The sequence below is a fragment of the Denticeps clupeoides genome, chromosome 3, assembly GCF_900700375.1.
Source record: "Denticeps clupeoides chromosome 3, fDenClu1.1, whole genome shotgun sequence".
Lineage (NCBI taxonomy): Eukaryota > Metazoa > Chordata > Actinopteri > Clupeiformes > Denticipitidae > Denticeps > Denticeps clupeoides.
The window spans coordinates 21,870,593-22,012,813 of NC_041709.1; the positions used below are offsets into that span (position 1 = coordinate 21,870,593).

Consider the following 142,221-nt stretch of genomic DNA (forward strand, 5'->3'; position numbering starts at 1 on the left):
CAATGTCATTTATAATCCTGATGTAACTGGTTGTACTGATTGTAACACTGTTGTAACTCTATGGGCCATCCTAACAAACAGCATTGCATGCTAAGTGTGTTTGTGAGAAAGAATGAGTGAAATAGCATGTATATTTCAGGCTCTCAAGTCATTTTATAGGTCACTTGTATAACATTATAACCATATAATCATTACTTGACCAACAAAAAAGGGGGGAGCTTCCTAACTCTCTGACCTTATTGTGTCATGTGGCCTCTCCCAGGATTCCTCACACCCAATGAAAATGCCAGATAGGAAGATATAATGTTATGTATTCTCTCTAATCAAAAGCAAAACTGCATAAAAATCAGACGTCATACAAAAAAAATTTAATAATGGTCAGATCAACATGGTTATGTAAACAATGTTTATTGTTTTGTACATAGATACTTTCCATATAATTGCTATAATTATCATAATATCTGTATATAAGTCAAAAATAATAATTCTATAGATAAAAAACTAATCCATTAAACTGCTATTTATTTTGAATTTATGTTAATATAGAAAACAACATAGAATCTTTGTATACTTAACTATCTTAAGTATAAAGATGTTTCAAGAGGGATTAATATAAAACTGAGAACAACACACACACACACACACACTGAGTTGGTTGCAAAATGCAAACGAGACATTTTGCAAGGGCCTCAGTGCACTACAACGTAACAACCTTTCACTTTTCATATTTTTCAAGAAAAAAACATGATGAACTTTCTGTTTTTAACGGTAATATTATTGATTGAAGAATAAACAATACAAGACTGACAACACTCATACTGACAGGGACTTGGGAAAGATGGGCTGTGGTGAAGTGATGTCCAATACCTTTGGTAAACACATCTGTTCACACTGACACACACTCGCGCACACACCAGGAGACAAAAACCTGAAAGCAGTGTACTATACTAAGGATGCTGGGAAGGGGGAATGAAGACGAGAAACATAGATGGGTAGACAAAGGCATAGAGCCCAGTGTTTGATGACCACTCTGCATTCATATAGATCAGGCTCATCAGTAAAAATCAAGCTCTCTAACTATTTGTGTGTGTGTGTTTGTGTGTCTGTATGAGTGTCTGTGCACGCTTGAATAAATGAAGGTGTTATGAATAAGTGTATGTTTGTGTGGGTTTATATGTGCATACAAGATTGTGTGTGTTTGTGTGTGTACCCCTCACGGCTCTATTTTAGAAAGCAGCCATGATATCCATTCTTTGTTCCAGTCTGCGGGATTAAACTGGACTCGCTCACTCCACCGGGCTCAATGTCACACTTTATGCAAAAATCTAATTTCAATGAGGTCAGAAGGTTTGGCTTGATATGGGTGGATGGCTGTCGGATGGTGCCATCTTCGAAACTCTGATGAGTTTGTACGTCTAATCTCCAGGTTTAAAATGTTCTGATGGTTCTTCAAGCAAAAACAGGGTCAAGAGGAGGCATCAAAACTGCAAGAGAAAAAAGGTCCACCATCAGCTGAGCCTGTGGCGTTAATGACTGAGACCAAAATGTCAATAATGCTGCAATCACAGTATCCTTCATTGATCCATATTGATTGATTGATTGGTTTCATTAACAATGTGCAGCAGTGCCATTTAGTGCATAGGATTTCCTATAAAATGTATAAATAAATAACTACCTAACTGTCTTCACAATATAATAAGAAGGGTTATTCTGAATAAAGTGTCCATTTAAGACACATGACGAAATCAAAGCATGTAGCGGAAAAGAGCAAGAAAAGTAAAGAATTCTGCACACAAATAAACAAGGAAGAAAAAAGCAAAAAAAAACATCTGGAGAGAAAATCAAAATGGGGTGTCCGGCATTCCCCAGGGAAACATTCTCTACCTCAGAGTCATTAAATATTAATATAGCCATTTTCTCTTCCTGCTGTGGCTGCCTGACAGACAGGGTCACCTCTACATCTTCATTAAACCACTGCCACCCACACGGACACACTCACACGCTGCTCCGTACATCATGTTCACAGGTATATCACAGGCGTAATTCAAAATGTACACACAGCCGGAGTGGGAGCGCTCTATTGCACATTTCTTCACTCACGGATAATAAGACGGCGTAAAATACACACACACACACACACACACACACACACACACACACACACACACACTCACCTGTCCCAGAGCTTCACACTTCTACAGTTGGTGCTGCAGCAGCTGGCAGAGATCAGAGCTGCAGGAGAGAAGAAGGCGAGCGTCAGAGGGACTTTCAGATCAGGAGCGGCTTCCGTTTCCGTGGCCTCCGCCAGCCACGGCTACAGCTCATCTACAAAGCAGGACCTCTGCTGTCTCTACATCAGCACAGTCTCCCGTGCGCTGCCAGCGGCCTACATCTCCACAGAAAAATAGGAATAATCTATACTATCTGCTATACTACTGGCTGCATGAACCTGCTTGGAGAAAGTCCAGCTTGCCAGAACATCCATGGCCTTGTTTGAGAGATTTTCTAGAGATTTGTAGAAAGGAAGTTGTAGAAAGGAAGGACTTCCATTGTCCAATTCATTTTGCGCCCACCTCAGCCCCATACATTTACATTTACAGCATTTATCAGACGCCCTTATCCAGAGCAACTTACAATCAGTAGTTACAGGGACAGTTCCCCCCTGGAGCAATTTAGGGTTAAGTGTCTTGGTCAGGGACACAATGGTAGTAAGTGGGATTTGAACCTGGGTCTTCTGGTTCATAGGCAAGCGTGTTACCACTGGACTACTACCACCCCATACAATTTAATCTTACAAGAATTCAATACCTAATCAAAGGAAACACGTACAGGGAGTGCAGAATTATTAGGCAAGTTGTATTTTTGAGGAATAATTTTATTATTGAACAACAACCATGTTCTCAATGAACCCAAAAAACTCATTAATATCAAAGCTGAAGGTTTTTGGCAGTAGTTTTTAGTTTGTTTTTATTTTGAGCTATTTTAGGGGGATATCTGTGTGTGCAGGTGACTATTACTGTGCATAATTATTAGGCAACTTAACAAAAAACAAATATATACCCATTTCAATTATTTATTTTTACCAGTGAAACCAATATAACATCTCCACATTCACAAATATACATTTCTGACATTCAAAAACATAACAAAAACAAATCAGCAACCAAAATAGCCACTTTTCTTTGCAAGGACACTCAAAAGCCTGCCATCCATGGATTCTGTCAGTGTTTTGATCTGTTCACCATCAACATTGCGTGCAGCAGCAACCACAGCCTCCCAGACACTGTTCAGAGAGGTGTACTGTTTTCCCTCCTTGTAAATCTCACATTTGATGATGGACCACAGGTTCTCAATGGGGTTCAGATCAGGTGAACAAGGAGGCCATGTCATTAGTTTTTCTTCTTTTACACCCTTTCTTGCCAGCCACGCTGTGGAGTACTTGGACGCGTGTGATGGAGCATTGTCCTGCATGAAAATCATGTTTTTCTTGAAGGATGCAGACTTCTTCCTGTACCACTGTCTTCCAGGAATTGGCAGTAGGACTGGGAGTTGAGCTTGACTCCATCCTCAACCCGAAAAGGTCCCACAAGCTCATCTTTGATGATACCAGCCCAAACCAGTACTCCACTTCCACCTTGCTGGCGTCTGAGTTGGACTGGAGCTCTCTGCCCTTTACCAATCCAGCCACGGGTCCATCCATCTGGCCCATCAAGACTCACTCTCATTTCATGAGTCCATAAAACCTTAGAGAAATCAGTCTTGAGATATTTCTTGGCCCAGTCTTGACGTTTCAGCTTGTGTGTCTTGTTCAGTGGTGGTCGTCTTTCAGCCTTTCTTACCTTGGCCATGTCTCTGAGTATTGCACACCTTGTGCTTTTGGGCACTCCAGTGATGTTGCAGCTCTGAAATATGGCCAAACTGGTGGCAAGTGGCATCTTGGCAGCTGCACGCTTGACTTTTCTCAGTTCATGGGCAGTTATTTTGCGCCTTGGTTTTTCCACACACTTCTTGCAACCCTGTTGACTATTTTGAATGAAACGCTTGATTGTTCGATGATCACGCTTCAGAAACTTTGCAATTTTAAGAGTACTGCATCCCTCTGCAAGATATCTCACTATTTTTGACTTTTCTGAGCCTGTCAAGTCCTTCTTTTGACCCATTTTGCCAAAGGAAAGGAAGTTGCCTAATAATTATGCACGCCTGATATAGGGTGTTGATGTCATTAGACCACACCCCTTCTCATTACAGAGATGCACATCACCTAATATGCTTAATTGGTAGTAGGCTTTCGAACCTATACAGCTTGGAGTAAGACAACATGCATGAAGAGGATGATGTGACAAAATACTCATTTGCCTAATAATTCTGCACTCCCTGTAGAGGGACAATTTCATTCTGATGGAAATTTCTGATTGCTAGTTTCTCAACAAATTAGCTAGACATTTTGGGAATACTTAAGCTAAAGAATAGTAAAGAATAATAGCAGGCTACAGCTTTTTTATCCATTTCAACTCAATGGCAATGTTAGTTGTTTCAGTGTATTTAATAGTATGGTGTGTTTTTCAGCAATAAACATGATATAAGTGATAAGAAGCAATAAAATTGATCAACGTGATTTTAACTTTCATGCTGGAAAATCAAATCTATTGACTTCCAAAGTATGATGCTAATAACATGTTTCTGTTTCTGTGGTAGAGAAAAACGTGCGCTTTCAAGGATGCCTATACAATTGTACTTTTCAAAAATCTGTCCGTTTCATGGCATCTTTTTTTATTTCAGCAGTGAAACGCACAGATTCTGAAGATCCAGCGAGGCGCATATTTGTGCTGCTTATACAGGTCAAAATATATTTAAAGGTGATCTTATTTACAGTCTTTTCAAATGTGCAGACCACATACAGTACAGGCCAAAAGTATGGACACACCTTCTCATTCAATGTGTTTTCTTGATTTTCATGACCATTTACATTGGTAGATTCTCACTGAAGGCATCAAAACTATGAATGAACACATGGAGTTATGTACTCAACAAAAAGTGGAGACCTGGCCTCCACAGTAACCGGGCCTGAACCCAATCGAGATGGTTTGGGGTGAGCTGGACCGCAGAGTGAAGGCAAAGGGGCCAACAAGTGCTAAACACCTCTGGGAACTCCTTCTAGACTGTTGGAAAACCATTTCAGGTGACGACCTCTTGAAGATTCAAGAGAATCCCAAGAGTGTTCACTGTATACTTACAATATTTGCAATACTGTGGTCTATAGCAGTCGCTAAAGCATTTCACTGCATATCATACGGTGCATGTCATATTTGTCACATACATGTATGTGACAAATAAAATTTGAATTTGAATTCAAGCAGTTATACGGCCCAAACAATTGTATTGTGAATAGAGTAGGAACAAAGTTTCAAACAAAATGTGAAAACTACATTTTAACTGTTATTGTAACTGTTCTCTGTATCAGTTCTCTTTAACTCACACTCAATACTAGCATTCGGTCCTACAATTTTCATAGGTTCAGCATCCACTGTACTTTAATTTTTGATACTTAAGTACATTTGAATCCAAATACTTTTGTACTTTTACTCAATTTGAAATTTAAATGGAGTACTTTTACTGAAGTATAATTTTACCTTGGGTATTTCAAGTACATGGTTTGTGTACGTTGTCCAACACTGATAATTGTAATGACAGGACATATTTTACCCAAATCAAAAAATATCATTAGTCAGGTTTAGTTGCACCAGTGAGTATATCATTAAGTCTCAACATATGCAGATGTGCATTCTATGTAATTGCATGTTATGGACAGAGAGCCGTTAAAAGTTATTCTGATGTAAAGCAGAGCCGACATACAGAGAAGGCAGGTACTGCATGTGACTGCTGAGGACCTGTCCTGACGATGCCTGCAGGCACTGTTTGTATCCCCTCGTCCGTCCCAATCTCCATGGCGCTGGAGTGGAGGCTGACAGCCAGCAGGAGCCGCCGCCGAGGGCCCGCTCGCTGACGGAGTCGGTCTGCTGGCTCCATCTGTTACCTGTCACACAGCTTCACACCCACTTCCACAGCAGATACCTCAACCTCTCCGGTCACGCACTCCCTTCCCCAGCTTCCCATTCCACCCTCCCGCCCGGAGCTGGGCTAACCCCGTACCCACAGCCAGACCATTCTCATTTTCATTCCCACCTCATCTACATCCGAGCCAGTTAAACATGAATTGCCTAATAATTTATGTAGCAGGCAATTCAGTAAGGATTCAAGGTGTGCTCTGACAGAAGGAATGGGAAACACAGCAAGAGATTCAGAAATAATATAATCCCAAATCCAGTTATAAATGGCATGATGGTCTGTTTTTAATACCTCTGTGTGCGCTGTAAATAGGTCTTAATGCCCATCTTCATGGTTTTATGGAACAACCTTGTTAGTTAATTGAAGCTCGGAGGGAAGGAAAGCAAAGCACAACTACAAGGTGTAGTAGATGTGATACGTGTCCCCTGCACTTATCACCATATGTAATCACGCTTACTACTATGTTGGATCAGTGGGTTAAGGAATCAATCAAGTTATTTTTAATAAGATACACAGTACAGGTTTGGACACACCTGCTAATTCAATGTGTTTTCTTTATTTTCATGACCATTTACATTAATAGATTCTCACTGAAGACATCAAAACTATGAATGAACACATGTGGAGTTATGTACTTAACAAAAAGTGGAGACCTGGACTCCACAGTCACCGGACCTGAACCCAATCCAGATGGTTTGGGGTGAGCTGGACCGCAGAGGGAAGGCAAAGGGGACAACAAGTGCTAAACACCTCTGGGAACTCCTTCATGCCTACAGTGAGAATCTACCAACGTAAATGGTCATGAAAATAAAGAAAACACATTGAATGAGAAGGTGTGTCCAAACTTTTGGCCTCTACTGTACTTAGTTGCATTACTTGTTTAACTCAAAGGACATAGTTAACAAAGAACAACACTGCTAATTGTTGCTTCTACAACAATTAAAGCGTTTTGCAATGGTTAGTCTGTCCTTTTGTTTCGAAATGCTTTCCAACACAAATTGGTTATGAAACAACCTGCCAAGGTTTGCTTGTAAAGCGGAGTGACTCCAAATTCTTAACAGCTCAAAACCTTCACAGACCTTCCACTGACTAACAGCACGACAGTTGTCACATGAGTCTCCGGCCCATGTGGAATTGTGACAGCTGGATTTAGGACTACATCTGGATTGTCTTGGTCTCACTGACATAAAAAAATGTACGCTTCTGCACCACTAGATGCAGTAGCCAGACTCCTTCCACCCTGCCCTCCTGCAGCATCAGATCTACACTCATAAATTATGCCATAGAAGCATATACTGAATCCATCAGTAGACTTTATGTTCATTACATACATCTCCAACACATTTGCAAGGACATAACATGCTCATATTGCAGATCTTTTTTTTTTTACTTCACTTCTGTATCTCTCACCTCACATTGTAGTTTTGGCCGGTTAGAAACACTCACACAGAGCAACACACAAGCAAACACACGTTCTTTCTTCACATGTACACACAAATGCATTAAATATTCATTGGCGGTTAACGATTGCAGACTTCGGTTGGTTCCATTTGTCTTTCTGAGAGTGCTGCAGCAGAGTTGGAAGGTCATAAAGACAAAATAGCACTGTAAGACACCATGGATCAGAAATCGTTTTGCAGATAACGCTTGATTTAAAAGAAGCTTACCAAAGCCTATGATGTGAAGGGGTTTGAGAAATAAAGGTAAAAACTCTCGCCCATATACCAGAAGACCAAGTTTCAAACCCCACCTACTACCATCGTGTCACTGAGCAGGACACTTATCCCTGAGTGTGTCCAGGGGGACTGTCCCTGGCACTACTAATTGTAAGACTCTCTGGATAAGGACGTCTAGTAAATGGTGTAAATGTAAATGAACAAAAGCACTGTGTGATGGCAGTGATGGTGATTCTGCTACATGTGGATCTTTCTTTTTTTTTCTTATATAGTTTTTATTATAAATGTTAACTTAAAGCTGAACAATTAAAGGTTTATATTCTTTTTTTATTTCATTCTATAATAAGTATTATAATATTAATTACATTCACCTTTCACAGTAGTGCACATGCTTTTAAAAGATCCCCTGTCATGAAAAATGTACTTTGTGAGATTATTTAACATTAATACAAGTTCCTCTAGTCTGTCTATGGTCCTGCAGTGGCTAGAAATGACGATACGTGTAAAGAGTGCTTTGGTCGTTCTGCTCCGCCGTTCAAACAGCAGCAGCTCAGACAGTCGGATCTGGAATTCATCCCATTATGTCGTCATAAGGGGAAAAGTTACCTCCACTTTCTCATGCTTTATCCGCCCAGAGAATTTCCCACCCCTCCCCTAAAACTCCACCAACCGTCATGGCTTGAAAATGTGTGAAGCATTGCAATTTTCTTTTGGAAAAGCAGCAACAAGACTTTCTGTTTGCGCCAAACATTGTGGTTGGTGAATAGCATTGATTACATAATTTCTGTGAATGCCTGCTAAACTTCTATAGGCCGCTCTCCTGCTCATTTGCATTTAAAGCTACACACACCGAAACAACTCGTCCTGGGGAAATCTCATGGTGTGACTGGCTAAAAGTGTCTGTGAATTTCAGAAAGAGACTTCAGATACAGTATAAAGGGAACAATAAGACTGAAATAAAAGCAAAAGAAATAATTTCATGTCAGGGGACCTTTTAGGGGCAGTGGTGGCCTAGTGGTTAAGGAAGTGGCCCCGTAATCAGAAGGTTGCTGGTTCGAATCCCGATCTGCCAAGGTACCACTGAGGTGCCACTGAGCAAAGCACCGTCCCCACACACTGCTCCCCAGGCACCTGTCATGGCTGCCCACTGCTCACTCAGGGTGATGGGTTAAATGCAGAGGACAAATTTCACTGTGTGCACTGTGTGCTGTGCTGCTGTGTATCACGTGTGACAATCACAATCACTTCACTTAATATATTTAGTGAAGTCTGTTCTTTGTAACAACATATTAAATGTGCAGAGCAAATGTAACCTACAATGTCTTCAAGTCAGAACATTTTAGGCCGTTATGATGATGTTATTTGACTAAATGGACCACATCATTTATTCAAGTCCACAATTACATTCTCATTGGCAGCAGCCTCAGTTGTGCACCTTCTGATCAGGTTTCTTGGAGTTTTTTCTGCTTTTATTCATTTTCAAAGTCAAAACATATTTTCACACTGTGCCAAAGTCACACTTTCTTACTTTCTGAGTACATTTTTAGTAAATTAAATAAAGCTTCAAGTACTAATGTGATTTGGAGATTTGAAATCCTGAACTATTTCAGGTTTGGTAAGCTCTGATTACGTAAAAGCGTCTATGGAAGATGGTAGAAGGCGACTCAGCAGAGTTGAGTGCTTTGGGCTCAGTCATCTGCACATACACCTCTGAGCTTGATCAGAGATAAATCAATGGGAAGCAATTTCACATCTAGACACACAGATCTAGTGAAACCTGTAACATTAATAATTCAGTGTGTGTGTGTGTGTGTGTGTGTGTGTGTGTAAGAGAGAGAGGGAAGAGTGAGAAAGGGAAGTCTCATGTCTTTTTTAGTCCTCCAGTGCATGCATGAACATGCACATACACAAACATCGGAAAACTCACAATATGAGTAATCTGGCCTTAAGAGAAATGGCCATTGCCTAGAGAGAGTGATGCGTGCATGAGTAAAGCTCTTCCAGGAAAACATAAAAAAACAAATCCAGGTTCAAACCTTGACAGATGTCAATTCAGTCCGTCCATTCGCACAAACACCAACTATGAATGAATCTTGTTTTAGGAGGAATCTATCAGGCCCAATATTTATTTGAGTGTGTGTGTTCAAGATGTCAATTCTCATTCATCATTATACCAGTGCAGACCGTTTAAGTTCTAGAAGATGATCCTCATCTGTAATGTGTGTTTACTTGGATTTTCACTTGTGTGGGCACAACTCTATATGGTTCTCAATACTGTCTAAGAACTCCAGAATTATTTGAGTGATCACTTGTTTTTTTAAGGTATATGAAAGGTATAATATTGAATGAAGCCATTCACAATACAGAATAACGTTTCCAAAGAGAATGTAATTGAGTCAAAGCCGAGACAATGACTGCAGAGTGATTGCATACCTCAAGCAAAGCACAGAACATAAGCATAAAACACACATCTGTATACACACACACACACACACACACACACACACACACACACAAACAGAAGATGGACTTTTCCTCTTCACATCTCTACTACACACACACACACACACACACACACACACATATTAAGCAGCATTGCCACCACCACAACGCAAGGATTACAGCAGAATGACCTATTTTTTCAGAGATCATACAAATGTTTATATCACCGGAGTTGGAGGAGGGGAGAAAATGCCCCACCCCTTCCCACTGGCAAAGAGAGCATCTATACACTATAACCTCTGATTTATGGTGGCAAGTAAATAAACAATGAAACATTCAAAAATAGCGTCTGGTGTCAGAACATAATGTCAGCCTCCTCCCTAGAAGAAACGTTCATCATTCACATTAAATTGAGGTTGTAAAAATAATGTAATAATTAATTATTGGTATTTGAGTGTTTAAGCGTTTTCATGCTTGTTACATCCATTAATGGAAAATGAGTGCACAATAGAATTCATGGTGTTGTAATTATTGTAATTACATTATTTCATCAACATTCTTTGTCTTAATTTTTGTTCTGCTGTCGGATTCTTAATCTCTAATAGCATTAAAAAGCGATGTTGAAATAATTCAGGGCTGAATGAACTCCCTATAGAACTGGGTTTCTTGTTCTTTGTCTTCCCATCTCTCTGTCGACACCCCCCCCCACCACCACCACCACCACCACTACACACATCCCACAGAATTCCTCTTTTTTTCAACCCCCCACTGAGGGAATTGTGCGATTTCAGAACAGCAAGTGAGACAGGGTGAGGCTGTGGGGAGGATTTTACTGAGGCAGATATTGTTTGTGAGAAACTCCTGGGCTCTGCAGTCCACATTAATGCAGGCTTCAGACGGAAAACCTTATTGCCTCCGATTTCTGCACTGATCCATTAAGGATTCTTTACACAACTGACGTGGCCTGATGAAGAGACTAAATCTGGAATACCACCCAGATATATCTATATAAAAATAGATATTATTGTGTGTATTACGTTTTGCAATAAACATCTGGATTACATTTACATTTACAGCATTTATCAGACGCCCTTATCCAGAGCGACTTACAATCAGTAGTTACAGTAGTGGAGCAATTTAGGGTTAAGTGTCCTGCTCAGGGACACAATGGTAGTAAGTGGGATTTGAACCTGGGTCTTCTGGTTCATAGGCGAGTGCGTTACCCACTAGGCTACTACCACGGATTGCCCTCAATACCTACCTTATATTACAGACCAAAGTCTATGTTATAAGAGCAGTCTGATATTTTTTCTTAAAATACACAGCGTTATATACTGTATGTGAGCTTAGTATTATGTAGCATGTGAGATCTAAGAATGACACAGAATGCCATTCTTTCATAAATTCTTTCTCCCTTATAATAAAACCCTCAGGGCAGATATAAAGGTGACATTGAGACATTGCCGTCCTGGGATTTTTTAACGTCTTCCCTCATATAACTAAAACTCCACTGCAAGACCCCTACAATTAGAGTGACAACAGACCACCATGGCAGATGCTCGGTTCATTTCCATACACCGAGATGACAGTGAAATCCTTTAATGCTTTCAAATCAGAACGATGCTCGCCCAAAGGATTCTTTTAGCCTTGTTTCTTTTCTTTTTTCTTTTTTGCACACTCTCTATCAGAGATGGAACGGTCATAGTTAGAGCCCATTCCCACCCCGTCTTGTAATCATCGGCCACGGAACTCTGATTTCCCTCAGCTCTCTCACCCGTTTCTCATGGCAGCAAGGTGTAGCACTGAACAACTTGGGGTCCCCCTCCTCTCCTGTACCACCCTGGATCAGCTTGGTTCTGACCCACTATGGGTGTTCACAGCATTAAAATGGATTAACAGCATCACAAAATGAATTAACGTATGTGCATGTTGAAATAGAATGAACGCCCGACTTAAGCTCATCATAACATGGCGCTGGATCAGTGAGAAATGGACACACCAGACAATAATCTATAAAAGCAAGTCACTAATCTGGCACTCTTCTCCTGACAGACTTACAAATAATGGTTTCAATGAACTGCTGATGGTTTTGTGTCTTATAGTTTGTAGACAACTGCAGCTGGTGGGGGTCAGAACCCTGCTGCTGCGCGTCACTGGAAATGCTGCTAATCTAACATGAGAAGAGTTGTTTTCAGAATTGCTCCAAATCTAAGGCAAGGCCAAATGCTCACAGCTCAATTAAGTTATTGCTGTACTATAATTTTCTCCCCATTAAATCTGCCTTGATTCAGTGAAATGCTCGGGCCTGTAATTAAACCACTTAAACCCTCACGAGCAGCCGCCCGAGTCGACAAAACAGGGAGGTAAAAGGTTCTCATCCAGCATGTGGACATCCCTTGTTTTCAAAAAAGGCAAAATCTGGACGTGTGTCCTCTCACGGTGAAGGCTGCTGTGCGGAGGGAAGGGGGCGTGCACAGAACGAAGGCGTCGGTTCCCCCCGCTATATTTATCCTCCGCGTCAAAGGGGAGCGTCTCCCAAGGTTACACCCGACAGCCCCTCTCCTCGGTAACTGGCCTTGCCGCTCATCCGGGGTCTCGGTAAACGGCTGGAAATTTATCTCCTTCCTACCCCTCAAGGCCCCGCCCCTGTCAGGTAGCGGCGGCGAGGCGCTCCATTTTCACAGAAGCGAGGGAGCCGATGGCGACGCGGTGATGCTTCTTATTGTGCGACTTAAGCCAATATGCAGAACACACGATTAGCCTTGCAGAAAACGTGATTATTCAAGGCCCATAACCCTCTCTGCAATGGAGGGCTCAGTTTGGCTTGGGTTCTCCATTCTAGACAAATTGCAGAGTCAGCATGAAGAAACACAAAGGCGATAGAAAAAAATTAAACTGCATGACGCTCCATGCGGTGTTACACTGTGTACATGTGGGTGAGTTTGACATCATTTGGAAAAGAGCGACGCCTTTTTCAGCACAGGGACCAAGTCCAGGCATCAATCCTGATGTGGCAAAGCGTCACATTGAAAAAATATGCATCCAAAAACCATCTGGACCATCTGAACTGAATAATATGAGCAACAGATGCTTGCACGGGACCCAGCAGGGTCAGATCTCTTCTGCCTTCTCCTTGATGCATATTTTGACACTTTAAGGGACTCCGACACGGCCCTGTTATATGCACACATTAATTTGTGTGAATCGCGCTCGGTTTAACCCCCTGTGCACTTTAGTGCTGCATACATTGGCTCGCTTAGTGGGACCTTGACTGCAAAAAAATTTTTTTTTAATAATTCCCTCAAAACCTCTTAACAGATAATCCAGGCCCACAGAGCATGGCTGGGGCAGCGTGCATTGAAACAAATTTAATCGGCTACGGGAGGATGTGGGCGGCCCAATAATACAGTGCACGAACACGACAGCAGGCCTGTCTGCGATTCTGCATTTCTATGTACAGTCCTGCACTCCTATTTTCTGGGTCTAAAATGAGCGATGACTCAGCGACAATTGTATATTTTTCTTTCTTTTTTGTCAAACCAGGTGAATCCCATTGAGATTACAAGATCTCTTTTGCAAGGGACCACTGGCCAAGTCACCGCAGAAGAATGTATTTCTGTTGGTGCAAAAAGTATTCAGACCCCCTTAAATTTTGCACTTTCATCTTTCCCAGCCGTCCTGTCCCTGCAGCGGCAAAACCCCCGCAGCATGATGCTGCCACCACCATGCTTCATTGTTGTGACTGTATTGGACAGTTAATGAGCAGTGCCTGGTTTTCTCCTCACATACTGCTTAGGATTAAGGCCAAAAAGTTCTGTCTTGGTTTCATCAGTCCAGAGGATCTTATATCTCACCATCTCACCAGTCCTTCAGGTGTTTTTTAGCAAACTTAATTTGCACTAAGGAGAGGCTTCCATTGGGCCACTCTGCCATAAAGCTCCGACTGGTGGATGATCGTTGACTTTCTACAACTTTCTCCCATCTCCCAACTGCATCTCTGGAGCTCAGCCACGGTGATCTTTGAGTTCTTCTTTACCTCTCTCACTAAGGCTTTTCTCCCCCAATAGCTCCGTTTGACCAGACGACCAGATCGTCCCAAACGTCCTCCATTTAAGGATTATGGAGGCCATGTACCTTTGATCTGTACATTTGACCTCATGATTCTCACTTGCTCACATGCATTGTAAGCTCTAATGTTTTATTTAGACAGGGGTGTGGCTTTCCTAGTCCAATCAGTATCATCTCAAGGATGATCAGAAGAAGTGGACAGAACCCGAGTCAAATATACGAGTCTCAAAGCAAAGGGTCTGAATACTTAGGACCATGTGATATTTCAGTTTTTCTTTGTTAATAAATCTGTTCATAAATAAAATGTCATCAATTCTATGCTTTTCTGTCAATATGGGGTTCTGTGTGTTAATGAGGAAAAAATGAACTAGCAAATGGCTGCAGTATACTGAAGAGTGACAAATTTAAGTGGGTCTGAATATCAGAACCTACTAGTTTGAAAACACCAGTAATCAGCACCACAGGTAACTTTTCTTTTTTTGAAGAGTTTCGTTAGAGCATGGAATGAATACAGTGGTGTGAAAAAGTGTTTGTTCCCTCCATGAGTTCTTGTTAGTCCAATTTAAATGTTTCAGATAAAAAAAATGTGTAATAAACAAAAAATAGCAAACAGTTGGAGATTTGCGTCTCTTCAAATCAGGGAGCTTTTGCTGTGAATGCAGCATTTTACACTCTTGGCTTCTCTCCACCACCTTACGTTAGTCAACGGGGGCGGTTTCCAACAGTCCTGAAGGTTTATTATGCTGAACACTTTCTTATCATTCACTCATGTTAATGAGCATCTTATGAAGCGGCTTTTGATGATGACAATAGTGAATAAATCAGCCATGAAGGTAAAAAAGAGGCGACGCTGAAAAAACAGATTCATCAAACATGCTTCACTTTATCTTTATACAACAAATACTAAATATGTTTCTTGCATTGGATTATTCAAAATAGCTCCATTATTTGTCTCCAAAACCACCACAGAGTAGGTGCATCCAAACTTTTGATTGGTAGATATTGTGTGTGTACATGTTTTTAATACAGCGGTGTGAAAAGTGTGTAGTGGTGGCCTAGCAGTTAAGGAAGCGGTCCCGTAATCAGAAGGTTGCTGGTTCGAATCCCGATCCGCCAAGGTGCCACTGAGGTGTCACTGAGCAAAGCACCGTCCCCACACACTGCTCCCCGGACGCCTGTCATGGCTGCCCACTGCTCACTCAGGGTGATGGGTTAAATGCAGAGGACAGATTTCACTGTGTGCACCATGTGCTGTGCTGCTGTGTATCACAAGTGACAATCACATCACTTTATTTATTTATTTTATTTAAAAGATTTTTTATCAAAGGCCACAATCAGAAATGAGCAGATCTCAGGCAAATGATACGAACGGTAAAGAGCGAAGATAAAAGGCCTCTGTGGTGCCAGCTTTGCAGCACATGGATGAAGAGAAAGATGGAACACAGGTCAACGGACGGACCGAAGCTCAGAGGGACTGACCCTGGGACAGTATCTGACAGTGACTAATGGCCTTGGCATCGTTAAACAGACTGGAAGGCAACTAGGGAGAAGCAGCAGCCACAGCCAGCTGTAACCGACCCCTTGTTAGCTAACCTTGCCTCTGAGACGAATGAAGAGCAAACAGTGCATTACACAACGCCTCCAGTGAAGCATCCGCCATCAAACCATGACATACTTCCAGTACCGAGAATTTCTGGCACACTAATCTTCTCCTTTGATGCAATTTGCATCCAGTTTTGTGGATGGCACGACTGTTTAAATTGCATTGTGGTTTTGAACAGTCTTGAAAATGGATATAACTGAGATGATGCTTGTGATGCGTCTTAAGTTTGTATTGCTCAGCATAGCACATATTTCACCTTGAGGACTTTGTCCTGTGGCCTGTGTCAGCCCAGCCACTCAGCACTTTCTCACCTAGAAATCATTATCGGCCACTCTAGGGTGTTTCAAACACCAGCCAAGGCTCCCGCTGTGATACTCACTCTCTCTCTCTCTCTCTCTCTTTATTTTCATATTGCCATCTCTCCCTCTTCCTTCACTACTCCCCCACATACAGTACATACAGGAACGGGCATTTACGAAGCGGGACTTCAGTGTTCAATCGTCTCAACCACACTTGCAAATGTGGAGTCTACAATTGTAATATTGCCGAACAACAGTGGAGGCAGTATAAACAGGGGCGTGGCCACAGTGGTGAAATCTGATTGGCCACCCTCACCAGAGCTGTTTCTTCAATTAGAGTAATGTTTCAAAACATGCCGCCTCTCGTGGTGATGTTACGTTGATAAGTCGGTTGTGCAGAGTTAGCGTAGCACCAGTTAAGGAGACCAGACATGCTCTTTTCCCCAAACATGTTTGGCCGGGTTTCTAGACGTATCTGGGTTTTTGATGTGCTTAAGCATTCATCACATCATTCCTAAATGCATATTCATGCTAGTAATAAAATGGCGTTAAAAAAAACCTAGACACGCCCCTCGGTGGAACTGAATCAAGTCAGGCGCCTCACAGAACGCAATATAGACGTATTTCAATATAACACACATCACATTGCAACCAATTGTGCAAGGATTTCAATGCTATCTCACTATCCTGTTCAGTCCCGTTACTCAGGGAGTCTATCCTGGGACACTGCCCAAAGGGCGGGCTAATAAACACACACCATTTACACACACACACTCAAACCCACGGCCGGTCTAGATTCGCCAGTTCACGTAGTGTGCATGCCTTTGGACGGTGGGAGGAAACCGGAGAACCCGAAGGAAACTGGCGGCAGCAGAGGGGAAGAGCAAACTACACACACACGCACAAGGTCAAACCCAGGACTCCAACACAATGTTGTGTGGCTTTCTTTAATCAACATAAAAAATATGATAATAATAATGATAATTTATTACATAGTAAATGTTTATATGGTTATATACATCGGCCAAATGATAAGAAGCACAAACCACATTCATGAGTTTAATAACCAAACAAATTCATTACCTTTACATTGACCGCAGTATCTGGTTAAGGCTGCTCGTTTCCTGGGAACGTCCACCCTTTTGTCCTCTTAAGCCATGGATTCTAATCACATAGCAACGGACAGTTTAAGCCTGAAAATGGTTTCACTTCAGCAGCTATTATTAAATGCTCTCTGCTGAAACGCCAGGGGACGAGACATTTGACCGAAGGATCTGAGGACGTCGAGTGGGGGGCGTGACCAGAGGTACCTTGAATTCTCTCTACAGTCCTGGGCCGAGCCTGCCTGACTGCATGCATTTTATACTACATTGTCATGCCAGTGTCACAGTTATTGGCTTTTTGAGTGGGACACATAGCCCTTTGATGTCTGGATACGCGTTCATTTCCGCTAAATGAATATACGAATAGAAACGAATGACTATTTGCCATTGTGATCAATCACTGTCCTGAAAATTGGCAGCGCCCTCAGGTATTTAACAGAATTCACACCGGATCGACGGCTGCCGCACTTTTTGTTTTACGGCTCTGCTGGATGAGGACTCACCGTCCATACCGTTGTATATGCTCCGGTGATGTGGCGACAGCTCGTCTCCGGCAGGCCTCCTCTGCATCTGCCCGACCTCTCTGCCCGGGCTTCCAAACCTGACGTGGTCTGGGCTCACGCCGTACTGATGCCGCAGGGTCTCGGGGCTGCCTCCTCCCAGCATGCATTTCTCCTGGTGCTCGGGCGCCACCAGCAGCGAGTGTTGCCTGGGCTCGGGACTGCTGCACACGCTCCCGCCCCCGACGCTGCCCCGGTGCCTCTGGAAGAGCTCCAGGCCGCCCAGGTGATGCTTGGGGTGCTGCTCGGGGCTCCTCCTGCCCACGCCTCCGACCCGGCTGTACTTCTCGGGGCTGAGGCCCCTCATCAGTCTGTGGTCCGGCACGGAGATGGAGCCGCAGCGGGGGCGGCGGGCCGGGGGCAGGACGAAGGGGTACTCCAGGCTGGTGCTCCTGTGTCTGCCCGGGGGGTGTTCCGGGCTGGAGACCTCAACCCCTCCCACCAGTCCGCTGGCCCCTGCGGACCCCCTGGCCCTGTGGAGGAGTTCTGGGCTGCCGCCTCCCGCGGCTGCCCCCGCGGACCCTCCTCCGGCCAACACAGTCTGTTTGGAATGGAGGTGGTCGGCGCTGTCGCCGCTGCCGGCGCTGGAGGTGCTGCTCCCGTCGCCCACGTCTCGCATCAGGAGCCCGACTCCGGGCACCATCAGCAGGCTGCTCTGGCTGTCGATGGAGCTCCGACAGCCGGCCCCCGTCCCCCCAGCGCCACCTCGCCGCTGCCCCGCCTTCTCATCGTCCAACAGCAGGCACAGCTCCTTGAGCTCCAGGTTCTCCCGGATCACCTCCTCCTGCCGCTGCTCCAGTTCCTTAAGCTTCTGCAGGTAGAGCGACACTTCCTTGCGCATGATGCTCGCACTATATCGGCCAAGGCGCTGCCACTCGCGGGATACACGCTTACCCTTCTGGCGGTCGTCGTCCAGGAAACAGCAGAGGTCACGCAGCTCGCGGTTGTCGTCCTGCAGCTTCTGGTTCACTTCCTTGTTGCCAAAGAAAAAAAAATTGTATATAAATAATAATAATAATAAAAATCACCTCACTAACCTGTCAACCGTCATATAAATACAAATTCATAAACTGAATTCTGCCTTTTTTCACATCCTACACAATATAAGGAGCTGTAATGCTGTCCAGAATCGGACCCTGTCCAGCTTTTCCAAATGGTCGCCTGTCAATCTGAGCCTAAATGACGGTGCGCCAGTAAACTGACATGGCGGTTGTCCTCCAAAACGAGGCCGAACCCTTGGCCCTCAGATCTTGCGGTTGGAGGGAGGCGCCGAGAGACTGACGCGCGGGTCCTAGACGACTTGTTCACTAGTCACCGTCACTGGCCGTCTTATGGACTTCAGGGATCTGTGAAGGATCCTGGAACGTGCCTAGTCTCCATCTCGTATGCTTGGCAAATTCGAATGAAGCTCATTTCACAAAAGTCAGATCTTTCCATTTTTTATATATATATATATACTTTTTTTTTTTTTTTTTTATGCTCACTTCCTTAGTACCTCCATTGCCGCAGTAAAACTTGACAGGCCACGGCTGTGTCTACATGTTCTTTGCTACAACAGCTGCATCCATGTCTTCTGCTGATCTCAAGGATCTTTAGAGGGTACAGACAACAGGTGTAACCTTACAGGACAACTGTCAGTCCGGACGAGGACAGACATATGCTGCCTCATTAATGCCCTGGTAACGGGACGGTGTGGTGCGCCATTTCCTTCATCCCTACCACTATATATACAGCACCGGTGTAAATTCAAGGTTACCGCACGCATGTCGTCCAGACCCCCGGTACGATCTCGTCCCTCCTCACCTTCAGCCCCCGAATCTCGCTGAGATGCAGCTGCAGGCTGCGGTTCACCTCCCGGATCAGGTTGCCGTGGTCCAGGATCACGCTCATCTTGTCGGCGTCCGACCTCCGCAGCCGCCGCACCAGCTCCTCCTTGCTCCACTTCAGCAGCTCCTCGTCCGGCAGGTCGCAGACGTCCTCCGCCGGACTTTCCGTGGGGGTGGGCAGCTGGGGCTTCTCCATCGGCACGGCCGGGCTGCGAGACCTGACTACTTCTCGAAACGCGCTCCCATCCGCTCCCAAAAATCCCGGAGCAACAGCTTGGTGAAGGCGGACCGCGGCCGGCCAAGTTGATCACAGCAAAACGCCCCGGGCGGCCGCCAGCCCGTCCATGCACTTGCGCGGACCGTGCATAGTTCGGCCAAGTTCGGGTTTTAAGGCAGCATCCAGGACAGGCTGCTCGGTCTCAGCTCCGCGGGGATCCGTCACGACCGGCGGGGCACGGGAGAGGATGCACGGCGGCGGCAGCAGCATCTCCGGTAGGAGCACGAAAAAGACTCAGCGACTCTCTCTCTCTCTCTCTCTCTCTCTCTCTCTCTTTCTGTCTCTGTCTCTATGTCTATCTCTCTCGACCCGTGATGCTGACGATGCCTCTAAAGGGACGTTGTGCGACGATGCAGCGCCATCTAGTGAAGGCGCGAATGGACTCGGTCACCGCAGGGCGGGTGTCCAGTGTGTAGGCGGGTTAGCAGTCCAAACTCACCCCTGAATAAATTCACTACAAATGTCACCGAGTGTCGATGTCAAGCAGTATATTAACTACACACACACACACACACACAAATGTAAATGCAAATATATATATGCCATTCAGGCGAAAAGTTAGGACACACCTTGTCGTTCAATGTGTTTTCTTTATTTTCATGACCATTTACGTTGGTAGATTCTCACTGAAGGCATCAAAACTATGAATGAACACATGTGGAGTTATGTACTTAACAAAAAGTGGAGACCTGACCTCCACAGTCACCGGACCTGAACCCAGTCGAGATGGTTTGGGGTGAGCTGGACCGCAGAGTGAAGGCAAAGGGGCCAACAAGTGCTAAACACCTCTGGGAACTCCTTCAAGACTGTTGGAAAAGCATTTCAGGTGACGACCTCTTGAAGCTCATCGAGAGAATGCCAAGAGTGTGCAAAGCAGTAATCAGAGCAAAGAAACTAGAATATAAAACATGTTTTCAGTTATTTCACCTTTTTTGTTAAGTACATAACTCCACATGTGTTCATTCATAGTTTGATGCCTTCAGTGAGAAACCAACGTAAATGGTCATGAAAATAAGGAAAACACATTGGATGTGAAGGTGTGTCCAAACTTTGTGTGTGTGTGTGTGTGTGTGTGTTTGTGTGTGTATGGCATACATAATGTATAATGACAGTATAATTAACAGTATAATGTATGTACAATATATAAGAGGGTAGAGTAGTAGGGGGGAATTGTACAAAATAAAACACAGGTATAATGTATGTATAAAATACGTGTTAATGTATTTTGGTAACGGCGTGTTTGTCGTATAATGTAAAATAATGTAAAATAATGTAAATGTCGTGGAGACAGGCGTCTTCTCCCCAGGTGGCTGGCATGGCCGTGTGGGCGTGGCCTGTCGATGACGCAGGGGACTCCAGGAGCCAATCGCGTAGCGCCGAATGTGGAGTAACACGTCATTGTACGAGGTTCCGGAAGCGCACGGGAGGAGTATTAAAGTTGCCGGTGGCCGCGACGTCCTGCGCGTTGGTCAGTTTCTCCGCTGGGGCCGCGGTGCTGATGTGAATCGGCGAAGTGTCGCATTAGCTGCTTATTTGTTTGTTGGTGTGTTTGTTCTGGACTGGCTTCGCGACACCAGCGACCCTGAGGTAGGTCTCCGGTGGAACCAGGCCATTCGCGTTGGGCCCTGGCCATTTCGATGGATTACGTGCGCATGGAGGTTTCGCTTTAAATGGCCTCGAATATAAATTCGCCTTTTGGTTATTTCGCGCTGGAGAAACGTGTGTATGTTCACTGGTGTCTATATTCGTGAAGTGATGCGCCGGAAAAGAACAGCGCCGCTTCCTGTTTCCGTGCCGCTTCATGTGCACGACACACTTCTGCAAAATCCTGCTCTTTTTTAATGGACATTTACATTTACAGCATTTATCAGACGCCCTTATCCAGAGCGACTTACAATCAGTAGTTACAGGGACAGTCTCCCTGGAGCAACTTAGGGTTAAGTGTCTTGCTCAGGGACACAATGGTAGTAAGTGGGGTTTGAACCTGGGTCTTCTGGTTCACAGGCGAGTGTGTTACCCACTAGGCTACTACCACCCGTCCGGTCCATGGACCATAATAATCATCGCTCATAATAGATCTACTTTTATATTATACTATACTTGCCACCTCGATATTTTTCCATCTATAACCCACAGTAATGGGAATAGTTATGATTGTGTACTGTATACTGCTGGTCGTAGGCAGGGTCAAACCAGAAGACCACGAAGTCGCATGTTCAAACCCCACTTGATGCCATTGTGTCCCCAAGCAGGACACTTAACTCCGGGTGTCAAATTGTGGGGGTGTCAGCTACAGGACCCACTGTACTGTATGGGATTTTTTTAAAAACAGAAACGTCCCTGTCGTCGACATGGACCGCTGATTTGTGAGTTGCGTCTGATAAGTGGCGTAAATATAAATTTTACTGAAACCAACCTATTAAGACCTTGCAAAAGAATGTTTTATTTTCAACGCTGGCTTCTGCTTGGCACGATGTCTTCTTGAAACTTCTCTCTTGTTTTGCCAGTCTTAAAAGAAGCACGATAGATGAGTTGAATAAAAGCGTAATACGCGACGATTCCTGATATTTGCAGTGGGCAAATTTTTACAGTAGGCGTGCCCCATGTACGTTCTGCTTTATAAATAGCAGAGGCTCTTACGCACACGCTCCGGGACGTGTCAGACCAGTTTTTGTGACGTACAAGCGGCACAGTGTCGAAGATACTGGGTTAAAGCGGGCCACCGGGCCAACTGAGAATTTTTATAATTTCCCTTTTTATCTCTCTGGAAGCTGCCATGGCAACCTACCAGGACTTCATCCAGCAGAACGAGGAGCGTGACGGCGTGCGCTTCAGCTGGAACCTCTGGCCCTCCAGCAGGCTGGAGGCCACCAGGCTGGTGGTGCCCGTGTCCTGCCTCTTCACCCCGCTGAAGGAGCGGTCGGAGCTGCCTCCGGTCCAGTATGAGCCGGTGCTGTGCAGTCGGGCCAACTGCAGGGCTGTGCTCAACCCGATGTGGTAGGTGCCGTTCTCCCCGGCCCTGTTGCTGCTGAACTGTGTTTTTTCAAAGTAAACGGTGTTGTGTGTGAATTAACTCTCTTTTAATTTGGTTTGATGCAAAAAAGAAAGTGTCTGTGCTTTGATCAGCCTGTCATTGGTCAGGCTAATGTCGTCACGGTTGTAAGGATGTGACTTCATTGCCTGTTAGACGTTTAACGCTTTTGTTTAGGTATGGCAATTGTCATTGTAATGGTGGAAACGTGTGTCCTTGTCAGTGCCAATTGATGAATCGGTTTGGTTGAATGTGTGGTGTTTGTTCTCGCCGTTTCTTTGTAGTCAAGTGGACTTCAAGGCCAAAATTTGGGCCTGCAACTTCTGCTTCCAGAGGAATCCAGTAAGTTTTCAGTCAAATTATCATTCAAATTGCTTGGAGTAGAATCATTGAATGCACCGTAATAACAATTGTGCTCTTACCATCCCTTTTCAACACAGTTCCCACCCACATACCACGGCATCTCCGAAGTGAATCAACCGGCTGAACTCATGCCACAGTTCTCCACAATAGAGTACATAGTACAGGTAAACATTGTACGCGTTGCTGTACCTTGTGCTTTTACACTTTGTCAATCTATACTGCCCACACGATGTCTGGATTTGAACCTTGGTCCCAGCCCCCGTGCCGTATTGACAACGGCAACTTGGCAGAAAAAGACTAAGTATAGACTGTAAACAGTTTGGTCCCTTAATCCAGAGAAGTTAGCAGCCGACCCACCTGACACTCACAAACAGGACTCTTGATGCTCAGTAGACATGGTCACTTTGTGCTATTTTCTGCTCTGAAAAAAAAGTACACAATTAATTGGTATTAAGGAACTGAATATTATGTTGACTATGTGATTATTATTATTTATTTTTTTTGCGATCTTGCATGAATTAAACATTTTAGCTTAATTGGGAAAAAGAGAAACATTTTTGTCGATTGGCCATATTCTGATCATGTGGGACCAATGAACACATTCAAATCAAGTACATTCAAATGATTTTTTTTTTTCAGTGAGTGTACTGCTAATGTCTGTAGTTTCAGAATGTTGAAAATGCTGATGTGGCTTCATGCTGGCTCTAGATGGCATTTTGAATCATATTAGTAATAATAAAGCAGTAATATAGCAGAATTTGTGTTCTTCCATGTTCTTTTAAGACAACACTCTGTATGTTCTGCAGGATGTGATGGGGAGACACAAGTTCATACCATTCTTTCTCTGCTTATAGCGTGGCCCACCATCCCCATTGGTCTTCCTGTATGTGGTGGACACCTGCCTGGAGGAGGAGGACCTCCAGGCCTTGAGGGAGTCCCTGCAGATGTCCCTCATACTTCTGCCCCCCAACGCTCTGGTGGGGCTGATCACCTTCGGCCGCATGGTCCAGGTGCATGAGCTCAGCTGCGAGGGCATCGCCAAGAGCTACGTGTTCCGTGGAACTAAAGAGCTGAACCCCAAGCAGATCCAGGTTAGGGAGAAGACCCTTATGGCAACATGTCCAGTTGTACGTTATGCAGACAGATATAATTCCCTGTACCTTCTGCCTTTAGGAGATGCTTGGTTTGACCAAACCGGCCACACCTGGACAGCAGGGCAGACCTCCTGCACCTCAAGAGGAGACGTCTTTTTGCAGGTATGAATTCACCTCCCCCTCTGCACTGAAGAACAAACACTATGTTAATACATGAGATCCTGAACCAGACGGAATAATGGAGATGATGTCTCCTGATGACCTTGAGAACTGAGATTGCTCTACAGAACATGAAGTCATGCTCCTTCTGCATGACATTTATACAGCACTTCCCTCAACTCTCAGATTTCTTCAACCCGTGCATAAAGTGGACACGAACTTGACTGACCTTCTCGGGGAGCTGCAGAGGGACCCCTGGCCTGTGGCTCAGGGGAAGAGACCTCTACGTTCCACGGGCATCGCCCTCTCCATCGCCGTGGGTCTGCTGGAGGTGGGTTCCTGTCCCAGCCGGTGTTTGCTCCCGTTTTCTCCAAGCCGTTCTTGGAAAGTAGTTTTGTCCGTTTCTGCTTGTTCTCACAGTAATCACTCTTCAATACAGCGTACAGCCTGGACCGATAACAAGAATTAATCTTTTTTTTTTTTTTTTTTTTTTAACTCTGAATGTAGGAGTGCTTGTGCAGTCCAGAGAATGAGTTTCGATTAGTTTTGAGAGTGTGTGGCAAAATCAGAAGGGGTGACATATCAGCAGATCACAGCCTTCAGGGTCGAATTGTGGAAAATGTCACAGTTTATGCAAATTAACTGGCACTCCGCATTGCTGTTCTGACATGTTCCACGTTTCTCATGCATGTTCTTCAGAAACAATTTGAAAATGGTGGTCAATATTGTAGGTTTGTGGAAGACAATCAACAACTGTCCCCAATGGTGGTTTAAGATTTGTTCTCTGTGTTTTATGCTATTTCTTTTCAGGGAACATTCCCTAACACAGGAGCTCGGATAATGCTGTTCACTGGAGGACCCCCTTCCCAAGGCCCTGGCATGGTGGTAGGGGACGAGCTGAAAACCCCCATCCGTTCCTGGCACGACATTCAGAAGGACAACGCCCGCCATCTGAAGAAAGCCACCAAGGTTCGTTACAGTTCACCTTTGAGTGTTTCAGTATGGAAAGCCATTTGTGTGAAAAAATGTAAACGTTCCTTGTCAACTCCAACATTCTGATGCATTGCTCATTATTGTCCTCACTTTAGTACTATGAAGGCTTGGCAACCCGTGCAGCTGAAAATGGACACAGCATTGACATCTATGCCTGCGCTTTAGACCAAACCGGCTTGCTGGAGATGAAGTGCTGCTCTAACCTCACTGGGTGAGCACTAATTTAGATGTTCTCCATGAAATAGAACATGAATTCAGGCCTGGAGTGCCACTGTTTAGTGTACAGACTCCAGGGGTATTCCTTGATTAGAAATTGTCACTGTTAACATTTCTTTAGGTCATTTCAGAAGCTTCACGTTCCTTTTGGGGATTTTGAAAGACTTGTCTGAGACAACTCTATGTTCTTACAAAGTGTTGATGAGTGAAACCTTATCGTTTTAACAGAGGACATATCGTCATGGGAGATTCCTTCAACACCTCCCTGTTCAAACAGACCTTCCAAAGAGTGTTCAGCAAAGAAAACGGAGAGTTCCGCATGGCCTTCGGCGGCACATTGGAAGTGAAGGTAAAACGAACAATAGAACTGTTCTTCTTAAAGATGTTATTTTAGTAGCAAACTACATCATTTCTTTTGGAGGAATGAGTGTGGCAATCTTAAAAATGAAAGCAGTCCTGTTCTCTTCACGTCCACAGACGTCAAGGGAGCTCAAAGTGTCCGGCACTATTGGCCCGTGTGTGTCTCTTCACACCAAAGGGCCCTGTGTCTCCGAGATTGTGAGTTTACTTGCCAGTTTACTTATGCAGTTGTATTTTGTCTGTGACTTTTTTTTAAATGTCTAAACTCCTCTATTCTCTTCTGTGTAGGAGATGGGCATTGGAGGTACGACCCAGTGGAAAGTCTGCAGTCTCACCCCATCCACAACGCTGGCGCTATATTTTGAAATTATGAATCAGGTGCGTTTGTAATATAAAATCGAATATTTTTTTTACTCTTGACCATGGGCTGTTCGTGGAAGATCTGGCCTTCATGTCTGTTGGCACGCTCATTTTTCCCTCCCTCAGCACAATGCCCCAATACCTCAGGGCGGCAGAGGTGCCATCCAATTTGTTACCCAGTACCAGCATGCCAGCATGCAGAGGAGAATCCGTGTCACCACAGTCGCAAGGAGGTATGTTGCTTCTTTTAGTTCTTTTTCTTTTCTTTTTTTTTGACACATGGGTTTATAACTAAATGACATTTTTTCCTTTTTAGTTGTAGCCTCGGGCTGTTATTGCCTAATATATGTCAAAGATCTTCGAAGGTCACGTTCTGCGTGATTCAGGCGGTGCTACGTAGATCTTGTGGCACCAGATTCCTAAGAGAATACCTACGTCCTTCACCAAGCTGTAAATGCTTTTGTCTAGGAATACCTTGCCTTCAGACAAAAAAGGAGATGATGCCAGTGGAGTTACCCCCTTCTGTGGGTGTTTTTTGCGTCATTTAGTTATTAATTCATCTTTCTTTTTCCTGCCACACCCAGCTGGGCGGACGCGCAGTCTCAGATCCAGCACATTGAGTCCTCCTTTGACCAGGAGGCTTCGGCCGTGCTCATGGCCCGACTGGGCGTGTTTAAAGCGGAGTCGGAGGAGGGACCAGACGTGCTGCGCTGGCTGGACAGGCAGCTTATTCGCTTGGTGAGTTTGTTTTTCATTTTAGTTTTTCTTTTCTTTTGATTGCTGCCCAGCTGAAATTGTAATAGAAATGTTCCCATATGAAACAAGCCTGTCGTGTTTCTTGAAGCGAACATTACAAAACAAGCCACATCGTCTTGAAGCGAACATTACAAAATGTCTCGTTACTGCCTTATAGCTGTTTTATGTAAATTAAGTCTTTTTATCACAAGCTTTGCCGCCCTCATCTGCTTGCCCTCTCTGGTCATTCTGTTTTTTTTGGGAGCCCGACAGTGTTGACGCATTAAAACTTATTTTCGAGGTTGGAGCCACAGTTATCATTTGTTCTAAAACAAGGTTAATCACATGACGTCATGTTCGGTTAAATCGTTTTAGGGTGCAGCCTTTTGTTAATCTCTTGCTTAAAACACAGACTCGCAAATTCACCCAGCCTGACCTTGATAAGTCCTTGGATGGGCTGATATATCTGATGCTGGGGTTTTGTCCAGAAGTAACATGTTAGATGCTAAAATTGGTTTTGTGGTCACCTTACACAACCAGCGTGTCCCGTGTATGATGTGCGATGTTGTTTTTGACTGCAGTGTCAGAAGTTTGGGCAGTTCAACAAAGACGACCCCAACTCCTTCCGACTGTCAGAGTCTCTGTCCTTGTACCCCCAGGTGAGGCTTCTGTCAACTGAGAACTTTATTGTTTCTCTTATGAATTTTGTGCGAAATTGTCACTTTCCCGGTTATTCTGTAGTTCATGTTCCACTTGAGGAGGTCGCCGTTCCTGCAGGTGTTCAACAACAGCCCAGACGAGTCGTCCTACTACAGACATCATTTCGTGAGGCAGGACTTGACTCAGTCCCTCATCATGATCCAGCCAATCCTTTACTCCTATTCCTTCTATGGACCCCCTGAGGTCAGTGTTGTGTGACTGTAAATGATAATATTGATGCTGTGAGACCATTTTCGACTGATGTAATTATAATGGCTTATTAATGTAGGTACACCCTTTCAACGATCAATAAACTTTAATTTGTAAAGTACATTTAACACTGGGACAACCAAAAACTAAAAATGAATTGGACTCTTTCTTAAAAAAGACAACCCCAAAAAATTAATAAAATGAATTAAAATTTTAAACATTAGGCTCAGACAGGGAAACTGGCAAAACTGCCAGGTCGGACAAAAAGCGCAACTAACAACAAAACACTCCATATAAATAAAAGTCGATGCAGCCGATAAATTGTGAAAATGCAAAATAATACAGCCACACTTCAGGGCTTTTGACTGTATGTGACATTTCAAAATAAACCCCCTAAACTATAACCTTGAGTCTAACCCTATTATGTAGTTTGGCCCCAAGCTAAGAAGCACTATTAATTAGGGGTGTGTATCGGCAAGGATCTCACGATACGACTCAATGGTCACGATATATTGTACATATTGCAATATTCTACAGTTTACTGAAAATGCAGAAACAGAGCTGATATACGAGATGCTGTGTACGATCTGGGTGGGTCACATCACGTTAATAATTCAGCCAAAACATCCTAACTGTCTTTGCATTTTTTACACTGAAATAGTGGGCACCAAAAACATTTCTATAAAATGTTTTGAAAAGAAGATATTTAAGTGCCAAGCCAGTTATCCAAAGCTGGTGTGGTGCTTGTAGAGGACTGAGCCAGCAAGATATTTTTGTATAGAAAAATATCGATATTTTATGTCCATGTATCGATACAATATTGTGATATATTGCTGTATTCCTATTTTCTGACACCCCTAATATTAATGTATATAAAATCATTCCGTGTCTTTCCATTTGGAAGCTTTATTTTGAAATGTCACATACAGCAAAAAGCGTAGCGATCGCCTTAAATCGGAGGAGCAGCTTTTTCACAATTTTGCACAATTTAGCAGCTACAGCAATTTTGTGTGTGTTTAGGATTGTGTGCTTGTATCTTGCCAATATTGATCTGCCAAGCACAAACCTTGAAGTTATTCATGGTCTCTTCTTTTCTCTCTTTCACATTCTATATATAAAATCCATCCCCCAGCCCGTGCTTCTCGACAGCAGCAGCATCCTGCCAGATCGCATCCTGCTGATGGACACCTTCTTCCAGCTGGTCATCTACCATGGCGAGGTGATTATAATGATTCACTATACTCCTTTCTGTATTGTTCCAGGCACGTTTTTACTGCCTTAGTCACAAGGCATCATGTTTGTGACACTCTGGAATACGTGTGTTCCCAGACCATTGCTCAGTGGAGGAAAGCGGGGTATCAGGATATGCCCGAGTACGAAAACTTCAAGCAACTGCTGCAGGCCCCTCTTGATGATGCCCTGGAGATCCTGAGGTTGCGATTCCCCATGCCCCGCTACATCGACACTGAGCATGGAGGGTCACAAGCCCGATTCCTGCTCTCCAAGGTCAACCCGTCTCAGACCCACAACAACCTCTATGCCTGGGGCCAGGTATGCATTTCTCCAAATCTCCCCAATCGTGTGCAGACTTGATTCAGTGCATTGTGAAATGACTTATTTATTGTTGCCTCTTCCAGGAGTCTGGTGCCCCTATATTAACAGATGATGTGAGTCTTCAAGTATTTATGGACCACTTAAAGAAACTGGCGGTCTCCAGCTCTGCTTGAAGTTGTATCCTGAAGGGAGAGTAAGCATCAAGGAACCCATCCTCTTTGGGAACATTCTCCATTTCAGCAATTTCCTCTGGGATTGGCAAAACGTTGCACCCTGGTTTTGTCTTTGAAGCATCTTATGAGAGCCATGCTTTTTTTAACAAAGTATTTATCATTCCTTTAAATGATGATTTTGATGTCTGTGTTCTATGTATTTACTTTGTCTAAAAAAGAGAGAAACCCTTGTATCGTCAGTGTTCTAGGGACACATATATTGACAATAATAATTGAGATGGATTTGTGTATTGTTGTATTTTCAAATACATTAAGACTTGTGCTTCACTGAAGGCCAGAACTGTAAATCTTCCAAGTAGTTACCTTGCCAGTCATTATGATTTTACTCATTTTAATTTAAATGTATGCACCTTCCTTTCTATTTCAAATGTAATAAGCCTTTAAGATTAAAATCATCATTCCTGTGCTTCTAATAGGTGAGAAGGGATATGATTGGGTCCAGTAAAAAATAATCCCCTCCTATAGGCATCTAAGCTGTACTAACGGTGCTAATACACTTGTGACTGTTCAGATCTTTTCCTGTACATGGCCATGCATAAAACGCATGTCCGCCTTTAAACTGTTGTATTTTAATTATGGATGTGACTGACACTGAGTTTGTAAATATTTATAAAAAGGGAACTAGTTTATCTGTTTGTCCTTAATTCCTCTTTGTAGTCAGTAAATGTTTAAATTAACATAAAACCTGATGACTAACAGACAGCATTTGGTATCCGGTTTTATATATTTTTTCTGTCGTAATGACGTGCGTGACGTCACTGCTCCGCCATGCCGGACGACTGGCTGGAGCCGCTACCGGAAATGACGCAGAGCCTCCGGCAAATGGCCGCGCCCTTGGCCGTGGCGAGTTTACGCACAGGACAGGGCGCGACTCCGGCAGCATGGCCCCGAGCGACGTCGTGAAGTGGAATAAGCGCGTATCTTTGCTTTACGCCATCGGCGCCTGGACAATGTTCGGCTCCTGCGGATATTATTGGTACGCGCGGAGGAGCGAGCCTCGAGGTAAGGGGCTGCGGCGCAGGAGGCTGGACCGGCGTCAGGAGGCGCGTTTCAATGCCGCGCAGTGCGCGTATTATAAAACACGCCGGTTGCACTGTAGACCCCGAGGCTCTTCGTCGTGGACAATTGAGAGCGGAAGTGTCATTTTGCATTATGATGCACCGGAGTGCGCACGACAGTAAGTTCTCCCCTGCGTTCAACCCGTCACCTAGCGGGCAGCGGTGGATATCGGGGCGCAGCGTATACGCCGACATTATGTACGATTTCACGGGCAACTGGACTTGGACAACGTGTCTCCCTTCCATTCCAGAGGGCTTTCTCACGTTTTGAGAGAACCATGACCTGGACGACTGAGAACGTTCGCGATTTCAATTTCTTACCTTTATTCTGCGTTTGGGGTATTATCGATACCGCATCATATAGCGATATTTTTCGTGGTGATTATTGTATCAATTCAGGGAAATCAAATATCATTATGTTTGTATAGAAATGTAGTCCACTGGGTGGTGCTGTTGAGCGTTTTTACTGCCTTCTTGCTGACAGAACAACGAGGTCTCGCGATAACACTGGATGCGCCTGGAAGCCTCCAGTTTGCCAAGCCAAAGAAGCTTACCTACAATAAAATTCAATCTTATTAATCGCAAATATCATCTGCCCTTTAGTATCGCAATATGTACTGTATCATGGCTCACCATGTATCGTAATACGTATCGTATCAGGAGACCCTTGCAAATTGGCGGTGTGAAAGTGAAGTAATTGTCATTGTGAGACACTGCAGCACAGCACACGGTGACACAAAGAAATGTGTCCTCTGCTTTTAACATTCACCCTTGGTGAGCAGTGGGTAGCAATGCGTGGGGGGCGGTACTTTGCTCAGTGGTACCTTGGCGGATGGGGATTCAAACCGGCAACCTTGTGATTACGGGGCTGCTTGCTTAACCGCTAGGCCACCACTGCCCCTAGATGGAATCATAGATGCCATCATGATCGTGCCGTGCAGGGTACGCCATTCTGAGGAGTATGATGTTCTGTTAAATCAGCGGCTTTAGGCTGCACTCATGTGTGGCACTTGAGAAGCAGAGCATCGGCCAATAGTTCGTTCTCGCTCATGACACCACATGGCCGTAAATTGGTTGCCATTTGTCACTGACTGGCCAGAAGGTTTCCATGGAAAAAAAATTTTTTTTTTTTGGCTGCAGCTTGGGTGGGTGGTAGTAGCCGAGTGGGTAACACGGGTTCAAATCCCACTTACTCCCGTTGTGTCCCTGAGCAACACAATTAACCCTGAGTGTCTCCAGTGGGACTGTCCCTGTAACTACTGACTCTAAGTCATCAATGTGAAGTGACAGACACATAATTCAGTTTGGCAGCATGTGACGTCAAAGTGGGGCCTGAAAATGGGGCAGTGGTGGCCAAGTGGTTAAGGAAGCGCCCCCATAATCAGAAGGTTGCCGGTTCGAATCCCGATCCGCCAAGGTCCCACTGAGCAAAGCACCGTCCCCACACACTGCTCCCCAAGCCCCTGTCATGGCTGCCCACTCACTCAGGATGATGGGTTAAATTCAGAGGACACATTTCACTGTGTGCACCGTGTGCTGTGATGCTGTGTATCACATGTGACAATAACTTCACTTCACTCATCAAATGGGGAATAATGGAAAAGGTTTGAGGAAATAATTCATTACGCAATCTCAGACAGAAAAAGTTAAGTGTGCATCACCAGAACCCAAAGCACATTTTTTTGGCCATGATCCAACGTCCGGACACAAGTTTCCGTTTGTTGTGGTCTCTTTGATTCGTGTGTTATGACCAGAAGCGGGTATAGAAGAAAAAAAAATGACACCAACGATGACACTCATTAGACCTTTTTAAACACAAAGCCATTTTTTACCTACCGAGGGACTAAATGCCTTTTCGCTCCTGTACGTCTGTATAGGTGAAACTACAGACAAAAGACACGTTTAAGCCTCGTTTCATTTTGTTTTGCAGCACCGGTACGTCCAGAGGTGGAGGACAGAGAACAGGACCCAAATGTAAAGATATATGAAACCAAGTATAGCAAAACGACTATCGTGTACAGGCCAGACTTTGTGCCGTACTCTGATCGGATTTTAAATTTCTTCAAATCATTCAGTGTTCCCATCTCTGAGGAACAAAGAAATAAAGGAGAGAAGTGACTGTGGCGAACAGTAGATTTTTACCTACCCTGCACTTTCTGTAACTTTCTGCTGTTCTCCAAATGTCTTGTTCCAAGATGCCTGAATTGTTCACCTTGAAACAATTTGAAATAAAAGCTCATTGTAACCTGTGGTTATTCTGTTTATTCCTTTTTCTCTCTTTGTGTGATTCTTATTTTTTCTGGTACACGTAGTATTCCTTGTATACGGCTTAGTAATAAACCTGTTTTCTCAAAGGTTCAAATAAACCTCGGCCCACAGATAATTCTGTATGGATGCAGAAAGTGTATATGTGTGCATGTAGAGTCTGTTTTTTTTTTTTTTTCATTATTATTACTGTGCATACTGTCGCTCAATATTCTTTACCTTTTCATAAATATCACATTATTACATTTACATTCATGGCTTTTACCAGACACTCTTATCCAGAGCGACTTACAATCAGTAGTGACAGGGACAGTCCGCCTGGAGACACTCAGGGTTAAGTGTCTTGCTCAGGGACACAATGGTAGTAAGTGGTATTTGAACCTGGGTCTTGTGGTTCATAGGCGAGTGTGTTACCCACTAGGCTACTACCACCCTTTTAACCAGGAAACTGGACCGTGAAAAAACTGACAACCTACAAACTGGCTGGGCTGAAAAAAATGACAAAGCGTAACACAAGACACTCATAGCACACGCATTTTTGACAATTCTAAGTGTGGATCAATCGCTTAGTGCCCTTACACATGCTGGCATACAAGTGTGACCTATCCAGGAGGAGGGTGATACTCATGTAGGTCATTAAAAATAAAACTACTCGATTTTTTTTTTATCATGAATGAAAAGTTAGAAATCATTTGCCTATATGTATATGCATATGAATGAATATATATACCTAAATGTATGAATTAGCCATTGTGAAATTAAAGGTAACGTATAGCGAATCTTAAAAGACGGCGTGTCGTGTTTAAACGGTACGTTTCCGCAACAAAAACTCGCACTTCTATAGTCTGACTGGCTTTCGTCGGTGCTGGTCCAGTCGCGGCTTGAAACGTTCCGCGGGAAAATATGGCAGTTTTTTTACGCGGATTATTTTTGCCCCCACCCTTCAACTCCAGGTCACGATTTGATTGGACAATGGCTCCCACCAGCTGTCACCAGCCAGGCTTCTGATTAGATGACGATTCTGTCTGTCACTCCTAACACCGCCTTCTCATCATTCTTCTCACGGTTGTGATTGGCTGACAAAATAATAACAGTGTCTGCTATTGGTCAGACTATTTGCCGCTTCTGGGAGACTTGGTTTAGAAATAAAAACAGGATCGGGACCGTTAGCGTGCTTACTTTGTGTATGTTTTCGTCGCCAATAGCGACTGCAGCTAAATCGATATCCTGTCTGCAAATATACACGAGTTTGCCACCGATTGAGTCGGAATCCCATTTTCGGAGACACTGCGCTTAGCGGGTAGATTGAAATGGACTTCAGCCCGGACAGCCGTCACGTCCAGCCTGGCCGAAGACGCGGAATCCCTCAGCTCTCGCTGTCGGATTTGGTGTCCACGGGCTCCCCGTGGGTCAAAACTCTGTCCTTCTCACCCGCTGGACCCACGGACGTGCTGTCGCCCGAGACTAATTTGTCCATGAACAGGAACACCCTGGCAGTTCTCGGAAGGTACAGTTTCTAAACGCTTTAATTAGCCGGTCTCCTCGTGTTGTCTGCCATCTTATCCTATTGGCTTTTCATATTGTAGCTAATGCTTCTTTTTCTCTTTTTAGTCAATGTGAAACCCCCAAGCGGGAAAACGTCTCCGAAAAGATTCCTTCATCTGCTCCAGATGCCTCATCTGATGCAGGTATGTGTCTGTCGTTTAATTTTTGATTAGATTAGTTAGTTTTTTTATGCTGATTTTGCTCTTTATCCAGTTTCCTGTCTAGGGGTTGGTCACAACTCCCCTGGTCCTGTGAATCCAGATGATGTGGAGTTGGGGTAAGTTTAAGGAATCTGACACCCCCTTCAGGAGACCACTGAGGCTCCTGCTGTTTCTCCCCCTCCCTTCATTCTACCAATAACATGCCCATCAGAAGGATACTGGTAGGTTGTCATCCAAACCATAATTATATTATACAGCTCTATAGCTTTTATCTAGTTTTCTGTTAGGATAATGGCATTTTTGGTCGTGCGTGTGCTCTGAGTACTGCAGACAAAGAGAACATACACTCAAAAAAAAAAGTTGTTGAATGAACGTAACTAAATTATGGAAAACTTTTCCATCCAATTGAATTGCGTTTTTCTAACAAAATCTAACCAGTTTGAAATTATTTGTTGTAATCTTGTTATATGAACATACATTTATTTAATCAAAACAAAAAAATACAATTTGGTCATTCCTACTTGATAAAGTTTTGCCATGCCTAATAGAGAAATTCTGGTCAGATTAACTAAATTTAATTTCGCCATGTTTAATGAATAAAATATAGCCATATTAACTGCATTCAATTTTGTCAGAATGTCAACTACACAAATTTTTGTCCTGCTTACAAGATATAATTATACCTACATAACATAACAAATGAGACACTTTAAATGAAGTTTCAGTAAATTAAAAACTCTTTCATAATAACAATAGTGTACATTTATAGTCTGCTGTAAATAAAATATGAACAAGTCAATATTTTGGAAAAATCTGTATTTAACTCAAACAAAAAATATATAATAAGCAGTAACCTCTGCTCAAACTAATGCGCAAAAAAGGAAAACAATTTCACTTCAAACTGCAAAATATCATAGGTCCAGTACAAAAGCACAACAATCCACAAAATAATCAAATAAAAAAATATATATAATAGGCAGTAACCTCTGCTCAAAGTAATGAGCAAAAAAGAAATCAACAATTTCACTTCAAAGTGCAAACTATCAAGTGCAAAATATCCAGTGCAAAATATGTAGTGCCAGTACAAAAGCACAACATCCACTAAATAAATCAAATCAAACAAAAAATATAATAAGCAGTAACCTCTGCTCAAATTAAAGAGCAAACAAAAAATAACAATAAACAATTTCACTTCAAAGTGCAAAATATCTAGTGGCAGTACAAAAGCACAACAATCCACAAAATAAATTCCATTATCCAGAATTTAAACGCATAACTATTATTAAATGAGTATTTAGTAACTTCAAATGGGTCGTCAGAAAGGATTTTTTTTCCCACAAGAATAGTTTTTCATAACTGAAAATGTTTTCAATAAAACAAAAATGAAAAAATACAATAAAAATTAAAAATAAAACATCCTCTTCTTGAAAAAGAATGTGCAAAGTGAAATTCAAGAGTGAGAAATCCCATACAACACGAACACAAAGGGATCCTTAATTTCTTTCCTTAGGTGAAGAGTTTGGTCTTCAAGGATTGAGCTTTGTTAGAGAGTTTTTTAGAGTCAAGCTCCAGAATGATTTTCTGCAGCACCTCAAATGAGTAACGGAGCTCTTGTGGATATGTAAGATTCAAAGAGTATATAAGGCCAACTAGCATGGCCGTAGCCAATGCTACATTACCCAATCCAGAAAGTACCTCCACACCTTCCAGCACAATGCCTACATCTTCTGGGTCTTCTGTCGCATCTGCAGATTCATGCTTTATGACATATATGCCCAATGTGGTCTTCTTAATGTCTGCCTCGGTGCTCTCCTCTGAGTCCTTTGGGGAAGAATCTAAATGTTTTTTTCCACCTTTTTCATTTTATTAAGAAGAGAGAGAGAACACTACTCACCAAATACTCCTTCACCAGATGTTGTGGATCTTCATTCAGATAGATGCACAGCCCCATGAGAATGCATTCTCGCTTAGTCTCAATGTTGTCATTCTGAGAATACAGACACATTCGCTTTATTAATGTTGTTGATATTCATATAACTGACATAACACCCTCCAATACACATCTCTAATGCCTTAAGCACTATTGCCACTAAAAGTGTTAGTTACATTAAAACACAATTTTAAAAATTAAAACAAATCAATAAAATTAAAACATACAACCTGAGAGATTGGCACCATTGCATCCTGAATCCTTTTTCTGATTATTCCATCCTTTTTGCTAAATACTTTCAGCAGATCATCAGAGAACCGATCCAGTTGGGACATGAACTTGGACTTTAAATGTAGGGTTGTGATGCAACGAAATTCAGCATTTATCTAAAGGCATAAGATAAAGAGGACTTCTTCATATGCAATTCAGCAAAGACATATACTGGACAGCTCTCATATCATTAAAAAAAGGAAACATCCACTGACTTACCTCACGCACTTGGAAAAGAGCAGGCCATCTGCTTTTGAAGTCTGCAACAAAAGGGGAATCATGGACAACTTCATGCCTTCTGTACGCAAAAGTCATGTCCATCAATTTCCTCACAATTTCATTGTTGTTGTTTTTTTTGCAATTCAGCAAGGAGTTCCACCCTCATCTTTTCCTGGCTTTCTGTTGTTTCACCTTGAGGAAATACTGGGCAGTAGTTCACTTCTGCCTTTTTAAGTTTTTTTATCCCATAGGCAGGGCTATGCTTTCCTTCTGGTTTGCGCTTAAGGGCGTTAACAGTCACTTCAGGGTACCCCAGTCCTCTCAATGTTCTCCTGTAGTTGGCAAGCTTAAATTTTAAACTCATCTTCCATCCACTGTAGCCGCTCTCAGAACCTTGCTCTTTGAGGCATGGGTGTTTGTCTACCAGTGCTTCAGCTACATCACTAAATTCTGAGTCAGACGGATCTAAAAGCATCTAAAATACCTGACTTAAGTTTGATGTCTGGAGTCAAAAGTTTGCCACTGGACTGGAATACTGAGTTGCCCTGATCCAGTTTTAATTGCACATCGTAAGAGAAGCGAGGCAAAACGAATGGTGATGGCCATAAGGATGACCTTGCTGATGTGGAATCAGAAGATGACAAAATGTCAGTGTCCGAAATTGTAGTACATGAGCTCTCATTGTCAACATCAAAGGAGTCAGAAGAATGACAAGGGGCAACAGGACTGACCACAGGAACATCGCTCACGGAACTGGCATTTGAGGTCAAAAAAACAATCCTGAGAGTGTCTTTGTCACTGAGGCTAGAGACAGATTTCAGATTCATGAACTTATTGAAGTCTTTGTCCATGTACTGAAGACTAAATTGCTGCCCTTGGAGATCACATTCATCTTCTATCTTTTTTGACAGTTCATTTACAGATGCTGGCAAGCCATCATTGAACGTGAGCTTCTGTGAATTTTCATTTTCCCATATGACCTGAAGTTTGAATGCCATCCTGAATTAATCTTTCCTAATCTGCAAAGACAAGAACATTTTAGTGTCAACCAGATATCAAGCCAATTGAGATACAAACTTAAAACTGAAAACATAGATTTTGAAATTGTTTATGCAAGAATATCATTACAAACCTAATACCACATTACAAACCTAATACCACAAAAAGATAATAAATTTGAACCTAACAAAATGGGAAATTGTCCATTAATATTGCTTGGACAGAATATACATATAGTGAAAAGCAAGAATGATAAATCACAAACCTGTCAGTCAGAAATCGTTTCAAAGTAACCATCCTCACACGTTCAATAGAGTAGGCTGCCAGAGGGTAAGAATCTAGCAAATCATCAACTTCAACCAAGGAGATGTCACTTGTTGGATTTACTTCAAAGGCACGGTTGTGCTCTCTGTACCATGATGAGAGCCTCTTCACAATTAAGCACAATCTTTCCTGGACCATGCAGATTTGAAGGATCTCACTAAAGTTTCTAAATTCAACACCCTTACTGTTAACACATTTGGTAAGGTGTACTTCAGTTGTATTAGGATACTTCAATTTAATTTTCTCAGCAGCTGCTAGATTCAAAACATCAACTGAAACAGTTGATACATCATGGGCTTCATAGTCAAGCTTCTGTAGGGAACAAGGCCTTGTGTAGTAGGAAATCATTAGCTGGTGTTTCACTGCTAATGACAGTGGCACATTCTTGAAGCATTTTGTATGCTTTGAGACCTGCTTGAAGAAGCTGTGCTTAGCTTCAAAACGCATTGTCCACTGCCCTACAAGTGGACCACATAACTTTATGAGCTCAGGGTAGTGTTCAACAAAATGATGTTTCGGTCGAAGAACAATTCCTGGAAAAAGCTCTGTGTACTTCTGTCTATGCTCAGTAATTTTGCATTGAAGATATGCAATTGTATCATCTGTATGAAACCTTGCAACAGAAAGTTCTACAATGTCCTTCAAATCCAAAAGAACATGCCATGCCAATTCGTCCTCTGGAATCAAATGCCCAAGCATCAATGGAAGCAACCTTAACAGTGTCCAATTTTCATGTCCATTGCCCCCAATGGTGTTTCTTTTGGAAAAGTTGTGTGGTATCACATGTGGCTTGTTTGTCTTATCTGTACCTGTATAAGGGAATTTAACTATGATTTTGTTGAGATGTTCAACAGTGACATTTTTTTTAGATACAAGAACTGCAAGACACTGTGCAAGCTCAACTGGCACGATTCCCTCCAAAAGATCATGCAGAATATCTGGTGGATAACCAGAGATAACACAGAAGTGTTTAAGATGCTTTGTGAACACACACTCTTTTTTTAACACCAAAGGATGGAGCATTTGTCTGCTTAGCCAGCTTCACATGAGATTCCTGACCTTCTTTTGACCTTCGTACAAAACAACCAGAGCGGATCTCATTTGTCTGAATATCTGAGCGTTTTGCTAAGCAAAATCTACAGAAATATTCTCCAGAAAAATTTTCAATAAAGCCTGCTATCCCATGCGCTCCAAGGTTATCTGCCACTACAAATTGAAGAGCCCCTTTGAGAAATTTACCCAACTGAGAGACAAAGACTCCATGTTCCTCAAGAGTACACAAATCTTGAATGAGAGGTTCCAGAACTCTATGGTACCCAAATGTCTTTACATCATCAGTTTTGCAAAGCACTGCTAAGTAAATCTTAGACAAAGCTGAATGTGATCCAGGAGTTAGATTGTTTGTTTAAAATCCAATAAATTGCACAGAGTTTGTGTATTTTTCTAGATGTGCCAAGGGGATTGCAAACTTCAAAATCATCCACATATAAACTTAAAGACAGTCGTAAATCATCCACTGAGAAAAAAACTGTTCTCTCTGTAAATGTTGCCGTCCTTAAATGTTCTGTATTCTTTAATACCACCACTATGCTGCTACTTTGCAAAATCTGCTGTAAAGATTGCAATATGGGAATATACTGATATGTTCGGTTTTCTTTAAAATCAAGAATGTATTCAATTAGCTCAACAACATGAAAATTATCTTTGTAATATTTCTTGCGCAGATAATCAGAGCTAAGGAGACTACCCTTGATAATAGCTTTGAACAAAGGGGTAGAGGAAGAGGCTGCAGCAGCTATTTCCTGTATAACTGCTTTATCTACAATAATGTTATGGCTACGCAATACGTCGTGAATACTATTAATCGATAGGGCCACAGATGCAGATGTATGCAAAAAATGCAATTCCTCTAAAAATTCATTCACTACAGTAGCTGGCACATGACTAACATGCTATAATTTTAACAATGCTGCAGCAAAATAATACTCTTAATTATTTTTGACAAGTCTAATTCCACAGAATCACTGCTGAGATGAACACTAACTGTTTCAGCTACAGTGTTGTCATCCTCCAAAACATGCTCTTGCAAGTCATCAAAATCCCTTGCAGTTTTAATTATGCCAGGCTTGAAATCTTTGACTGAATGTGAATTATGCTTTCTGTTCTTGTGAGACTGAAAAGTTGCATATATATTTGTCTCAAAGCTACAACCAATAAATACACACTGGACTGTCTCATTACTCCGTAAATGTTGTATTATGATGCAGGAAAAATTCCCTTTCAGATGGAAGATCACTACATGTACATGCAGGGCAACTAAACGTTGACAAAGGGATTTGTTCTTGTGACGCATGCATTTTGTGGACTCTACTTAAATGTATACAAAGGCTATTCCATGTTTTGAAGGTGCACTGACAAGTCAAATATGGACATGGATAACGCCTGCTACAAGCATAATGTCTGTGCCTTAGTCTGTAATGTTTAAGCAAACCAGGCCTACTGGATTCCACAGCAGTACACTGTTTACACTTCCACATGCACTGTAAGACAAAAATAAAAAAAAAATTCTGGACCATTACTACATAATGATTTTGCACCTACCTCTAGTCAGTTAAAAGCAATTCCAATACTTGATAAAATAACAGTGTACTAAAACCTAAAAAAAATAGAAGTTATAACCAAGCCTAAATATAAAAAATAATTTAAAAATATATTTTTAAAAAATTACATATAAAAAATACATTTCCTGTATAACTGCTTTTTGAACAATAATGTTACGTCTGTGCAACATGTCCTGAATGTTATTAATCGAGAGGGGCACCGATGCAAATGTACGCAAAAAAATAAATTCTGCTAAAATGTATAGACTATAGTGGCTGGCACATGACTAACATGCTCTAATATTAAATAAAGAATTTGAACTTACCTGTAGTCACTTAAAAACAGTTCCAATACTTTGATGAGTGTCTACTACAATCTAAAACAGAATCACAACAGGAAAGAAGTTAACCAAATCAAAAACCTTGCACACATGCAAAAGTTTGTACAAATAACAGTCTGGTTGTGGGAAAAAATATCCTAAAACATTTAAATGTTTTAAATATAAATATTAAATGTGTTTTAAGAGTGTAATATTAAAAGAGTGTATTTCTGACACCATGCTATAACTTAAGAGTGAGGAACATCAGCTTCCTGCTAATATAACAACATGATTATTAAATTTTGCTTATAATTATTAAAAGTAGAGGTGGGCATAGATTAATTTTCTTAATCTAGATTAATCACACTGTAATCTTGGAATAAGCAAGAGTAAGCAAAATCTAGATTAAAATGCCTCATTTGAATTCTGCCGAAGGCATTCAGAATATGTGTGCTACCCAAATAATGACTTTGAGTCTTTGAGAACGGGTTTCTCAAGATCAAGGTTAAATAGCTGCATCCATGTTTCCACGTCACGTTTGATGTGGTAATTTCACAGTTCGAAGACTCGTTCTCGCCTCCTACAGTGCAATTCGGCTAGGTATACATCCGCGCTAAAATATCAAGGTGAAAGTCATCATAGTGTAGCGGTTCTTCTGCGTTGTGTAACTTTTTGATTTCGTTTCTTGAACCACAAATGATGAGCTGACACCCAAGAGATATTCTGTGCAAAGTGTATTCTGTACAAAAAGCAAGATCGCGTCAGAACATCGCGTCACACATCGCGTCTTTCTGCACCTCTCTACAATATACAGTATTAAAAGAACATAAAACAAATTCAAAAAATATTCGTAATATGTACATAAATTAAAATGAAAGAAATAACTTTTTGCACACAAACCCCACGCACCTCTCACAGCTCACGCCATGTGTCCAAGAGACCTGAACCGGGTCTCAAAAACAAAATAAAAGTCTTTAGGAAATAAGAAATTAGTTAGCACAGTGTACAGGCCATCCATTTCATCAGAATCATTACGGTCGATTATTCCTTTTGACAACCTAGTAACATTTATGTCGGTCGACAGAACATGGAAACGCATAAAGAAACGTCACGTTTTTACCTTGCAGAGACCGGTAGACACCACAGCTCATTCCCATGTTTTGCATCAGTATACCGGAGAGTTTTAAAAAGACTTTTAAACCCGTTTCTGCGCAAAATGACTAAAATAATTAGTAGTGCGATCTAAATGATATTATTTCTTAACACTGGCCCAACAATGAAATCGCATTTTGATACTGTCCTTGCAACTCGGGTCTCCGAGGTTATTTGCCCCGCGCAGCTTGAAAAAAGCCCGAGAGTGGAAAGGTTACCAATGAACGCGCTACAGGTGGCTAATCTACTGCCCGTTTTATTTTTTTATTTTTTTGACATCGATGATAAGATATATACGGTTGAGGGAGACCTAGAATATATGAATATGTCATGGGGGGTGCTTACGACCCTGGTTCGTTCATTAATTAACAGTAACTTTACTGAAAATATTGATGGGTTTTGTGTCCTCTTTGTTCCTATTACACATTGTAGTTTACCATGCTATGTTATGCTGTTAGTCAGAATGGTTGATTAAACATTAATAGCTGCAACCTAAAGGCTAACGTAAATTATTATTAAACACACTCTAAATTAGCTATTTTCACACAATTCTTGAATAACATTATTTTCTGACATGCAGCATGAAATTAATATTCGGATGGTGATAGATTAAAAAAGTAACACTTACCTCACATGTTCTTTTGGCGCTGAACAGTGCTTCTTCATCCGTTCCGGCTGACGACGTACATCCGGTTATGATTAACGAAAAATGTTCATGTTGACTCAACTACAAAAAAAAATGTAAACCTATTTTTCTCTAAATTATGTTGACTAAATTAAATTCAATTAAGATCAAATGATTTTAATCAATATTTAAGTCATATCTTCTCATTTTAATCACTTAAATTAGTTTTTTGAGTGTACAGGTGTGTGTGTGTGTGTGTGTGTGTGTGTGTGTGTGTGTGCGTGCGTGTGTGTGTCTGTCTACGGGATTGTATGAGCTAAATAAATGTACTAATACTGTGTGTACTCTCACGTGTTCTGTGTGGCTGGCTGTGTCCTGTGTATTTTTGTGTCCTGTCTCTTTTAGGTTGACTTCGAGGGAGGAGTTCCTATTGGTCACCTCCACCTATATAAAGAGACTTCGGATGATGTTCGGGAGGTCCCCAGGGTCTGCTGGGCCCTTACTATTTTGGGAGATCCACAGGGTTCACGGAGATCTGCAAGGAGCTCCGTTGGGGATCTCATTCGTGTGTCTTGCTGCTTTGTGTGATAGACCCTTTGTTGTGAGCCTGGTAGCTTTATGTGCCTTTTTCATTAACTTTTGTGCGTGTTTGAGAAAATCCCTTCCTTTAGGCTGATAAATGGGGGATTGTCGTCCGGGATGTTTTCCCCTGGTTCGGTGTTTGTGATCAGAGTCTTATATCCGGTAAGTTAGGGTGTCTCTTGGGGTCTTTGCTGTGGCAATGCCCTCCCTGCAGAGCACCACATTTGATAATTTTGCTTTGTTATATTTCCTTTCTTTCTTTTGGAGCTACTCCAGGTGGGGGGACGTCGTCACACGGACAGCCTCGGCTTGAGTCTGACTGGGGTGACGTTCGGCCTTCAACCCTCCGAAGATCTGGTAGGTTAAGGCATCTTATGTTAGGCAGGTTTAGGACCGGATTTACTATTTTGCTGGGGTGTTTGTGGCCTCAGGTACACGTTCGGTGGAGAGGAGTTGTGTAAGCTGGGGTGGTTGTCAGTATTCAGCATTTCAGCATTTCTTAGACCCCATAGACTTAGGAACGTGACAGTACATGTGTGATAGGATGGTTGTGTTTTCAAGAAGCCGACCCACCCAGTCTCTCACTCTCGACTTCCTTCTTGTACAAATGGAGATGCGTTTGCTCAACGACCCAACTGTGCTCGTGCACTAATGGTGCTCGTGCACTAATGGTGAGTTCCAGACTGTTCAGGGCAGTTCACTATCATTTTATTCATAGCTGTGATTGTTTGCATGTCAGTGTTTGCTACCATGACAGTTTAATGTTTCAAACTAAAACAGTTCTGTCTAATCCTTAAAATGACATTTGATTCTTCAGAGTGTTCCAGTGGGAATGGCCAGACTCTATATTGCTCCACTAGTGACTGAACGTCCTGCATTGGTGAGACATGCTTTGATTATTTACTGTTTGTTTCTTTTGAATCTTCTGTAGATTCTGACTCTACATCTTTTTCCTCCTGGTCTGTAGCCTGTGATTCGCTGTGAGCGACGTGGGCTTTTCCGTATTTGATGGAGCAGATACCTCACTGGAAGAGTGTAAATGAGGCCTGTAACCATCAGATGGCCTGAGGACCATCAGAAATTCCACCAGAAGAGCCTGACCTGGGCTGGGGAGCAAAAAAAAAAGAGATTGTACATAATGTAAATAAATTGTTAATTCCTCTACATTATTGGACATGGGTTTTATATGGGTGTGAATACCCAGGTATGTTTATTAAGGTGGAGAATAAAACACATCTGAGCATCTTATGTGGGTTCAGTTTCCCTATTTTAAAAGTTAATACAAAGTGTGTTTATAGCCTAATAGAACAGTTGTCTTTTACATCCCCTCAATCTTTTCAAATTGTGCCCTTGAGGTGTGTGTGTGTGTGTTAGAGAGAAATTCCCATTCCTGAGCTTATTCTGAGTCGGAACATTTACCAACCACTCCCCCTGGGGATATGGGGATTTTAAAACCTTGTCTTTTTCATTTATTGTTCATAAAACAATATGTTTGTGTCAAAATATCTATATAATTATTACAATTGATAATAGGATGTTGATAATGTTAATTTTCCCATAGCATTACACACAAACGCATGTCTAAGAAGTAGACTAAGGTAAATGATACAAGGTTAAAAAAATAAAAAAAAAAACTACTAGAAGGCTGGTTTTGTTAGCATTGGCAGCTTTAAAATAAACGCACACATAAATACCATAACTGTTGTAAAACTGGGGAGAACAGAGTAAAAAACTCTCTCTCTACACACAAAAGCACTGTATTCAAACCACTCCGGCTTGATTTTTTCCTGGCAGAAAGAGGCATGGCACAATAGAGGTTAAAAGATGAACAGTTTCTAATTTATTAACACCAGTAAATTATTATTGCAGTTACATGTGAATATTGTATGTAAAAAATGTACCAATGTCACAGAGAAAAGCTAAATTAAAGACTGGAGGAAAGATAGAAAAGGACAGCACTGCCTAAACCAAGTTTCAGAGACATCACCTGATCCTGGAGAAAAATGGGAGGAGAGCAAAGACTCGGAAGCCAGAAGGCTTCCGATTGAAAAAAGCTGAGAAAGAAAACTTTATATTTATTTAGCAGATTCTTTAATGTAAAATGATTCAATAACTCATTTGTGCCAGGCTCATAACTTGGGTTCTGCCAAGCTTCAAGTTATCGTCTCCAGATATCTTTATGCCCTAAAACCATGGTACCTGAGAGTGAATTGCTAATTAACGACACCTTAAAAATGAAAATGAGCGCATTGTCATCATACAGCAGGAGCCCAGCTGCCATTCCATTTGCACATGACTCAGGAAGTAATTCAAGTGGTGGATGGTCGGGTTATGTGACCGAGCGTATGTTGGAAAGATTAACTAGACTGCTGTGTTTAACCCTTCCTGCTCTACCCTAAATGTGAAACTTCCGTTCATCTGTGCTGACATACCTTGACTTGTCTGTCAGTGGGGGAGAGTTGAGGCTGTGTACTGACTGCATCTCCCCATTCAGCTTTACATAATCCTCAGCAGGGGCCGACTCTGCTGACTGCCTGTGTATTATTACCCCCATTTCTGCTCCCAACAATTTGCCTGTTTGGATTTAAGATCCCAAGTGTGTGTGTGTGTGTGTGTGGTTGTGTAGAAGGGTGAGGGGAAAAAGACCGATTTCTATTGTTCCCTTATTTTAAATTGTAATAGGCTATAAAAGGGGGGGCAGTTCATGTCAGTTCATCAACCTCATGGACGTTTGTTATGGGTCAAGTGGCACACATACTTTGTGATGCTGTCATCCTGGACCACCTGAGATGATCATTAAAAGTATTGGTAATGTAATGCAATTAAACATCTGAATGGCAATAAATAATACAATAAATGCAATAACACACCAAATATAGTCCCAATAATTTTGCCGATGGACACATTGTCATAAATATATTTACAGACGTTTGTGAACCAAACATAGCTTTCTATATATCAGCATAACATATCAGCAACATAATTATACCGCATACATTATAATGTATTTCATTGTAATTATTCCACAGGTTACACTTGACTAAGGCTAGACAATAAAATCTTAATAAATCATACTTTTAAAACCTCTAACCTTTTCTATTCCCTAACACTGCTAAGAACAATCGAATGCCACATTTAGTTTCTGCTCATAAATGCTTTACCATCTACCAGTAAAACATTCCCACAAACAAACTAGGAAATTGTAGTCAGACTCACTATATGAACACATACGTATGGTAAATGCATTTAGCAGACTGTACAGAATCCAATAGATGTCCTATAGGCTATATTACTTATATTAATTAATGGGAAGGAATCATACAATGTGTTTTTTCTCGTTCAAAACACTGACAAGCAGTGCAACACAGTCCTCCAAAATTAACTTTACGGTTTGTGAGCTATTGGTCTACCTCAGTATGATAATGTTGCACACTGGGGAGTGGTTTTCAGCCCATCACAGATCCCAGATATGTTGTTCAAGCAGCAATACAAAACCTATATTTTTAATACCGTACATACATTTACTGGGATCTCTTAATTAACCAGGGCATAGTTTCCATCCTTCTTCAGAAGATGGGGGTAGTTCTAGACAGTTCCTCACACATACCACTGACACTATATTGTTTCCTTCTTTGTTTCTCAGCAACAATGAAAATTGTCTCAAGATCTCCCTGGAACCCTTGTACCTTCAAAACAGTTCTGCCTGACCAGCCTCTATTCAGGAGGAGACATCTAAGCCTTTTATGGAGTACTAACATAAATGATTCCCAAACATAGTGTTCAAACTACTTACAAGAGTCACTTGCAGCTCGTTAAATATGTATGGACATGAGATAATACTTTGCTATCCTTTGTATATGTACACATTGTACAACTATAAAACTAATTACATCAATGTTCATTTGTTTAATTTCCGGTTGTTTGAAAAAAAATTACAGAAATGGGGAGAACTTGTCAAATGTTGCACATACATCAATCACCCAGGCTGGGATTGAAACCCAGGTTTCTTTGTTGCGAGGGGGCATCACTAACACTGCCATGGCCACTGGAGACTAGTTTTTAATGGAAACCATAAAGCCATGCGGATTTGAGCAGTTGTATCTGCTTCCCCTGTGACTTTTGGAACTGTCATTTTTTATGTTTAGAGCATTTAGAGCACCTTACAATCAGAGGTTACAGGGAAAGTCCCCCCTGGAGCAACTTAGGGTTCAGTGTCCTGCTCAGGGACACAATTGTAGTAAGTGGGGTTTGAACCTGGGTCTTCTGGTTCATAGTCAAGAGTGTTACTCACTATTCTATCTGTTTTTAGTGCAATATCTAGCCCCTCAAATAAACTTCGGCCCACAGATAATTCCGTATGGGTGCTTATTTATCGTTGTTCATAGTGCAATACAATTTAATTGTGTCATATGTTGTGTCTATTGTAACAAGTGCCCCTTGTAACAACAACTGCACTTCGGGAACAAATTAAGTACTTTGAAATTAAAATATTTTATGAGATTGTCATAACCTCCTTCATCCAACGTGATTTTGCATTGTGCATTGACAGTAAAATGAAATTTAACGAACGTAAAGAAATCCGAGTGTTCACGTTTGGAAAGCGCGGCTGTAACGCGCCTGGCCGTCTTCCCGACGCCAGGGGGCGGCAGCGAGCTCCGGGAGCCCCCGACACCGGAAGCTCTCGCCGCGGAACCGGCGCGACCATGAAGGCGGTCGTTCAGAGAGTGGCGCAGGCGAGCGTGACCGGTAAGGCGGCCCACTTAAATACGTCGTAGATCCACCAGGTGTTCGCGTAGTGTAATAAAAGCATGCGTTGCGCTTTAGACCAGGAAGTGGAAGTAGGCACTTTCTTCCGCTGCTGCACAGCACGCCACCATCATCCTCTTACTTGCAGTTGCAGGGGAGCAGATAAGTTCCATCGGCAAGGGGCTGTGCGTGTTGCTGGGCATTTCAACCGAAGACACGGAGAAGGATGTTGAGTACATGTGAGTATCTCACGTACCATTACTGCAACGTATAAAGTATATTCTGAAAGCCTGTGTGTCGTCAGGGTGCGTAAGATCCTCAACCTGCGCCTGTTCGATGACGAGAGTGGCCGCGCCTGGAGTAAAAGTGTCATGGACCGTGGCTTGGAGGTCCTCTGTGTGAGTCAGTTCACGCTGCAGTCCGTCCTCAAGGGCAACAAGCCTGACTACCACATGGCCATGCCGTCAGAAAGCGCGCAGCCGCTCTACAGCGGCATGCTGGAGGCGATGAGGAAAGCCTACAAGGCTGACTACGTCAAAGGCGAGTGGCACGAAAGTCCAGAAACACAATCCCCCAGGAATGATCAATTCAAAGTGAACTGATTGTCATTGTGAAACACTGCAGCACAGCACACAGTGACACAACAAAACCATCACCCTTGGTGAGCAGTGGGCAGCCACGACAGGCGCCCGGGGAGCAGTGTGTGGGGGCGGTGCTTGAACCGGCAACCTCCTTAACTGCTAGGCCACCACTGCCCCACAAGTGTCCTGCACGAAAGTGGGGAACAAACTATTTTTTTCCGCACGCAACGTTGAAAGCCATTTTTCTACCGCAAAGCAAGACTCTGCTGCAAGCGTTTTTCTCACAAGAACTGTCTTTGTTCTTGTGTTAAGGGAGGGTTCTTTTATGTTTTGTTTTTCTAGACAAATATAGCCATTTGGAAAAAAACAGTATTAAATGTAGGGGTGTTAGAAAATATTGAATTCATATATTGCAAAATTTTATGTGTGTCGATACAGGGACATCAGGGCCAGTAGTGGCCTAGCGATTAATGGAAGCGTCACCGTAGTCATAAAACTGCTGGTTCGCATCCCAATCCACCAAGGTGCCACTGAGCAAAGCACTGTCCCCACACACTGCTCCCCGGGCAGCTGTCATGGCTGCCCACTGCTCACCAAGGGGAGGACATTTCACTGTGCACCGTGTACTGTGCTGCAGTGTTTCACAATGATAATCAATTTCACATCAAATATCGATATTTTTGTATACATATGTAGTCCACCAGGTGGTGCTGTCGAGCTTTTTCTTTAGTGAGGTCAGCAGAGATGAGTCAGCGTGCTACTGCAACCTCGACTCCTGTAGATGGCGCTGTACAGCTGGCAACTGCCTGGCATTTCAGTCAGAGTGAAGTCACAAAACATAACAGAACGATAGCACCTTGGATATCAGCTCGGTTTTTACATTTTTAGTGAACCATAATTTTTTTGTGATATTCACATTTTTTTGTGAATATCACAATATATGTACAGTATCACAACATAAGGTGATAGAATTGTACCCATGTATCGGTATCGTATCATGAGATATTTGCCTATAATTAAATTCCATAATTTCAATGATTTATTTGTTTTCTAATTAAAACCAACATAAGATGATTAGAAACTTATTTCAGCGGATTCACAGCAACCCTACCCAGGAAAAAAACACTGCAAGTTTTCACTGAAGTTGACGCAACTTTGGGCATTTTGGATCGCAAGAATCACAAAAGTTTATTTTTATTTTAGTACTCATGCTAGTGTTACTAGAGTTTTCATTTCTTAAGACCAGTTTTGGTTTTAGTGTTGTGTTCCAGCTAGTTTACAGATGTAGCTTTTGTGAGTTGTCAATATATTTTGTATATTTACCCATTTTACCACCCGTCTAGTCTTGACAGACAAAATGTTCAGGATCTCTCGGAAAGCTGGAAACCTTTTATTCAAGATTAGCTTTAATTTAAACAAAATGTACCTTTTAAACACAAAAAGTCCAAGATCCACTATTTGTATGTAGTCATGGACCCTTAACTAGGCTGCACGAGCTAAAATGGGAAACACAGGCTCCAAAAAAAGAAACGCGGTCACTTGAAAAGAGCAAAGCATATATGTGCACAATGAGCAGGGTTATTACCAGAGGGACTGAGCCCAGTTCACAGCTGTAGGCCTCAGAGCCAAAATTTAACATCGTTTACACTGAATATCAAGCACAATTCGTGAATAAGCACCATACTTGCTCATGTACAGTATACCCTGATTTGTCAGTGATTTGTAAGTCACCTTAATAAATAGTTTGGTCTAATTGATGCACATTACAGAACAGCGTGCCACGCTGTTGCTCTGTATTGGAAGTGAATGCAGAGGACTTGATCACACGAAAAGGGGTTTAATACAAAATACACATACCAGGTACACCATGACAACAGCAACATTCCCACAAAGGCTGGACACATTCAGGATGCCTTCATCTTAACACAGAGCAGGACACGAGACAGGAAAACCTGGGCCAGAGTGCCAAGTAAAGATCGGGTCACATTTCCAGGATGTGACATTATATTCTCTAAAATCTGCCTATTATTAAAACTATGATAGAATTAGTGTTAATGCTGGATTAATTCAGGAAATGTTGGGTACTGTACGAATTTAAACAGTATTCTTTAGTCTGAGTAATTAGTGCTGAGCTATATATATATATATATAAAATTTCACTTATGATGCTGTTGAATTGCAAGCTCTTGAGAGAGGTTGTCACGGCAAGCACAGACCCACATCTTTCTGTTGTTATGGTCACAGGTGCTTGAGGAAGGTTGCCATGGCAAACACAGAGTTGCCCCTTCAGTTGTTAGGGTCACAGCTGCAGGACTCTGGTTGTCATGGCAAACATTGAGCTGCTCGTTATTTTCTCTGGTTCTGCAGACATAATGACAATTGGCAAAAAAAAAAAAAAAAACATAACCGAGCCTTGATTTTCCTGTCATTAAGGCCGGCGCTTCTTCAGATCCGTCCCCTATTTCCACTACAACAATGACAGCATCCATCAGTACAAGAAGTGGGGTTAAATATCATGTGTACTCTTCTCTGAAGACTCATTTAATACGCCTTTAGTGGGTTTAGTGTTTGATGAACAACCTGATTTTACCATAGTTGACACAAAGAATTCAAAATGACAACATTAAAACTAATTACATCAATGTTCATTCGTTTATTTTGTTTGGAAAAAATTACAGGAATGGGGAGAACTTGTCAAATGTCGCACATGCATCAATCACCCAGGCTGGGATTGAAACCCAGGTTTCCTTGTTGCGAGGGGGCATCACTAACACTGCCATGGCCACTGGAGACTAGTTTTTAATGGAAACCATAAAGCCACGCTGATTTGAGCAGTTGTATCTGCATGACAGAGTCTATTAAAAGAAAAAGAATAACTAATAACGGACCAAAAACGCTGCACATATTTTTACAGATAATCACTTGTATTTCTCAAGCTTTTATTCAGCTGAAGTCGCTCTTTCCCCTGTGGCTTTTGGAACTGTCATGATGGAGGATGCCTATGTTTACATTTTTTTTACGTTTACAGCATTTAGAGTGCCTTACAATCAGAGATTCCAGGGACTGTATACCTGTTCCCCTGACACTCAGGGTTAAGTGCCTTGATCTTGGACACAATGGTAATAAGTGAGGTTTGAACCTGGGCCTTCTGGTTCACAGGAGAGTGTTTCAAGTTGCCTGCAACAGTACACTGTAGTGAAGCATATTTGGGCCTGGCCAGTGGATGGGGGACCTCATTGGACAGCAAAAGTCTGGTGTGTCCAAGAGGCAGGGGAGTATCTAGTCTGAGCAGAAGCAGGCCTCTTTGAGTCCCCTTCCTCTTGATCCAAGCTTCATTTCAGGCTTCAAGAGCCCCGCCCCCAGTGTGGCACTGATTGACTCTCATCTCCGATAGCCATGCCAGAACCCAATAGCGCGTCCGAGTCATAATCAGGGACAACGATGCAGACAGTATTCATGATGGTTAAAGAAAAGAATTTGTCACACAACAAAAGAACTGTGCGAAGTATGCATTGTGCTTTAGGGTCACAGGTGGCGTTTCGGGGTCAGGGTAGATTGCGGTCCTTCTGAGGTAAAAGTGGGTCAGCTCCCCTGGGACCGGACGCAAGGAGGGAACACGTTGTCTCTGACTGCGACAGAGCTAGTCTAATTAGCCGCAGCACAGCTTCTCCCCGAAGAAAAAACACCATGAGTATGCACTTTTACTTCTGACACTTATTGGAGCACTTGCCGAGATTAAAGCTGCTGAAAATGGAAAAAGAATCATTTAAGCTTTCTGTTACCTAAAGTGACACAGCGTGATTTGCTTTTGTTACTATGCCGCAAGTTTTGTTCCTTTGTAATCCATCGTTGGCATGAAAGTACGGTGACATGATCCTCTCCCTCCCCAGATGGCCAGTTTGGCGCCTACATGCAGATTCACATCCAGAATGACGGCCCTGTCACCATTCAGCTGGAATCCCCAGCATCGCCCACAGACTCCAAACAGGTACTGTCCCCATCAATTTCCAAACAGGGTTGAATCAAGCCAGGACTGAACCTCCAACAGTAGGGGGCGATAAAGATCTAGAAAGGACAGCGTCAACCAAGCCACGCCTCTCAGGCACAGTTGCGCACCCCACTCGATCCAATTCGGGTGTAAAGCCGGAGGTTGAAGCTAAGCAGCGCAGGTGCGCAGCGCCGAACTGAAATCCGGCGGTGAGTTTGCGTGGGTGCCTTTTTGATTGACAGGTCAGGATTTCAGGCCCATTTGCCCCCTGCTCAGCCGGCAGGATTCAAGCCCACTCTGTTGCTGTGGCAACTGTGCAGCGTGGAGGGGGGCGGACCACTTTAAGAAATTTAATTTGAAATAACAAACTCCCACTGGTTTTTTTTTTTTTTTCCTCTTCTCCCTTCCTCTGCTTTTATGACTCATAATGCTTTTATGCTCTTATTATTATTTTTTTTCCTTTCAAAATCTTAGCATAATTTATTTTTCAAGGGTCTGTCAATGTTTTCATTGCACTGGATTATCAGATCTGCGTTTGTCACACTCACTGATTATTCCACGAGGAATCCCTGAAATAATTTTATTTCCACTGGAGGAATCTCATTCTGGAATCAGTTTTCTTCTCTTCCCGGTTTTACACAAACCACTTGAGTGTATGTCTGGTTAACCCTCGGTAACGTACCGTGTCCCTTTGGTTGTTTGACTGCGGTGGAGTTTTTTAATTTTTTATTAATTTTTTTAATTTGTACGTATCTGCCTCACGACAAAATGTTTCATTTTTATTCATTTTTTATTTGCTGGAACGGCGACCTAGTTCCAGCTTTCTGGATGTGCTAGTTGCATCAGGAGCCTTGCTGGATGATTGATGAGGTAACGGTATTTAGGTCTACACAGCCGCCCCGTAAACACTTGCATAGGCGATGACACAGCGGAACGCAGTCCCCATAAGTCACTCGTCCGGAGCAAGACTGATCCTGCCATGAGGCGCAGCGGTGCTCCCTTATTCATGGCCAGGGTTTTCATTTTACGGGACATTTATGAATATAGTTATGGCTGCACTAAGCCCTCGTTGTCATGGTTATCGATGGCAAAGCCACGTCATCTTGTCCAACGCGAACCCGGATAGTTGTGCTTCATGGAGACCATATTGAATTGTTCGCCTGTGTATGATTAAATAATTCAGCATTTTTTGATGTGAAGGTTTTTGCATGACATTCGAATCATAAATATTTCCTCAGAGCTCATGAAAGATTGAAAGAAAGATTTCACCAGCCAGCATGTCCCCCTTGTTCCATGCATTTGTGTTTGTTTTTGAGCATAGGAAGAAGAGTAAAGTAAACGCATGTTGTAGGGGGTACCAGTAAACACATTTTCCTCACATGTATCTCTCTTTTCTCAGTCTTGGTGGCCCAGCGGTTAAGGAAGTGGCCCTGTAATCGGAAGGTTTCTGGTTCGAATCCCAAACTGCCAAGGTGCCACTGAGGTCCCCTTGATCAAGGCACCGTCCTCACACACTGCTCCCCGGGTGCCTGTCATGGCTGCCCACTGCTCACCAAGGGTGATGGTTAAACGCAAAGGACCTTGTGTCGCCTATGCATCATAATGACAATCACTTTCACTTCTCCCTTACTTCACCATAGCTGGCAAAGCTTGAGAAGCAGCAACAGCGAAAAGAAAAAACACAGCCACACGCTACATCCAAGCCAGGCAGGGAGAAGCCGGACTCCAGCGTGGACACCAGTAAGACGAGTGGTACGGAGGGCGGAGATTCATCTCAGAGGGAACCCTAAAAAGAAATGGGGGTGAGTAGCACTCACAAGAATCCCACATACTGCTGCGCTTGAGAGACACCATTGGCCGTAATTAAATTCCTTGGTTGGGTTTGTTCACATATTTGGCCAAAACACATTATTCTTATTACAATTAAAATAATTCTTTAAAAAATAAAATAAATACAGCAGTACATACAACTGCTGACATTCACCATACTAGAAACTTTAGATATGATGGACAAATGGAATAAAATAATTAATAAAATAGTTATACTTGTAATAATATAATAATAGTAATAGAATTTCTCATGATATGTTTGTGCCTAGTGGGTAAAACACTCACCTATGAACCAGAAGACCACAAAGTCACAGGTTCAAACCCCCCATTGTGTTTGTAAGTTGCTCTGGATAAGGGCATTTGATAAATGCTATAAATGTAAATGCTAGTTTTCTAACAGTAGTGCCTGTGCTGTGTAATTAACTGTACACTTTACACTTTTAATTAGTTCACCTTCCAAGTTATTCTGTGCATGGATCGCAGAATAACTCTATTCATTGTGCAGTTATTTGTGATAACTGCTAAATACAGAGTCTGGCTTCAGAACAGCTCATTCCACCGAGACTGCCATTTTGGCGGTTACCGAGCAGCTACATGCAGCCAGATTGGCAAAACTGTCATCAGTTCTTATTCTCCTTGACCTATCTGCTGCATTTGACACCGTTAACCACAAGACTCTTGTCAACCTGAAGAGGCGTGGAATTCGGGGCTCAGCATGGCAGTGGTTTGCTTCCTACCTTATTTGAGCGATCTTACCAAGTGACTTGGAAAGGATCCACCTCTACCCCACGTAGACTCTCCACTGGTGTCCCTCAAGGCTCGGTGCTAGGTCCTCTCCTTTTTTGGTGAGGTCATTTCCTCACATGGATTATCCTACCACTGCTATGATGACGACACACAACTCCTCTTCTCCTTTCCTCCCTCTGATCTACATGCTGCTTTCAAAATCTCTGCATGTCTAACCGACATCTCGTCTTGGATGGCAGCCCATCACCTCCAACTCAATCCCACCAACTAATATTCATTCCAGCAGATTCTTCACCACATCAGGATCTTGCTATTTACCTAGACAACTCGCAGCTCTCTCCTTCTGCAACAGCCCGCAACCTTGGAGTAACAATAGACAACCAACTCTCTTTCTCATCTCACATCAGCAATCTTTCCCTCTCATGTAGATTCCTTCTCTACAATATCAGACGAATCCACCCTTATCTGTCAACCCAGGCCACCCAACTACTGGTTCAGTCCTTAGTAATCTCACGACTGGACTACTGCAACTCCCTTCTAGCTGGTCTACCACTATGTACCATCCGACCTCTTCAACTCATACAAAATGCAGCAGCACGACTAATCTTCAACCTTCCCAAATTCTCCCACACCACCCATCTGCTACGTTCCCTCCACTGGCTCCCAGTAGCTGCACGCATCAGGTTCAAAATACTGATGCTGGCCTACAAAGCCAAACATGGAGTAGCACCATCCTACCTCACAGCCCTTATTACACCCCGCACTGCACCTCATATACTCCGAGCCTCCAGTACTGCTCGCCTGGTCCCTCCATCTCTGAAGGTAAAAGGAAAACATTCATCTAGACTCTTCTCTGTCTTGGCCCCTCGGTGGTGGAATGAACTTCCCCTCGAGGTCAGAACAGCTCAGTCACTTGAGCACCTTCAATCGACAGCTCAAGATCATCCTCTTTAAAGAATATTTAGATTAAATTGTAATTTTCTTGTTGTTGAACTTTGTGTACAGAATCTACAACAGAGTGAATAAAATAGATGTATTCATAGTTGGGGTCCTAGTGAACCGGAATTGATCTCTTCATCGATGGTAACTTGAAAGCACGTTGTAAGTCGCTCTGGATAAGGGCGTCTGCCAAATGCCGTAAATGTAAATGTAAATGTAAATCTCTCAAATCACATGAGTGAGCTTGATTGCTTTGTTTACCATATTATTCTATTTATTATTGTGGAATAAATCATTTAGACGTATGGCTCTGCATGCAGCGGGAGTGAGGACGTCTCATCCACCGCCTGTCTTGTGAGGGGAATAGTGTGGTCTGATTTATCTCCAGACCATATACCATATTTGCCTTTGCTATTGTTGTGGTCAGTGCTTAAAAGGACATTAGGGGACATTAAAGGACATTGTTCTAATATCAGCTGACCCTGTTTAACCACAGATTTTGAAAGCACATACTAAAAGTGAGGTTCTTCTTCCTGGTTCTCTCTGCATGCTCATGTTCCTGAATATAGTGGTTTGTGGTTGTTGCACACTCATGCACGTTTTTCCCAAATTGTACACAATGACATGTCAGTATTTGTGTCTACTTGTGTCAGTAGTTCTATGGAAGTACCCTTAATACAATTCTACTAATAGTGTATATATGCAATTCTACAAATATTAGTCCTTGCTTTTTTCTCATTATTTTTTCTTTAGAATTGACCTTCAATGCTCAGGTGTCCTCCACTGAAGAGGAGAGATGGAACAAAAACGCTGAAGAATACAGCCGCCTCCTTGATTCAGGATGAACATTTGGACTCCCATATTTATTTCATCATGTATTTTTTCTTCCTGTGATAATGCCTGTAAATAAAACTTGTGTTTAAAGTTTGCTGTTAATGTACAGGATATAAACGTATATGGTCCTCTGGTTGATGGAAACCTCTTCCTCCATGCACATTTTTTTCCAACCCTCCATCTTTTTAAACACAGAACTTTTCCTCTGTGCCCGTTGAGCTCAGAAGTAAGAATTCTGGGACGAAGGCTCTCCGTGCTAGAGTTCGACCGAAGGAAAGCAATTCATACTCGTGGGACCACGTGGAGGGGAGGCATGACCCAAATACGTCTCACTCCTCCCTCCTTTCTTCTTCTCTCTTTAAAGTACATTGCATTTCAGCACTACCTGCATCTCATTTGAAAGACTTTGCTAAATAAGTGCGAGTATCAGATTAATAACGGCTCCAGATGAATACATTTACATCAAATAATTGTTGCTGAAGTCATAATTTGGTTAAGCACGTGATTGTAGGCTTTTTTTGATTCCGCAACCATTTTAATCATTGTAGAATAGCGCTGGTGATGCTGCGGTGGTCGTGGTTTGGGACAGGGCCGGCGTTACTGTCATTCCAGCGACATGGAGATGTCAGATCACGCTTAAAAAGATGGCCGTGGTGTCACCTCGCCATGGGAAAGTGGGTTAAATTCCAGGCATTCTGTTCCGATACGGAGCCTGGGACTGTCTTTTGCCGGCTTTATCTCCAATCTAGTGTGCGGGTCCCCAGCCAAAGCCACCGGCTATGGAAAAACAATTTAGCAGGGCTTTTAATTTGCCCCCCCATTCCCCCTCCCTTATCGGTCTTTCTTTCTTTCTGTTCTGGGAGATTTGGAGAATTCAACATTTCTGGTCGAAATTCATACATGGCCTTCTCCATCTCCATCTGTGGGTGAAATGTTTTCCGTTCTTTCTGCGAACTTTCCAGTGCTGGGCACCCTACAGCTTGCTGCACCAGGAGAGAATGGAGTTTTCCTGCCGTCCCTGTTCGCGGTGGCCCGGTGCATTAATCCCGTTTTATGTAATTCGGCACCCAGTCCGAGTGAAGCTTGGGTTCCCAGAAGAGGGCGGTGACGGGCGACGGGAAAGACTTTTTATCTCCCCCTCTCTCTCCCTCTCTCGCATCCCCGCGTAAAATGGAACGCGTTGCGCATGACGCACGCATGGAGAGCCCAGCCTCAACACCCCGTTCCGACGCGAAATGACACGAGAGTCGCCGAGCCTCCCCTAACGCTCCGGCGGGGCGAAACGAGAGTCGAACTCTTTCGAACTCTCTTTTTTTTTTTTTTTTTTTTTTTTTTTTTTGCGTGTTCCTCTTCCCGTCGTCATCCGACGCCCCGGATCGCAGCGCATGGACCCGGGCGACGGGACGTCTTCCGCTCTCCGCTCCAGGAACCGGGCCCTGCAGGTGATGCCGAACCACAAGAAGATCAAAGCCCGCAGGAAACGGCGAAAGGAGCTGCTGGCGCTGCAGATGGGCGTCTTCGTCGGGATGCTGCTGCTGGTGACGGGGCTCTCGTACCTCGCCGAGAGGACAGGTGAGTCGCCACGTGTCTTTTATTCGTCCAAGGCGACTTACAATCAGTCGTTACAGGGACACTCAGGGTTAAGTGTCTTGCTCAGGGGAACAATGGTAGTAAGTGGGGTTTGAACCTGGGTCTTCTGGTTCATAGGTTCATCTGATATTTCTGTCTGTAGTCCACGTATCAGTATAAATAGAACTGATTTCTCCTCATGAATCGTTCAGCATGAAATCAGACACATCTGGACAAATTTGCAGTGGCTGGTCGTGGAATGGGGAACAGATATGAAGACGGGTCATTTCTCTCACAGAACCTGATTTCGGGGTGTCCTGTTCTGACATTTTGATCTAAGCCTCCATGGATGGATCTACGGATCCTCAGGGGGATTTAGAATGGCGGGCGAGAAAAGAGACCATCAGGCAGTTTTGTTTTTGTGAGAAGATGAGCTCTAACGCTGCATTAGAAAAGTAATTAGTGAACGTCAGTCCACGCCAAACTAACACATTCGATTAGCAACTGGATTTCATGAAGGATCACGGTACAAGTTGGTGTTCCCCGTTCCCCAGGTTATCACCTATCCAGCTTCACCACTTACGACGCGGACAAGAGCAGCGGCAGGAGGCTTCTGCAGCTGTCGGACGATTTCAACGGCACAGAGGAAGAGGAGGGGGAGGAAGAGAAAAACTGCACCAGGCCAGGTGAGGAAAATAGAGCGCTGCCGCCGTGTCTCCGCGCCGACTTGCCCGGCGAATTTCACCCGCCACGGTGTAGTGAGCTGGCTGACAACGTGAATCCATTTATATGGATGTTAAAGTCAACCGTCATTGGCGGTTTTATTACACGTACAGGGTGGGATGAGACATTTACATTTACAGCATTCATCAGACGGCCTTATTCAGAGCGACTTACAATCAGTAGTTACAGGGACAGTCCTCCCCTGGAGACACTCAGGGTTAAGTGTCTTGCTCAGGGACACAATGGTAGTAGGTGGGATTTGAACCTGGGTCTTCTGGTTCACAGGCGAGTGTGTTACCCACTAGGCTACTAGGACAAAGGGTGCAAACCAGCAGCAAAGTGCAGTGAAGTTACTACAGAACTACACAATGCACCATTAAACACAGCAACGTTACTTTTCTCGAACCAGCATGGAAGGTTCCACTCTGTTCCGGGGGTCACCGACCGAGCCCAGTCCTTTATTATTATTTCATCCGAGCCGAGTTATGGACACTCGAGGGCACCTTTGTGGGCACCTCACAACGACCTCATTATTCCAGCACACTGTCTCAGGCTCGCTCGGGGTCACCCTGCCAGATTTAGATGCGGGGTCAGAGTTCAGGCTTGCCTCGCGTCCCCGGCGATTCCCGCTGGTTTTTGATTTAGAAAGGTCCGGCGCCTTGAGAGGGCGAGCGGTTCCCTCTGCACCTAAAACACGTAACCTGCAGAGCTTTCGTCCCTTTGATGGCCGCCATCAAGTTGCATTCTCAATGTACTTTGAGTCCCAGCGACCCGAACGTGTCTTGGGGGCTGAGAACAAGAATTGCCCCCCCCCATCAGGGGTTGCTGATGTCTTCTGTCTTTCTTTCCTCTAATTTGAGAGGAGATTTTGAGAAGCTCTAACACATCTAAAGAGGACTTCAGGGTGGCATGGGTGGCACATCATGGACCACATCCGACGGTTGTGGTCCAAGAATACTGCATCGTATTAAAAATGCTGCGAAGTGGTTGCTTCCAGCGCGTGTGGTGTCCTCATTAGACCAGAGGAGGTGATTTATCATCATGTGATCACGGTGCTGGAATGCTCTTGGAGCGATATTGGAGGTGAGACGCTCCCTTCGTCCTAGATAAAGCCTGGCAAATTATACAGCTACCCCCTATTATGCAGACCTACAGAAGACCTGATAAAAAGGGACAGCCACCCCCCCCCAACGCGGCACTTTACTCAAGACAGCGTTTTATAGAACAGCCTTGGTACAGCATTCCGCTAAATACTTTACATTAACCTTAATTAAAAGGAACCAAGAAAATAATCTATTGCCTTTATCATAAAATGTATAAAATAAAGATTTTAATACATTCACTGCAATAAGTGTCATTTGATTCAAATGTTATATAAAATTACAAATTTAAAAATGTTAATGCATTAACTACAATAATTAGTTGTAATTGTTCATTGCAAATTTGAGCCAGCCTGAGTCAAAGGCTGAAGGTTGTGTTAAAATAGTGACGGTTTAAAATATTTGTTTAAAATGGAACTTAAATTAAAGATGATGATGCTTACATTTAATCTGACTACTGAAATGATTATGTAAGAGATTGCATGTTTAGAAGCTTTTAGCCTTATGGGACATGCTGAAATTGCTATAAGCATGTTTGCTTAAAAGGTTTTCACTCCCAAGACTTTAAATTATTCAGTAGTTCTCCTACATGTAAAACACAAAAGTATGATGTGTACTTCAGCAGAGTTTGTCCGCCCTCCGAATCAGCACTTTATACCTGTTTCACGTGGTGGATGAATCATTCAGGTCAAAGTGAATTTGTAATTCACAGAGAAATCAACAGTTTTACAAATATTGGAAATGCTGTCGTTTTGTACAAAACTTTTTTTTACTCCCCTGAATTCATTAACTCATACTAGCACTATGGATTGTAATTTGAAGATTTCTACAGTTGACATCTGAATAGAGCTCATGTAACCTTGGCAACCTCGACTTTTTGCCACCATACTGAGTAAATAGTTGGTGCAAAATGGTCCTTAATAAATATGCATTGGTCTTGAATATGGCCTGCTTCTCATCTGTCTTGTAAAAATGGTGCAGGGACCAGTGCATCATTGCCATTCTTTAATATCTCACTAGTCATGCCAAAGTTGGTTTGGGTTTTAGTCTAAATTTCTTAGGAAATAATTCCATTTAGTGACCATGTCTGTTAAAAATATTATAAGAGGGTAAAACAAAATGCTGGATCACGCCTGTACTGAAGTGAAAGTGATTTTAGTGTCCTCTGCCTTTTACCCATCACCCTTGGTGAGCAGTGGGCAGCCATGAAAGGCCCCCCGGGAGCAGTGTGTGGGGACCTTGATCAGTGGCACCTTGGCGGTTTGGTATTTGAACCCGCAACCCGTTTACGAAAGATTTGTTCTGCTATAAAAAGCACAGTTCCGGTAGTTTGTTAAGCTTAGTCCTTTAAAGCTGGTAAAATCAGTGGTGGCATATGATGCATTTAAAGCTAATTATTGATGCATTACTGTATAACAGAAGTTAAGGGTGGGCAGTATGAGTTTCACACATAATGGTTATATGTAATGCAATTTAAGAAAGTATATTTTCATAATACATGCTTTTAACTATTCCTTGAACAAACAAAAAAAAACATTACAGTTCTGTTTCTGTCATTTTTTTAATGTTATTAAAAGAGGACATCAACTATTTTCTCTTACATGAACAATATATTAAAATATCATGCTTGTTTTTGGCAAAGCCAGGTTTATATTCATTAGGCTTTTCTAGTCCTTTAAGATGCATGCATGATATTAAATCTTGGTGGAAGTCCATTTTAAAAAACAGTGCCTGCAAATGCTGTAATATTTGTTCTCAAATCATAATGTTGTGGTAATTACAATAACAGAATGGGATGAAGAGGGATAGAGTCTGATGGCAGTGGGGAAGAAGGAGTTGTTGAGTCGGAAGGTTCTAGATTTCGCACTTCTGTACTTCTTCTGTACCCTTTGGACAGAACCTTTGAACAACCCGTGTTGTGGATGTATGGAGTATGGGGGCAGTTTGGACGTGTCTGCAATGAGATAAAAATTAATACAGGAATAGAAGATGATATTTTGTGTGTGTTTATGAAATAAACTGCTGTCTGAGCAGTTGGGATGTATTCCTCATTAAATAGGATGTGAAAAATTGTATCCAAAGATTCGGGGATGGACTTTTCGTATTCTGCTTCGCAAAAGCCTGATGTGTTGTGTTACGGTACCAAAAAGGCTGATTAGTTCCTCATACCAACTTCAATTAAATATCCACCCCTCCTTACAAGCACCTATACATGAAACATTGTCCCACCTCTTATAGGGAATTGCAGAGCAAATGTGATTGAAAGTAAGTTTGCACCTAGTGATTCGAGTACACAATACCACTCTGGAATGACCAGGATTTATGTTGTAGAACAAACTGGAAATGTATTGTTCAATGAATTGAAATGTATCAGTGATATTTTTTATTCTAATTTTTTTACTGTTTTGTTCTGTGTGCAAATGTAGAATGGATATAGACATATATACGTTACACCTGTGATTCTCATTGTAGGGGTAGTGGTGGCCTAGTGGTTAAGGAAGCAACCCCTTAATCGGAAGGTTGCCGGTTCGAATCCTGATCCGTCAAGGTGCCACTAACACCGTCCCCACACACTGCTCCCCGGGCACCTGTCATGGCTGCCCACTGCTCACTAAGGTTGATGGTTAAATGCAGAGGTCACATTTCGTTTTGTCACCGTGTGCTGTGCTGCATTGTTTCACAATGACAATCACTTCACTTTAAAAATCCTCCTGTGACTCAGAAGAAAAAAAGATTTTTTACAAGTTAAGTGCTGTGAACAAAACATTTACATTTACGGCATTTGGCAGACGCCCTTATCCAGAAACAACAAAACTTACAACAAAAGAAACATATTGCGACACTTTTTTTTTTTCTTTAACCTGAACTTCTGATTATTAATGCAGATAATGTCAAATGTAAAATGACAGCATAACAGGGTAACAGCAACTTGGCAAACAATTTTTAAAAACTTTGCTACAATCTGCCTGTCTTAAGCATCGCTGGACCACGGCCACTGTCCAGCTCCACCTCCCAGACCCTCCCAGGGGTTTGGCTTATGCAAATTGGCAAGAGGCCACCTGACTCGTCTAACTTCCTCTGAGGATTTTTTAAAAATTAAATAAAGTTGTAACAGGGCCTGCAATCTATTAGTTGTACAAAGGAGTGTTTTTTTTTTTTTTGTTTTTTTTTAATACATTTGCGAAAACCTCAATTTTTTCATGTCGTCATTATGTGGTGTTTTGTGTAGAATTCTGAGGGGGAAAAAATCTATTTAATTAATTTTGGAATAAGGCTGTAACATAACAAAATGTAGAAAAAGTGATGCACTGTGAATACTTTCCAGAGGCACTGTATGTCTCCTAGAGCCGTACAATATTTCTGATGCAATACCAACCAGGATCTCTCCTAGGCACTAGAGTAGGACTGAATTAGGTTAGTCAAATAAAATTAATTTAAAATAAATTGACCATAATCATATCTCCTACAGAGGATAAAAAATGTCATGAATTATTTAAAGTGGGAAATTAAAATGAATATGGAATGAATTATAAAAACGGGAAATAAAAACATTATCAATTAATTAAATGTCACAATTTATTTATATTCTTCAAAGTGAGTGGGTGGGATTAATACTGATCTAGCGCGTGGCCTTTTCAATGGCGCTACCAGTCAATATATTGGTCAGAAAGTCCAACTATTATTCTTCAGCATCCCTGCTTTGATGGAAAATCAAACTGTTGGAAAGGACACAGCTTCAGACCAAAACAATTTTTTGTGTACAAGATCATGCTAAATCAGTGATAGTCCCACCCACTTACTTTGATGGGACAGACTGACAAATAAAGATTAATTCATGATTAGCAGAATGTGCCCAAATTAAATAAATTGTGGAATATATGACACATTTAATTATTTTATTGTTTTAATTCAGTTTTTATTATTCATGTAAAGTTGAATTAATTATGTTTTAATTTCCCATATTAAATTATTAATGACACATTTTATTACCCAATAATTGATGTATTTATCTATTTAATTTTGGCACATGTAGCACTCCATACCCATGTTGCAACATGACCCACATCATGTCAGCCAATGTCAACGTCATGTACCCCTTTTACATACTTTTTCAGCATTTTGTGACCCTCAGAATTAAAGGATATTGATTCCTTAACTTAACTCACAAACCCTGTGTATCACGTTTGTAACATCCTGAAAGTGTTTTCGTAAATTTGCCAGAATGTGAACAGTCCGTTGTTCCTGTCACCAGGCAGCTAGACCTATTTGGATGAACAACTTCATCCAAGCATCACAGTGCAGAAACTCGACTGCATTCGGGTATTTATGGCACTGGAATTCGGCAGGAACCCTCCAATTTTTTAGGGTATATCTGCCCCAGAATAACACTAACCCCATAATGAAATCGTTTTGATGTGTGCTGGTTTAAAAATCACAAAACCTCTCCTTTGATGTACTGGATATAAGCACACCGTACATCCCTTAGAACTGAATTCAAAGCTTTTGCTTCTGGTTCAATTTAGCTAGATGCTCTCATTAAGATGAAATCAGTGACAAGAATCAGTTGTCATTTGTGGTCTTTAAGGTGGGGAATTATTTCCCTCTGTGCATAATTATCCTCTGTCAATATTTGAGAAGCTGTTCTAATTGACTGGATAGCCTCCAGGATTTGTTTAGGGTGAGGAGATGCATCATATCTAGTTCCTGTCTTTTGATTTTTCTTCATGAAACAGATAGGAATTCATCACTTTAGAAGTCGGCCTGTTCCTAAAGTTTCCCATTATTTGTGCCATAATAGAGGAGGCCACTCGGTTTTTCCCACAAAGGGGACTAATCAAGACTGTTAATTAAGACTGATGCTTCTTATTGGTCATGTCTTTGTGATGAAACATCTTGGTGTGGGATGGTCGATGTAATTGTTGAATCAGTAGAATATTCAGAGTAGGGTCTCTATAACACGGCGAGCTGACTCACCACCCGCACCTTCCTCACCGCAGCCCCCGCCCCGCCACTTTGAACCCACACGCTTGCCAGAAGTGTACATTGCCTTGGCAACGGACCAAGCATTATGTCACTGGTTGCGAGGGCCAGCCCCCTCCCCGACGGAGCACACAGGACGAGGAGCGAGGAAGGTTACGTAACGTTGGAGAGCGGAGATGCCACCGAGCTTAGGACAAGATTGCAGATCCGGTGCACTAATCCAGCCTGTCCGCATTAAAATAAAAAAAAAAATAAATGTTTGGAAAAATCACTAATCACTAATCTGTTCGTTTTAATTTGTCCACAAATTACTTTTTTTTTTTTTTTGCAAACCGTTGATTCTAAAGCTTATTTACAAAGTGTGACCTTTTTAGAGCACACTGATTAATGGATGGGGCTGGAGACCTGAAAACATTTGCTGATAAATCTTTTAATGCTGCTTCATAATTCACTCAAGTTCATATTTTATTTATGAGGCGTTTTAAATGAATGATCAAATGAATAAAAATACATGCAAAGAGTCACCAGTCAAGTACGTGTCTCATCTGGGTGGTAGTAGCCTAGTGGGTAACACACTCGCCTATGAACCAGAAGACCTGGGTTCGAATCCCACTTACTACCATTGTGTCCCTGAGCAAGACACTTAACCCTAAGTGTCTCCAGGGGGAGACTGTCCCTGTAACTACTGATTGTAAGTCACTCTGGATAAATGCTGCAAATGTTAATCCACTCAGTGGATGGTATGTTCTACAGGGGTGCATTTCCCAAACTCTTACATTAGCATCTGTCATAGCTGGACTCGCGTGGTTCATTTTATTGTGAAAAATTGCTGTATAAGGGCGCCTTCTGTAATGTAAAATGAAAGTTTTCTGGCATATTTTACCTATTGTAAGTGACACAGAAGAACGGGATAATAAGAAATGTTAGCATGTTGGCAATATCTGACTTTAGGTCTGACGTTAGAGTCCTACCAGGGGTGGCAGCCCACCCCTGTAGTTTTTATTCATTTTACGTGTCACAAACATGCATGCTGAAACGGTGTTACGGCGCATGGCTGATTACTGATTGAGGCTTTGACTGCTGCTGATTGAGCCGGCGCAGGGCAGCCCGGGAGTTCGCAGGAACGCCGCCATGTGGTGCATCTGGAGGGGGAACCACATCTGCATAGCTGCGTGTTTTAACAGCGCTAATTGCAATTTGTTCATAACGGGTGTCACCGTTTTCACAGCAGTGCATTTTGGGAAGGTAATTATTTCTATCTTGGGTCTGGTTTATTCTCTCTTTTTTTTTTTTTGTTGCATCGTTTTCAGGCCCAAATTGCTCATATGCCTTTTTTTCAGTTTAGTAGCTTATGAAGCTCCAAATGTTCTATGTAACTAACCCCTTCAAACCAAAACTTATGGATGAGATGTCTCACGTCAATGAAATTATTATTGATTAATACAGAGTACATGTTCGAGGTACTGGCCACATAATGACAAGTGTCAGAATGCTTCCATGTAGCCAAATGGGTCTAAAACGTTCCGTGGCTTGAAAATGTGACAAAATTCTTAGCGTTCGGTAGGCAGTCAGTGTGCTGGAACTGTGTTGATAGGGCTACAACTAAACTTTATAGTTTTCGAGCGATTTCAGCACCGTGAATTTTCTGACCTTTTTAGTAGTAGGGCCGCAGATTTTCCTGGAAACAAGGGTAGCTACACACTCTACACAACGGCAAACCTCTGTTCGTTGTTTCCATCACAAGAAAGACGCCTTTCACTACTCGCACAGCCAGTATTGTCTGCTCTGGCCACACAATGGGCTTGAGAAGCGTCCTTATTTATTTATTGTTGTGGCGCATTTACGTTCTTGTGCCACGCCCCCTACGAGCGGGCGCCGAGCGTCGCTGCGCGGCGACCCGAACGACTGGAAATGGGGTCTGTCAGGCACTTTTGTAGGTCTGCGCGACCCAGTTCACAAGAGCGGTGTTATTTATGCTGCTGAATTGTCTCCGGACCCCGTGAAGGCGCAGCTGCTCCTCTGTCCCTCATTTACTCAACACGTCCAGCGGCGTAGGAAGGCGTGCAGGTAAATGATGTATGGGGGGCCGCGGTTGACCCAGTTCACATGGAGAGTACAGGGAGGGAGACACAGATGTGGCCAGCAGCGCAGCAAATGCATACAGAACACATTACTCGTACAACACAGGGACCTTTTGTCTGGGTTATAGGAATGGCAAATGTTCTTTTTAGTTTATTATATGTAGTTTAGTTAATTTATTCATTTAGTTTATAATTATATTTAGTGTTAGATGGAAACCAGAGAAGAAAATACTAAAATCTACAGAGATTACATCATTAACATTACATTAAAAAGTTAAAATAATTTAGTGTTTATTAGCAGTAGCAGTACATCAGTATATATGATTTCTTACATTGCTGCATCTCAACAGAATTACTGCAAACTGCGATATTTAAAACCTACAGAGAATTTACAAAGCACAAAGTTTCCATGGTAATAGAACGTCTGTCATCGGAACTGAAACCCATCAATGGCATTTCAGCATGACAGTTCCATTGTTACTGGTCCATTAGTCTCCACGGATTTCATTTTCTTAATAATATTAAAATATTTCAACTACCACCAAATGTGTTTTTTTTTTTTTTTTTTTTTTATGTTTTCTGTACCAGTTCTATGATGTTGACAGTGCTGAGCATTCAGAGGATAAAACATATTTTATTTTGATCAGGAAGGATTCAGTTGAAATTATGTCAAGCTTGTCAATATCACTTCACTCTGATAAATCAAAATAAAAATGGGGTGGGAGAACAATGGTGGAGGAGATATGTATATCAAGAGTTTCTACCAATGTGTCAGGATCCGGTCCGGCAGGGGTTACTCCGGTTCCACAGTTCGGACCAGAGTTTCATGTTTCCTGATTGTTTTCACCTGTGTCAGTCTGTATAAAGTTGCCCAGTTTGTGTCTGTTCGCAGTCGGGTCGTTGTTACTTGATGTCTCCCCTGTCCTGTTCACCATCTTATAAACCCCCGTTTTGTGACATGTGCGTATGCGGAATTCTTCCACGCCATGTCCAGCCATCGTGACACAATGTAATTTTTAATGCTGTTTATTAGACTTTCTGAAGTAAATAGAGAAATTTAGCATAGTTTTCACTCTCAACCATATCAACAATAAGCCCACTAACCAATAAGCCAAACAGATCCAGCAGTCGAATGTGTTTTGTGTTTTCCATACCACCTATCCAAAGTCATGGACAGCATGTTTATAAAGACTGGGAAGACACCAAAGATGTCGATAAAGGCATAAGGAATAAATGGCACTGGACTTGGATATAGGAGGTGGGTCATGATGAAAGCTGGGTCATGGGAAAAAGCACGAATTAGACCCCAGTAATAAAGCAGCAGTCCGAGCAGGTCAACACACCTCACGCTAGAGCTGTAAATCTTGCTGTGTTCCTCGATTTCTATCATTTTAGTCAATAAATGGCTGGTCAGCAAACACAAACATCCGGACTATAATACCTAATCTTTCTGTATGATTCGCTACTTGTAAATTTGTATTGGAGATTGGTAAAACATTTACATTTACATTTACAGCATTTATCAGACGCCCTTATCCAGAGCGACTTACAATCAGTAGTTACAGGGACAGTCCCCCCCTGGAGCAACTTCGGGTTAAGTGTCTTGCTCAGGGACACAATGGTAGTAAGTGGGATTTGAACCCGGGTCTTCTGGTTCATAGGCGAGTGTGTTATTCACTAGGCTACTACCACCAACATGTGAAAAGTGTTTCACATGTTGAAATTTGTTTTGTTAAATTTGTTTTGTTTTTTTTACGAAAACAGGTTTGATTAGATTATTTTTTTTAATTAAATTTGATTTACAATTCTCAGCCACCATCACCAGGTGATGCATTTTAATTATCACGAGAGAGATGCGAAAATGAATGCTGAGTAGGTGAAATTGAGGTCTTGTTACACAGAGCATTGCTCCAGAGTTTAAAAAACGTCAGTATAAAAAGTATTTGACAAGATGCTACTGTAAATATAGGCTTATACTGGGTTTGTTCAACTAGTGTCTCAAGTGCAACTAGTGTCTCAACTAGTGCATTTATTTCCATGAAATTCACCGGTATTTATCATTTAATACTCACAGGGGAGCTTACCCGAGGGCCCCGCTTGACAGTAATGATGATCAGGGTTATATACTGGATTTTTATATATCTGGGTGCAGGGGCCAACACGTTATGTGTTAAAAGTGCATTACATACATTGCACCCCCCACCTCTGCTCACCTCATGGGCACGGAAAAAGGAATCTTTTTCACAATCAGCCCTACATTTATTCAACAAATGGGACAATGTTTTATGTTGTTAATGTTTTAAATATAGTGGACGTTCTTGATCACACTTGCTGTTGTCTTGTTCCTCAGAGGCTATGATGTTGCTTTTGTCTCTTCATCACTTCATCACTAGGCAGTGTGTGCTATCTTTGCAACTCTGTGTGTGTGCAAGCAGGAATGATGTTCTGTATTTATCTGTGGGGATTTTTTTTTTTTTTTGCAGTCTGTAATTGTTAACCAGACCCAGTACCCGGAAAAGCCTAGTCTGTGGAATGCCATATGCTCATTCTGGGCAGACATCCACTGGTCAAATCTCAGGCTTCAGCAAGGGACTGGCAGACTATAGCCAAGCTTATCTGTGCTGGCAAACAATATTCTCTCAGTATTCCCTGTCAGTCAGATTCTGGCCCTTAACTGCTATACTACGTCTCACCGGGAATAGACAATGGGTGCCACAGAGTCATCATGTGCCATTCAATTAAATACTTGCCATTAAAGTTATTGTCATTGTGATACACAGCAGCACAGCACACAGTGAAATGTGTCCTCTGCATGTAACCAATAACCCTTAGTGAGCAGTGGGCAGCAATGACAGGCGCCCGGGGAGCAGTGTGTGGGGACGGTGGCACCTCAGTGGCACCTCATTGACACCTTGGCCACGCTAGGCCACGACTGCCCAACTGTTCTAAAAATTTATTTAACTAGTATAAGGTTCTGTGTGGGCATATAAATGAGAATTATAATTTATATAACTATAAATTGACATATTATAAATATAATAAATTATATATGTGTGTGTGTGTGCGTGCGTGTGTGTGTATATATCACTCATTAAGGAATATATATATATATATATATATATATATATATATATATATATAGGTAGTTTATTAGATGTGTAAAGAATGGTAGTGAGCTCTTATTTCCAGGTCATTGCCAGCCTGAATATAGTTCACTATGGCACAAACAAGTCAGTCGGACACAATTCTGTTGTGCAAACACATTACGATCTGACCCAAGGAATTTCAAGGAAATTTGTAAGAACCAAAATCTCAATAGTGATAATAATAATATTAATAATATTAATAATTTCTCCTATCACTCTTATGCTGATGACACCCAGCTCTATTCCCACCAGAAGATGCTACTATAGCAACAAAAATTTCGGCCTGCCTCTCAGACATATCGGCATGGATGTCTGAGCGACACCTCCAACTCAACCTATCCAAAACCGAGATTCTGATCTTTCCGGGCAACAATTCTCCTCAGCAAAACCTTTCAATTCAAATTGGATCGCTATTGTTAACACCCACGGCATCTGCAAAAAGCCTTGGAGTTTGGATAAATAACAAACTGAGTTTGAACCATCATGTTGCTGCGATCTCCAGATCCTGCAGGTTCACTCTCTACAACATTCGCAAGATTCGGCCTTTTCTCTCACAACAGGCTACGCAGCTCCTCGTCCAGGCAATGGTCATCTCCAAACTCGACTACTGTAACTCTCTCCTGGCTGGAGCCTCTGCAGTCACCATAAAACCACTCCAGATGATCCAAAATATGGCAGCCCATCTCATTTTCAATCAGCCAAAATACACCCATGTTACACCTCTTCTTACCTCCCTCCACTGGCTCCCAGTAGCTGCTCGCATTGAGTTCAAATCCTTGATGCTCGCCTACAGGGCTGTAAATGGAACTGCGCCCTCCTACATCAACACACTACTACCTAGATACACTCCTGCACGCTCTCTCAGATCGGCAAACGAAAGGAGACTAAAAATTCCTTCTTCACGGGGTCTCCGATTCCAATCATGTCTGTTCTCCGTTGTTGTCCCTGGCTGGTGGAACAACCTGCCCTCCTCCACACGACTAGCCGAGACTATCACCACTTTTAAGAAGAAGGTGAAAACCCTCTTATTCCAAAAATATTACAGACAAATCTAACACTTACACACGCACATGCGTACACATTGCACAAACAAATACAAAATGTATAAATACATTATAATTTTTCTTAGTCTAGCACCCAACACTCTCCGAGCATGCTCTTCAATGACAAGTCTAAGCCTTATCAGGGCTCTTAGTTTGTAAACTCGATATTCTATAGAAATCGAACGAGAATTGCTGGTGTCTTCCTATCGTAAGTCGCTTTGGATAAAAGCGTCTGCTAAATAAAGTAAAGTAAAGTAAAGTAATAATCTGCCAACATGTTTTACGTGCTGCTCAGAATGCTTAATAATTTCAGAAAATATTGGCATGGGTTTTTTCTTTTTACCTTCCCATTTACCCGGGCTTGGGACCGGGAACCAAGAAATACACTGTCTCATGCAAAAAAAATGATCTTAGTTCGTTTTAAACAAAATATAGGTTTTGGAGGTATGTTTTGAGAAGCAAGACCCCGAATGGTCTAACATGTTTTTATTATATGTGATATAGAAGTGCATATTACTCTAATCCAAAGTGCATTGACGTAGGAAGGGCGGGGCACAGGGACCTGAGTAGCTAAGACAAGGATGAAATTGGGGCATGCACTTAAACCTCTGCATCTTTGGAGTTGACCATGGGGTGTTGCAGAGATCAAAGATGACTGATGTGTCCAGTATACATCAAGGTTGCAATCTCCAAAGGTGGAAGATGTCATACATACATAGTAAACTGGTTATTGGGGTGAATTAGTGACACTACAACATTACTTTTCAGAATTTCAGTGTCACCCAGATATTGTCCTCATGGCTACAGTCTGTCATGGTTGGGGAAGATTTTTTCCTAGGTCAGAAAGTTCTGACAATGCAGTTACACTCATTACACTTACATTACAGTACATTACAATTACGTTACAATTACACTGAGCAAAACACCGTCCCCACACGCTGCTCCCCGTGTGCCTGTCATGGCTGCCCAATGCTCACCAAGGGTGATGGTTAAAAGCAGAGGACACATTTCGTTGTGTCACCGTGTGCTGTGCTGCAGTGTTTCACAATGACAATCACTTCACTCTCACTCATTAAGGAAGATACATTTGTTGATTCATCTTAAATTTTTCATTCATTTTCATTATTTTTAATGTAAAATGGACCCATTAGACAGTATTCCTACTGCGGTTTTAACTGAAGTTATAAGGAATAATGTCTGATAATGGTATGCTACTGCTGTCCGTTTTGATGCTATTTGCAGATTAATGATTGACAATCAGTATCTTCCTGTACTCTACTGCTCTATTGTACTTTTTTTACGATGTATTTACCGCTCTTCTCCCAACAGCCCTCCATGAGTTCCCCACAGACTTGTTCAGCCACCGCGAGAGGACCGAGGGGGCGGTGGCCCTGCACGTTCTGTGTGTAAGTTTGTCTCACGTACAGCATCAAATCCACACAACATTTATCATCTCATCCTGCTAATGACTGGCTATGGTATTATTTTTCAGTAGGTTCAGCATGTGGCTCAGCTGATTGGACAAAGCCTTCGGGAGCTGAGTTGCATAATTTCCCCAAAACTCCGTCTGCACTGCAGTTTTAGCCGTTTGCAAATTAAGCACACTGATTGGCACGCTTCTTCTTTTTTCCCCCCCAAAATCCACAAGGACTCGAGGGAGGGAAGAGCACTGAGCATGATGTCTACTCATCCACAGATATCCACAGTACAGATGTGCGTGTGTCGCGGACGGAGGCAGTGCTCCGGCTCCGTGACTCCAGTTCATTGTTATCCCGATCGCGTGTAGCTGTTGTGAGCTTCCCTGTCGGGTCCCTAATCTGTAAGCCTGGTTCTGATGCGTGTACCCGGTTTAAGTAATAAAACCCCCCTGTTTGTGAAGCCGTGCGAATGTGTCCATCCCTGCAATATGTCTTGAAGATAAGTTTTTTTAATTTGCCAATGGAAACATTGGAACCGTTGCCATTAATGTTGGACAGAAGCTGTACTGCTTTACCAGTAATGTGACTGAACCTGGCAACGAGAATAAAAACTAAAGACAACAGAACGCAAAAATGTATAACTTTTACCCGTTTCTAAATCCTTTCCCAAATCCACAGGATTAAAGTCAAATCTCAGAGTGGACTGTGGCTGTGCCGTATTTCTGGCTGTCCCAAGGGCAGCTGGTCACTTGATGGCTAGTGGCTGCCCACCACCAAAACAATGCATTTTATTGTGAATCTTTCTGATACGATTTTTGAATATATTTTTGACATTGGTTCTTAAAATGTTTCAGGCTGTATACATGTTCTGTGCACTGGCCCTGGTCTGTGACGACTATTTTGTTCCTTCTTTAGAGAAGATATCAGAGGTGAATCTGTATTATATTTCTACATTTTGTAAATACAATGATAAAACTTTTGTTGTGATAGAACAAACACTCCTGACCCCCTGCTGTCCTCCCTTTCTCAGCGTTTGCATCTCAGTGAGGATGTAGCGGGCGCCACATTCATGGCAGCCGGAAGCTCTGCTCCAGAACTCTTCACCTCAGTCATAGGTCACACTGCTTTTTTTTCTGTCTCCTCTCTCTCGCTGCATTTTAATGGGTGTCGGTTTAAACAATAGATTGGCGCCACGGGTATCAATTTACTTGACCAATTTTAGCACATTTTGACCCACCATTTTAAAACCTACAGGAGTCTTCATCACCAAAGGCGATGTGGGGGTGGGTACCATTGTTGGCTCGGCAGTGTTCAACATACTCTGCATTATTGGAGTGTGTGGCTTCTTCGCTGGACAGGTAAGAAAAAGTCTAAGATCTTGTCGTGTAGCGTGATGTTGGATGTCTCACCCCCTGACCCGATACCCAACAACAACAACATTTATTTGGCCCAAAATCACATGCAGTGTGTCTCAATGGGCTTTAGCAGGCCCTAGAGTTGACACCCGCCACATTTGGACCCTTTCTGCACACAGGGGAAAACTCCACTGAAATCTAAACTGCATTCAAAAGGGAGAAACCTTGGGAAGGAGTGGGACCCCCTTCCAGGGTAGAGTGATCATGCAGTAGCTGTCAGTGCAAAAAAAAAAAATCCACAATTGTGCATCAGCGAGGATCTGTTCATGTTTGGTGGCACCGAAAACTCCACAGTAACATTTAGTCCAGTGACGTCCAGTGGGGTTTTTTTTGTCCATTACTGGTCCATCTGATAACCAAGAGCAAACCTCAAAAAGTGTGAATATGTCGACATTTTTATATCATATGCAAACATTTCAGTAATAAATATGTTCTATATAAAGTGAATATATTTTCTGTACATTATTTGTATAGGCCGTAAAACTCTCCCATTGGACACTCCTCAGAGACTCTGCTTACTATACTCTGTCTGTGGCTGCTCTGATTGTTGTAAGTAGCCATCACCTATACCTGAAAATGTTTTTTCATTAGTTCTATCTTACAATTTTGTTATTGAGTATCATCTGTAATCATGTAGCAGATCACATTCATGTTCATCATTCATGAATTACTTTGATCTTTTTCCCCAAATCACTGACAATGCTTAGCAGTGTTTTTTTCCTGACCAAACGCAATATGATCATACCCCCTAGTGGCAGTCAGAATCATTTGGAATCAACTGGAAATGAGAATGTGACATTTAGATTTATACAATACAATACAAGATTTATCTGTATTTAAATTCTCTCTCTCTCTCTCTTATAGTTCATTTATGATGAGAAGGTGTCATGGTAAATATTTCTTGTAATATCCTCATTTTCCCCTTTTTCATTTCACACAAACGGAACTTTAACGCTTTAATTCGCTCTGTTTATTTCAGGTGGGAGTCTCTGGTCTTGGTTGTAATGTACATGGTTTACATCTTCATAATGAAGTAAGAAATTCTGGTTTTGATTCTTTATTGTCATGTCATATTGGATTGCATTATATACTATTGCCACCATCCAAAAATGGTCTTCCCTCTGTTCATGAAGGTTTAATTCTCGTGCCCAGCGTTACCTTGAGGGAAAGAAGAAGAGCGGAGGGAGAAGTACAGTGAACCTCACCAATGGCCTGACAGGCAGCACCGACCTGGAAGACATTAACTGTGAAGCCACCACAGTCCTGCTCAAGAAAGGTAAACCTTCACAGACAAGGCTTCTGTGGGTATGTTGGTCTAATGTGTGAAGATTCTACATTTACATTAACATTTACGGCATTTGGCAGACGCCCTTATCCAGAGCGACTTACAACGTGCTTTCAAGTTACCATTGATGAAGTGATCAATTCCGGTTCACTAGAACCCCAACTATGAATACAATCTTTTTATTCACTCTGTTGTAGATTCTGTACACAAGTTCGACAATAAGAAAGTTACAAGTTAATCTAAATATTCTTTAAAGAGGTGTCGTTTGAAGGTGCTCAGTGTCTGAGCTGTTCTGACCTCAAGCGGAAGTTCATTCCACCACCGAGGGGCCAAGACAGAGAAGAGTCTAGATGAATGTCTTCCTTTTACCTTCAGAGATGGGGGGACCAAGCGAGCAGTACAGGAGGCTCGGAGTATATGAGGTGCAGTGCGAGGTGTAATAAGGGCTGTGAGGTAGGATGGTGCTACTCCATGTCTGGTTTTGTAGGCCAGCATCAGTATTTTGAACCTGATGCGTGCAGCTACTGGGAGCCAGTGGAGGGAACGTAGCATATGGGAGGTGTGGGAGAATTTGGGAAGGTTGAAGATCAGTCATGCTGCTGAACCAGCATCTGGGTGGCCTGTGTTGTCAGATAAGGGGCGTATTCGTCTGATATTGTAGAGAAGGAATCTACATGAGCGGTATTCTAATACCTTCATGTGTCACCAATGCTTAGAAACAGACTATCTGCACTCTTACCACATCTCTAAGTTATTGCTTAGCAACAACTTCAATAGCTGAACATATATTTTTTTAATTCATTGTCCAACCTGTAACGTTAAATTCATTATTGAAGCAGCCTTTATCTTTAATACTGTGCAGGTCAATACTGGAAAAGTTGGCCTTCATTTGGCTTTCAAATTTGTGTTAATCCTGACTTAACTCAGCCCTGATACATATCATTTGTTACCTCTCACCCCCCTGTTTCCTTTCTCCCCCGCAGCTTCCAGCTTCCAGTCACAGCCCTCGGTGATGATGGTGGATGAGGTGCTGTCAGCGTATCCCCACCAGTTGTCCTTCTCTGAGGCAGGGATGAGGGTGATGATCACCAGCCACTTCTCTCCTCGAACACGTCTCACCATGGCCTCGCGCATGCTCATCAACGAGGTACCACTGGCAGGGGCAAAGAGAGGAATCAGTGGAAAGGATTTGTGTATAAGAGACCCGAATGTATGAAAGACATAAAAAGTCATAGGAAAAAGCAGTAGACGCAGAGATGACTTAGTGGACCGAAAACAAGACACGATGGTTATTGCCTGCAGTTTTATACCTTATACTTTGCTGTTCAAGGGCAATATTGTCATCCATTCATTAGACACTATTGACCATCAGTAGATCACTAGTTATTTGGCCAGTGAATCAGTAATTTGAAGGAATCACATGGCACGATAGTGGTGTGTTCGGTGTAAAGGAAATTAGGTAGTGGGAGGTGCATGTAAATTATTATTTTAATGCAGTTTACTGTTCGGTATTCTCCGGTCCATAAGTCATTTCAGAAGCACGTCTACTCTGAAATCATAAATCAAGACATTTTAGAAACAAATAAAACAAAATGATTGCACTGCATTCCAAATTATTTTGCAAATTATATTTTTCTCAGATTTTCCTTTAAAGTTGATGCAAATGACTGTCAGCATAATTCAGCATACGTCAGAAACCATTAGAATTTGAATATTACCAATAATAAATACAAAGTATATATATTTTTCTGTTTCTGCTTGAATGTCAGAATCGCCTCCCACAGCTGCTGTTCGGATATGAACTGCCTCTTGCCCTCATAGGTCAGGGGAGGATGGGGGTCACACCATGAGTTTCTCTCTTTTCATGCCATAGCAGCCAATGAGATGAGATGCTGCATTGTCATGCATTGATATGAAAAGCACAGTTCTTTTTATTGTACCGTGGCAGAAAGCGGTCAGGAGCTCCATTCCATCTTTCAGAGGTTGTTTTCACACCTTCAGGGAACCTAAAGGAACCCACCCCATGATTCTGGCAGACGTGGCAACACCAGCTTCAAATACTTGTTTGCTGCTTTGCAATGGCATTTTAATCTCTTAATCCAATATATTTATCTGGCTCTGAATCAACCACAAATATCTTAACAGTATTATGGTCAAGCTTAAGTGAAATATTTAAGGTTTTCATACCTTGTCCAAGACCTTCAACTGTCACACTTTTTGGCAGCAGGGAGATCTTTTTCCTTTCCCATTTTGCTTCTTCAGTAGTTTTTCCTTTAACCTGGCATACTAATTAACACAGGAGTTCGAGGTTGGATTGAATTGTAAAAGACATAATATTTCATCTTTGACACTTAAATACCATTTTCATATTAATTTGGATGCATTTAATCTAATCTTAAATTAACTTCCCAAACATATTCACGTCGATTTTTTGCCTTCAACTTAATAAATGGAGGGGGACGGAGCTGATGTGAAATATTGTATTTGTCACGCTGGTTTGATATGGCGAGGCAGGTGATCTGGAACGATGACTGGACATGACGAGAAAGAAGGACGCATACGCATGACGTCACAAAACGGGTTTAATACATGATGAACAGGACCGGGAAGACATCCAGTAACAATGAACATGTAACATAAAACAATGTAACACGAACAGGGCAGCTTCATACACGATCAGGAAACATTACACAGGACGAACATGAAACTCCGGTCCGGATCCCAGATCATGACAGTATTAAAGACAGCACTGATTAGCACTGATAAAGGGTGAAGTGAAAAAGACAGGTTACTTTGGTAGAATGTTAGTGTGAATGATGCCTGACTGGACACTGCACTGCTCTAAAAGGGTCCTGTAACCCTGAAGCAGCTCTGGGGGATTAGGACCCAACACACAGCCCATTGAGACACACTGTATGTGATTTTGGGCTATATAAGAAATAAATGTTGTTGTTGTTGTTGAACATTTTTCCCTTGAAGTTGAAAACCTTTAAACAAGCAGTGACCGGTCAGTTTCAGCCACACTGATTACTGATGGGTGTTTATAGATACACATATCTGATTTAAATACAGATGGTTGCTCTACTTATGACTTCCAATTGAATGTGGATTAATTGGACCCGCCCAGTCGCGACACTGAGTAACAGGACTAAGGGGTGGAGAATAGTGAGTGAGTGAATTTTACATGCAGAATGTTGGAAGTTGTATGTGTGTGTGGATCATTATGATCACTGACAGATTTCCACATCATTCTTCAGAGGCAGCGGCTTGCCCACACCCGGTCTCTGAGCTGCAGCGAGCCTGATGCCTTGGCGACTGTGTGTGACAGACGGTTTGTGGAGAATGGACTGAGTCTGGCAGAAAGAGGGCTGAATGGACGCTACCCTGTACACAGGATGGACCGAGCAGGTGCCGAGGATTCAAAAGACACAGAGAACGAGAATGAGGACAATGACAACAATGAGAATGACGAGGAAGATGGGGAGGAGGGGCTGGAGAATGATGGACCCTTTGTGCCCTTCAGGCCTCCAGGTATGGCCTACAACAGAGATGGTATCTGCGTGTATAATCAGTGGCCGCTCTAGTACAAAACCTACAGTAGATTCAGAAAGTACTCACAGCGCATTATGTTTCAGCCTTATTCCAAAAGTGATTAAAGTTATTTTTTCCTTAGAATCCTACACACAACTTGTTGTTTTGGTGAATTTATTAAAAATAAAAAAACTGAGAAGTCACTGTAATCCTACTGTATATAAGCATTCACAGTCTTTGCTGAGTACTTTGTTGATGCACCTTTGGCAGCAATTAGAGCCTCATGTCTTTTTGAATATGATGCCACAAGCTTTGCACACCTATCCTCGGCCAGTTTGGCCCATTCCTCTTTCCAGCACCTCTCAAGCTCCATCAGGCTGGATGGGAAGCGTCGTTGCACAGACATTTTAACATCAAAGTACACTGAATGTACTCTGCTATATGTTCAATAGGACCCATGCTGGGAATGCATGCAGTTTAAAAACTAGTTACTTCTGAAAGGAGCAGGTCATAGTACTCTAGTTTTGAAATAATGAGTTGTAAGGACAAATTGTGAACGATTAGGAATGTAGGAGGTTATGGACAGTTTACAAGCTCCTGATGGTGGGAGGATTCACGCAGGATGATGGGGTTTTAATAAATTAAATGGCCAGCAAAACAGAAAAAGGTAGCCCTCAGCATAATAATACACATGCAGGCATATACAAACGATGCCTGACTGGACACTGCACTGCTCTAAAAGGGTCCTGTAACCCTGAAGCAGCTCTGGGTGATTAGGACCCAACACACATGTTGATGGGTGCCAGCTGCTCGTCCAGAAGCACCGCAGCATTACAGATGAGATGTAGATTTAGATACCTTATTGTTCCTATACAAGTAAACTGGCAAATCACAATATCTTTATTGTCCTAGTTAGAAGTACAACAAAATTAGGTGCTATTCCTGTGTCAGAGAGATATCTATAGAAAGGAGAAATATATAGATATATATATATAAATATATAAGAGAAAGCTAGAAAATATACAATAATATAATACAAATATAATACAGGATATTCAATTTTAAATTTTGAAGTGAGTTAGGTAGACAGTCAATCTGCATGATTATTGCACATGAAATAGAAATTGAAGGTGGAAACTAGGGCAGTGGTGGCCTAGCGGTTAAGGAAGCAGCCCCACAATCAGAAGGTTGCCGGTTCGAATCCCGATCTGCTAAGGTGCCACTGAGCAAAGCACCGTCTCCACACACTGGTATTTAAAAGCAGAGGACACATTTTGTTGTATCACCATGTGCTGTGGTGCAGTGTTTCACAATGACAATCACTTCACTTTCAAACTGCTGGTTGGTCTGTTAGTCCTTGTTTTAATGCTCCTGTATTTTTTGCCTGATGGCAGCAGATAGATCATGAGTCATGAGCGGGATGTGAGGAGCTTATTAGGATTAAACCTAGGTCTGAGTAAAATTAAAAATACATATGAGTCTAGAATATTTACAATATAAAGTAAGCATTAAGTGAAAGTGCAGGTAGGAGGATATATACACAATTGCACTGACAATATATAAAGTAGACTAGAGTGGTAATATTGCAACAGTTATTGCATTACAAGACACACAGAGTCACGGTAAGACAGTTGAATAAAGTGCATGAGTAGTGCACAACAAGTATTATTGCAAAAAAAAATAATAATAAAAGCCAAATGGGTGTGTGTGCATGTGCAACTCAAGATAAGTTCTGGCTAGTTGGTAGTTCTCTTTTGCTCAGGCTGAGTTTCAGCTGATGAGCTGCCATCCACAAAGTATATTGTCAGGGTTTCTGTTAATGAACACGTGCGAATGCTGTACTTGTTAGATGTGTCTCCTTGGTAATAGCAAGCTTGTCTTCGTCCTTGCAGTGGGCTGCTGTAATAAAGTAAAGTGGTTGGGCATGTGGCCTCTCTGCCTGCTGCTGTACTTCACCGTGCCCAACTGTGCGGAGCGTCGTTGGGAGCGCTGGTTCATGGTCACCTTCCTCACTGCCACAATCTGGATCGCTGGTTTCTCCTATATCATGGTGTGGATGGTGAGTACCACCACCTTTCCCATGGTTCATCACTTGCGAATGTTCTTTTTTCCAGGTTGAACCTCACCTTTTATATATTTTTCCTTACATTACCTGGTTTCCTTAACCAACCTTTTGTTACCAAGCTTTTGTAAGCCATTATTTGCTGTATTGTAGGTGACAGTGATCGGGTATACGCTGGGCATTCCGGATGTCATCATGGGCATCACGTTTTTGGCGGCAGGTACCAGTGTTCCAGACTGTATGGCCAGTCTTATTGTGGCACGTCAAGGTACAAACTTGCTACCTACTACACAATATTACCAAAGCATACCATACTAATAATTTGATCCAGATTGGCATTAAGCAGTTCTTATGCTTTGTCTTGTTTTTTTTTAAGGTCTGGGCGACATGGCTATTTCAAATTCAATTGGATCTAACGTATTCGATATCCTGGTTGGTCTTGGCTTACCGTGGGCTCTGCAGACACTGGCCATCGACTACGGCTCTTTTGTGAGTCAGAAATGCTACGAGTGAAATAAATCAATGTGAAATAAAGAGTAAGGCGACTTAAACATTGCAAAAATCCCTGCAAAATACTGCTCTCCAATCCATTCAAGAAGAGGAGATGCATAAAGAACCTACTGCCGACATGCTGGTGCTTGTAATTAATGTGTGATTGGTGTCTGGTTTAGGTGCATTTAAGCAGTCGGGGGCTGATCTTCTCTGTTGGACTCCTGCTGGCCTCAGTTTTTATTACAGTAAGTCTACAGAATAAGACAACGACAAGGATTGTTGATTTGTGTTGGGTTATTTCTTGGTTATACCGCAACGTTTCTTTTTTTAACTCTTAGGTTGTTGGAGTGCACTTGAATAAATGGACTCTGGACCGGCGATTGGGTCTGGCCTGCTTGCTGATGTACGCGGTCTTCTTGTGCTTCTCCATCCTGATTGAGTTCAACGTCTTCATGTTCGTCAACCTGCCCATGTGCCGAGAAATTATCTGACCCATCCTCCTGGACTTATTTGGTCCCACAGTTCCTAAATGGAATTCTCAAGGTAGCAGCTGAACGTGGCTGCTGAAAATTGTTGGTTCTGGACCACCAATTTTAAAATAGGAAAGTTCGTTCTGGCACAATAGGGATACTAGGGAAGGTTTTTTGGAGCAAGTGGCAGAAGAATCGAAAAAGATGTGATGCAAAAAGTAATGAAATGCACAGGAGTGTTCTGGAGTCATTTAACAGCATCCAAGTGTTTTTTTTGTATACAATTTATAAATGGATATGCAACTTTTGACAGAAGGTTTATGTGCACATATTTGCATAATTTGGATGTAGTGTAAGGACAGTATGAATCTGTTGCTCAGCTCTATCTGTTCATCTGGTTTGTTTCATTGTCAGATGAATGGAATGGGAAAACTATTCCATTTGTTCTACACAGCTTTCCTTTCATGTATCCCCCAATACAACTAAAGCAGTAAAATCAGAATATCTTTATTGTCATTGTAACAAGTACAATGAAATTAGGTGCAGTCTTTGTCGGAGAAATTTCTGTAAAAGGAGAGACATGTAAATAAGGAATATACAAATTGAATATACATGTATTAAAACAATCGAATAATATATAATTAATACTATAATTACCTTTTTACTTGTATTTTGAAAAGAATATTTTTATGGAAATATCTTTAGTATCTCATGCAGCAGTGTCTAGTAATATCTCTCAGCCACTTTATGTATGTCATGCATTTTATAATTCATATATTTTGATGTAGATGGCCCAGTGGCCTGGTGTCAGTATTACTTTTTGAACAACTGTGGAGCTGTGTGAGTGGGGAAACAGATGTGTGTGACATTCAAGAATGCATTGATGCATTAAATGTCTATTTATGTAAATATAATGTAAATAGGTGTGTACATGTATAGTTGAGGTCTGCATGGTGATTTGCCTGAATTTTAATTTATTCGGCTGATAAGACATTCTTTGATGTGGTTTCTTAAGATGTAAAAATAGAGTTATTGATATTTTAAAATGTTAAGATATGTTTTAAAAGTGAGAAATAGAGTTGTTGCTATTTTAAAATGCTATGTTTTTTTTTTTATAATCCTCTAAAGTTAAAGCATTGCTGTGTTTGTGAGGGTGAGGTCATTTCAAGTTCACATCAGGACAAGTATAATCCTGGTCACCAGGGGTCGCTGCAATCCTACAATGGACTTCATCAGAATGGAGGGCTGCTCAGTGGACCAATTTGAAACTTATGGTGAAATTCCTGTTTGTGGAGCAGACTTTATTCATTATTATAATTATTATTTTTTATTATTGGACATTTATGGTGTTTGTGAGATTGATCATATGAACATTTATGATCATTCACTTCAATATCACTTTTTTTTAATATAGTTGTTTGCAGTAATTGAATTTGTACATTTATATGGCTTTCAATGAACTTCAGCAAGTTTAAGGATGAGGATATAGCATTCTGGTGCATGTTTTAATTAGTAGCTTACTGATTACATGTTAAAGTATACCTTAAAGTTTTGCTCCTTTTGTTCTTCATATCAAGGGGAGGAGCATTATTTGTAGTTTGTTGACGTATTATTTCATCAGGTATATCCCACTTGAATTCAGTTTATATTTTTAAAAATTATTGTACATTTTTGAAGGCTTTACTTTTAAATTTCAGTGTTAAGTAAACTACTGATACTAAATCATCTGGAGACCTTCTGGCAATAAAGTGGTTTAGTGAAGTGATTAGTTGTCACATGTGACACCCCACAGCACACGGTGCACACAGTGAAATGTGTCCTCTGCTTTTAACCATCACCCTTGGTGAGCAGTGGGCAGCCATGACAAGCGCCCGGGGAGCAGTGTGTGGGGACGGTGCTTTGCTCAGTGGCACCTCGGCGGATCGGGATTCGAAACGGCAACCTTCCTTTTACGGGTCTGTTACCGTACCCGCTAGTGTTGGGGCATCCAGTACTTACTGGGTCGGTGGCATTGTGTGGATCCCAGGATGTTTGTACTGTATGACTTTTATGAAGTATCAGTACAAGTGTTGTCTTAAGAAGCAGCTGTAACATTTTAGGATGCATATAATGTCTGTTCCATGTAATGTACATCTAATAAAAAGTTGTGTAGAAAAATAGGTGGACTGTTATTTGCTACAATTTCACTTGTAATTCATGTGTCCGGCATCTCTCAATCTTAATTTTGTATAATATTTATATCCATGAGGGAAAAATAATAACAAAGAATCCATAATGGAGCCAAGTAAAACATCTGCTTATGCTTTAAAATGTCCATCATAGAAGTTCCCCATTAGGTTCACTTGGACTCGATCTGTAAATACCATTAACTTAATACCTCCGAACCCAAACAAACAAGTATCTCCTAAAAATGAAGTTTTTTAGTGAAGGAACATCAGTTGTTGGAACATCTAGTCGAAGTCCATTCCAGCACCCGAAGCCCAGACTGAGAAGAGTGCAGATGAATGCTTTCCTAAAACATTGAGAAAGTTAGTCACTGTAAAAAAAAAAACCTGTACATTAGGCAGAGAGACTCACAGTCAAGCCACACTGGATTAAAAAAAGAACACTGCATTGTAGTTGTTTCCATCCTGGACCGGAAGATCCGGATGCTGCAGAAACTTCTTCCAGGAGGCAGGAGAGAAAAGTGGTAGCGGCACCCCTTCTGGATCTCCAGGATAGAGGGGAGAGACCCCAGTGATCTTTTGAAATGATTTAATTTGTCAAGATTCAACAGAGATTTATTGTGAGTTCAACAATATACATAGTACAGAAATACTGTATATATTCAGTACAGGCCAAAGGTTTGGACACACCTTCTCATTCAATGTTTTCTTTATTTTCATGACCATTTACATTGGTAGATTCTCACTGAAGGCATCAAAACTATGAATGAACACATGTGGAGTTATGTACTTAACAAAAAAAGGTGAAATAACTGAAAACGTGTTTTATATTCTAGTTTCTTTGCTCTGATTACTGCTTTGCACACTCTTGGCATTCTCTCGATGAGCTTCAAGAGGTCGTCACCTGAAATGCTTTTCCAACAGTCTTGAAGGAGTTCCCAGAGGTGTTTAGCACTTGTTGGCCCCTTTGTCTTCACTCTGCGGTCCAGCTCACCCCAAACCATCTGGATTGGGTTCAGGTCCGGTGACTGTGGAGACCAGGTCTCCACTTTTTGTTAAGTACATAACTCCACATGTTCATTCATAAAGAAAACTCATTGAAAGAGAAGGTGTGTCCAAACCTTTGGCCTGTACTGAATATAAAACTATAAACCAAATGCTGTAAAACTTGTCAACGTGAAGCTGCTTTGTAGGTGCAGTGTTGTTTTGTTGCGTGCCCGGATATTTCCTGAGGATATAAGTCGAACCGAAGTGTTAATCAAGTGTAACTGTATAACCGGAGAAGCGGAAGCGGCGGGTCTCGTCCCGTCGGGAGACACGTGACTCGCGGCCGGTGGCGCAGTGGGCAGCGCTGCGCGGCGCGATGCGATGCGACGCGGAGCGAATGGCGACGTCGCCAAGATCGCGTTCACACCGCGGCTCTGAGGAGATAAATCAAGGTCAGTTCGCTGCGTTGTCCCGAGAACGACTTTCGGTTTTGTTTTGAAGCACAGCTTGTACTTTTATTTTTTACTTTTTCGGAACACTGTCGCTCGCTTGTTGCTGCTAATTAATTACTGTGATAAATCGGTGATTATTTTTTTTAAATGTACGTTTACAGCATTTATCAGACGCCCTTATCCAGAGCGACTTACAATCAGTAGTTACAGGGACAGTCCCCCCCTGGAGACACTCAGGGTTAAGTGTCTTGCTCAGGGACACAATGGTAGTAAGTGGGATTTGAACCTGGGTCTTCTGGTTCATAGGCGAGTGTGTTACCCACTAGGCTACTACCACCCTTAATTATGTTGATAATGTTGAAATCATGAGTTGACTGAGAGAAGTTACTCTCTGTGCTTGGAAATGGGGTCCGACTCTTTTTATTGGGAACAGTCGAGATAAAAATGTCTGGGCATTTTCACCCCCAGCCATACATCTTTAATAAAATGCTCACAAAATAATGGATCTTCTATAAAAAGCCCGAACCCTTTGTGGGTTCGAACCTGGGACCCAGGTCTGTGTGTGGAGCCTGCACGTTGGGGCAGGTTCCCAAATATTCTGAGATTTTTAGCAGTTAAAATGTGGATATTAAAAATCTCATGGCTTGTCTGTAGAATGACCCCCCCCCTCCTCCTTCCTCGTACCCTGTCGGTGCATCTCAGGTCCGGCTCCCCGGAAAATCTCCAGCGGAATGCAGTGAGGAAATTAACGTCAATGGTGGAAACAAGTCCAGTCAGGTTATCCACTTAACTGAAGGTGCCCCCTCTGCTTTCCCCGTGTGAAGACTCTCTTGTACCCTGGCAGGTGTGTTGCCTCTGGCCTTGTCTTCATATTCAGTACAGGCCAAAAGTTTGGACACACCTGCTCATTCAATGTGTTTTCTTTATTTTCATGACCATTTACGTTGGTAGATTCTCACTGAAGGCATCAAAACTATGAATGAACACATGTGGAGTTATGTACTTAACAAAAAGTGGAGACCTGACCTCCACAGTCACCGGACCTGAACCCAATCGAGATGGTTTGGGGTGAGCTGGACCGCAGAGTGAAGGCAAAGGGGCCAACAAGTGCTAAACACCTCTGGGAACTCCTTCAAGACTGTTGGAAAAGCAATTCAGGTGACAATGTCTTGACGCTCATCGAGAGAATGCCAAGAGTGTGCAAAGCAGTAATCAGAGCAAAGGGCGGCTATTTTGAAGAAACAAGAATATAAATCTATAGTTATTTCACCTTTTTTGTTAAGTACATAACTCCACACGTGTTCATTCATAGTTTTGATGCCTTCAGTGAGAATCTACCAACATAAATGGTCATGAAAATAAAGAAAACACATATATACACGTATATACTTCCTATCATTAATAATAGCACAATTTGCACAGGTTTTTTTTTTTTTTTTTTTTTTTTTTTCTGCTTTGCAGAAGTGGCAGGAAATAGCTATAGCCAGAAAATAACAGATATGGATTCCATGTTAAAAAAATGAATGGTAGAAAATAAAGGAGAGATTAAAATGTTTTTTTCAGTGGTGACTTGAATATTTGGAGCATTTTTTTAGCTGTTTAAAACTAAGCCAGCCCCCTTCTCTGAAGTGCAGAATTCCAACATAATGCTGTTACCAGGCGGACGAATGTAGAGTATGTGAAGATATGAGGATATGAGAAGCTGGTTCAGCTGTCACAGGAAGTTCATGTTAAGGAAATTCGGTTTCCCAATCGCAGTTCGGATGTCACAATCTATGTAGTATTGCTGTATTATGTTTTGATGGCATTAAGCCCCACCAACTTGGTACCGCCCCAGACACTTATTTTGGACTAGACCAGGCCCTTAATATAAAGGAAACCTTTAATTGCTGGTGGAAATATAAAAATATTACTCCGTATAGGTTCCTCTGTGTTCGCGTAGCAGAGGACTTCTTCACGTGGTCAGTCAACACTAGTTCCATAGTCGAAAGCGCCAGTCACTGCTTCCTGAGAAGATCCCACCTACCAGGATAGCCTTCGGAGCACGTGGATCAGTGCCTAGTTTGGGATCTGCACCACTTTGGACCACAAGACCATGTAGTGAGGACAGCTGAAAAGATCACTGGGGTCTCTCCCCTCTATCCTGGAGATCCAGAAGGGGCACCGCTACCACTTTTCTCTCCTGCCTCCTGGAAGAAGTTTCCAAAGCATCCAGATCTTCCGGTCCAGGATGGAAAGCGGCTCTTCAGACTTTTAAAGCGAAACTGAGCTCCAAACGTAGTCAAATGTACTTTGTAGAATCACAATAAAATCCTACTTAACTTGACCGAACAGTGTAGTATCTCAGTGAAAGCTGGGGTGAGGTTAGCATTTTCTCTCCCCAAACTTTCAAATGCTATTTTGTCTCATTTGCGTCTAATAAAAGGGTGTGGATGTGCAATACTCCTCTATATGAAATCTAGTGAAGGATGCAGAGTACCGGCGTACACTATCTGCCGTATAGTGTGTTCTGGAATAAGGACATTTACATTTCTGCCTCCTATTAAGACAAGGTTATTTTTTCCTTCTTTCAAGGTGTATTTACTTCAAGTGGCCAACTTCTACATAAAACCAGACTTCATTAGTGAAGTGGTTGGTTTTGTCATTGTAAAACACTGCAGAACTGCGCACAATGGAACGTGTCCTCTGCTTTTAACCGTCACCCTTGGTGAGCAGTGGTGAGCATGACAGGCGCCCGGGTGGCTGTGTGTGGGGACGGTACCCTGGTCAAGGGGGCCTCAGTGGCACCACAGCAGTTCAAGTCCGATTTCTTTACCCACTATGCCACCACTGCCCTGAGAAATGCAATGTGATGGCCAGAACTAAAACCCCCTGAGTGAGTTCATGCACAACAAGAAGAGACCCGCTGCAACTGACGTCACAGAACAGAGAAAGGCACGAATGTCCAGGGGAACATATGACCAGGTGCGAGTGGGATCTTGGAATGTTCATGGAGCGCTGGGCAGATATGTGGCAAGAGCCGGCCTGACTCCTCTGTAAGCTCCTTACGTTTTTTCATTCTTTGCATTTACATTGGGATCTATATTTGGCACAGCTAAAATGGGGACATTATTTTTCTAACAGTGCATTATTCATTGCAAAATTCAGATCTCCCCCCCCACTAATACCTTTTAGCCGTAATGACGGGAGTTGCCTGGTTTTTCTGACTCACTTTAATCTCTGCTCATGCAAAACATTCCTGAATGGCTTGATTCTTCAGAGCAGGAATAAAGCTGGTAGCTCTCCTGCAACCACCAGTAAAACTGGAAACTGCAGGCCCCAGTTTCCTCGCTTTTGTCCAAAAGTGTGCTGTGATTAGCTTTTTAATTGGTATGGACCACTTTCTGAATCCATGGGCACGTTCCATCCACTTTGAATGGTATCTGGCAGCAGAAATGCATGATATTGTATTACTTTAAATATTTTATGCGGGAGCATTAGTGCCGTTTACACTCGAAAGTTCCACGGTGGATTACTTCAAAGCCATTGACGGCGTCAAACAAAAACCGGAAGCATCCAAAGACCCCCCAAAAGTGTCCCATTATTGTCTCCATGCAATTATGTGTTCTTTGGCCTACCCTGTAGCTCTTTCATCTCCGCGTGGTCCTGGTGATTTCACGCTGGTGTCTTTGTGAGTGTGTGTTTGGAGTTGTTGAGAGGTGATGTTAGACCAGACACGCAGTCGTGTATCTGTCTGTATTTCTCCAAATCTGGAGACTGGGAAGCAACTGCTTTTCAATGGTTAAGGCTACATAAGCATGTTCTTCAATATAGGGCTGCAAAATACAATTATTTTGTAAGTTGGTGAATCTAATCTAATATATATTTTTGATCAATTAGCCTCCATCTGACCATGGCCGCTGATCATGTTTATGCAACATTATCACCTGTAATAAAATTCTTGGACTTAAAGCCATTTTTCAAAGGAAGAACAAATATATTTTGTTATTACCTTACAACCACAGCTGCTGTTTTAGTTTCATCTTGAGTCACGAAGTTGTTTCTTCGAAAACCTATGTCTGAACTTGCAAAATTACGAGTTGCGAAATGAACTTGTATATACATGCCTTCCCACTTCCTGTTAATCACACAAACTTTAAATGGTAATGGGAAGTTTTCTTCAGAGTGTGTGGTTTGCTGGATGGATTAACAGTTGCATCCCTCAAATGCCTTTAAAAACCCACAATCTTATTGACCGTTCGTTTCCTGAACTCTGGTGCATCTATACACACTTTTTAAATTAATTACACATTTTTATTTGAATGTTTGTTTTCATGTTTGCTGACAAGCTTGACCCAAGCCAGACTTAAATTATTGAAATTGAGCACAAGCCCAACCCAACCCGGCTAGGGTCAAGTTTTACAGCTCTAGTCTATATAGCATACATGACTATACAGAATTAAATGGGTGTGTTATTGGGATTTTATACATTTAATGTTTACAAATATAATTTTGGTAACCACAGCGCAGATACAATTCTGCACCCCACCAAACCACCAAGGGTTATGGTTAAAAGCAGAGGCCACATTTCGTTGTGTCACTGTATGCTGTGCTGCAGCGTTTCACGATGACAATCACTTCACTTTCAGTAACACGCTAGAACAAAGGGGGTGAAAGGTACCAGGTGAAACAGGATGTTTATTAAACAAACTAAAACGGGGTCGACCCCCCCCAAATGGCATAAGACCAGCATGTACAATGGTGCCTACACAAGGTCTATATACAGGGTGAAGGGGAAACAAGACACAGGTGAACAGGAAGAAGTAAAGTGAAAGTGGTTCTTTTTGTCATAGTGATACAAAGCACAGAAGCCCTCCAGGGTAGATCCTAATTGGCAACACCGATATTGCAATTCATGACTGTTTGTCTTTCCAATGGACTATTGTGAAAAATCTCAGTATGGAAAAAAATCTATTGATTAGTAATAAAAACGATCTAACCCAAGTGTAATAGTCTTACCCTTACGTGTACATCTGATGAATTCAGTGTGTGACTGTGTCCATCTCAGAGACTCACTGTGTCTCTGCCAGGCCTCAGTGCTCTGGGTGGCTCAGATGTGTCTTTGTTGGCTTGCAGCTGACACACATACGAGAATCCCCGCCAGCTGAGACTGAAAGAGAGAGAGAAGAGAGATCGTGTGCAAGAGAGAAGGTATGCTTTATAGGAATAGGAATTTAGTAGATGAATTGCTGTGCCTTCATTCTTACCCTCACAATATTAACTGGGGGGGAGCATTCAGGCTTTACAGGCATTCAGAAGGGGTTAAAATCCCCCACAGTAGATTTACGCAGAATATAACAGGCTCTTATAGGAATGAATCACTGTTGTTGGTGCTGTAACCTGGTGGTGCCATTCTGTGAAATTAATCTGGGATGTAAGACTTTTTACTGTGAAAGATGGGGTTATAGAAACGTCATACCACCAGAACCATAACTAACTAACTAACCAGTAGCCCTTTCTTGGTGTACAACTATTTCTGACACCCTGAAGACTAACTTTAATGACGTCTTAGGCTAATGATGAGTAGCCTCTTGTTCAGGTTTTTTCCACATTCTGGATGTTTTAAACCTGCTCCTGTTGATACATTACAAGTGCAGAGCAGTCCAAGGTCCCTCAGATTCAAGAGCAGTCAGCACACATCACAAACACCACCAACATGCAGAATGATCTGCACTTAAATTCAAGAATTCTGATGGTCAATGAAATGAGTCAGGTATTTGCAAACATACTCACACGTTCCATTACTACTTAGTCCTACACAGGGATGCACACACACACACACCATTCACTCATTCACTCACAAAAAGCAGAACTTGGATGAAACCCCTTTCAACAACCTTGGAGGTGTGAGGACACATCACTAACCCCCATGCGGCCCATGTCTTATGTAGCACCTCTGAGTTTTGCCAGATCATGGTAGTTTCCTGCTTTTTGAACAGTGTGGTTTAATAATAGTTTCATATATATTTTTTCATGGGACAGACAAGCCATTAAAACCTTCCAGTCTGTCAACAAATGGGTATGTCCCTGTAAGTATTTTGGTATGCTTGCCCATTATTTGACGGAGGAAGAGCTGTGTTTCATGTAAAATGACATTACATGTGACAGTTTTGATTGGTCAGAAACTCCCATATAAAGCTGTAGCAACATATTGATTCATATTTTAATGTTCTTTTTTTTTTGCCAAAATAACTGCCAACAAACAACTGAATAAGAAAATGCTGGTGTTTTGTTTGTATGGATTTATTTTTAAGGAAATACATGATGTATCCTTTGCAAAAAATGAAGAAAACTACATTTTATTGCGTTTTTACCTGGCACTTCCCCATATTGTTTTTCTTAGTCATAATGCCATTCATAGCTTTCTTTGAAAATTCCCAGTTGGTCAAAGACCAGAATGAGTGGGGACAAGAATAATTAGGTTTTCTTCCTCTTTCCTCGATGGCCAGAGAGAACAAGAAAGACAAACAGACAGTCCTGGTTCTCTCAATCTGTTTGAGCGTCTGCCAAAGGTAGCCTAAAAATCTTGAAAAAGAAGATATCCCAAGCAGGCCTCACAACACCCCTTCACAGAACAGTTCAAGCATCGATGAAAGAAAGAAAGAAGTCCTCTGAAAGACAGTCTGTGATGAATCTGTTGTGTGATTTGCAGGGCGCTAAAGAGAGGCCAGCATGGCTGAAAATGCACTGAAGCAGGCGGACCTGAATCGGAAAGGCAGCTTCTTTAAGGTAGGGATTTGCTCAGTCTGTCTTTTCTCTACCTCACTCATTTACAGTGTCTGTTCATCCCTTCTGCAAGGGTACTACTTTATTTGTTTATTTATGTTACATGTCACTTTCTATATTTTGTCACTATATTTTGTATAATTTTAAGGAATAATATAATCGAGTATTATATAACTAGCATAACCATTTTCACACCCTTCCAAAAAGGAAACTATGCTGTCCCTCAGTCATTTTGTGTAACAGTTGGTGGGCTACCATCCCACTGTAGATGCAAATTCAGCACTCATGGCTGGAGGGCCAGCACCTGAAGAGCCGTTGGACGGGAATGACGATACAGAACATGATTTTAGGCACAAAAAAAAACAGACATTTATGCTCACTATATACTGTAAATAATTAATAATATCATAATTAGTTGGGTAATCTATCTATCTATCTATCTATCTATCTATCTATCTATCTATCTATCTCTCTATCTTTCTCTATCTCTCAATAACAATGCATCTACAGATTTAGGAGTACTCCATGTCTACAAGGGGGGGACAACATTAGGAAGTTGGTTTTAACGTTCCTACTTCTCTGCTCTCCATACGAGCCATATCTGTTCCATGTTCATACTCACCCATGGATTCCATTTACTAAAGCTGATGCACAGAATCACTAAGGCCCAAAAAGCAGCAGCTGGACAGAGGGCTTTTTGTTTGCATGTCCCTAGCTTCTTCCACTTTTGTATAGCCTTCGTCTACTCGCTGAAATCACTTAAATGAAAACAGATCTTGTTGTGTTGCTTGTTTAGTTTAAAGGAAGGCAAGCTGCCCAGAGCAAATTCCCGGGGAAAAAAAATTGTTCATTATCTCTTATTATCATCTCAGTGTCTCTTTGTTCTTGCTCATTTTGTCTCCCTGTTCTCGTGTCATTTCTTTTGACCCTCAGCAGCAAGCAGCGCTGGCACTTTTCCCTGTGGCTGCTGAAATTGATGTCACCCCCAAATTCCAGTGGGTGAACTGGTTGCTCTCACCATGTTGCCTCTTACAGAAGTTGGTCTGGCCGACCTCGTGCTGCAAGGCCTATAAGTACCTAACACTGCCCTCTGTGGGCCGACTGCTGTTATTACAGCTTCCCGTCGCCTTCAAGTTCCCCAGTTTGTTTCTTAATTTTCCCCAGTAACATAAAGGGCATGCATGAATAAGTCACGAATAAGTTACTTAATTTTTTGTTTAAATCCTTACAGGAGGAGGGAAAATGCCGTTGAGAAATATGCTGTTTGTGTGCAGTAATCGCCTTCGGCATTGTAGTCTGGTCCGTGGTGCTCTTCTGGCGTTCCGTTCCGGTTTGAGTTCCTCTGCCTGTTTACTCCCAGGCAGATGATTATTCTCTCCAGGAGATGCAACGATTGCGTTCAGCAGTCTGTATATTAGATGCATGTGCAGTGGAGTCTCCAGGGGAACAGACGAGCTGTAATTCTGGAGAAGATCGGCGTCTTCCTCCGGGACGTACAGCAAGCACAGGAAGGGGAATAAGCCTTGTCCCAGCCTCCTCCTGACAGATGCCATTCTGTCACTTTCTGTTTGCTGATAGAGACGGCTGACGTCCTTTCTGTGCTTCTGTTCTTTTGTTCCGTCTCTCTGTCTGTAGAAACCAGTCTCACTGCTGGTTTCTGTCATTTTTCCCATGTCTTCCGCTGACTTGGACTTCTCCTGTTTGTTGTTCTGTAGCTGATAGACACGTTTGCTTCTGAACTTGGGGAGCTGGAGCGAGAACTGGCCCAGACGAGCTCGTATCACAAAGAGAGCATGGTTCTACATGGGTAAGTTCTCACCTATCTGCCCGTTTTCAGGTATAATCTTTTCAGTGTGTGTGTACACTACCCCCCAGAAAATCTTTTTATTTTAAGAACAACTGACAAAATTTCTATTTGAAAGATATATTATTTAATTTGGTTTATTTCTAGTACCTTTTTGTTTTATATCTTGTTATTATCTAAAACTAGACTTCAAATAAGATTTTTATATGATTGGCTTATTATGTTTTCAGCCTTCCTGTGTGATGTATTAAGTTTTCATTGCTCTCTGTTCTGTAATTTTTTTTTTATTATAAGAATATAATGTTCCATTTAACATTTTAAAGAGATATGGAAAGAGGTCTTATATCAGCAGTTAATAATATGCACTTCAGTAGTAACAACAACATTTATTTCTTGCTTTGCCCAAAATCACATACTTTGTCTCAATGGGCTTTGACAGACTCTACAGTTCACACTTTCACTTTGGGAAGAGGTCAGGCAGAACGGGACCCATTTCCAGGGGAGAGTGAGCATGCAGTGGGTGTCAGAGCAGGACTGGTGTTGATTTGGTTGAGAAAACGGTCCAGTATGTTTAAGAGTAAGGCTGGCAATAAAGAGTCATACATGGTGAATTGGAGAAAGGATCTGTCCGTGTTTGAAGCTACCTGCCATGCCTTCACATTGTGTGTGTACACTGGAGATTGTGGTATGGGAGGGGTTGAGCTTTCAGCATGAGAACTGGTAGGACTGGAAGTGTACACTAACAAGAGAGTTTGGAAAGCAAAGTGGACTTTTCAATGTAATCATGCTCACATTTATTGCATTTTATTTCAATTGGAGGTAAATTGTTGTAAAAATTATTTATTAATATTTATTTATTAATCACATTGAGTTACCAGAGTTACCTTTACCAGTTTGATAATGTTGAAAATGCTGTTTATAGAATGACACACACACACACACACACACACACACACATACATATACATACATCGTTCTGCATCCACAGAACTTTGTCACACGTCCACCAGGTTGGCCACATTTAAGGACCCGCTTAATGAAGATAGGAGGAGCTGCCAGGGCGGGGCACCCACCCTCTCCCCCTGCCTTTGTTTCACTTAAAGAGCCTATTCAAGGCGGGATTGAGGTGAAACCAACCGGGAGCATAAATCTGTGGTCACAAGCCAACTTCCCTCAGATTGACAAAGTTCTGTGGATGCAGAATTAAATGTCTCTACGCTAAAGAAAGAAATGCCATGACTCAACTTTCAGACAAATTCACCTGGATGACTGAGAATCTTCACAGACATCCATAACTTAAATACTTAACTTAAGTACATAACTCCACAAAAGGACCATACCGTAATATTCCCTTTCTCAGGTAAATCTTTTTTTGAACCTTTCTGTTTAGACTGGAGGGTGAGGTGAGTGGGGTGTACCTGCAGTCTCCTGCTTGTGAGGTGTCCCTGAGGGAACGGGATTCTGGGTATGACTCCCTGCGCCGGCGCGTGACTGTGCTGGACAGACTGACGCAGGCCCATCCCGTGTGGTTGCTGCTGTCACTGAGCGACCAGGAGGTCACACGCATCCTGCTAAAGCAACCACCCGGGGTAAGGGAGGGAAGCAGGAACCAGAAATGATCTCTGGTGGTTACTAGACCATTGATCAAATTCCCTTCCAGAAGTAATTGTACTGAAAAACATTTCTGTTGTTTGTACTTCACACAAATAAAATATTGAAATAAATGTGAGATTGTGTCTTTTTTTTTTTTTTTTTAAGACTTTAGATCATTTCATGAATACATTTTCGTTGACATCATGAAGACTGTGAAAGTTTGACTCGTGTTTAATTCACATAGGCCTTCCTGGTTAGGAGGTCCTCTAAACTCCAGAAGAAGGTGCTGTCTGTTCGAGGGGATGATGCATCCGGATGTCCCATCTTTGACTTCCCAGTAAGGGAGAACCAATACAGTGAGTCTTCCTCCTTTGCATTTGTCGTTAAAATGTATCAGTCTAAGTGGTCGCCTAATACTGTATCTGAAGTCTCTTTCAGCCGTGGTGCAGAATTACAGCCACGTTTAGCCAGTCACGCAATGAGATTTTCCCAAGACGCGCTGTTTCGGTGTGTGTAGCTTTAAATGGAAATGAGGAGGAGAGAGGTGGGACAAGGAGGAGAGTGGCCGATAGAAGACGAATAAAATTAGTCTCGTGTGACTGAACTAAAAAAAAATCATTTGTGCTCATATTCACATCCAATCACAGAGCAACTGCGGTGCTTCACACGTTTTCAAGCCATGATGGTCGGTGGAGCTACTTTTTTGGGGGAGGGGTGGAAATACTCCGGAAAAAGTATAAGAAATGGGAGGTAACCTTTCCCCTTATGACGTCACATGGGGAAAATCTAGCCACTGCTAGACAAATGCAGCCATTTCTAGCCACTGCAGGACCGTAGAGAGGCTGGGGGAACTCGTATTAATGTTAAATAATCTGAACAGGAGCCATCAAAGCCCCATCTAGTGTGTGTAAATCAACACTGCACACCGCTCACTGGGATTTAATTGCAAATTGATCATTTATTTGAGGATGGTAACAGGCATACATTTATCAGCCAACTCATAGTTAGCCCTTCATTTAGTTACTGCACATGGTGTTGACATTTCACTCCTATTGCTGCTGATGCTGCTCTATTTCATTAAGCATTCTGGACTAATCGACTAGGTCTGATTTACATGTTTTACATTTTTTACATTTACATTTATGGCATTTTTATCAGGCGCCCTTATCCAGAGCGACTTACAATCAGTAGTTACAGGGACAGTCTCCCTGGAGCAACTCAGGGTTAAGTGTCTTGCTCAGGGACACAATGGTAGTAAGTGGGATTTGAACCTGGGTCTTCTGGTTCATAGGCGAGTGTGTTACCCACTAGGCCAGTACCACCCTATGTGGTACATGTTGATGTTGATGCTGCTTTAGTAGTCACGTTCCGAATATGTCTGCTCTTCTGTATTTTTTAAGCAATTTCTCTTTTCCAGCCTTTTCATTGGAAGGATCTGGACTCAGCTTTGCAGATCTTTTTCGATTGGTGGCTTTCTACTGTATTAGCAGGTATTTCATATCTTCTAACCCAAATACGCAATACAAATATGAAAAAGAGAAGATTAAATCATTTGAAGTGAAATTTGATGTTTTGGGAGCAGAGAAACTTTTGGAAAAAATAATAATGTGTAGTCTATTTAACTGCTGTCAATACATAGACTAGATGTCATTTATTGTCTAATATTAGTTGTTATTATTATTCAGAAGCACTATATTCAGAAGTCTGGCTATTTGACCTAAACTCAGTAGAAAGTCTTTGGGGGCTGTGCACAAGAAAAGCCGGCACATTCTGACTGATGTGGAATGTTTTTGCGATGATGAGTGTGCCATGCTCACAGACTCCTACCCGAGAACATTGAATGATTATTACATCCAAAATAATAATTAAAGGGTGTGCACGCCAGCTTATTGTCCATTCTTATATTTGTCTTGGTTTTCAGTTGAACTGTACAGGTTCTAGTTCACAGTAAAGTTTTTTGAAATGCTCACTTTCTACATCCAATTGATGCATATTTTACATTTACATTTACAGCATTTATCAGACGCCCGTATCCAGGGCGTAGTTACAGGGACAGTCCCCCCCTGGAGCAACTTAGGGTTAAATGTCTTGCTCAGGGACACAATGGTAGTAAGTGGGGTTTCAACCTGGGTCTTCTGGTTCATAGTGGCTACTACCACCCTAGGCTACTAGGCTACTACCAATGGCTTGTCTCTAAACACATGGACACAACAGAAACTCAAGCGTGTGCTGAAGAGCACCAATTTGGGGGGGAAAGGGAACAAGGTTGAAGAGGTCTGGGCCGCGCTGTTTTGAAATCTCTTACTTCTGCAATACTACAGCCTGCCGAAGGGACCACGTCCGGGGAAGGGCTGCAGTTGTGGAAGTGGAGGCTCTTGTAGAACCGACATGTCTCAATTCCGTGCACAAGCCAGGCCGCGACGAACACATTTCGTGTGTGCAGCTGTGTTTTAACAAACCAAACAGCATTGCTGCCTCCCTGAGGTCTGTTGTCTGGCTGAAGTAGCGGAAAAGTCAGGCTTTTGGAGCAGTGCTTGTCTTCTGTGCAGGTCATAAATATTCTTATTTTTTTTTTTGTCTTGTGTCACTTGCAGAGATGTTTTGCCCTTTACTCTAAAGCTCCCTGCAGCGATTGCCTCAGCTAAAACTCACACAGAGGTGGAGGAGGTGGCCCAGCTAGGAGCAGGTACTGAGGATCTGTCACATTATCTCATTACGTCCCTCACTTTTTATGTGTTAATGCAGTTTATTTTTACATCCACTTTGTTACAGTTAACATTATTACACTATTAACATTAAGGTTCAATAATTATTGCTCATTTTCTCAACATTGGGGGTAGCCAGTATGACTGTTTTGTGTGTGTGTGAATCAGCCTGGCATCTCCAGTCGTGGCCGTGTGTTATTATTAGCCCGACCGAACTGACTAACTCTGCAGGAATGGAGGGCGGGTGGGGGGGTGGTGGTGTGCCGGAGGGAGAGGGCGTGGCAGATACAGCAAGCAAAGCCAGACGCGCGTCACACAGTGTGCTAAGATCCACCCCTTTGAATATTTGCATGGGTGAGTCAGCGCCTGTGTGAGCTCAGGGTGTGTGTCGGCATTTGTGAATCAGCCCTCAGTAAGGCGCAGGCTCGCTCCTGGAAAAGAGAAAGAATAAAAACGAAGTGAGTTCATCTCGATGTTATACAGTTTGTGTTTGTCATCTTTCGAATCGCTTTTCCCCTCCTAGGATTCTGGGACTGTACACCGAGACAAGCTTCAGCGAATGCTCCTCTTCAGGGGAGACCTGCGGACCTGTTGCCGCATGGAGCTGCTTCCCAGAACCATGGATCTCCTCCCAGGATATGCAAGAGCAGCACTTTGCCTGGCTGCCTGAGGATCCAGTCCAGCAGGGCCCTGTGTTTCGTCAACCCTCTGTTCCTGCAGACCCACCATCAGGTCCAGCAGGACGTTCCTGTTTGTAGCGGATCTTCTCCAGACGATTCCCCCCAGGGAATCCCCAGCAAGACCGGGGGAAAGCCTTGCGCGGTCCCGCCGCCGCGGCCTCCGCCTCCGCGCTGTCTTCCTCATAAGCCGGCGACAAGTTCCATGCAGGGTAGCATGCCCCAGACCTCTGCCAGCTGGTGTGCAGTTCAGCAGCTGCACCAGAGCGTGGAGAAGACCTCCATGGGGCTGAAGCACAGCAGTCCAAAGAAGCCACCACCACCCAAAAAGCCAAACGTCGACTCCTACCACTGCCACATCGCCCTCGATGAAGAGACGATTGCTAAGGCACTGAGCAATGCCAAGCTGCCTCATGGTGGGGTGGGGAAGGTCGTCCCCAGCCCTGGGAACCTTCCGGCTTTGTCCCACGATCAGAGCAGGAGAGAACATCTGGAACAGAGGCTGAGCGACATCAGCATCTCCACCTCGTCCTCGGATTCCCTCGATCTCCAGACCTCCGATGAATTCCACCGACCCTTTCCTGCACACCAGCCTGGAGACAGTAGCGAGGAGGAGGAAGAAGATGAGGATTTGGACGATGACTATGAATTGGATGAAGATGATTATGGGGTTGGGCTTGAGAATGACCTCCAGCTCCGTCTGCGGTCACCTTGTCGCTGTAAAAAGCTGAAACTCGGTGCCTCCTCTGCGCTCTTCATTCTCCCTCGGGCGCTGAAGGGGCCGTTCCAGAAGGTCAGCGGGGTCTTCAGCTCCCTGGCGGCCCCCGAAAGGAGGGCCGTGAGGAAGGTGGTGGAACTTGCCAATGATAAGGCGTCGTATTTTGGCTGCCTGGTGCAAGACTATGTAAGCTTTCTCCAGGAGAACGGCGGCGGTGGAGGCGGTCTCCACACCTCAGGCCTGGACCTCCTGCAGACCCTGAGACAGTTCCTCACCCAAATGAAGGCGTACCTCCTCCACAGCTCTGATCTCCAGCCACCCGTCGAGTCGCTTATCCCTGAGGACCAAATCGGTAAGAGGTATCTTTCAGACCTTCTAAAATCTTGAGACACATTTGGGGACCGTATTATCCCTTTTTTAAGGCTGATTAATATCTAGAGGGGGAATCTGAAGAAGGAGGGTTTCACTTTTCCCGGTCAAACCTGCTCAAAACGTGGGTGTACTCTAGTTTGTTTAATGTGCGGTGTTTTGTGTCGTATCTGGACTAATCTCCTTTTCATCGTGGCTTCTATAACCTACGTGGTCAGAGACGTAATTTGAAGTCAGGAGGTAACATCGTTTTTTTATTAATAATTTAGATGAAATGTGCCACCTCTATCTGAAGTGTTTCACATGGCGTATTTGAGTGAGATGCACTTTTTTTTTTCCCCACCCAGAACAATGTTTCATCTGAATAGCTCTGAGGAATTTCTGGAATTATGTTTTCTCAGCCCCCCCTTTTGTAAGCCGTTACAAACAAGATTTATTCAGAAAGTCATCTGACACACAAATAAATGTGTGAATATTCAGAAGCATAAAGTAGTGAAGTCATCCATTACTGCAACATAGACACAGAAGAAGAACAGATAACCGTGCAGAAAGTGCAGTAAACAACTGGCCTAAAGCTCTGCATACTTGTTGTGTATTGGAGCCTTTTATAAGGACAAATCTTCAAAATTCACGTGTTGTACTGACCTGTGTTGGTCATTATTTCTGCAGTTATTGCACACTGTAGAACAGCGGAGCAGCTTTATAAGCAGCGTTATAGTAGTGGGTCCGTAGTGTTTTTATTTATTTAATAATGTCAGAAAGTGAAATCTTTATGGGACCTTTAAGGAAAATAGGAGTATCCTGCAATAAATCATTTAGGTAAATTAATATTTGATCAATGTTTGACTTTTTTTTTTTTTTTTTTTGTTATGTTAACAATTTTGCTTGCAGCTGTTTTTTCCCCACTGGTTTGCATTGGTACCTAAAACTCGTACACAGTACTGTATATGCACCGAGAGCCTGTTGACAGCTGGAAGGAATGTTTGAAGTTCTTGGTTGGAGGGCAGTCCATTCTGTAACTGGCTGGCTCTGTTTGTTCATTTTTTTCATTCACAGTAGATATATATAATTTATGTTGACCATGTCTCAGATGAAGCACCATTCACACACCATAGCTTGGACAGCAGAGCATGCTTATCCCTTGCTGGTCTGGTTGGTCTGGTGCTTGCAAAGAAGTAAAAAAAAGAGGGAGTAAATTCTGAATGCCGTGTATTATGCCGTTTTTTTGGCTGCCTGTTGCAGCCTTATTGCGCAGATAGTTTGTGGGTTGGTTGGTGCAAGTATGTGGCGAATCACTGTAAAAGTACCCTGTTTAAACTGACCCGAGTGTGACATTCAGTGGTCTCTTTCTCACCATTAATGCAGTTCCTGACCACCTCAGCACTGTACAATTTCCACAACACTTTTCTCTAAGGAACCTGGTAATCTAATGGTGGCTGACACCTTGTGAAAGTCCTTCTGTTCAGTGAAGAGCATTTCCAACGCTGGCCAGCGGGTTCCTCGGCTTCGAACAGCAATGAATTTCTTCTCTAGATTTCAGGTGTTTCTTCAGGGTATTTAGGTTTAATTAAAGTAGTTTTTTATTTAATTATTCAGGTTTATGTGACCTAGCATGACATACCGGACTCTTGGCCCATGGAATGTTTCGTGAAATTTCATTGGATTGGAATTGTGAGGCAGTATTTTGTTGCCATGTTTTGGGTTCACTTTTCCATTTTAATGGAAAGGTTTGCTGCTGATAGAAATCAGATCAGATATGACCTTCAGTGAACAACTGAACAACTCAGCTTCCATTCCTACCGCATAGTTAGGTTAATGTGAACTACTCCATTTTTTACAGTTGTGTTGATGGTATATTTTAGGAACGTTCATTAGTTGGGGAAAAACCTGGATGTTCCTGGACGTGAGCGATTCGGCGCCTCCAGACCATCAGTCTGGGTCTGTGTGCTTGTAACCCTGCATATCCACAGGATTTCCGCTGGTAAAGTGAAAAAAAGGGGAAGCGGAAACCATGCCTAGACCCCTCAGCTGTGTGTATATGTGGGAGAGAGAGATTACAAATGATTTGCCAAGTGGGTCCGGGGATGAGGAATATCTAGATCTCCTGTTTAATTTTTCAGAATTTCTGTTGTAAATAATTCCCACAAACACCAAATCCAAATGTAAATCAGATTACCGATTATGACTATTATGAATTATTGGCCAAGATCATAATTTATTACAAATGAGCTCAGTTGAAAGAAAAACAGGGATCGCACTGACAATTCTGTCGCAATGTCTGTTCTAGATCAGGTTCTGGAGAAGGCCATGCACAAGTGTGTCCTTAAACCACTGAAGCTCACGGTGGACACGGCGCTGCATGACTTTCAAGTGCGGAGCGGGGCGTGGCAGCAGCTGAAGGAGAACCTGGCCTTGGCCAAGACAAAGCGCCCCCAGGATCTGGGTGTGGAGGGGGCAGTACCCCCAGACGCGGCCGCCATAGACAAGATCCGTCACAAATTCCGCAGCATGCGCAAGATGTATTCACCCGAGAAGAAGGTGCTGCTGCTGCTGAGGGTGTGCAAGCTGATCTACGCCGTCATGCAGGACAACTCAGGTGTCGTGATGACTTTACTCTTATCGAAGCAATCTTGCAGGACAAAACGGATGTGTGCACTGTGCGTGTGTTTGAGACCCGACAGGTTAAGTGAGATGCATGTTTTTTTTTAATGTGAGAGAACTAGCTGTCACATAAACATCTTTGTTTCTTGTTACACGGAGGTGGTTACAAGTTTACAATTCTGTGGTTTTACCGTAGATCCACAGATAAATGTAAAAAAATAAAATGTGTGTGTGTCTGTTTGAGTGTGTGTGTAAATGGGGTACATTATGTTAATTTAATGCTGTGCAATTATTTATTTTGATACTTCACTTTGACTTCCGTTCTTTGTCCGTGCTGTAGGAAGGATGTTCGGGGCGGACGACTTCCTGCCCGTGCTGACCTATGTGCTGGCCCAATGTGACATGCCACAACTGGATACTGATATTCAGTACATGATGGAGCTCCTGGAACCCAGTCTTCTAAATGGAGAAGGTACTGCTAGCCTTGGACTTTAGGTGAACAGAAAACTAGATAAGCGTCCAGTAATTTATGATGTGCTGTGAAGCAACCTAGCAAGAAAAATGCTGCATGTTCAGTACAGGCCAAAGGTTTGGACACACATCCTCATTCAATGTGTTTTCTTTATTTTCATGACCATTTACGTTGGTAGATTCTCACTGAAGGCATCAAAACTATGAATGAACACAAGAAAAACAGTTTAAAGAAAACACATTGAGTGTCCAAACTTTTGGCCTGTACTGTATATAGAACAGGGAAACACCATTCGCGATGGACTCTAACCAGACCAATGGGATCTGGTCTGTGTGCCCGCCCCATGATCTTTTGACCCTTGTCTAGTCTCCACTGATTACAGTAAATGAGTTTTGCTGAGTTTGCCCAAATATAAAACTGTTTGAAGGAATCCCAATCTCAGACTATGTCAGATTTCCGACTCTGTAATTGTCAAACTGGACTTTCTCATACTGGCACTTTTTAGCTCTTCGCCAACATGACGGCATACTTTGTAAATGGTATGTAAAATACTACTTGCTCTTTTAACCGAGCTGTGAAGCTTCATGAAACATTGAGACCTTCCAGGCAACCGTGTTCAACTCTCAAGGCTTCACGTAGAAACGTACACTATTTAGCATCAAACTGCTGCTATATAAGGGAATGAAGGCTAATTCAGTTCTACTCCAGTCCATGAATACAAATTATTAGATATATAGTGTATATTTTCTATATGTATGAAACATACTTTAATTTAACACAGCATTTTGTATCATTGGATAAAATATTATAGATCATAACATCTGTGCTTAGTGTCCTCGTGGGACTGGAATTGGTTGGTTTTCATCTCAACTTGATTCCAAGTCTCAGGTTCATCTCTCTGTTTATACAGCTGAATGTTGCTAGACCACAGTGGGCAGCCATTCTCTCCTTCCCAGACTGCACAGGAAACATGCACATGTCATAAATGTCCAGAATGCCCAATGCAGCATAAACCCACCTGATGTGTCTCATCCTTGCTCTCTTTTTGTCTGTCGTTAGAAGAATGCAGCTTGAGTGAGTTGGTTTGCTGGCGTGCTTTTACTGTTTTTCTTGTGCCATTTCTTTTTTTTTTTTTTGTTTTTAGTCAAGTGAAAAATGAAGTGAACTATGTGTCATTGCATGTTCCTTGTGCCACATCATGACACTGAGAGATTGCATAAAAATAGTGTACAGTGTATTCTACTGGCAAAGATGAGCACACAAGTTCCAGTAGCTTATAATATTTGACAATGTGGAGTGTATTTCTGCATGTTTGTAGTTAACGCATTGTGTATTCCAGAAACAGTAGTCACATGAATATAATGTAATGAGTAAGAATTCTCAACAGGATATGTCAGCTTAGCACAATCATTAACTCGATTTTATCACGTTTGCAGGTAGAGAGAGCCGAGACGTGCACCTAATTGCTTTAGTAAAATTCCCGGAAATACATACATTTGATCAACACTGTTTTCATTCATTTGTTGAATTAACAGGTTTCTGTGACCTGGCAACATACAGGGAGTGTAGAATTATTAGGCAAATGAGTATTTTGTCCACATCATCCTCTTCATGCATGTTGTCTTACTCCAAGCGGTATAGGCTCGAAAGCCTACTACCAATTAAGCATATTAGGTGATGTGCATCTCTGTAATGAGAAGGGGTGTGGTCTAATGACATCAACACCCTATATCAGGTGTGCATAATTATTAGGCAACTTCCTTTCCTTTGGCAAAATGGGTCAGAAGAAGGACTTGACAGGCTCAGAAAAGTCAAAAATAGTGAGATATCTTGCAGAGGGATGCAGCACTCTTAAAATTGCAAACGCTTGAACAATCAAGCGTTTCATTCCAAATAGTCAACAGGGTCGCAAGAAGTGTGTGGAAAAACCAAGGCGCAAAATAACTGCCCATGAACTGAGAAAAGTCAAGCGTGCAGCTGCCAAGATGCCACTTGCCACCAGTTTGGCCATATTTCAGAGCTGCAACATCACTGGAGTGCCCAAAAGCACAAGGTGTGCAATACTCAGAGACATGGCCAAGGTAAGAAAGGCTGAAAGACGACCACCACTGAACAAGACACACAAGCTGAAACGTCAAGACTGGGCCAAGAAATATCTCAAGACTGATTTTTCTAAGGTTTTATGGACTGAAGAAATGAGAGTGAGTCTTGCTGGGCCAGATGGATGGGCGCGTGGCTGGATTGGTAAAGGGCAGAGAGCTCTAGTCCGACTCAGACGCCAGCAAGGTGGAGGTGGAGTACTGGTTTGGGCTGGTATCATCAAAGATGAGAACCTGTGGTCCATCATCAAATGTGAGATTTACAAGGAGGGAAAACAGTACACCTCTCTGAATAGTGTCTGGGAGGCTGTGGTTGCTGCTGCACGCAATGTTGATGGTGAACAGATCAAAACACTGACAGAATCCATGGATGGCAGGCTTTTGAGTGTCCTTGCAAAGAAAGGTGGCTATATTGGTCGATGTTTTGTTTTTGAATGTCAGAAATGTATATTTGTGAATGTGGAGATGTTATATTGGTTTCACTGGTAAAAATAAATAATTGAAATGGGTATATATTTGTTTTTTGTTAAGTTGCCTAATAATTATGCACAGTAATAGTCACCTTCACACACAGATATCCCCCTAAAATAGCTCAAAATAAAAACAATCTAACAACTACTTCCAAAAACATTCAGCTTTGATATTTGATACAAAACCTCACTCCTTTCTGTCTCCTGCAGGTGGCTACTACCTGACCAGCGTTTACGGCGCCATGTCTTTAATCAAGAACTTCCAAGAGGAGCAGGCAGCTCGCATTTTGAGCAGCGAGGTCCGGAACACGCTGCACCAGTGGCACCGCCGCCGCACCACAGAGCGCTCGGTGCCCTCTGTAGAGGATTTCCAGGTACTGCTGGGTGGAAATGCAAAAATAACATTCCATTTATAATGCAGATATTATAATAATTCTGTTTATTTTCCATGATAGAATTATCTCCGGGTGGCACTGCAAGAAGTGGACAATGGTTGCACAGCCAAGACCCTGCTGGTGCGTCCCTATGCCACTACGGAAGAAGTATGCCAGCTCTGTGCCCAGAAATTTCGGATTGCCGATCCGGAGAACTACGCCCTCTTCCTGCTGACTGGGGAGACCAGCCAGCAGCTGGCTCCGGATACCCACCCTCAGAGGATCAAGGCGGAGCTGCACAGCCGTCCCCACGGGCAACCATTCAATTTTGTCTACCGTAGAGTGGTCAACTTAAACCTCGGCCTACACACTGACGGGCAAAATTATAGGTGATCACCAAATACCGTTCAGCTTATAGGGAACCCAAGTTCTGGCAATCAAAGAGACCATTACTGTTGGGTGACTGTTTACCCACACGCTGTTCTGGTTAGCTGTGTTGTGTGCCAAAATAACAACAAAAATATAGTTTATTGTAAATCCCACAGTTGCTGGTTAACTGTGGATGAATAGATGTGTGCTCTAGAGTCTTCATTATGGTGTGTGTTGCATAATGTGAAGGTTGTAAATATGAGTTTTTTTGTTTTTTTGTTTGCAGACAATCTCTTACATCCACAATCTGTCTGAAGCATTTTTATACTGTGTACAGAAATCCCATTTACATGAGTCAGGGGTGGGACGTGGGGAACAGAAACAGATCTGAACTGAGAGTATAAGGCAACCGGAAACACAAGCCAGGTTGCCAGAGCAACATGCTCAGGAACACTGAAATATACATTTCTAACATGATGTCGTTCTCTTTGAATGTGACGTACAATTAAAGGTCCCCTGATGTGAAAAAATTTTTTTTTTGCTTTTATATATTGGTCTTATTGGTCCCCTAATACTGTATCTGAAGCCTCTTTCTGAAATTCAGCCGTGGTGCCGGACAAAGCATGAGAAACGGGAGGTAACCTTTCCCCTTATGACGTCATAAAGGGTCAAATTTCATATCCGACCGCAAAATAGAATGCCTCTTTTTACACCTTCTGCCAGGGGAGCATTAATACTAGGGGAGTTAGTATTCATGTTAAATACCATGGCATTTTCATGGTAGGGGACCTACCAAATGAAAATAAATACTGTCCTAGCCCTGAAACTTGCCTTAATGAAATAGCTGCACATCTGATCCAGGTTCCCCAGCTGTCCAGGGTAAAGGTGACAGCTTTAAGGTGCAGGAAGCCTTTAGGCATCATGTCACAAAGGACAAACTGAACCAGAAAGCCTTCATATACTGTAATCCTTGTTTTGTATTAAAACTGACATAATATAAACCAATTTATCTCTGAAACCGTCAGTGTTCTGTTTCATCATGTGGCAATAGCCAAGGTGGTGGGGAGAAGTGGAAGTCAAATTTATGGAACGTCACTTCACAAAACGCTGGAAATAATCGTTTAGCTATATATTAAATGCAAGCATGAACCGGTTCTGCAATGCCCTGCGATACAAATTCACAAGTTATTATGCTCTGCTTTCAGAGTTAATGCAATTTTTACAAATAAACTTGATTTTACTGTATTTCCTGTGTTTTCCTTATGAATGTATGTATTTTTACCTTGTTTACAGGGACCCCGTCACCCCTTAGCCAGGAAAACTGAACTACATCTAGAGCAGCACTGTCTATTTTATTTTTTTGTATGCATTCAAGATGGGGTCTTTCAAGGGAATATTACACTGATCAGCCATAACCAAGAGTTTTTAATATAAAAAGGACAGTCATAGTGCCAAAACCTGATAACCTGTCAAAATAACAGTGTGCAGCCTGTGCATTTACATGAGAATTTTGAGAATCAGACAGTCATGTCTCTGTGGAAATACAGTACAGGCCAAAGGTTTGTACATTTGTAGGTTTGTACATTTCAGGTGACGACCTCTTGAAGCTCATCGAGAGAATGCCAAGATTGTGCAAAGCAGTAATCACAGCAAAGGGCGGCTATTTTGAAGAAACTAGAATATAAAACACGTTTTCAGTAATTTCACCTTTTTTTGTTAAGTACATAGATTCTCACTGAAGGCATCAAAACTATCAATGTAAAAGGTCATGAAAATAAAGAAAACACATTGAATAAGAAGGTGTCCAAACTTTTGGCCTGTACTGTAGTCTGTCTGAAACATTGCATATACGTCATATAAATGTTATCTACACGTCATCTAATTTTTACTTTTTTTTTTTTTTTTTTTTTTTTTTTAAACATCACTAGTGATGGTTTATGTTCCTGGTCGTGTTCTGCTATGCGCTTGATAAGATGCGCGGTGAATAAAAACCAGTCGACCAGCGCCGCGCGCGGCCACGGAGGCGGGGACGAGCGCGCAGTGACGTCAGCAGACGGCGGATCGGAGGCTCCTGCATCGCTGCTGCTGCCGGCCGGAGGGACGCTCTCCAAGGTGGGACGCGTCGCGACCCGTCACCGTCACCAGCCGGGGGGTTCTGTCACCTTGTCACCGCGCGTTTTCGGGGAGGGAATGTGGCGCAGTCGCTGTGTGTGTGAGGGGGGTATTTTGGAGGCTTGACATGCGGATTATCTCTCGGGCATTTTCTGCACCGTCGGCCTGGATGCTGCTTCGCGGCGTAGACGCGCAGTTCCCGCGTTTCGGCAGGTTGTGGCGAATTATCGCATAATTCACACATCTCCTAAAATTCCTCCTTTTCCACGTAACGGCCGGTCCGGGTCCGCAGTGCCGCAGCCCGCCACGACGTTCATTTCCTGACCAGATACCCCCGAAATAAGTCGATAAAAACCGACGTGTATCTGCGTGGAATATGAAAAATTAATTTACATGTAGAGAGGGAGCGAAAGAAGCCGACGCGATGAAGAATTGCGCGTTTAATTCGCCGAGTTTATTTTCTCAAAATGGCGTCTGTCACCTACACGGTCCCCGTCTGTCACTTTATCCGCTGGTTACCTGGTTACGTGGTTACCTGGCTCCAGCGTTGCCTAGCGTTGCCTAGCAACAACATTGCAGAATGCAGATGACTTTTTTTTTTTTTTTTTAAAACTTGTTCAGGATCCCAGGCATTAAAAGATTCTCCCGTTATTGATTCGTGGCAGGGTACGTAGGACCAGCGTGAGCCTCGACGCGCAGCCATGGGCAAGGAGAAGCTTCACATCAACATCGTGGTCATCGGGCACGTGGACTCGGGCAAGTCCACCACCACCGGCCACCTCATCTACAAGTGCGGCGGCATCGACAAGAGGACCATTGAGAAGTTCGAGAAGGAGGCGGCCGAGGTATACGTAATTACTACTATAATAAACGTTATTACACTTCTATACCAGACATCACCGGCGTGAGATTTTTACGAATTCTGAGATCCGAGTTGATATGCACGTTTTTAATGCCTCCTAAGATGGGCAAAGGTTCGTTCAAGTACGCCTGGGTGCTGGACAAGCTGAAGGCCGAGAGGGAACGTGGAATCACCATCGACATTTCCCTCTGGAAGTTCGAGACCAGCAAGTACTACGTGACCATCATCGATGCCCCTGGCCACAGGGATTTCATCAAAAACATGATCACCGGCACCTCGCAGGTCCGTGTTCTTTCAGCTTTGCCAGATTTTATCTCTGTGATAAACAATAAATCGCTCTCCTCCTCTGGTGCAGGCTGACTGTGCGGTGCTGATCGTGGCGGCCGGCGTCGGCGAATTCGAGGCCGGCATCTCCAAGAACGGCCAGACCCGCGAACACGCCCTGCTGGCGTACACCCTGGGCGTGAAGCAGCTCATCGTCGGCGTCAACAAGATGGACTCCACCGAGCCCAACTACAGCCAGAAGCGCTACGAGGAGATCGTGAAGGAGGTCAGCACCTACATCAAGAAGATCGGCTACAACCCGGAGAACGTGGCCTTCGTGCCCATCTCAGGCTGGAACGGGGACAACATGCTGGAGGCCAGCCCGAATGTGAGTGCCATCCGGGGATTAATAACCTCATCTGTCTGGACAATATAGCCATATTTTAATATTACTGATTAAAAACAGCATCACTGGGCAATTTCCACACGACTTTCGAAGAGTTTAGCATCATTTATGGCTTCTTTAATCCGGGCATCTAAGATAATTACAAAATTTCTAATAAGAAGGAACCTTTTAACGCATTGGAACCAATGGCGGGTCTATTATGTACGTTTATGAGGATATTTCCAGCCACGCCCGGCCGGCGGATTAAAGTGGCTTTAGTGGCGTGAGCGTGAGCGTGTGTCCCGCAGATGACCTGGTTTAAAGGGTGGAAGATCACGCGCAAAGAGGGCGGCGTCTCCGGCACCACCCTCCTCGAGGCTCTCGATGCCATCCAGCCCCCCACGCGCCCCACTGACAAGCCGCTCCGCCTGCCGCTTCAGGACGTCTACAAAATTGGAGGTGAGACGCATTTTCCTAATGAGATTCCAGCAAGTTTAGCTGAAGAGAGTTGTTTTTCAGTGACCATTTTGTCCAGTTTGTCCATTCTCTGTTTTGACATTTTAAAAAATATTCGTGCGTATGAAAAACCTTTTCTGATAAAAGAATAAACTCGGTCACGTTTTTAAAATATGAATATTTTACGTTAGTTTACGTGTGTCTCGATCTTGTAGGCATTGGCACTGTGCCGGTCGGCCGCGTGGAGACTGGCCTTCTGAAACCGGGCATGGTGGTGACCTTTGCGCCCGTAAACGTGACCACCGAGGTGAAGTCTGTGGAGATGCATCACGAGGCGCTGTCTGAGGCCCTGCCTGGTGACAACGTGGGCTTCAACGTCAAGAACGTGTCGGTTAAGGACATTCGCCGTGGCAACGTGGCCGGCGACAGCAAGAACGATCCTCCTCAAGAGGCCGCCAACTTCACTGCACAGGTAGAAGTCAGGGGTGCGATGGCTGCAAAATACAGAACAACCCGGTCCGCCCTGCACGGCCCAATACGCCCTTATGGGCCCGGCCATTTTGGTTTTGCAGTTCAGTTTGAAATTAGTCCAGAATTGTCCCGTGATTGGACATTAACTGGTGTGGAGGGCTTTTGCCCAATCAGGATAACAGTTTAACTGACTCTGCGGTCCCGGTCCCTTCTGTGAGCGTCAGAGGACGAAGGCCCCTCCCCGCGAGTTAATGTCCAATCACTGTTGTGGCTCCACCCACTCGCCCCTCTCACACTGATGTGACTAGAACTGAGCTGGAGGTGACGCGGAGAGGCGGAGGCAAATCGGCCAATCCCACACGCGCAGGCTGGTGGCTCCGCCCCACTACATAATGCAGCCTGTCTTAGAGGTGCATTTTACGTCTGTTACAACCCAGGAAAAAAAAAAAAGATGCTTTTGAACAGACCTACCGTGGTTCATCAGGTAAAACACAAGACAGTAACCTCACACACGAAACCTTGGCCGAAAAAACGCACATACGTCTACCGTCGCACCTAGTGAACGCACAACTGCACAGTGACCATTTGCTTCCCCGTCAATCATCTTGTGTCATGTGACGTAGGTGATCATCCTGAACCACCCTGGGCAGATCAGTGCCGGCTACGCCCCCGTGCTGGACTGCCACACCGCCCACATCGCCTGCAAGTTCGCCGAGCTGAAGGAGAAGATAGACCGTCGCTCGGGGAAGAAGCTGGAAGACAACCCCAAGAGCCTGAAGTCGGGAGATGCCGCCATCGTGGACATGATTCCTGGGAAGCCCATGTGCGTTGAGAGCTTCTCTGAGTATCCACCTCTGGGTAAGTTTCATCACCACCCCGACCCATTTCGGGGTAAACATTTGCGTTGTTTCTGTTTTAATGAGCTAGTGGTCACATCATTTTATTTCTGTACTAACGAAATAGTGCAGAAACGTAAAAGTGAAAATTGTGCATTGTTACAATTTTCACGATCCATCCAATTTCCCAGGGCGCTTTGCGGTTCGTGACATGCGTCAGACTGTGGCCGTCGGGGTCATCAAGGGCGTGGAGAAGAAGACCGCCACCTCGGGCAAGATCACAAAGTCTGCCCAGAAGGCCCAGAAGAACAAATGAACGTTGTGTTTGGCTACGCCCTTCGGAGTCGGCCAAGGCAGAACCGGCGTCGCTCTCAGCTCTGTAGTCAAAGCTCGGTTAATTATCACAATGCATCGCAAGTGCAGGCGAAGGAAAAAACTACCCGTGTGTCCATACATAGCCGCTGTGACGATGGCCATGTACCATCTGTAGTATGTAATGTTCCGTATTTAATGTTTAGGATTTGGCATTTTACTCTGTGTGTGTGTGTGTGTGTGTGTGTGTGTGTGTGTGTGTGTGTGTGTGTGTTTTAATGTAGGGTTGGTCGGCTGCATTCCGTGTTAAACCTGTAGGAACCTTCTCGTTCAGATACTCTAATAATCCCTGCGTATATTCCAGTTATTGCTGTTCATTGACGTAGACCTTCAGTAGCTGCTTTTAAGTCGGTTGATGTTAATGTGTTGTAATGTAGCTTTAAAAGGGACATGGTTTCTGGCATCTAATCGCATCTAAATGCATGTTCCTCGTGCACTTTAAAAGGATTTTTGAAAAACCCAAAAGAATAGCAAAATTGTTCTTCTCTAGCACTTTGACTGGCATGGCCCCCTTTGCACTAGCACTGATGTACTTTAAAGATATTGTTCTCTGCAGTTAATGTAGATTTATACCATTAAATTAAAGGTCTTTTCCCTTCTTTGTGTCTGTCTTTAACCCTTTTATATATTTATTTAAATAATCAGAAACTTAGCTGACACTTTCTGAACATCCTGTGTTTGAAATGAAAGGTACAACGTGTAAGATTTCAATTCCGGGGAAGTATTTGTAGGTGTAAATCTGGCACCTTAACTCTGCTTATGGCCAGATTATATTCTAGGGTGCCAAGCTGGTAACACATCCTCTTATAAACAAGACAAAGTGATGGGTTCAAACAACACTTCAATATTAATATTATTACCATAGTAATGACTAAATGTACATTAAAAACTATTTCAGTCATCGACATATAAGCAAATCAACGTGAAGGAAATAAAACAGCATTTAACAAAAATGCGTTGAATATATGTTTTAAAGTACTTATACAAGCTCTGGTCATACATGCTTCTTAACATTAAAAGCCAAAAGAATATTAATTATTAATATTCAAGGGAGGGATATAATATTCATTACAATGTTCAACCTAAAAAAGACTAACAACCAACATGCTACAGGTGTCTTCTGGACCTTGTTGGATCTATGCCTGAAATGAAAGAAGGTTCCAATTTTGAAGTGTAAACATATTTATTATATTTTGCATTAGCAGTAATGGAACATGCAGACCAGCATTTGATTTCCTTTTTTTATTATCAGTATGAGAATAAAAGGTCATTTGCATTACGTCCTTTAACCAAGCTACCAGAAAATCTTCATTGTGCTCATTGTCGAAATACATCATATTAATGTAAAAAAAGAAATTTGAAAAATGTTAAAGGCTAGTTTGCAGTGGATTCGTTTTCTGGCTTGAAAATAAAAACCCACCCGATGGATCCGTTGAAAAAGAAAGATTGCACTATAGGACGACTCTTTTGGACACAGACAGATGAGAAAGGCACCATTTACATTTAGCATTCCCAAAAACAATGTTCTGATAAATGGCAGAGGTAACTCTGTACCGTACAATACATCTCATTCCCGGTCATTACAGCTTCTGCAGAATGTGCCTTTTACTGTAGGTTGATCAGTATTATTATTACATGGGTCTTTAATAAAGCCTAATACATTCTGATACTAGCACTGACGTTTCAATAAAAATGTTTTTAAAAAAAGATCTTGGCCTCATATCCAAAAAAAGTAATATACCACCCCAGGTAATCAATGTCCATACATTCATCAGACCAAATCATCTAGATCAATTGCTCCATTTTGGTTCTAGTGATGGGAAGAGGTCAAAGACTCAATGACTGGTCTGTATCTAGGGTGACACAATATGTATTTTATCCAGACAAACTGCAAGATTCCCAAACATCGAGTGCAAGTGGGTGCACAGTCTTTATTCTGCGGAATAGGACCAAATGAAGTAGCTTTTATTTTTACATTCAGATCACTGTATACTGCAAACACTCCACTTGGCATGCCATTTAGAAGCCATTTTTAAAATTTGAACACAATTTGTTCTTAAATACTTCCTGCTTCCCATACATCACACATCTCTTCACTGGCTGTCTAATAAATTTCAACCCTTGATATAATCAATGATAATTTCCTGAACTCCTCTGTGGTTTTAGTTATGTAAAATTACCATGACAATAATCAGTAATAAATTGTCCATGATTCTAGCATCCATATTTCTATATACTATGTTTGTCGAACAGTTTGGTTTCTGGAGTAAATGGACAGTAGTGCTCCACATTTGTTTTTGTGGAGGGCCATACATCACCAGTTTATTATGCAGTGTTAAATCTCTCGTCCTGCCATCACAGATTAGTAGAAAGCGCTACGTTATATTTGTTCTACGGCCTGATGCATATAGGTTAGATCTGAATGGTTAAACGCCGATGACGCTGAACAACATTCAGATGAAACATCAACTTGGCAGATGACTCCAAATAACCTGCCTGCCTGTAAAATCTTCACGACACTCTTTTGGTAAAACATGTAAATATCAAAACTGTACAATACAGTACTCAGTAGCAAATGTGTCCGTCAGTGTGTATGGCACTTGTAAGTGGCTGTCAATGAATCATACAGTCAAATGGTGTATGAAGCTCATCACTTCACTGAATGAAGCACAGAACCCGAACCTCTGGGTCAGTTTCCCAGTCATAGATTAAGCCAAGTCCTAGACTAAATGCACTTTTGAATGGAGATAGCCTTTGAAGTTCTCTTTTACTCCAAGACTAGTCTTAATCCATGAACAGGAAACTGACCCATAATGTTTCCTCGTTTGCTGTGCCGCCGCAATATTAGAGGACAGAAGGGAACTAAATGTCAGGTTGAGGTTGACTATACATGCCAGCATCATGCAAAGTTTTCTCCTCACGTGGCTCTTTCGTGGTTGCTCGCTCCTCCATGTCTGTACATTTCTATGTTAAATCATGCAGTGGCATGTTATGCATGTTCACGTGTACGCATGTTTTAATGAAAGAATGTTACTGAAGAGAGTAGATAATGCCCCTAAAAACTATCCTAATCTATTAAAGTTCTGTAGGGAAAAGTCTATTTAAGCCGGATATGGGACATACTGATAGATTCTGATCCCCTCCTGACAGGGTCTTGACCTCTGGTGAGGTTGTGGCCTGAGCCCAGTTCTGTGGTTGTCTTTAGGAGCTCTGAGGAGAAGGTGGTGTCTGTGGTTAGGAAGTCAAAGCTCTGTGTTTGGGCATCAAGGTCCCTGTCGCTGATGATGAGGTCAGCCTCTCCCCAGCCACCTGGACCCTGGACCCTGCTCGTGCCCCCAGCACTGGACTCGAGACTGCTGCACGGAGCAGAGGACGAGGAGGCGGACGAGGAAGAGGATGAAAGGCTGGGGTGGCCATCCCTCTCGAGGGTGGGCTGAACGAGGTCCTGAACAGACAGAGACTTTCCCAGACCTCGATCCGCAGTCTCAGGGCTGGACGAGGAGCTGTGACAGACAGGAGCAAGAGGGTCCATCTCCAGGCTCATGTGCCTCCTCCAGGAGCCGTCCTCTTTGGCACTCAGTCGGTTACGCGGCGGCAACCTTCCCAGTCCAGAAGCTAGAACTCCGACAGTTTCCTCAGGGACCCCCACCAGGCAGGCCGAGTGAAAGTCTCCCCTGTTTGCAGCGCCCTCCCTGGGGAAGGCCTGCGCCCGGCTGGGAGGAGGTACAGGTGGGAGCTGCAGTATAGAACTGGTGGTGGTTGTGGTCGTGGTCGTGGCGGTGGTGGTGGGAACCATCGGAGGAAGAGATGGATGGTGACCAAGGGTTGGAAAGTGTCCCAGTGAGGACGTTAGACTGTTGGGAGTGAGGATGGGGCCTGGGCTTGTGGCGCAATAGCTGTCCGGGGTTGCAGGCTGGGGGTGGAAGGGGCCGGTTGAGGGTGAGTTGCCAAGGTTGAGATTGATTTCATTCGGGGCCAGGATGAGGTGCAGACCACGAGGGAGGTTCGAGCTAACAGAATGGGGAACCTGGGCGGGGCAGGACAGGTCCTTGTTGAAGAATGTACTTGAATAGTCGGATGTCTGGTCCAATTCGAAAAGGGGCAGAGAGGACAGCGTGTTGGCCGAGGATGAACCCTTACGTAGGACCTGCCGGTAGATGTCAAGTAAGGAGTCCAGTTTGGATTCAATGGACTGGACCTGTGAAACGACAGAAGAAAACTAGACACTTCAAACACCAATGAAGGAAATTCTGCCCAGCAATAAAGTTACTTTTTTCTGATTCTGCATTTACTACTTTAAAAAGTGAAGTGATTGTCATTGTGAAACACCTCTGCATTTAACCCATCACCCTGAGTGAGCGGTGGGCAGCCATGACAGGCGCCCGGGGAACAGTGTGTGGGGACGGTGCTTTGCTCAGTGGCACCTTGGCGGAGCGCCGCCTCCTTAACCTCTAGGCCACACTGCCCATAACAGTGGCATTACTTTAATTAGTAACATTGCTACAAATATTTCTATATTACCGATGGCCACCAGAGTTTAAAATGAAATCCCCTTCATTGAAACAATTAAGATTTTAATAAAAAGGAGCAAACACATTGTTGATAAGCTGCCATGTCAGATGCTTTAATAATAATTTTTTCAGAAGTAGACAAGACATCTTTGTCTGAGGTTAACTAAGGTTTTTTTTTTACATCTCTACCTCATTCTCCATCATTTCTGTGTTTGACAGGAATATTGCCCTAATCTGATGCATATGAAGGTTATAAGTTATTATAATTATAAAACAAGTTATTTAGGTATTAGGCATGACTTTGATTAGTTACTGTGCTTTAACTTTGTTAAACGTTCTTTCCACAGTGTTTTACATTTTAAATCAGACATCTGAAGCTTTGTTTTATGTAAATGTATTCAAATGTGTCCTGCTGCTCGTGACAGCAGCCTCCAAGCATTAAGCCACCTCACATGATTTGTGACGGATAAAGAAAAAGAATCAATTTGCCAGGATGATGTATGAGATGAGAAGTTGCTAACTGGCCTCACCTGCCGCTCCACCTTACACACACGTCCAAGCATGCTGACGTCCTCCAACAGATCGCCGTCCGACAGCAGCTTCTCGCGCACTTTCTTATCCAGAGGCACCTGACCCCGCCCTAGAATCTGGTCCACCCTGACATAAAACAGACATACACATTTAGACAGCATGTTAACAGATGTACAGAATGAAGAAAGAAGTGAATGAAGAAGAAGCGGGGAAGAAAGAGCAAGACCTCCTCAGAGATTATGGTCATCAAGAAATAAAAGCATCTATGTGTTAGAAGGAGGAAAAGAAGTGTTAGAATTTGTGCACAGACACTCTCAATAATTTCACTGTGACTTCACATGATCACAATCGCACAGAACAACAGGAAAGACATTCCCTGTTCTGTTGCTCTGGGCTGAAAATCGATTCATAGTACACAGTACATAGTACATAGTACATAGGCAGTGTTCGCTAATATTTTCAGGATTTACAGAAATACATACCAAAAAGAAAAAATGTTAATCAGTAAGTAAATGTATTTCTAAAGTTGCTCTTCACATAAAATTCTCCCGTAGGAATGCATTTCATTCTGTCATTTTAATGAATCGGATGGATTGTTACTGGCATCTGGTGGTATGAATTTCATGTTCATATCACGTTTAGAAATATGTTTACTTTGCTGAAGTGTTCAGTAATTATTTAACCACTGTATCTGTCTTTAAAATAAAAAAAAAAATGATGTTGGTGTTTTGACAGGCAGATGAATTATCAGCACTTTAATACAAGCATCCTGGAGAATTCATGCAGCACAGCAAATATGAATCAGAATTCTTTCTAAGGGGAGAGTTTCAAACAAGTTTAATTAAATTAAAATGCTAATTTAGATATGAAATACTGGTAGTTAAAGTTTTTCACCACACGATGGCACTCTATTCATTCTCAGAGCCTGTTAACAGCAGAATGGGGTTATTGCAAAAATTGCAGTAATAAAGAGAAGTCAGCATATATATTTAGGAGGTCAGCAGAAAATAACGGTTAAAGTGTTATTTGTGTTTTAGGAGAGAGATGAACCACTGCCATCTAACAATCAACCAGTTTAATTAAATATGCATTCAAATTCCTAATTCCTGGTTCTGAATTAGTCTATATTTATTTATATGGAGTATGGAATGATCTGAATTTTTTTTTTCTTGAAGATGGCCTCTTTGTAGAAATTGGTTGATGAAATGTCACCATGTAGCCATGGAAACCCCTGAGGAAGAGTGAGTCAGGGTGCATTAGCTGCACTAATACCAGCCTCAGCCTCCCAGCACTGGGATCAGCTTCATGACTGTAATTACACATGCGGAATGAGATTTGAATACATTCTATTTAATTCACATTAGCATGCTCAGGGGCTTTCAGTGCTTTGTATTCTACACCTAGACACCAAGTGGACACATGCGCTACATATATGGTCTATGTACACTACCAGTCAAAAGTTTGGATGCACCTACTTGTTTATGGTGATGGCATATTCTACATTATAGAACAGAAGTCCAAACGTCTGACTAGTAGTGTACACTAGCACATTGGTAGGGAATGATAAGGTTTTCAGCATAAACCTTCATTGCTGTTGGAAAGCCATCCCTGTTGTTTTTTTACAGTGGTGGACAACAGACAAGAGTGTGAAATGCTGCCATCACAGCAAAATCTCCCTGCTTTGGAGACGCAGATGTTCCACTTTTTGCCTTGTTAGCTATTTTTTTTGTTTTGTTTATTGCATAACCTCACGTGAATTGTTTCACAGTCCTGTGTTTTCAGTTTTGTTCTACAAAAGTGGCCAAAGGTTTTGAGAATGACACAAATTTGCTGCTTTTTGTCAGTTGTTTCTTAGGTGTGTTGAAGTATAATTACAAGCATTTTATAAGTTTCAAAGGCTTTTATTGAAAATTACATCAAGAGAGTCAATATTTGCAGTGTTGGCCCTTTTTTCCAGCTGTGCAATTCACCCTGGCATGCTGTCATCAGCTTCTGGGCCCAATCCAGACTGATGGCGACCCATTCCTTCATAATCAGTGCTTGGAGTTTTTGTTTGTCCACCCGCCTCTTGACCACAAGTTCTCAATTGGATTAAGGTCTGAGGCGTTTCTTGACCACGATCCAAAAATTTCTATGTTTTGTTCTCACTTTATGGCACAGTGCTCCATCATGCAGGAAAAGGCCTTGTTCTTTACCAAACTGTTCTTGGATGGTTGGGAGAAGTTGCTGTCGGAGGTACCATGGTATCATTCTTTATTCATGGCTGTGTTTTAGGCAAAATTGTGAGTGAGCGCACGTCCTTGGATGAGAACCAGCCCCACACATTAATCGAATAGAATAGAATCATGATCAGTGAAGGTTCACACCTCTACTTTTGTGGCAGGGATGAAATACAGTAGAAATATTTTTTGGGGGGATTAAGTTAATTTTCATGGCAAAGAGGGACTTTGCAATTCATCTGATCATTATCTTCAGAACATTCTGAAGTAAATGCAAATTGCCATAATAAAAACGGAAGCAGCAAACTTTGTAACAGTATTTGTGTCATTTTGGCCACAACTGTATAACGTAAAAAAATGCAAATAATGATATAATTTGTAATAAAGAGGTCTGTGTGTGTGTGTGATAATATGTACTGACAAAGAGCTGCCTTTTGTTAGTGAGGTAAAAATTAGTCCAGACACTGAAAGGTTGTAATACACAGAGTACAACAAGGCACATGGTTCTAAATCTAGGTCCTGAGAAAAGAGGTATACAATCCTTGGAAGCTGACCCCTGAGAGTTGTATTTTCTCCCCTGCTGGCTGTAATACAAAGGCAAGGTAGGAGAGGAAAAGGTCTTGGCTCTGGTGCTCAGAAACTGCTGAGGGCCCACAATTGAGTCCAGCCTGTAATACATAAACTGGTCAGCCAATACTCACACAGGATCACGGACTTGCACACCTCACATACAGAAACATATGTGGAGGAACACAACGCACACATGCATATCTACTAAGTAAAAACATATTCACCCACAGCAGCTGTTCCACTCATATTCCACACATAGTGTAAAAGCAAAATGTCGGTTCATGACTCGATGAGCTCCAATAGGACGAAAGTTAAAACCATTACTGCCTTAATTAGCAGCTATTCTGTGGGGAGTCACATGGTAATTTGTGATAATTCAAGCACTTAGTGGTAAACAAAGCCGTCGGGGGTGTCCGTGTGTGTGTGTGCACAGTTTTTAAAAGTGTGTGCTTTAGAATGCATCTAAATGTTACTGTTTTGGGTGCATGTATTTGAGACTTGCAAAGTTGTGTGTATGTGTGTGTGTGTGTGTGTGCGAGTGTGTAATGGTCTCACCGGGTCTGCAGGCTCTTGATACGGCACAGCATGTCCAAGTGTCCTGCGGAGTACTGCTCAATCACGTCCTTCACGTCATATGGACGCAGCGTCTCCTTAAACTTTTTCTTGGCCACATGGAACTTCATTATCCTGCAAAGGTTATTATGAAGACTGTGTTATAATAGCACTCCTACATTTTACCAAGAATAATATGAATTCTATATTTGGGTACTCAAAAGTGTCATTCAGTCATGTCTTAATAAAATAAGTGAAATAATTGGAGCAATGCAGAAGAGTCTCCACAAGAGGGAGTAAATGACCCGCATATGCCTGCCTGCTGTGGCTCCCTGGCTGAAATTACAGTACAATCTGGATTTATCTGGGCTTCCTAATACAAAAAAATAAAGGAAAGGCAGAGAAAATATATTCTCGTCTTACACAGAAAACATTTTCAGAGCAAATCAAATGAAAGAATGTGGAAGCCAAGAACCCTGAGAAAGTTCTAACCCAGGAGTCTTCAGTCAGAAATCACACACACACACACACACACACAAACACACACACACACACACACACACACACACAAACACCTGAGCCCAGTGCTCTGCTGGGTGTACGAGAGAAAGACAGCGGCTTCACCTGCCCACTCCAGCTCACAGCGCCGGAGCCTCACAGCCAAACAGCACATGCAGAATGGGCTTTTCAACACAGCAGAAAATGAGTCATAGCCTGGATGCTCACACACGCATAAACAGACTTAGCTGAACCCCCCCCCAACATACACACACACACACACACACGCACACACACACACACACACACACAGGCTAAAAGACTGCTCACAAGATTTAAGTGCTGAAAGATGATATAAAATGAACATTTAAAAGCGCACCGATGACCCTGTGTGGGTGCAACTCCGCTGTGAGTGGAAGTGGAGGAGCTCACCTGACGGCACGGATGACGGTTTTAACCGAGGGGAGCAGGTCATCAGCCGAGATGTCACAGTGGCAGCCCTTCTCGTCGAATGCATCGTCTGCCCCCATCACAGCATCGCCTGACAGACACAGAGGAGGAGGTCAGGAGAGAATCGAATGATGAAAAGGCAAATAATTCAACAAACCACTGGGGAAAAAACGACTGATGTACAAACAGAAAGAAAAGGAAATATGACTTGACTTGAGCGCCAACGGGGAGGGAAACTACTGAGAGATATGATTTCAGGTTACTAATGGGGACATTTGTTGCGCCCTACGCCGTATGACCACAGAGAGTTACGAGCATAATTTAGCCACGCCGAGGTGAAGTGCAGAGTCAAGCACTTTTCCTTCTCGAATGAAAGGTTATCTACGGCCGGCAGTTACTGCTGCCTTCAATGGGACAGGAAACCGGTTCCTGCAGGAGCAGCATGTAGAGAGTCAGCGCATCTTCTGACATCAATCTGCCCACAGGCACTTCATGTGGTCCAGAATACATCCACTGCGTCAGCATTTCCAGTTTAATGATTTTTTTCTTCAAATGCTGGATGGGACATGAAGTAGAAAGGTGACAAAAATGCTCTTTAGCGCTCTGTGGTGCCAAAATCTAAAGTTTAGCCATGAATATGAACAAGTTGCCATTAATATGAACAAGTTGCCATGAATATGAACAAGTTGCCATGAATATGAACAAGTTGCCATGAATATGAACAAGTTGCTACTGAACTGACTAAATTAAATTAAGTTGGAGATAAATGGTTCAAATGTGTCCTCTGCATTTAACAATCCCCCTTGGTGAGCAGTGGGGAGCCAAGTGGGGCCAGATGACCATAGTGCCATTGAACCCACAATCTTACTCTTATGAGTCCACTTTCTTACCCACTGGGCCACCACTGTGCTTGGTTTGGCAGCAAGAGAAAATGTCAAGGAACCACATATAGACACCAATGTCCCCAGATGGGTAAGCTTTTGTGTGAATGTATCTTGTGGAGTCTCACCATCAGTCGTGGAGCGTGATTGGCTCTTGAGGCGCAGGGAGGGTCGGAAACGGGTGCGGTCGTTGAAGCTCCAGCTCTTCTGCACCTTTGCAGGGCTGGAGCCGTCACCACTGATCTCGGCACCTGGAGAACGCCGGTCCGTTGCTGAGGTTTGCCGCCCCTTCACACTCTGACCACGCGGGCTGGCCATTCGCACACGGTCCTTAAAACTCATCTTCTGACTGCTGGAAAAAGGAAGATCGCTACAGTGGGGAGAATTTGCGCAATGTTTGTCCTCCAGAACACAATTATCAAATGGACATCATGCACTGTATGCAACTAGATAAAGAAAAGACAGCAAATGGTATAATATTATATATAGAATAAATCACCGTAATTTGACATTTGAGTTGTGTCAAATGTCGTAAAAAAAAAAAACCCTGAGCTAAAACACGTCATCCACATGCAGAAATACTCTAAATGAATTACTGAATGAATTCTGTCTCATGTCCAATAACCACAACATGCAGGACTGGACACAGGAAAACACAGTCGCTGCACCATCAGTCTACAGCTGCATGAAAGCAGAGGCTACAGCAGGGGGTTAAAAAAGTAGTAAGATGCCCAGCTAGCAAAATCAAACTGTATTTACAGCAAATTAAAATAAATCGACGAGGGGGTGTTGATGTCAGCTTAATGGTGCACTACATAATTAATTAAAAACATTTACTGTAACATTTCTAAAACTGGTGACAGTGAGGATAGATGTGCAGCAGATGGCCCATTATTCTAAATACCTCGAAATATCTTCAATCCAATAAGGCAATTGCTTCAAACCACTGAGCAACAGGCAGCAACAGATTAACAGACGGTAGTTGAGATTGAGTGCAAATTGCTTCTGGGTTGGCACATAATCCTATTGTCTCCATGCATCCCATAATTAGTTGGCATTCCCAGATTAAAATGAGCAGGAAGCATTGTACCTATATCTCTTCTGCCCAGCTCTGAAGACCTTCAGGCTATTACTTAGAACCTTACTACAGAGTGAGTGAATGAAACAGGATAAAAATGACATATTAGGACTCACTACTCTTAAGAAGGTTGCTAAAAAGCAAATAAACAAATGAAATTGACCAGAAACTTGACTTGGATTGAGGAAGCGGAACATTTCCTGTGTTTAAGACCCCCCAGCGATCATCAGTTAATTTCCTTTGGCTTACAGGAAGCCACACTAGCCACTGTCGATTCACCAGTGAGACTCTGACAGGTTGGAATGAGGATCACCAAGCCAATAAGACAAAGGTTTAAATAAAAGATTCTGTCAGTTCAATATTTAATGAGCATATGAAAAAGTATGGCTTCCGGTGATCTCTTTCTACCTCCAGTCACCGAAGTCCTTCAAACCCCCCACATACCAGCGCAATAACCCAACAAGCTTCAGCACAGCTAACATCTGTAGCCCTTCTTTCGTAATAATGCAGAAACTGGCCTAAGGTTTTACTTTAAGTTTAAAAAAAAACAGAGCCACAAAGGGACTAATGGACAAAGAAAAAAAAAAACGCCATTCAGAGCAGTTTCCACATGAGCGTCTATACAGGAGAATTGTATAAGACATTAGATAACTCTCCCTGCTCAGACGTGTTCTTAGCACTGGTGATCCTTTCTCCTTAAATGCACAAAAACACAATGTAATAAAAAAAACAAAAAGAAACACAATTACACCTTATTTGCCTTCCATCCCATACCAGGCACTTCAGCCAGTGAAAGAATGGAGCATTATAGCGAACCAACTACATCCTGAAATGACAGTTAATCTTTAGATGAAGCAGAATTGCTTTCTAAAAGGACCCATAAGCAGTTGGGCGTTCTTCTCTAGATAACTCTGGAATAACAAACCCGGCCTTCTGGAGGACATGCAATCTGAGCACAGCACCAAATAGACGGGTCGGCAGCATGGCTATGGCTTGTGTTGTTCACATGTATGCCAAGGACGGGCAAGGACAAACTATATATTCCATCCCAGTACTTAACAGTCTTTACTATATGCATTAGAGAGCTAAACTAGTGATGCTACATACCTTGTAGTTGACTCCACCTGGTCCTTCCTTCAGAATAAGGCAGTGAGGAGGAAAAAGACAAATAATATACATAAATTATTTATACAAAGCAATTTAAATTATTCCCCAACAATTAAGCTAGCCTGAAGTCATTTAAAGCCTTAAAATGTTGTTTTGGGCTTAAGTGAATAAAACACATAGTCAAGCATGAGAACAAACCACATGCAAAACAGCCCAGCCATAGGAGGAAACCGAGACCGTCAGGCATGACGACTTAAACAGGCACATCTCATGAAGAAAAGAATACGAGCATGCTTGGAGATGGCAATGTGGCACATGTGGTGTCAAGGGCCGATTATGGCTCACAGGAGAGTAGATTCCTTGAGGCTGTTTCTTTAAAACTGCACAGTGTACACATTGTGTGTATGTGTGTGTCTGTTGGCATGTGCGTGTGGATGTCCTTTGGCCTAATTTTCTATTGAATTTCGCATTAACGCATCTTACTGTATAAATGCATGCTTTTGAATCTGTGTGTACAGAGGGAGATGGGGGGGCGATGAGTAAATGGTTCTTCCAGTATTTCCAGGCTCCACTGATTCAAACTGAGGCAAACTACACCCCACTGTTACACTGCAATGGACATAACCATGGTTACTGCGGATTGGCTCAGGTGGCCACTCAATATAAATAATAACTTGCTCGTAGTGTGCTTGGGTTGGTGTTAAGCAATCGTGAGCACACTTATGACTGTTCTAATTCATCAGAATCATGCAATTCCACAGACGCAACAGACACTGTTCTCTGGGGAGCCTGGATAATACAGGCCTATTTAATGGTTGTGACTTTTTTTAGACTTGACAGGGTGGGGGGAATAGCAGTGAAGGAAATCGTTCAAAGCAGGAGATCATGAGCATCATTTCATAGGAAATTTCAGACACAATCATGGAAGGACGGTATAAATGCAAGAGGAGAGCAATCACATACACTAGCTGCCAGAGTTGTACCTACTTTGTAGGACTGCAGGTATGCAACGCCTTCAAATGAGGCTTCCAGGTAGCAATGGAAACCGAGTTCTCATCAGCCGCATAACTACGCCAAACACACTGCATGCAAAACACACAGAACCAAGAGATCGGGAGAGGAATTCAAACAACAACAAATAAAGTTTCAAAGAAAAAAGAGAGAAAAGAAAAGAAAAGAAACGGAAACAAAAACTCTGATTAGTAATCAGTCACCACGGATTAAGGCAGGAGGGGACGGAGCACCGGCACCCATACATGCCTTATAGAGGGCATGGAGCCCTCGTAAAGTCTCCAGGTCGCCCCAAGATATGGTCTGCTGCCGTCCGTGGAGTTGTACCGCCATGCGGCCTGAACACGCAGCATTCACGGAAGGCCATTTACACACACACACACACACACACACACACACACACACACACACACACACACACACACACACACATTCATACGCAAGCATACACACACAAGGGTACACATATGTATTTATATAATGATGAGTAAAGGCTAGTCTGCCTGGTCCAGCCCCAAAAAGAGCTACTGTAGAGGCCAACTGCTGATGTAAAGGTGGGAGGTCACACAGTGCATCCCAGCTTGCCTTCATAAAAAGGGAAAGTGAAGTGATTGTCATTGTGATACACACCACAGCACACAGTGACACAACAAAATGTGTCCTCTGCTTTTAACCACCACCCTTGGTGAGCAGTGGGCAGCCATGACAGGCGCCCGGGGACCGTGAGGTGTGTGTGAGGAAGGTACTCTTGATCAGTAGCACCTCAGTGGCACCTTGGTGGATCGGGATTCAAACCGGCAACCTTCTGATTACGGGGCCGCTTTCTTTAACTGCTAGGCCACCACTGCTCGGAATCAAAACCTGGTCTGACATAAAGCTGTTTGCTGCGAAGCTTGCTGGATATATTGGCAGTGCCCTCATTCAGCAGGATACTGAGTCCTGCCAATCCGCAAAATTTGATCATGAATGGGTTTACGAACATTCCAGTCATCTGTGCCATATTCCCCAGATCTCCATCTGATTGAGCATCTGTGGGATGTGTTTGCGAACATAAATCCTATTCTACTCTACTTTTTGTTAACAGATAGCACAGTGCACACTTAAACATCTGGTGTTCTCTGAGAAAATGATAAACTATAAGGCAGGTTTTAATGGACTGTAGTGGATAAAAACTGTCAATGTAATTTCCAGTACACAGAATGAGTATCTGCACTCCTTGGGCCATTACATACAAGGTTTTAATTAGAACTGTGGTCATTATTAATGGCCTTTTGTTCAACTGAGTAGCTCTACTTTGATACTAAATAGGCTAAGCTAAATGTGAGAACAAGCATTGAAGGCTACTAATGTCCATCAGTGGGCAAAGAGTTCTATTCAACTTCTTTATTCCGAGCATTGGAACTACATTAGCAACGTGCAGTTACTGAATAAAGCTGGTACTGGTAATGATCCCTTGGGGTACATTTAGTAGATCTTGGTGATTTTAACTCACCATTACATCATGGCACAATCGTGTGATTGTATTAGTTGCAATATTTTTGCTTTAAATGTTTATTTATAAATATTTTACAGTAAGAAATATTTACTCATGAATACAATAGTATAGAAATACATACAACAATTTTACATTTTATACAAAAGGACAACTGACTATGCACCAAAAAATGTCCACAAACAACAAATTCATATGTTCATTGCAATATGGAAACATGCTGCTGATGGACAGCGCTAATAACCAAGGATAAGGGTCTGTAAAGACAACTGTATTTATGTCATATATTAACTTATTATGAACATACAGGCTGGATTGTCATACCTGGATGAGGCACGCAGCTGGGTTCCTTCTCTTTTCAAAGTGCTTCTGTCTGTGCTGCTCCTGGACTTTCAAAGCAAAGCCAGAACCCAAGATCCCCTTAAAAAGACAACAGGGACCAGTTCAACAGAGGTCACTTTAGCCCGTGATGGCGTCTGAATCTGTCTGTTTACATGTGATATAGTCAGTATGCATGCATGTTAATGAATGCTTTTCTGTGCACCCCTATGTAGGTGGGTGGTGTGTTCACACGTTTGCGTTTAGACAGGAACGTTTCAACATTTGCATTCAGAATGTATACTTGTTCTATGAGACTCACTGCTGGCAAAGCGAAAAATGAGATCCCAAGTAGGGCAAAGCCAGCGGACATCATCCGGCCAACCCACGACTTAGGCGTCTTATCCCCATAACCAATGGTGGTGAGCGTGATCTGACACACAGTGAAAAAATACAGTCATTACGCACCATGACAAAGTATATGTTTATACAACCACTAAGTGAAAGAGTGAGGGGTTTGGTATTAAGTTATTACCCTGACACACAGAGAGACGTTAAGCCGAAAGTGTTTTTGTCAGCGGGTTTAACATCCAAGCCAAGGCAAATTCTTTTTAAAAAAAGACCTAAATCTGTCAAAACAATGCAGCTATTACATGCAATTTGATTTGTGGCCTGTTTAGGGCAAATCCTGTGATTGCCTGACATTCTCAGGGCCCTTTTTTCCCATGAGCTGCAAACCCTCTGTGCTGTTGTCTGTCTATGAGTGCATATGTGTGTATACATATGCTGTGAATGTATTTAAAAGTAGGTTTAGACGTTCGTGGGGACTTGTGTATGTGTGTAAGGTAGCTATGTCTTTATCTGAGGCATTTCCCCCAGTCTTTGACTTCCCTCATATGACCTCCCCAATTCCGTAAGCGAGTGTATGCTTGTGTGGAAGACGGCAAACGATTCCCAGTGATTTAATGGCTGCGGTCTCACAGTGATCCGTGACTCTCAGAGTCCTCGTGCGTGACCGGAATGTCTCCTGTCATTTAGGCTCATTATGATTATTATTTTCTATCTGTCCCAAAATGCTTGGGTAATGGGAGCCACTCTGATGTTTATGGAAAAAAGGGGGATTTCAATCTTGCCTTGCTCCCAACCAGGTGGCGATCAATGAATGCTAAAGAATGTTCGCTTATTCTCGCAGGGTGACAAAAATGATGACAAATAAAGCAATAAGTATGTGATCACACATTCTGTTTCTGAGGATTTTTTTGCAGTATAAAGCATTATTTATTAACAAGAGCAAACCTATTTATACCGTGCTATGGCGTTCATTTTGCAGCTGTTATATACACCATTATCACGTCACCCTGGATATTTTAGCGCTGTCTGCCAATTCAGGGGAGGATACTTACAGTGCCCCACCACAGAGCATCGGCATACGTGGCAAAGTCAGTGTTATGCTCTTTCTCCACCAGGTAGACCAGGAAAGAGGAAAATATGAGCACCAGGAACCCAATGTACCAGGCAGTGACCAGCTCCTGCAGCCACAGATAAAACAAAACAGCCAAATCATTTCCAAAGTATGTCTGGTCGCTAGACTATACTAAAACTAAATCGAATGCATTATGTCACTTAAACATTCTCATTCAAATACAGATCACATTAGTCTTTCAATTTGTATTATTATGTCCCATTTCAATTAATCAAATAGTTGTTTTTATTTGTAACAAGAAAGGTAAAATATAGAGTATAACAACTTGCACACAGTAATGAATAGGAATAATGATTAGGCAACTGTTGTTTAGAAATGTCCTAGGAAACAGTTGTTTGTTGCATTAAAAAGAGATAAAAATGTGTAAAAATCCATTTTGAGGGCGACTTTTTATGTCTTAAATTTCTGCCTCAGGGCTGACTGTGAACTGCTTGTCACACGGTACTGCGTGTGTTTAAATATTTTCATCCAGTTGCATCTGATTTCCATACTGAATAAAAGGCAGCAGCCATGCGGCTCCTTTTGAAAATAATGTAAATTCGCATGCGATAGAGCAGTCTTCTCTATTGGCCCCAAAACTCCTTCACTGTCTATCTCCATGTGTGCAAATACTGAAAATATTTCACATTTAAATCACAGCGATTACCACCATTTACAACAATGTTTATGCAGATGAGTTTAACGCTGAAAGAGCAGCAGAGAAACGCCACACCCAACCTGCAGAGCGAGGCTGTTCTCTAGCTGCAGCCTGAGCTGTCTCAACCTGCCTGGGTGTGTTAAACACATTCCCTCTGCTCAGTTATTCCTTAATTCCACCCCGATAATAACAGGGGTCACTGCGTTCTCTTGGAGCAAATGACTGTTTTATAAAGCAGAGGATAAATTCACTCAGCTTCTTGATCCTAATAAACCATGGGAAGGAACAGTTTACAGCACAGCTTACAGTCGTGACTTTGTCACTATACACTGTACTTTGGGGCTTAGAGGGTTTAGGCATATGGGAGATGGATTTTTCGTTTGATAAAGCATTAAGGTGGTAGTAGCCAAGTGGGTAACACACTCACCTATGAACCAGAAGACCCAGGTTCAAATCCCACTAACTACCATTGTGTCCCTGAGCAAGACACTTAACCCTGAGTTGCTCCAAGGGGGGACTGTCTCTATAACTACTAAGTTGTTCTGGATAAAGGCATCTGGATAATTCACACGACAATTCCAAAACGCACTGGAATTGAAGGCAGAACACTGCTGGCTACGCCTCTAACCCACCTTGCTGTGTGCATAAACTACAGATCCCAGCAGCTTCCAGGTTCCTCCCCGTCGGTCCATGCGCACCATGCGCAGGATCTGGAGGAAGCGCAAGCTGCGCAGTGCAGATGTGGCGAAGATGTTCCCCTGGCTGCCCGCTGACACCACCGCAACTGAAGCAATCAGCACAATAATGTCTGAAATGGAGGAGAGAGGGCAGGAATGAAGATGGGGAGTTTAGCCCTCTTCTAGTGAAGGAGAGAGAAGTGTACACTGCCCCTCTGCATCGATTACAGTCCATTCATTCAGCACCAGGGCATTATTTTAGCTTCATTTATTACAGTCTGAGCTCTACAGTTGGAGGCCCTTATTTTCACTTTTATTCATTGTTTATTAATAATTTTTTGTACAGTGTACAGAGATATCACCTCAGACATGGCGCATACAAAGAAAACTTTGCTACATTTTGCATTTGGTCACCACCAGTTGCACTGCGTGATGTATGGCTGCTAAATGGGAGCGGGTGGAAGGAAGACATGTAAATAATTGGTGGTATGTACACTGATACCTCCAAGTCTCTTGTTTTTTTTCCTCAGGAGGAAAACAGGGGGGAGGGAGGGAGGACACAGGAAGTTCAGTCCAGAAACCACATCCACTTTTACAATAACAGCAAACCCTCAAAGAACACAAACATCTCCAAGGCTCAACAGAAGAAACAACATTATCCTTGTTTCATCTTCTTACCCAGCAAGTCTCCCTTTCAGAGGAGAGCACCAGATGAAATCCAAAACTGAAGATACATCTTAAAGTTTTCAAAAAGTACCCCATTGTTATTTACTTTTTAACTTTAAAATGCTTTTCTGCTCCACTGTGAGAAGTATGTCTGTAGGAACCATGTAGGCTCTACATTATTAAGCTACTTGACCTGCAAAGGTCAAAAGAGACAGTGCAAGAACTATTGCTTTAAGGGACAAAGAAATTGATAATAATGGTGTGTGTGTGTGTGTGTGTGTGTGTGTGTATATATATATATATATATATATAAATAATGGTTTACATCCCCATGGTAAGAATGAAAAGGGTGAAGATCTGGTCCATGACAATGCAGGCCGCCTGCATCGTACTCAACCCCCAACTTCCTCCCCTCCGGCGGATGCTGTCGCAGCATTGGGGATCAAACCACCAGACTGTGCGATAGTTTCCGTTTTTCTTTCCCACAAGGCATCAGACCTGTGGACTGGCTTTTATTGCACCTCTAAGACACATCACCGTCTTTGTGAAGCACATGCTGCTATATGGACAATCTCATTCATGCTGGACTGAAACCAGCTCAGGTATAGTGGTTGTTTAAAGTTATATTTATTTTTCATTTACAAATATATTTACATATTGTCTCTTTTGTGCGCCTTATCTGTTCTTGAACTGTTAAAACTGGAGCACCATTGTCTCATCTCTCCTTGTACCTGTACAGTATATAGCAAAGATGACACTAAATCAGACGTTGCATGCCTACCCTAATTGCTGTCTCATTACAAGACATACTACACATATTAGGGACGGTATATGTCCAAGAGCTGGACAGGAAACCACCATGTAGAGGACAACAGGACCAAAGGAACCAATCACAGGAATCAGGGCTAGCGTGACTGCTGTCCCCCAGGGCGTGAGGCCCATGGCATGAATGGGCTCAGTCTCACACGGCTTGGCCTTTTTGGACCATGGAAGGTCCGGAAGTGTGCATGGAGTGGTCTGTTTCATCTCAAATGTCACTGACCTTGTTTTGACTTGTGAAAAAAAAAAAAAAATCTTTCACACACAAACCCACAGGTTCCTGTAAGACATCTTATAGTCAAATTCCCCAAATCACCACCCAGGCACAAACATGCTCCAGTCCATGTATCTCCATGTCTTCAGTTCCCCTACAAGTGCCTGTTTTGGTCTGATTTTAGTTTGATGGCATTCCATAGCTAAAGCGTTTTTTTTTTCCCATATAGAGCCGACAAAACGGGGCAGAGATCCTTCTCCTTCAAGTGCTGGTAAGAAGCCTACTCCTACGATAATCACATGAAATTAACCTCAGAACCCAGCAGGCAACGGGGGTCCAGAAGATGCTTTTCCTGCAGAAAATAAACTGCACAGAATGCTGGGAAAACTGGGTCAACATAACCATATTTAATTTGGCTGCGACTGGAGATGAATCACCTGCAAGAACCGCTGGAAAATGGTTCCAGTCTGATGTTTATGGAGTGCTGTGAACCAGGACCTGTTAATGGTCCCCACCGTCTTGGCAATCTGATGTGTTCACAGCTAAATGATCCCGTCTTGCCAGGTTAAGAAGGGGTAGGGAATGGCCTCTGGTGCTGACCATTGCATCTTAAGATGATGAACGATCACGGATTAAAGCGTTGCTGTTTCAAGAACAAACTGATTATTTTGAAATCAATGCACTGATGCAGTGCAAATCATATTTGATGAGACATTATAGTCCACACTTGTCACAGACTGAGCCAGCTACCATCAAAAGAAAGAATGGATGATCATTTTTCATATATATTCAGAAAAGCTGAGAAAGGGGTGATTGTGTGTATGTATGTTCACGAGGCCGTGTGTGTTTATGTGGACAGGTGTCAGTATTTGGAAAAGAGTTTATTTCAAGAGGAAATGAGGAAAGTGCCACCATTATGACAGGCATTAAAAACAGAGTAGCCCTATTTAAGTAATTTAAGCAATTTATTCCTATTGATATTATTTATTATTGACAGTACTACACTGAATATATGATTTTCCAGTCTCCTTACATACCACTAGAAAGACGAATTACTTTGTCTAAGTAAAAAATATCATTAGTGGTGTCTTCTGAGAAAAAAACTGTACCAACCAGATAGCTAGAGATTCAAATACTACCTCCTACCAGTGTGTCACTGGGCAATAGAACAAGGGAAGGAGTGAAGTTGCTCTAAATTATCTACATGATCTAATATGAAAAACTCACTTAAAGTATAGACATATGTCAATGATGTAGTATTAACTGTTTTTTGAGTGATTGTCATTGTGATACACTGTAGCACAGCACACGATGACACAACAAAATGTGTATTCTGCTTTTAACCATCACCCTTACTGAGCAGTGAGCAGACACGAAAGGCGCCCAGGGAGCAGTGTGTGGGGACGGTACCTTGATCAAGTGGTACCTTGGCGGTTCAGGATTCGAACCTGCAACCTTCTGATTACGGGTCCGCTTCCTTACCCGCTAGGCCAACCACTGACCCAAAAATTGAAGCTTTAATTTCTTGCACTGAAAAATGTGGCAGCATCATCTTTTATATAAAATTAGCAGTGCTCAGTTACTAGTTGTCAATAAACCTGACACATAGAAGGGACACAATTCTACTGGTTTGACACATTCCTTTAACTGGAATTTATGTAATCATGACCCGCAGGAAAAAATGGACGTAACTTACCAATGACACAAAATGGCTTCCTGGAAAAGCGCAGTCGTCCCTGCCATCCTCGGTAGCGGCAGCAGCAACCAGCTGACCAGATGCGTACAATGTACTCCAGACCGAACACCACAATCATCACAAACTCCTTCAAGAAAGAGGGAGTAAGAAATCAAGATGAGATGGAATGTATTTGAATTTGAAGATCTGGTTTTGGTGACAAGGTGTCAGGGCACACTTCGGGATTTACCTTAAAACACGGCTCATGTATTTGGCTAAATAGTTCAGTTCTTATTGAGTTCTTGTTTTGTTAAAGACAAGGTTGTGACCCTTGCTTAAGAGATTTGGTAGATGTGAGTTTGGGACTGTAATTCCCTAAAATAAAAACCTGGGTTGTATTGTATTTCCCCCCACCCCACAATATATTTCCCAGAATACTCTTCACAACATTTAAGTTCATGTGTATGTGTAATGTAGGTTCTGGAAAAGTAACTTACACCATAATGTTTTAAAAACACAATCGTACATTTTAAATATCCATTAAAACCTTTTATTTTAATCTATGTCATAGAAAAAATAAATAATTTGTACATTGAAACCACATGACCGTTTTTCTGTAAATATGGAGTTTGTGCAGTTTCAGATGACACATGCTTAGTCAGTAATTTATTGGCTCATTAAACCTACAGTAATATAAGTAATATTTCCGAGTCACTAACTACCTACACCTCATAACTGCCCTGTAGGAATGTGACTGTGGGTATGACACTGTATCCAGCGTCAGCTTCTTCTTCCTGGCATAATTACAAAAATGATGATCTAATTTCCTGTTGCTCCGCAGAAATGATCTGACATACCGTTTCCGGCAAAACAAACTGAGGGGCAGAAAGTCTAATTACAGTTATAACATAATCGCTGATTACATTACGAGGATGCAGAAATCATTTTATGACCAGGTGATTTACTTCCACCGAATCCTGCACGGAATACACAGCCAGAGCACAGAAGATATTTTAAGCCATTATATTTACACTATTATTAATTACCATTTTTATTCCATATAACATATTATTGCATATAACCAATCTATAATAACACAATCTTAGGCATTATACTTATATACAGTGGTATTCGGCCATGTTATTTAGACAATTTTGGCAATTACACAAGTTGAATAAATCTATAATATGATGCGAGGAGCCAAACATTTTGCATCACATGAACAGGGAAGAGCTGAATCCCATAATAAACAAGAATCATACACAATAGAGAGTAAATTTACACTATGCTGTCTGTGCACATTAAACAAGATAACACTAATTGACATTTGCAGCAACACTAGGCTCATTTCAGCTGAAAGAGTTTTACTGATGGCTACAGGATATACTTTAGAGGCACAAACCCTATAGCCATGCATGGTCATTTGATCTTTGTGACCTTTTCCATCATTTTGAGTCATCTGTGCCCAGAAACAAATATTTAAGAATATGCTCTTTTACACAGAAGGTTATCATTAGGCCACAATTTCTTCATCCTGCCCTTATCTAACTTCTGCATTAATTGTCTGGGCAATCTGAATTACACTTGGCGGTTGCTGCAACTCTCCAATCCCAGATCACCTCCTGGTGTGCTGAAATAATACAAAAAAAACTTTGAATCCATTTCAATTACAAATATATATCATCTGGGAAATATGCAGATGTTGGGAAGAAAAATTCTGGCCAAACCGTATTTAAGAGCAATAAAACTATTGCAAGGGCTGCCTGTCCAATGAAGAAATCCAACCAGGCCGTGAAGATCGCATTGACCAAATACAGTCTCAGTGTCATCCATTCCCTCACATGACAGTGAAAGAGTTTTACCACCCAATCAATTATTTATTCAAAACTGCACAGTTTTCAATGAATGGCCATCTGACTCCTTTTGATGCAATGTGGCACACAAATATTACAGACGTGCAATTTTTAAAAATCTTTTTCTTTAATTTTTTACTCAATATATGAATTGACTGCATCCTTTGGGTGTCAAATGCTCCAGAGCATTTGAACGCTGCTAAGAGTTGGTGGCTATCACGGGCTATGTGTTGGTGGACCTTACCAAGATCAGGAGACAGTAGGAGGCGAGATCCTGTTGTTCTGGAATAGTGGAGAGCACTGACAAGACCAGACAACCAAACACCAGGATAAACCTGCAACAATAAGACATTCATTGAAATAACTTCAATTTCCAAAAGTACATGAAAGGTAAAGCACTCCAAAAAACTAATAAGAATCTACAAAAGAAAATTATGGTATTGTAAAAAAAACAAAAAAACAAAAAAAGTGTCCCTAATCGCCTTGTCAAGGCTGCCACTCGCCCACCGGGTCACCAGAGGGCACCAGGACGACCTCGCCAACCTGGAAGGACTACATACCCAGGATAGCAGGCAGTGTAAAAGTATGGCAAAGAGCAAAGAACAATCATGAACTCTTTCGTCAATTTATTTAATGTTTGCTGACCTCACCTCGAGCTGACTTCCTTCTACCTGACCACGCATTTGGATTGTCCTTCTGACTCCTGTTTGCCCCCGATGTTACCGACCGCCTTTTCCACCTACGATTCCAGCCTCGTCTCTGATGCTACATCCACTCCCGAAACCGCCCACGCTTGACGACCCCGATTACAGCCAACGGCCTTCAAGTTCAGCTACTCTGAGGTTGATGCTCCCTCAGCTGCTGCATTCTGAACCCACCACACCAGGCGCAACTGCGCCCCACCTCCTCGTTCCTGATACGCCTGATACGTTCAATGCAAGCTGTGTCTACATCATGAGCATGTGATTAAAAAAACTTCAATCGTGAGCATTCTCAAATGTCTCCAAAACGAAACAACTTTCTACACAGTGAGTTCTGAAACAGTTGCATGAGATTCCAAATAATTAGAACAGAAGGAAGAATCTGTTGGACTCCAATCAGTGGATTTGTTCCAAAAGTTCATCCTTTCTGCAAAAGAGCCTTCATTTTCCATCCCATTAGTATGAATTACGGTGTGGTTAAAGTGGCGTCCAAACCACACTGAGGGCTGAGGTAGAGCATGTCTTCAGATAACTGTCTTAAAAACGTGGGGTGAGAGGAACATCTGTGTCTGATCAACAGCGATCTTCACCTAGGCCAGCACTGAATGTGAAATATGTCTAGAGAAAAAAAGGGGAATGGGGGTGGTGATAAGGCATGAACTGGAAAATGAGGGACTGAGATTTGACAGAGAGGAAAAAAGAAATGTGATAGAAATCTAAGAGACTGAAAGTGAAAATGTAGTGAACCACAGCAATCGTCATGACTCAACGTGCATATGATCAGCAAATTGTTCTGGTGCCATCCAATCATTGATATCTCAGTTCTACTGAGCCACTCGATACAGGCAGTGTAAAGGAAGCAGGCATTCTCCTGCAGTTTGTTCTCACCGTTGGAACAAAAACAAAGAGCACATCACAACCCATCTCAGACCCATCTCATAACTAGTTTTGATTCTGAATTCCCCTACAGCCAAAGATGAAACTGATGTGGAAACTCCTTTAAGTTCCTCAATGATATTCAGTGGTGCCTGTCCTCCTTAGTCTAGCAGCAGTAGGTTCGCTTTTTTTTTTCATACCATGTATTTTGATTTATTGATGTTTCTTCACAATTTGCTGTACTTTACGAAAGACAGGAATGTCCCATAATGGCCAGGTGCCCAATGTCCCATGATGTCACAACAAAAATTAGGCAAATACTCTAAGTAATGGAATGAGACGTAACAATTAAACTGAACCCCCCCCCCCCCCCCCCCCCAAAAAAAAAAAAAAAAAAAAAACAACATAAGCCGATCAAAAATATTTTTGATGTCAGCCTACTTCACTCTACGATTACAACACGACTCAAGTGACAGCATAGATAAATATATAAGTTGACTGAGGGCTGTGAGGGCTACACCCTGTAGGAACTGGTTTAGTTTTGCATCAAGTGGCCGAAATTGTGGGGGAGGAACGTTCTATTCTGCGCATCCCTAGAAATTAATACTAATATTCAAAAAACAATAGACGAGAGAAAGATGACAAAGTCCGCCGTTCTACCACAAAAAAAGGCGGCACATAAAAAAAAAAAAAAAACACTGCTAAGATTTGGCATGCTAATGAAACAGGTTAATTACCCCGCCCTTCCGCCCTCCGCTCTGTACCACCGTGTGTTGTTTCCTGTTCTAGTGGGTGCCAGCTACTGAGTGTCCACGGCCTCTAGTGCCTACAGTTGAACACTTAACCTTTCCGCAGAACTACCGATGAGCGGAAAGCGAGAGCACGTGTAGCAGTGAGGAACACAATACATACTCTGCTCTGCATAATCATCCTGAATAGCCTTGAAATGAGGGAACCAGGGACAAGTGACTAAGGACCTGTTGAAATGAGTATGGGGTGCACTCTGTCGTGGTAGCATCACATCTAGCTGAACACGTTGCACTACAACTAGAGGAAATATACATTTGTACAGTGTCTTGTCCAGAGGTCATTGTCATTGAGCAAAAAGATAGCTGAAATAGACCCCAGCTTGACCTGGACAACTCACAGCTCTCTCCTTCTACAACAGCCAGCAACCTTGGAGTAACAATAGACGACCAACTCTCCTTCTCGACTCACATCAGCAATCTTTCCCGCTCCTTCTCTACAATATAAGACAAATCAGTCCTTATCTATCAACAGAGGCCACCCAGATACTGGTTCAGTCCTTAGTAATCTCATGACTGGATTACTGTAACTCCCTTCAAGGTGGTCTACCTCTATGTACCATCCTACTAGGGCTGCAACTATCTAATATTTTTGGAATAGAGTATTTTGTCGTTTTTTTCATCGATTAATTGAGTAATCGGATAAATCATACTTTTGCGTTTTTAAACAACTCTATCAATAGTGTGTTATGCAACATGAAAATCCTCTTAAAATGAGCAAGCAATTGGCCTCAGAAAAAAAAAAAGTTTTTATCCAAACTCAACACTTTAATTAGATCAAAGCCTTTGGGTTATTGGCTCCAGAATTAAGCCCATTTAATCAATCTTTCTGTGAAACATTCATGATGTACATGAAAAAAAAACTATGAAATTCACAAACATAGGTTATCCTATTTGTCCTTAGTTTTATTTTAATAAAAAAGTAAAAAGGGGTGTACCCCCTGCTATAGCCCATCTGAGAATAATGAGTAAGAACAAAATAGTAAAAAGAAATTATAAATAAACAGTTCAAGTATTACTAATAATCCAACTTAAGCAGTTTCCAGTTGTATCCAGATGAGGTAGGTAGGTAGAAAGTAAATCTATATGCTAATGAATGTAGATTTGTCCATCTGTTGCATTTATTAAGTACTTTTATGGTAAGCCAGGTCAGTTTTACAGTGTATACCCTGCACTACGCTGTCCACGCAGTGTAAAATGGTCCCACACTTCAGACATTTTATGCCTTTTATGCGGTATCTTCAGTTAAAACAGTCCGTGTAAAACATGACTCGGCACTGCGTAGTTCCGCGGGAGCGATATGATAATAGATGGACTTTGTGACGGATTAAACAAAGCCTCGAGGTAAAGATTTTTCCTCAAACATTTTTTATAACCGAATCATTCGAGTTATTCGAATAATTGTTTCAGCCCTACATACGAGCTCTACAACTAATACAAAATGCAGCTGCATGCATCAGATTCAAAATACTGATGCTGGCCTACAAAGCCCCATCCTACCTCACAGCCCTTATTACACCTCGCACTGCACCTCGTATACTCGTATACAGAGTGAATAAAAAGATTGTATTCATAGTTGGGGGGGTTCTAGTGAACCAGAACTGATTACTTCCTTAATGGTAACATGAAAGCACGTTGTAAGTCGCTCTGGATAAGGTCTGCCAAATGACTTAAATGTAAATGTAAAAGATTCTGATAAAACAATTTTTTAAATCGACAAAAAAAAAGAAAGACGATGTGGCTAAAAAACATAAAATCCAAACTTGTTCTCCCTCGGATAAGACTAATCACTGAGACATACAAGGCCTGTACATACACACATATGGTGAGCGATGCGGTGGGGAATAATCCGTTACAGTGGAGGAAAAAAATATTTTACCACTGCTGATTTTGTCATTTTGCCTACTTGCAAAAAAATGATCAATCTCAATGAGAAAAATAAAACACAGAAATCCAAAATAATGTATTTCAAGCTATTAATTACTTTGCATTTTCATTAATTAAAGTATTTGATCCCCTATAAATCAGCAAGACTTCTGGCTTCCAGTTGTATGTTATACAGGTACGGAGATAACATTGGGATCTTGTTGCCTGTATGAAAGACACCCGTGTCCATAGAAGCAATCAATCTATCCAGATTTAAAACTCTGCACCATGGCCAAGACCATATAATATACCATATAATAACTGCCAGTTTCCCTCAGTCTGGAGCTCCACACAAGATGTCACCTTGTGGAGTTTCAATAATGATGAGATCTTTGTGAAACAGCCCAGAACTACTCAAGAGTAACTTGGGATGTAGTCACAAGGAAAACAGTTGATAACAACACTGTCATGATGGACTGAAATCCTGCAGTAACTGCAAACTCCCTCTGCTCAAGAAAGCACGAGACACTGAAACTTCAAACTCGATATGATACTAATGATGGTACTTTGAAGCACTTCTTGGCGCACTTGTGGCCTAGCGCTTAAGGAAGCGGCCCCGTAATCAGAAGGTTGCTGTTTCCAATCCCTGAACCGCCACTGAGCAAAGCACCGTCCCCACACCCTGCTCCCCGGGAGCCTGTCATGGCTGCCTACTGCTCACCATGGGTGATGGTTAAAAGCAGAGGACACATTTACTTGTCTGTGCTATGCTGAAGTGTTCAATCACTTCACTTGTTCACAACTTTTTTTATTTTCCTCTTGGAAAAATATCTGGTTGACATTTTTTAAATACTTCCAGTGCTTTCTAGCAGAATTATGTTTAAAGTTTGTCTCTCATGTAAACCATCCGGCCCTCCAGGTAGCCAGGGCACGGTTCTTTGATCAGTGGCACCTTGGCAGATCGGGAATCGAACCGGCAACCTTCTGATTATGAGGCCGCTTCCTTAATTGCTAGGCCACCACTGCCCCAACAAACTTGTGGAGATGCTGGGGATTGAACCAGGGACCTCATACTTGCGAAGCATGCGCTCTACCACTGAGCCACATCCCTGGTGAAAACTTTCCCTGACCGGGAATCCAACCCGGGCCACGGTGGTGAAAGTAGCGATTCCTAACCACTAGACCACCGGGGACCTTTTATGTATGAGCTATGTATGAGAGGGACTGTGACAGGATCTGGGCTGCAACGGCTGCGAGTCTCTCGGGTTCGATCAGCGTATACAGTATCCAGGTGAAATGATGAAGCAGAATGTGAAGCAGTGTGTGGAAGTGGTTTGGTTTTTTGAATCAGAACAAACTGATCGGAAAGCCAGTTTGCAAGAAACGAGTGAGTGA

At 42.5% G+C, this 142,221-nt stretch overlaps 8 protein-coding genes, 1 long non-coding RNA gene and 1 other non-coding gene across 22 annotated transcripts in view; 7 read left to right on the top strand and 3 right to left on the bottom strand.

Moving 5' to 3' along the window:
* Positions 1 to 477: 477 nt before the first annotated feature.
* Positions 478 to 20,120, bottom strand: ccdc85al (coiled-coil domain containing 85A, like). 2 transcript variants are annotated; one of them, XM_028973396.1, is made up of 4 exons: positions 19,621 to 20,120; positions 17,770 to 18,790; positions 2,175 to 2,232; positions 478 to 1,484 (listed from the first exon to the last, which is right to left on the bottom strand). In XM_028973396.1, exons 1-4 carry the CDS (start codon positions 19,837 to 19,839, stop codon positions 1,466 to 1,468), a joined length of 1,317 nt encoding a protein of 438 aa, XP_028829229.1. In that variant the 5' UTR covers positions 19,840 to 20,120; the 3' UTR covers positions 478 to 1,465. The 2 variants fall into 2 exon arrangements, with proteins under 2 accessions (XP_028829229.1, XP_028829228.1); XM_028973395.1 differs by having other exon boundaries at positions 17,761 to 18,790.
* A 1,188-nt stretch (positions 20,121 to 21,308) lies between these two features.
* sec23b (SEC23 homolog B, coat complex II component) lies at positions 21,309 to 30,556 on the top strand. Its single transcript, XM_028971951.1, has 19 exons — positions 21,309 to 21,507; positions 22,692 to 22,917; positions 23,236 to 23,293; positions 23,392 to 23,478; positions 24,169 to 24,405; positions 24,488 to 24,570; positions 24,754 to 24,898; positions 25,378 to 25,536; positions 25,656 to 25,771; positions 26,005 to 26,125; positions 26,254 to 26,334; positions 26,425 to 26,514; positions 26,623 to 26,729; positions 27,081 to 27,234; positions 27,813 to 27,890; positions 27,973 to 28,134; positions 29,273 to 29,359; positions 29,470 to 29,691; positions 29,778 to 30,556. Exons 2-19 carry the CDS (start codon positions 22,697 to 22,699, stop codon positions 29,865 to 29,867), a joined length of 2,298 nt encoding a protein of 765 aa, XP_028827784.1. The 5' UTR covers positions 21,309 to 21,507; positions 22,692 to 22,696; the 3' UTR covers positions 29,868 to 30,556.
* A 96-nt stretch (positions 30,557 to 30,652) lies between these two features.
* LOC114786774 (small integral membrane protein 26-like) lies at positions 30,653 to 33,236 on the top strand. Of its 2 annotated transcripts, none has more exons than XM_028974223.1 (2): positions 30,653 to 31,104; positions 32,916 to 33,236. In XM_028974223.1, the coding sequence occupies exons 1-2, from the start codon at positions 30,668 to 30,670 to the stop codon at positions 32,971 to 32,973; spliced, it is 495 nt and encodes a 164-aa protein (XP_028830056.1). In that variant the 5' UTR covers positions 30,653 to 30,667; the 3' UTR covers positions 32,974 to 33,236. The 2 variants fall into 2 exon arrangements, with proteins under 2 accessions (XP_028830056.1, XP_028830057.1); XM_028974224.1 differs by having other exon boundaries at positions 30,653 to 30,929.
* Positions 33,237 to 42,480: 9,244 nt separating this feature from the next.
* On the top strand, positions 42,481 to 45,225 carry LOC114786289 (uncharacterized). Its single transcript, XR_003749188.1, has 5 exons — positions 42,481 to 44,139; positions 44,245 to 44,334; positions 44,591 to 44,648; positions 44,795 to 44,857; positions 44,945 to 45,225. It is a non-coding gene; the product is annotated as an uncharacterized LOC114786289 (long non-coding RNA).
* Positions 45,226 to 48,654: 3,429 nt separating this feature from the next.
* Positions 48,655 to 57,763, top strand: dtd1 (D-aminoacyl-tRNA deacylase 1). Its single transcript, XM_028973478.1, has 6 exons — positions 48,655 to 48,723; positions 48,872 to 48,962; positions 49,028 to 49,263; positions 53,195 to 53,292; positions 54,933 to 55,094; positions 57,562 to 57,763. Exons 1-5 carry the CDS (start codon positions 48,681 to 48,683, stop codon positions 55,080 to 55,082), a joined length of 618 nt encoding a protein of 205 aa, XP_028829311.1. The 5' UTR covers positions 48,655 to 48,680; the 3' UTR covers positions 55,083 to 55,094; positions 57,562 to 57,763.
* A 1,208-nt stretch (positions 57,764 to 58,971) lies between these two features.
* On the top strand, positions 58,972 to 85,114 carry LOC114786830 (sodium/potassium/calcium exchanger 3-like). Of its 2 annotated transcripts, XM_028974353.1 has the most exons (17): positions 58,972 to 59,214; positions 59,766 to 59,897; positions 73,614 to 73,690; positions 74,557 to 74,631; positions 74,733 to 74,817; positions 74,957 to 75,060; positions 75,592 to 75,666; positions 75,982 to 76,007; positions 76,097 to 76,150; positions 76,251 to 76,393; positions 77,386 to 77,549; positions 79,660 to 79,933; positions 81,826 to 81,992; positions 82,149 to 82,263; positions 82,372 to 82,484; positions 82,667 to 82,732; positions 82,826 to 85,114. In XM_028974353.1, exons 1-17 carry the CDS (start codon positions 59,028 to 59,030, stop codon positions 82,976 to 82,978), a joined length of 2,010 nt encoding a protein of 669 aa, XP_028830186.1. In that variant the 5' UTR covers positions 58,972 to 59,027; the 3' UTR covers positions 82,979 to 85,114. The 2 variants fall into 2 exon arrangements, with proteins under 2 accessions (XP_028830186.1, XP_028830187.1); XM_028974354.1 differs by lacking the exons at positions 58,972 to 59,214; positions 59,766 to 59,897 and adding an exon at positions 67,905 to 68,081 and having other exon boundaries at positions 73,614 to 74,631.
* A 1,224-nt stretch (positions 85,115 to 86,338) lies between these two features.
* Positions 86,339 to 108,822, top strand: rin2b (Ras and Rab interactor 2b). Of its 5 annotated transcripts, XM_028973903.1 has the most exons (14): positions 86,339 to 86,561; positions 87,264 to 87,357; positions 91,677 to 91,751; positions 93,253 to 93,329; positions 95,042 to 95,133; positions 96,521 to 96,719; positions 96,968 to 97,079; positions 98,141 to 98,213; positions 99,318 to 99,409; positions 99,952 to 101,175; positions 103,480 to 103,788; positions 104,134 to 104,265; positions 107,045 to 107,208; positions 107,290 to 108,822. In XM_028973903.1, the coding sequence occupies exons 4-14, from the start codon at positions 93,273 to 93,275 to the stop codon at positions 107,599 to 107,601; spliced, it is 2,766 nt and encodes a 921-aa protein (XP_028829736.1). In that variant the 5' UTR covers positions 86,339 to 86,561; positions 87,264 to 87,357; positions 91,677 to 91,751; positions 93,253 to 93,272; the 3' UTR covers positions 107,602 to 108,822. The 5 variants fall into 5 exon arrangements, with proteins under 5 accessions (XP_028829736.1, XP_028829738.1, XP_028829735.1 ...); XM_028973905.1 differs by lacking the exon at positions 87,264 to 87,357; XM_028973902.1 differs by lacking the exons at positions 87,264 to 87,357; positions 91,677 to 91,751.
* A 733-nt stretch (positions 108,823 to 109,555) lies between these two features.
* On the top strand, positions 109,556 to 113,934 carry eef1a1b (eukaryotic translation elongation factor 1 alpha 1b). The gene is made up of 8 exons (XM_028971249.1): positions 109,556 to 109,689; positions 110,355 to 110,534; positions 110,654 to 110,833; positions 110,907 to 111,203; positions 111,509 to 111,659; positions 111,872 to 112,128; positions 112,751 to 112,985; positions 113,155 to 113,934. Exons 2-8 carry the CDS (start codon positions 110,391 to 110,393, stop codon positions 113,277 to 113,279), a joined length of 1,389 nt encoding a protein of 462 aa, XP_028827082.1. The 5' UTR covers positions 109,556 to 109,689; positions 110,355 to 110,390; the 3' UTR covers positions 113,280 to 113,934.
* Positions 113,935 to 114,562: 628 nt separating this feature from the next.
* kcnq5b (potassium voltage-gated channel, KQT-like subfamily, member 5b) overlaps positions 114,563 to 142,221 on the bottom strand; it is a 76,611-nt gene continuing 48,952 nt past the window's right edge. The window contains exons 2-16 of one of the 6 annotated variants that reach the window (XM_028972652.1): positions 136,822 to 136,912; positions 134,746 to 134,872; positions 131,306 to 131,481; positions 129,957 to 130,082; positions 128,876 to 128,986; positions 128,560 to 128,655; positions 126,720 to 126,814; positions 125,733 to 125,759; positions 124,638 to 124,691; positions 123,676 to 123,899; positions 122,649 to 122,757; positions 121,722 to 121,853; positions 121,151 to 121,264; positions 118,377 to 118,503; positions 114,563 to 117,533 (exon numbers count right to left, since the gene is read on the bottom strand). In XM_028972652.1, the coding sequence (XP_028828485.1) occupies positions 116,433 to 117,533; positions 118,377 to 118,503; positions 121,151 to 121,264; positions 121,722 to 121,853; positions 122,649 to 122,757; positions 123,676 to 123,899; positions 124,638 to 124,691; positions 125,733 to 125,759; positions 126,720 to 126,814; positions 128,560 to 128,655; positions 128,876 to 128,986; positions 129,957 to 130,082; positions 131,306 to 131,481; positions 134,746 to 134,872; positions 136,822 to 136,912 (2,710 nt within the window). In that variant the 3' untranslated portion in view covers positions 114,563 to 116,432. Of the gene's footprint in view, positions 117,534 to 118,376; positions 118,504 to 121,150; positions 121,265 to 121,721; positions 121,854 to 122,648; positions 122,758 to 123,675; positions 123,900 to 124,637; positions 124,692 to 125,732; positions 125,760 to 126,719; positions 126,815 to 126,992; positions 127,082 to 128,559; positions 128,656 to 128,875; positions 128,987 to 129,956; positions 130,083 to 131,305; positions 131,482 to 134,745; positions 134,873 to 136,821; positions 136,913 to 142,221 lie in introns of all 6 variants that reach the window. The other 5 variants (XM_028972654.1, XM_028972653.1, XM_028972655.1 and 2 more) reach the window with 5 other exon arrangements.
* Positions 141,866 to 141,937, bottom strand: trnaa-cgc (transfer RNA alanine (anticodon CGC)). The gene has a single exon. It is a non-coding gene; the product is annotated as a tRNA-Ala (tRNA).

Coding starts and splice junctions, on each gene's coding strand:
- rin2b (XM_028973903.1), top strand. CDS start 93,273: ATGGCTGAAAATGCACTGAAGCAGGCGGACCTGAATCGGAAAGGCAGC. Junction 93,330..95,041: donor GGAAAGGCAGCTTCTTTAAG/GTAGGGATTTGC, acceptor GTTGTTCTGTAG/CTGATAGACACGTTTGCTTC. Junction 99,410..99,951: donor GGTGGCCCAGCTAGGAGCAG/GTACTGAGGATC, acceptor TTCCCCTCCTAG/GATTCTGGGACTGTACACCG.
- dtd1 (XM_028973478.1), top strand. CDS start 48,681: ATGAAGGCGGTCGTTCAGAGAGTGGCGCAGGCGAGCGTGACCG. Junction 49,264..53,194: donor CAAGGCTGACTACGTCAAAG/GCGAGTGGCACG, acceptor CTCCCTCCCCAG/ATGGCCAGTTTGGCGCCTAC. Junction 53,293..54,932: donor CGCCCACAGACTCCAAACAG/GTACTGTCCCCA, acceptor ACTTCACCATAG/CTGGCAAAGCTTGAGAAGCA.
- sec23b (XM_028971951.1), top strand. CDS start 22,697: ATGGCAACCTACCAGGACTTCATCCAGCAGAACGAGGAGCGTGACGGC. Junction 26,126..26,253: donor GCGGCACATTGGAAGTGAAG/GTAAAACGAACA, acceptor TCACGTCCACAG/ACGTCAAGGGAGCTCAAAGT. Junction 27,891..27,972: donor CTCTGTCCTTGTACCCCCAG/GTGAGGCTTCTG, acceptor GTTATTCTGTAG/TTCATGTTCCACTTGAGGAG.
- LOC114786830 (XM_028974353.1), top strand. CDS start 59,028: ATGGACCCGGGCGACGGGACGTCTTCCGCTCTCCGCTCCAGGAACCGG. Junction 75,061..75,591: donor GTGGCTTCTTCGCTGGACAG/GTAAGAAAAAGT, acceptor TTATTTGTATAG/GCCGTAAAACTCTCCCATTG. Junction 76,008..76,096: donor TATGATGAGAAGGTGTCATG/GTAAATATTTCT, acceptor TGTTTATTTCAG/GTGGGAGTCTCTGGTCTTGG.
- LOC114786774 (XM_028974223.1), top strand. CDS start 30,668: ATGACGTGCGTGACGTCACTGCTCCGCCATGCCGGACGACTGGCTGGA. Junction 31,105..32,915: donor GCACCGGAGTGCGCACGACA/GTAAGTTCTCCC, acceptor TTTGTTTTGCAG/CACCGGTACGTCCAGAGGTG.
- eef1a1b (XM_028971249.1), top strand. CDS start 110,391: ATGGGCAAGGAGAAGCTTCACATCAACATCGTGGTCATCGGGCACGTG. Junction 110,535..110,653: donor TCGAGAAGGAGGCGGCCGAG/GTATACGTAATT, acceptor ATGCCTCCTAAG/ATGGGCAAAGGTTCGTTCAA. Junction 110,834..110,906: donor TGATCACCGGCACCTCGCAG/GTCCGTGTTCTT, acceptor CCTCTGGTGCAG/GCTGACTGTGCGGTGCTGAT.
- ccdc85al (XM_028973395.1), bottom strand. CDS start 19,839: ATGGAGAAGCCCCAGCTGCCCACCCCCACGGAAAGTCCGGCGGAGGAC. Junction 18,791..19,620: donor GCGAGATTCGGGGGCTGAAG/GTGAGGAGGGAC, acceptor TTTGGCAACAAG/GAAGTGAACCAGAAGCTGCA. Junction 2,233..17,760: donor CATATACAACGGTATGGACG/GTGAGTCCTCAT, acceptor TCTCTCCTGCAG/CTCTGATCTCTGCCAGCTGC.